At 36.2% G+C, this 144,179-nt stretch overlaps 3 protein-coding genes across 9 annotated transcripts in view; 1 reads left to right on the forward strand and 2 right to left on the reverse strand.

Annotated features, from left to right (window-relative positions):
* Positions 1–41,639: 41,639 nt before the first annotated feature.
* LOC123552801 (CDP-diacylglycerol--inositol 3-phosphatidyltransferase-like) lies at positions 41,640–49,106 on the reverse strand. Of its 4 annotated transcripts, XM_045342552.2 has the most exons (9): positions 48,643–49,105; positions 48,133–48,285; positions 47,427–47,503; positions 45,767–45,823; positions 45,071–45,208; positions 44,457–44,610; positions 44,125–44,197; positions 43,795–43,876; positions 41,640–43,340 (listed from the first exon to the last, which is right to left on the reverse strand). In XM_045342552.2, the coding sequence occupies exons 5-9, from the start codon at positions 45,183–45,185 to the stop codon at positions 42,793–42,795; spliced, it is 972 nt and encodes a 323-aa protein (XP_045198487.2). In that variant the 5' UTR covers positions 45,186–45,208; positions 45,767–45,823; positions 47,427–47,503; positions 48,133–48,285; positions 48,643–49,105; the 3' UTR covers positions 41,640–42,792. The 4 variants fall into 4 exon arrangements, with proteins under 4 accessions (XP_045198487.2, XP_045198494.2, XP_045198481.2 ...); XM_045342559.2 differs by lacking the exon at positions 48,133–48,285; XM_045342546.2 differs by lacking the exons at positions 47,427–47,503; positions 48,133–48,285 and having other exon boundaries at positions 48,643–49,106.
* A 1,692-nt stretch (positions 49,107–50,798) lies between these two features.
* Positions 50,799–107,580, forward strand: LOC123552791 (dynamin-1-like). Of its 4 annotated transcripts, none has more exons than XM_053525133.1 (19): positions 50,799–51,108; positions 58,756–58,829; positions 59,828–59,977; positions 60,519–60,722; positions 61,821–61,919; positions 62,245–62,390; positions 63,602–63,759; positions 65,584–65,719; positions 69,051–69,257; positions 70,728–70,885; positions 73,708–73,756; positions 74,152–74,265; positions 85,828–85,940; positions 91,457–91,586; positions 92,528–92,674; positions 95,702–95,955; positions 96,734–96,895; positions 98,896–98,934; positions 102,563–107,580. In XM_053525133.1, exons 1-19 carry the CDS (start codon positions 50,945–50,947, stop codon positions 102,636–102,638), a joined length of 2,580 nt encoding a protein of 859 aa, XP_053381108.1. In that variant the 5' UTR covers positions 50,799–50,944; the 3' UTR covers positions 102,639–107,580. The 4 variants fall into 4 exon arrangements, with proteins under 4 accessions (XP_053381108.1, XP_045198471.2, XP_053381109.1 ...); XM_045342536.2 differs by lacking the exon at positions 85,828–85,940 and adding an exon at positions 83,360–83,469 and having other exon boundaries at positions 50,800–51,108; XM_053525132.1 differs by lacking the exon at positions 85,828–85,940 and adding an exon at positions 86,539–86,651 and having other exon boundaries at positions 50,806–51,108.
* A 29,737-nt stretch (positions 107,581–137,317) lies between these two features.
* Positions 137,318–144,179, reverse strand: part of LOC123561586 (uncharacterized) — an 8,702-nt gene continuing 1,840 nt past the window's right edge. Inside the window, exons 3-4 of the mRNA XM_045354060.2 lie at positions 143,422–143,631; positions 137,318–138,276 (exon numbers count right to left, since the gene is read on the reverse strand). Coding sequence (XP_045209995.2) covers positions 137,642–138,276; positions 143,422–143,631 — 845 coding nt within the window. The 3' untranslated portion in view covers positions 137,318–137,641. The remainder of the gene's footprint in view (positions 138,277–143,421; positions 143,632–144,179) is intronic.

Below are 144,179 nucleotides of genomic sequence, written 5' to 3' on the forward strand. Positions count from 1 at the left end.
GTATATTATTTTCTTTTCAAAACAATATTTCCTCGTCAATGATTGGTCGTCTTTTGGGCAAAAGAATAATCTTTCAGATAAACCTTAGTTCAAAGCCCAGTTCCAAACCGTTTACGCATCACGAGCGAGCAACGGCGTTTGAAACGGTAGTGTTTTCTCCATAAGAATAAATCCCACACATTTTTCGCACCGAAGTCTCCCCATAAAACAAATCAAGTAAACCATGCCAGTTAAAAATAACGCTACAAGCAGTCAGAACATGCTAAATTTAAACTAACAAGACTAAAAATAAGGTTCAATTCTATTTAGTTACTTACCAGTTGCTATTTAATTTGAATTTGGTAAATAATCTTCGTGAGCCATCGCTGCATGTTTATATTCGGGCACTCTTCGGATTTTATCGCTACGTTTGAAATACGTAAACTGTCTCCACCAATGAAAATGTCCTTTACAACCACCATCTTGTCATCGGTAATCATGGCAGGCGAAGGTAATTTGCGAAAGCGAAAAAGTTAAAAAGCGAATTCGTAAGTAACAAAGTAGGATTGAATTTTCGGCCTTGTAAACGTTTTGGAACTGGGCTTTGAAGTAAGGTTTTTCTGAAAGACTATTCAGCGGGGATAGGGGACATAACAATGGACGGAATAGAAAAAGGTCAGTAAGGGTGACCTCCCTTTTATGTTGCAAATGGCGCGCAGGGTGGTGAAGTAACTCAGGATAGAATAGAAAGAGGTTGGTAAGGCTGGATTCCACATGAGATACAAGTAAAATGTGAAAGATATAAAAAAGTATTATCTTTTCTATCACACCCCAATTAGTTTGAGATTGCACCAGTTGGACGTTGTATGTTCAAGGGGCAGGACGTGAAGTGGTTGCACGCTTAGTTCAAGCGAGCGAAATGGTTGCAAACTTACAAAATGGCGGATATTTTCTGAAATCATCACGTGTTCGCTTTCTTTTTATCAGGTAGGTGGTTTTCTATGGTATTTTGAACTCTATGGATATGTGCATGCATCAGTTCTATGTCTACGTCACACTCGGTTTTGCGTTTCAGCGTTGTAGATTTCGAATTCTCGATGTTATTGAAGTTATAAAACTGCCAAATTCATGTTTTGATATTTGAATCGCGTCGTTTCTTGTCGTTTTAAACATTCTAATGATCAAACTAGCCTCTTTTGGGGCAATTAAACGAGACAAAACAACTAATTGTGAAGAATTCAATAAACGCTTGGCTCTGCATGTTTTCAGGATAGTGCTATACCCAAATAAATCTTGTTCAAGCTAGTTTTTGTTGCAAACTTGTACTTCAAGCAATTTCTGTTGCAAACTTTTTTCTGAAAAAAAAAAGTGTCCAACTAACAGAGAATGTTTATTGTGTAACTGGCTAAAGAGGCAAATCATAAATTTCCTGAAAGTTGCAGCAGATAGCGCAAAATTTCATAATTCTATTTCTAATCACGTATAACGACGTTTGGGCACAAAACAGAGACTTATTTTTAGCTTTTTGTGATTTTGGAAGATCAGTGAAATAATATGGTCGATGTTTTGCTATGGTGTGCACTAGCCTTGTGTGTGTCTTGTCCAAACTTGGTAATCTGACAAGTTCTCGTCTCAATTCTTAGTCCCAATTCTAAGTTCTCATCTCCATTGACCTGTATTTATAATTGACAGAAATTTTTTTAAGATATTTTACATAAAAGAAATATTATAATCGAACAAATATATAGTAAACTTATGTTTTAATTTCAACTAGGACTGGGAAGAATACTCGGTTAATCGGATCCGATTCGTTACTAGGTGAAACCGGTTTCAAATTTGCAAAAGCGATAATCGCTCTCAAACAATAAATATCACAAGTCGTACTTTTTTTTATACATTTCTTTGACCAGCACATAGATCCACAGTATATTTCCGCTAAAACACATCAACTGAACATAATCAATAGTCTCGGATTTGCCTGTCTGTTCTTTTTAAAATAAAATACACCAAAATATGACTTACTTATTGTCACACTGCATGCAAACGATAAAGTCGATAAGTTTCTAATGAAGTCAGCCGCTGGAAGTACCCTGATACGGCCGTCTTGAAAGAATCAGCATTTTCAATATGGCTGCCGATTAACCGTTCGATTCGATTTCAAACAAATGATTAACCGGTTTCAAAATTTTGATATCGTCCCAGCCCTATTTTCAACCGATCTGAAATCTACAGTATTGTATTTCCTTGTTCAGTTTATTTTTCAGGCAAAAACACAAGACTAAGACGAGACAGCGATGGGAATTCTCCTCTGGAATGTGGTATTTGCGAAAAGAAATCCCGTTCACGGTTTGTGCTTCAACGTCATTTGTCGTCACATGAGACAGCAAACTACCAGGATACATGATTTGTTCATAAAAACTGTTTTTCGTAAAATATTAGTACATGTACTTTTGATAGAAACAAGAGCTGTCTCCATAGGATGACACATGCCCCCGATGGCACTTTAAATGAATAGTTATGGCCGATGTTCGAGTTTAGGACCTTTGACCTACGGAGCTGGGTCTTGCGCGCGACACGTCGTCTTACTGTGTCACACATTTATGCGTAGTTATTTTAAAATCCATGCATGAATGACAAAGATATGGACCGGACACGCCCATCAATGCACTATCATGAAAAAAGACCTTTAACATCTTAGTGTGACCTTGACCTTTGAGCTACGGACCTGGGTCTTGCGCATGACACGTCGTCTTACTGTGGTACACATTCATGCCAAGTTATTTGAAAATCCATCCATCGATGACAAAGATATGGACCGGACACGCCCATCAATGCACTATCCCTTAATGTCTAAGTGTGACCTTGACCTTTGAGCTACGGACTTGGGTCTTGCGCATGACACGTCGTCTTACTGTGGTACACATTCATGCCAAGTTATTTGAAAATCCATCCATCGATGACAAAGATATGGACCGGACACGCCCATCAATGCACTATCCCTTAATGTCTAAGTCTGACCTTGACCTTTGAGGTACGGACCTGGGTCTTGTGCGCGACACGTCGTCTTACTGTGGTACACATTCATGCCAAGTTATTTGAAAATCCATCCATCGATGACAAAGATATGGACCGGACACGCCCATCAATGCAATAACCTTTAATGTCTAAGTGTGACCTTGACCTTTGAGCTACGGACCTGGGTCTTGCGCGCGACACGTCGTCTTACTGTGGTACACATTCATGCCAAGTTATTTGAAAATCCATCCATCGATGACAAAGATATGGACCGGACACGAAAAATGCGGACAGACCGACAGACTGACAGACCGACAGACCGACAGACAGACGGTTCAAAAACTATATGCCTCCCTTCGGGGGCATAAAAACAACAAATTTATATACAACAGTGATGTAATAGCAGAATGACAGAAATGCATACGTTATGTTTTATTTCTAGATTTAATGTACAAAAATATATCCCAGTCTTAAGATATGATGCAAAATGTTTTGAAGTTATTAGAAGTTATAATAGTTGTTCATCCACCTGCGCAATGTTGTGTCGATATAACATGATATATAATACGAAATAAGGCTATTGAGTGTTGGTGACAAGATACATGTAAAATACCCCTTCTTTACGGACATGCGGCATAGTTCATATTTTGTTTCTGAAACATAAATCGTCGTCTTTGAAAATTTTATAAGTCATACTACTGTGTATCAAAATAATGAATAAATCGATATTAACACTAAAACAAATGGACGCTGTACAATGAGAGTAAAACTGAGATAAAAGGTTTAACTCCTCTAAGTTACAGTGTAACATCTGCAGAAACATGATTGTAGTTCCCATCATTTTATCACTTGCTTAATTTTGTCGTTTAAAGTTCCTAATTGGAACATTGAATGATTTTAAACAGAAAGAAAAAGTACCACAAACAACTTCGGAAAATGCAAAACCCAAGTTGCACTGTATCTAAAAAGATGTAATCTTGGACACAAGCAACTTTATTAAGGCAAAATTGAAAACAGTAGAGTAGGCATTTAAATTTGTGGTGGCAATCAACAGAAAACATCATAATTATGATTGTTCATTTTCAGAGAAGTCTGATTTAATCGCTGCCAAATATTTTTTTATTATAGTTTATCAATTTCAGTCCACTGTATACAGGGTAACTGTTGCGCTGCATTTTAATTTGTAAGTTCGCTACTCAAAATATAGTCTTAGTGGACTCGTCAACTCTGTAATGTGACAACTGGTCGAACACCTCTTGGTATATTATTCAATTTTCTTAAGGTTCCATACTTTGGTATGCTTCCTTTCCTTCGGTTTAACTCGTGATCTCTGAAATAAAAAGTAACACCGGTAATTTGTGTAATATATTGCAATGTAATGCAAAATTAATACAATATAAAGAACTGGACATTCAACATTATACACTGTTGCACTTGACGCTTTTGTTTTGTTTCTAACAATTAAAATAAATTTTGCAAGTAAACGGAATTTATGTTTGTCCTTGCCATTCATTTCTGTAGCAAAAGTTATACGTCTTCTGTATTGTGGCACTGCAATTAATTTACTTTTCATTACTGGTTGGTAACCAACATTGCTTGTGTGTACTATAATATTACGCAAAACAATGTATCTGACTTCAGGTTGCTATAATTGTTGGTTCAGAATAGAAAATAAGAATAGGCTTACAAAATTTTATAAATTGTCTTTGATACCAATAACACTTACCTAACGGTTATTTCTGATATATGTGTTAGCGAAGATTCATGTTCATGCTCTCGGGTCATAATAGCGTCTGATGTTCATAGCATCTAGACCTGAAAAGATATGAAAGAAAACAACTGCATGTTAAAGTCGTTGTCTAGCTGTATAGTGTGTATAGATGGACACGATCCAAAAGACAAAATTTACCTATAGACAATGTCTCCGAAAGGTTAATAATTTTATTTCTGCTTGCAATCTAGACAGCTGAATCTATAAACAGGGAAGATATTAAAATTATGTATGAACACTAACCCTATTAAAATATCAAAGGGCCATTTGATGCTATAAAAATGTACGACCCTAAACAGAAAAAAAATGTACACGAGTTGCACAATAAACATTTTCTGATAGTTGGACACTATTTTTCAGAAAAAGTTTGCAACAGAAATTGCTTGAAGTACATGTTTGCAACAAAAAAGAGCTGGAACAAGATTCTTTTTGGTATAGCACTATCCAGAAAACATGCAGAGCCAAACGTTTATAGAATTCTTCACGATTAGTTGTTTTGTCTCGTTTCATGGCCACAAAACAGGCTAGTTTGGTAATTAGAATGTTAAAAACAGCACAGGAAACGACGCAATTCAAATTTCAAAACACGGACATGACCATTTTATAACTTATAAATCTACAACCCTGAAACGCAAAACCGAGGGTGACGTAGATATAGAACTGATGCATGCGCATATCCATAAAGTTCAAAGTACCATAGAAACCCACTAACCTGATAAATAAAAAACAAGCGAACACGCGATGATTTCAGAAAATATCCTGCATTTTGTAAGTTTGCAACCATTTCACTCGCTTGAACCAAGTGTACAACCACTTCACGTCCTGCCCCCTTGATGTTTATAAGAACAATCCCGTGCCGCCCAGTATCATCCTTTGCGCCGAATCCTTTCCAAACAAGATTTTCTCCAGAATGACAAACGAACACCAATGCTGGCTGGAGCCTGGGGCTCCCTAACTTAAAGACAATGAAAAATTCTGAAAAACTGCTTTAAGACTCGATCACGAATTCACAATTCTTATCTACTGCTGAAGGGCATAAAAGTAATTAATACACCAAAATCAAAATTTACAATCTATTTATTTTCTTAAAATCATTCCTTGCCTTTTGACAATGAGCTGAACATCGAAGCCTGGGTTAAGCGAAAACTAAGTTTATAACCTTGGAAGTCACCAGATCTTCCAAAAAATGACAAAGAATATGACATCCTGCTCGCATACAAATTGATGTTTTTCTTCAAGTTAAATTTAAAAATATATAAGCAAGTGTTTCTTTTTCTTCAAATATTGGCCAATCCTAATGTGTTAGGTTTATTGGAGAAGTCTATCAATACCTCTCCATAGCGTTGGCTTTCAAACAAGGAGAATTTAGACTAATCTACTAATTTTATGGCGTAAGATTTCACTTTCTAACGCAAATTACGGTAAACCAGTCTAAAATGGCCCAGTACGCTTGCGCACAAGTAAGTTTTGAAATTCTCTAAGACAAAAATAACTGTTCGTTTAAAAAAAAGAAATATAGTGCAATACTATTGTTACAAATGTTGGAAACGGTTCAGTAATTAACAAGAAATATATATAGATAAATTGTTACTATTCTTTGTTCGCAGTATTCAATAATATGCATATGAAATGAATCACGTTATAATGTATTTCGTTCAATTAAATGAATTTATAGTTTAACTGGCGGGTCCGTTTGCCCCGTCGGAAGATCTGCCGGATTAAGAAGAGTTCTTCTGAGCTTCTGATAGTCAAAGATGTTAATCACATGATCAAAACAAGGCGACAATTCGACAAACTGAGTAATAAACTAGAACAAGTAAAATGTTTAGAATTTCAAATAGCACATGAACAATAAAATTATCTGAAAAAAATCATTTAAAAAAGAATGATATATATTTTTTTTCACTTCCGGTGTAACATTAAATTTTGACCCCGTTGAAAATTGACTCCATGGGTCATTTTTCAACGTTGAGAATTGACCCTGCCAACATTTCAACATTAAATTTTGATAAAGAAAAGTCTTTGAAACCTGATCAGTCGTTAACTTTTGAGCAGTAATGGGGTAATTTTTTAACGGTTAGTTTTTAAGTTAAACGTCGATAATCGTCTGTTTGTAGTAGAGAAACACACTGGAAAGAACCAGAAATTGTCGCAGGCTTGCTGGATAGCTTCTTTAAAAAATAATTTCACAAAGCCGAGCCCGGACTCAAACTGACAACTTTGCCGAGGTAGAGATCATCTATATGTTTGACAAGGAACTGTTAACGAAAGTTTAAGACAATGATTTTCGACAGGTGGTTGGGTGGGGCACATCGAGACTTCCACACAGGGAGCACCTTTCCCGATCATAACAGGGTATTTATAAGGGATATGTCTGTGAATTATAGTGATATCTCTGTAACACAAAGAGATATGTTTTTTACGTTGTAAAGATATGTCTTTTTGCGTCATTATGCCAGGTTCGAAATATCTTTATCTCATAACTAGGTTTTCATTTTACAAATTTGTATAATCTACTGTTTTAATTCATTTACTATAGAATGTACAAAAATAGCTTTTAGATATAGCCTCTTATAATTCTGTATAAAACGACCACATACTTTTGAATGGTTTTATATGGTGTGTATAAATTACTACAACTACTTGTATCCGTTAAGAAGATCTTTCCCGTTTGATGCCTTGCCCGCGTTTCAATTTTAACAACTTCAAACAAAAACAGCGATAGTTTGATATTGCCACAATATATACGTCACAGTTACTCTTGTAGGCCAATAGAAAAATTAGTTGTGTTTTAATTTATGTGTTGGTTTCTAATCATATTCAACAGTTCTATTTGAACTAAAATTAACATTATGCAGGGGGTGGACGTGTTTTGCATTTTGCTGCTTTTTAGGCGAGGAAAATGCTGTTTGCAGTTCAAAAATGGCGTTATTTGTTTACCATTTGACCTAACAGAGGACACAGTTTGCAGTGGTAAGTGTGTTTATTATATACAAAATTTCAAACGATAACGCCCAGTCGGTGGCCATATAATTTATCTTCACTCGGCTTTTAGTCTTACATGTTTATTGTTGTTTGTTAAAAAGTTATTGAAGGTACAGTGTCAGTTTATAGTGATGAAAAAATCGTAGTCGTGCATGAAAAAGTAATTTCTGTACAAAACGAACTCTTTACGGGATGTTTATTGATTTGTACATATACATAAATTTATACTGTAATTTAAGTTTTTTACCTGCTACTTCTAAAACCTTCTACTGCAAAAATATTTTGGTACAAGCAACATTTTGTTTGGTGTTGTACACACGACAATTTTGTTGTTTGATTGTTCTACCGAGATTTCAATCCAATATAAAGATTGGCAACTAAAAATATTTACAAGTGATATATATATATACCAGAAATATATATGTGTTTTACTACAATATATGTACAATTAACAACATAAAAATGTCAGTTTATAAAAGTTTTCAGATGGAACAGCTGTCTAATTTCATTCTAATTATATCACTTATATTATTCATTGTTTGTGCATTAATAACATATCTTCATAATGGTATAATGAAACATATACTTTCTTTCGCGTTTTTGTGCGGAACCTACATAAGTCTTGTGGTCCTACCTAGGGACACTTATTTGTCTGTAAATGACACTGATGCGTTCAATCTTCTTCTTTCTTCTCATTATTTTTATTGTTATTATATGATTTTCATTATTAGATTAGTAGATTTACTCAGCACCCGTCCATTATGAAGAATTTTACATAAAGTGGCAGGCACTCCGGGTGCCAAATTCATCCTCCTTCAGTACAGACACAGTCATCTGACTAGAACGACAAAGCGGAGAAAGTCCCAGTAATAGAAAGAGAGAAACCGTTTAGAAACAGGCATTTCTGGCTTACTGAACTTAGCTCTTTTTAATCATTAATGTGCTTAGTGTACAAAATCAATCAAATGGCGTCAAGGCGGGCAGGGGGGAGTAACTCTTCATGGAAAATAAAACCAAGGTCGGTAAGAGAGACCTCCCCTTAATTTTGCAAATGGCGTCAAGGCGGGTAGGGAAAGTAACTCTTCATGGAAATAAACCAAGATCGGTTACAGTGACCTCCCCTTAACTTTGCAAATGGCGTCAAGGCGGGAACGGGTAGTAACTCTTAATGAAAAAAACCAAGGTCGGTTAGGGTGACCTGCCATTAAATTTGCAAATGGCGTCAAGGCGGGTAGGGGAAGAAACCCTTAATGCAAAAGGCCAAGGTCGGTTAGAGTGACCTCCCCTGAATTTTGCAAATGGCGTCAAGGCGGGTAGGTGAAGTAACTCTTAATGGAAAAAAAAAAACAAAGTCGGTTAGAGTGACATCCCTTTAATTTGGCAAATGGCGTCAAGGCTGGTAGGGGAGGTAACTCTCAATGGAAAAAAACAAAGTCGGTTAGAGTGACCTCCCCTTAATTTTGCAAATGGCGTCAAGGCGGGTACGGGAAGTAACTCTTAATGGAAAAAAAACCAAGGTCGGTTAATGACCACTACTTAATTTTGCAAATGGCGTCAAGGCGGGTAGGGGTAGTAACACTTAATGGAAAAAACCAAGGTCGGTTAGAGTGACCTCCCCTTAATTTTGCAAATGGGGTCAAGGCGGGTTGCGGAAGAAACTCTTAATGGAAAAAACAAAGATCGGTTAGAATGACGTCCCCTTAATTTTGCAAATGTCGTCAAGACGGGAAGGGGAAGTAACTCTTCATGAAAAGAGCAAGGTCGGTTAGAGTGACCTCCCCTTAATTTTACAAATGGTGTCAAGGCGGGTACAGGAAGTAACTCTTAATTGAAAATAAACCAAAGTCGGTTAGAGTGACCTCCCTTTAATTTTACAAATGGCATCAAGGCGGATAGGGGAAGTAACTCTTAATGGAAAAAACCAAAGTCGGTTAGAGTGACCTTTCCTTTAGTTTTGCTAATGGCGTCAAGGCGGGTAGGAGTAGTAAAACTTAATGGAAAAAAACCAAGGTCGGTGAGAGTGACATCCCTTTAATTTTGCAAATGGCGTCAAGGCGGGTACGGGAAGTAACTTAATGGAAATCTAAGGTCGGTTAGAGTGGCCTTCCCCTTAATTTTGGAAATGGCGTCAAGTCGGGTACGGGAAGTAACACTTAATGGAAAAAAACAAAGGTCGGTGAGAGTGACCTCCCCTTAATTTTGCAAATGGCGTCAAGGCGGGTAGGGGAAGTAACTCTTCATGGAAAAAAACCAAAGTCGGTTAGAGTGACCTTCCCTTTAATTTTGCTAATGGCGTCAAGGCGGGCAGGGGAAGTAACTCGTAATGGAAAAAACCAAAGTCGGTTAGAGTGACCTCCCCTTAATTTTGCAAATGGCGTCAAGGCGGGTAGGGGAAGTAACTCTTAATGGAAAATAAATCCAAAGTCGGTTAGAGTGACCTCCCCTTAATTTTACAAATATTGTCAAGGCGGGTACGGGAAGTAACACTTAATAGAAAAAACAAAGGTCGGTTAGAGTGACCTTCCCTTAATTTTGCAAATGGCGTCAAGGCGGGTACGGGAAGTAACTCTTAATGCAAAAGGCCAAGGTCGGTTAGAGTGACCTCCCCTTAATTTTGCAAATGGCGTCAAGGCGGGTATGGGAATTAACTCTTAATGGAAAATAAAACCAAAATCGGTTAGAGTGACCTCCCCTTAATTTTGCAAATGGCGTCAAGTCGGGTACGGGAAGTAAAACTAAATAGAAAAAACAAAGGTCGGTTAGAGTGACCTCCCCTTAACTTTGCAAATGGGGTCAAGGCGGGTAGGGGAAGTAACTCTTAATGGAAAATAAAACCAAAATCGGTTACAGTGACCTCCCCTTAATTTTGCAAATGGCGTCAAGTCGGGTACGGGAAGTAAAACTAAATAGAAAAAAGAAAGGTCGGTTAGAGTGACCTCCCCTTAACTTTGCAAATGGGGTCAAGGCGGGTAGGGGAAGTAACTCTTAATGGAAAAAACCAATGTCGGTTAGAGTGACCTCCCCTTAATTTTGCAAATGGCGTCAAAGTTGGTAGGGGAAGTAACTCTTAATGGAAAATAAAACCAAAGTCGGTTAGAGTGACCTCCCCTTAATTTTACAAATGGTGTCAAGGCGGGTACGGGAAGTAACACTTAATAGAAAAAACAAAGGTCGGTTAGAGTGACCTCCCCTTAACTTTGCAAATGGCGTCAAGGCGGGTACGGGAAGTAACTCTTAATAGAAAAAAACAAAGGTCGGTGAGTGACCTCCCCTTAATTTTGCAAATGGCGTCAAGGCGGGTATGGGAAGTAACCCTTAATTGAAAAAACCAAAGTCGGTTAGAGTGACCTCCTCTTAATTTTGCAAATGGCGTCAAGGCGGGTAGGGGAAGTAACTCGTAATAGAAAAAAACAAAGGTCGGTGAGTGACCTCCCCTTAATTTTGCAAATTGCGTCATGGCGGGTAGGGGAAGTAACTCTTAATGGAAAAAACCAAAGTCGGTTAGAGTGACCTCCCCTTAATTTTGCAAATGGCGTCAAGGCGGGTAGGGGAAGTAACTCTTAATGGAAAATAAAACCAAATTCGGTTAGAGTGACCTCCCCTTAATTTTGCAAATGGTGTCAAGGCTGGTATGGGAAGTAACTCTTAATGGAAAATAAAACCAAAGTCGGTTAGAGTGACCTCCCCTTAATTTTGCAAATGGCGTCAAGTCGGGTAGGGGCAGTAAAACTAAATAGAAAAAACAAAGGTCGGTTAGAGTGACCTCCCCTTAACTTTGCAAATGGCGTCAAGGCGGGTAGGGGAAGTAACTCTTAATGGAAAAAAAACAAAGGTCGGTTAGAGTGACCTCCCCTTAATTTTGCAAATGGCGTCAAGGCGGGTAGGGGAAGTAACTCTTAATGGAAAAAACCAAAGGTCGGTTAGAGTGACCTCCCCTTAATTTTGCAAATGGCGTCAAGGCGGGTAGGGGAAGTAACTCTTAATGGAAAATAAAACCAAAGTCGGTTAGAGTGACCTCCCCTTAATTTTGCAAATGGCGTCAAGGCGGGTAGGGGAAGTAACTCTTAATGGAAAATAAAACCAAAGTCGGTGAGAGTGACCTCCCCTTAATTTTGCAAATGGCGTCAAGGCGAGTAGGGGAAGTAACTCTTGATGGAAAAAATTCAGGGTCGGTTAGTGACCTCCCCTTAATTTTGCAAATGGCGTCAAGGTGGGTAGGGGGAAGTAACTCTTAATGGAAAAAACCAAGGTCAGTGAGAGTGACCTCCCCTTAATTTTGCAAATGGCGTCGTCGGGTAGGCGAAGTAACTCTTAATGGAAAAAAACAAAGGTCGGTGAGAGTGACCTCCTCTTAATTTTGCAAATGGTGTCAAGGCGGGGACGGAAAATAATGGAAAAAAGCCAAGGTCGGTTAGAGTGTCCTCCCCTTAATTTTGCAAATGGCGTCAAGGCGGGTAGGTGAAGTAACTCTTAATGGAAAAAAACAAAGTCGGTTAGAGTGACATCCCTTTAATTTGGCAAATGGCGTCAAGGCTGGTAGGTGAGGTAACTCTTAATTGAAAAAAGCATAGGTCGGTGAGAGTGACCTCCCCTTAATTTTGCAAATGGCGTCGTCGGGTAGGGGAAGTAACTCTTAATGGAAAAAGCAAATGTCGGTGAGAGTGACCTCCCCTTAATTTTGCAAATGGCGTCAAGGCGGGTAGAGGAAGTAACTCTTAATAGAAAAAAAAACCAAAGTCGGTTAGAGTGACCTTCCCTTAATTTTGCAAATGGCGTCAACGCGGGTTGGGGAAGAAACTCTTAATGGAAAAACAAAGGTCGGTTAGAGTGACGTCCCCTTAATTTTGCAAATGGCGTCAAGGCGGGTAGGAGAAGTAATCTTAATGGAAAATAGCACCAGGTCAGAGTGACCACCCCTTAATTTTGCGAATGGCGTCAAGGCGGGTACGGGAAGTAACTTAATGGAAAAAAAACAAGGTCGGTTAGTAAACTTCCCTTAATTTTGCAAATGGCATTAAGGCGGGTAGGGAAAGTAACTCTGAAAGGAAAGAAACCAGGTCGTTTAGTGACCTCCCCTTAGTTTTGCAAATGGAGTCAAGGCGGGTAGGGGAAGTAAATCAATGGAAAATAAAACCAGGTCGGTTAGTGACCTCCCCTTAATTTTGCAAATGCGGTCAACTTAGGAAGGGGAAGTAATCTAATTTAAAAACCCGGTCGGTTAGAGTGACCTCCCCCATAGTTTTGCAAATGACGTCATGGCGGGAAGGGGAAGTAATCTTTAATGGAAAAAACCAGGTCGGTTTGTAACCTCCCCTTAATTTTGCAAATAGCGTCATGGGGGTTAGAGAAGTAACCTTTAATGGAAAAAAGGTCGGTGACCTCCCCTTAATTTTCCAAATAGCGAAAGAGTGGTAGGGGAAGTAATTTCTAATGAAAAACAGGTTTTGCAAATCAAGGGGATAGGGAAAGTAACTTTGCATGGGAAAGAGGTGCTAGGGTAACCTCCCATTTAGGAATGGCGTCTATTGGGTAAGGGACGTAATTTTGGATGAAAAGTGTAAGTCAGTTAACCTCCCCTTTTATGGGAATAGATGAAACAGTAACTCCCCCATGATTTTGCAAATGCAGTACAACAAATTCCCTACAAATTACTAGGGGGTAATTAAAGAAGCTGTGGATAGAAAAGGTCGGTGATATATATATATTCTTGATTGAAAAAGAAGTAGGTTATATAACCTTTCGTTTATAATGCAAATGGTGTCAAAGGGGTAGGGAAAGTAACTGGATGACAGCGGACGTGTCGGGGTAACCTGACAGTACAAGGTAACAATTGTAACCTGCATTTTACAAATGGCGTCAATGAAAGAAGGGTAACTATTGATGACAAAGCGCTAGTTGTTAAGAATACTGTTGTTAAGTATGACCAATTGAACATACCTGCATTTTGCAAATGGTATGAAGGAAATAAACCTATTAAAGGAAAGGAACATCAATAATCAATGCAACTGTATGTCCTATTTTATTTAAACAAAATAAACAACACAACTGTATGGTATTTTATTCATTTCTCAAGCTGCAATAAATAGCACACGTAATCACAAATGACATTGTAAAGTATAATCATAATAAAAATATTCAATCTGAAGAATATTTCTAAAATTTATTACATGTACAAAAAAAATCATTGCTTTCACTAAAAACGTAAAACAGAAAAAAAAAATGTAATCGAAGAATAATATATAAAGTTTTGACTGTCATTAAGAAACAACCAGCAAGCAGAACTAGAACTGTCACAGGAGTGACGAATACCCTCACAATACGGTCTTGTCACAGAAGAATGGCAATCATAAGAAAGACATGGCCAAAAGAAGGTGCAACTTAAATCGAACTTGACCTGTATTTTATGATGTTACACCTGTGTACCAAAACATTTATATCTGCCAAGAACTGTCACTGAAGTGTTTGATTTGACTCCAATGGTGGATGAAAATTGCACAGTAGCCTGAGTCTGTGTTAAAAAATATCAAATTATAAGAGAGGTACAGATAAATTGTATAAAAACACTATATAATTATAATTCTAACCAAAAAGGGGGCATAATTCAGTAAATGTTGGTGCAAGAGTTATGCACCTTGGGTCATATGATGTGGGTGATGATGTATATATAGTGGAAATTCATCAAAATTAACCTTAAATTCTAAGTAAAAGGGGACATAATTCATGAAAAATTGGTATCAGAGTTATGCACCTTGTGTCACATGATGTGGTTGATAAGGTGGAACATCTATTTTAAGTTTGAATCAAATCCATTTAGTAATAACTGAGAGTGAGTGTTAAAAACTTTAACCTTAAATTCTAAGTAAAAATGGGGGGCATAATTTATGAAATATTGGTGCAAGAGTTATCGACCTTGTGTCATATGATATGGGTGATGATGTTGAACAACTATTTTAAATTTGAATCAAATCCATTAAGTAATAAAACCCTTCTAGGCACAGAAGTTATGGAGCAAAACCCAAATATCTGACCTTTGACCTTGAATTGTGACCTTTGGCCTTTGACCATCAGGCATAGGTGATGTGTTCAACATGTCATCTGGTCTTGAGGAATAATAATGTGAAGTTAAATTTTTTCACGGAAATATCTTGGGAACACAAAACAAAAAATATCTAACAACAGTTAAAATGATTTCAGTTCTAGGTTGTGTAACCTTATTTTTAAGCCGTATCTCCTCAAAATATTGATGTTTGTTACCTACTATTGCTGTAAAAATATATAGAAATGGGGCATGTGTTAGTTTCTGTATAAGATCGAAATTTCTCTCACCGAATAAACTGAAAACTGGTGTTCCCGAGTGAAAGTTAATTCGGCATTACGTGAAAGTTGATTCATTATTATTATTATTATTATTATTATTATTATACCAGATTTATATATGTATTGCACGTTCATTTTTATTCTTAATGTTTAATTAATTGAAGACTTATATATTATTATTATTATTATTATTATTATTATACCAGATTTATATATGTATATATGTATTGCATGTTCATTTTAATTCTTATTTTTTAACTATTTGAAAAACTCATCGCTTATTTTGTACTGCTTTATTATCTTGCAGAGTTAAAATAAATTTATCTCATGTTATCTTATTCAACCGCGCTGAGACCTGCGCCATGCGTAACGTCACGCTATATTTCATGACGTCAAAATGCTGTTGGAAAAAGTTATGTTTCTGTTAGATTCAATAGTTTGGCGTGTATTATTTTAGTGTTTTTGTAAGCAGTATTATACATCTTTTTTTCTATTTGAAGCAAATTTCCAGTCCTTACATACAGTTCATATCCTTTTGCGTTCAAGTGTTGTTCCGTACTAGTGAAAAATCATATTTGGATTTCTCTCCGTTTGAAACAATGAGTTTATCATGTTATAATCTAACGTTATATCCCAGTAATTATTTAAAGCGATGACTAAAAACCAAAAACTTTGCCAACAATTCTACTAAATATTTGATCAGCTAATCTTTCTACCCATCGTTCCTAAAGATTTACCAGTTTAACACTTTGTTCCTGATAATAGACAGAATTGCTTTAAAAGTCATTTTAGCCGCAAGAGTTAATGTTAGTGCATAAAGTTGGGTGTCGATTAAGAGTTATACCAAACAGTGTAAAAGTCAGTGAACAAGAAATGAGGCTAAAATTACTTTTAAAAGCTACATTAATACCAACCAGACAAAGTGCAGTAGAAAGTGTGTTTGATTAAATAAAAGAGCTATGATTTTATCGCTACATTTTATAGTTTTATTGAATTTCTTTCTAAGTTTTCAGATATTGTTGAAATAAAACGATAGATTATACCCTGATAAACCCACTGTTTCAGAAGTAAGAAATCCAAATACAGTTTTCACTTGCACGCAACATCAATTTAACGCGAAAGAATATGAATTATATATAATCTGGTTGCTTTTATAGAAAAAAAAAACATTAAAAAATAATTATATTAAAATGTAAAAGAAATCAATCTAGTAGAACTATATAACTTTTTCCAACATATATATTGCCATAATTTTAAGCGTAACGTTGCGCGTTGGGTGAGATGTTATACTTGTAAAATGTGTACAATTTAGTACACATATATTTAATTGCATAATATAAAATTTCTTTGATTTATAGTACACATATATTTAATTGCGTAATATAAAATTTCTTTGATTTATAGTACACATACATTTAACTGCATAATATAAAATGTCTTTGATTAATAGTACACATACATTTAATTGCATAATATAAAATTTCTTTGATTTATAGCACGCATACATTTAACTGCATAATATAAAATTTCTTTGATTAATAGTACACATATATTTAATTGCATAATATAAAATTTCTTTGATTTATAGTAAAATTGATTATTTTTCACGCTTGAACACTAGAGTTTACATTTTCGCGAGATGTATTTAGAATGATTTGATCGATCTTACACTGAAACAAACAAATATCTCCCGTCCTAAAATCAATTATTACATGGCAGTCTGAAAGACAGCTAAAACCCCCGCCACTGTTATGGATAGTGAAAGGGTAACTTGAACCTTTGACCTTGAGCTGTGACCTTAACAATAAACTGACATGACTGATTTATGAATTCTGCACATCATCTTGATGAGTTGATAATTTGACCCAAGTTTCATGAAAATCTTTCAAGGGGTTTAGGAGATACAAAGCGGACACAAAATGGAAGGCTGAAAGACAGCTAAAACCCCCGCCACTGTTATGGATAGTGAAAGGGTAACTTGAACCTTTGACCTTGAGCTGTGACCTTAACAATGAACTGACATGACTGATTTATAAATTCTGCACATCATCTTGATGAGTTGATAATTTGACCCAAGTTTCATGAAAATCCTTCAAGGGGTTTAGGAGATATGGCCTGGACACGAAAGTGTTGCGGACGGGCAGACGGACGGACAGACGGACGGACGAAGACCATTCCTATCCCCCACCCCTAATAAAGCAAATGTTACACATTTATGCCACTAACACCTGATCAACTAAAGCTATCACTGAAGTCAATTAATACCCCCAGACCTCACTTTGATAAAGGGAAACTAAAACGTTGTCATCATGACTTTTGATTTTTAGGTGTGACCTTGACCGTGGGCCTAGTGATCTGAGTTAACTGTGTCTGCTCGACTATAAGGAAAATGTTTAACAAAATAGTGTTATTATTATAAGTAAGTGTGGGAGATCGAAAAGGAATTTTTTATCCTTTTTATGGAGGGGACGAGGGCAAAGGTTCGGTGAAATGGGGCGGAGGAGGTAGGTGAAGACAGCGGAGTAGGGGAGTTGATGGAAACATGAAATATAAGTTTTTGTACGGAACGCATTTTTGGGTGGGTGTCGGGAGGAACGTAGATGAAGTGTGGGTATAGCTAAAAAGGATAGGACATGAGGGATACCAGTTCTAAGAAACGTTATGAGATATAAGTCAAATTGAGAAATGTGCCAAAAGACTTTAACCAACACTGTTACAAAATCTGAACCCAGTAACCTTGACCTTTGAGCAACCTGACCCTAAACAAAAAGATTTCTGCCACGTTCCAAGATCAATCCTTATGTGAGGTTATATTGTGAAATTGAGAAGCTTATCATGAAACTTTAACCAGCACTATCACAATATTTAAGCCAGTGACTTCGACATTTAGGATACTTGTTCCTAAACTAATACATGTAGATGTCTTTCCCTTACCAAGACCAACACTTATGTGAAGTTTGATGTTAATAAGGGCAGTAGTAAGAAGATATAGTGACACTGAGAAGCTTGTCCTAAAATTTTAACTTTCAATGCAACGGTAACAGTGACACAGACGCCAAGGAAAGTACAGTAATCCTCCTTATTCTTCAAACAGTCGAGCTAAATATTTTCAAAGCCGTTTAGACAATATAGAGCGGACATGAAGCTAAGCTATTTGACCTTTGACCTCCACGAGTAATCTTGACCTTGGGCCTTGTGACCTAGGTTGAGCGCTCTGTACATCGTCTTGATGTGGTTTATAATTTATGTCAGTTTTATGAAAATCATCCCAGCGGCCATGGTGGACAAATGAACGGACGGACGGATGGACTGGACATGCGTGACTCCAACATAGCCCAATATACTTTGTACGTTGGGGTATAATTATATATATGTTAGCTTATGTCTAATTTGTTTAACTATGCTTTTGTCATGGCGGCTGTAGTTGTGTCATACTATATGCTTGTGCCAGGTCTGTCGTGGATTTATCATACTTGGTTCTTTCTTCTGCATATATTTCCCACTAGAGTGTTTGAAATCAATCTGAAAATGAAGACAAATCATTAGGATAAAAATATTTCAAGATGTAACTTAAAGGTAAAATCAACTTAAACCAAATCTTCCATTTTTTGTTCTTCTCAGAATTATCAGTAGAACTATATATCTCCCCTTCCTCTGCAGGAGAAACTAGAATGTGTCTGTAGGACACAGGGTGTGCCCCCCACTGGTACATTTGTCACAAATAAGGGGCAATAATTCAAATGTTTGCAGTCTTAATGGGGCATAGCCTCAACAAACATTTTATGAAAAGGATTCATTATTCTAGGCCCTATACTTTTTGAGCTATGAGCATCACAAACAAAAAATCCACTATTTTGGCTATTTCAAGGGCCATAACTCTGTAATAAGAGCTAAGGTTCTCAAGAAGAATGCCAAGTGTGCAAGGTCACATCATGTTAAAGACTCCATTTCCTGAATTTACATCTAATACTTTTTGAGCTAGGCACATAATTAGGTGAAAAAGTACGTATTTTTACTATTTCAGGGGCCATTACTTTAAAAATAGGGGGTGGAGCCCGCCAAAAAATTAGAGTGTGCAAGTTTATATCATGATAAAAACTTATGCAAGTTTTCAACCATTTATATTAAATACTTTTTGAGCTAGGTGCGTCACAAGGTGAAAATGTACATTTTTGACTATTACAGGGCCATAACTCTAAAAATAGGGGGCAGACCCAAATGAAAAATAGGAGGTGCGCAAGTTCATATCATGATTAAGACTGTTGCAAGGTTTCATGAATCTATATCAAATACTTTTTGAGCTAAGCATGTCTCAAGGTGAAAATGTGCATTTTTGACTATTTCAGGGGCCATAACTCTGAAAATAGGGGGCGGAGCCAGATGAAAAATAGGAGGTGCGCAAGTTCATATCATGATTAAGACTCATGCAAGGTTTCATGAATCTATATCAAATACTTTTTGAGCTAGGCGTGTCACAAGGTAAAAATGTGCATTTTTGACTATTTCAGGGGCCATAACTCTGAAAATAGGGGGCGGAGCCAGATGAAAAATAGGAGGTGCGCAAGTTCATATCATGATAAAGACTCATGCAAGGTTTCATCAATTTATATCAAATACTTTTTGAGCTAGGCGCATCACGAACTTCGGACGGACGGATGCACGGACAAGACCAAATCTATATGCCCCCACCACTCATGGGGGGCACAAAAAACTGCCAAGAGCTGTCAAAAGAGACAGCACGATCGACTATTTTGATGTTGCATAGTGAAACGGGGCATATCTGAGGAAGCAGGAGCTGTCACTTGAGTGTTAAATTACTCCAATGGTGGATGTAGATATTGCACAATAGCCTGAGTCTGTGTCAAAATACCAAGTTATAAGAAAGATAAAGATAAAGTGTATCAAAACACTAAATCAGTATAATTATAAGCAAAAAGGGGGCATAATTCATAAAATATTGGTGCAAGAGTTATCACCTTGTGGCATATGATGTAGGTGATGATGTGTTACATCTACTTTAAGTCTGAATCAAATCCATTTACTAGTAGTAATAACGGAGATAGAGTGAAAGTGTACCAAAACATTAACTTGAAATTCTAAGTGAAATGGGGGAATAATTCATGAAATACTGGTGTTAACTCTAACTCTATGCACCATGTGCCATATGATGTGGGTGATAAGGTGAACAACTATTTTAAGTTTGAATCGAATTCGTTTAGTAATAACTGAGATAAGAGTGATAGTGCACCAAAACTTTAACCTGAAATTCTAAGTAACAAGAGCTGTCCGTAAGACAGCGCGCTCGACTTTTGTCAGTGCTTGACTCTGAGTTAGAGCTTTGTCAGTAAAAAAATTTCAAGTTAAAAAGGGACATAATTCTGTTAAAAATCAAATCAGAGCTATGGATATTGTGTCTCCTGGTGTAGACTTTGATAGTAATAACTATTTTGAGTTTCAAGTCAATAGCTTTGATAGTAACAGAGATATTTGATTTTATCAAAAACTTTAAACAAAAATTCTAAGTTAAAAAGGGACATAATTCTGTCAAAATTCAAATCAGAGTTATGGGGATTATTTCTCCTGGTATAGACTTTGATAGTAAATAACTATTTGAAGTTTCAAGTCAATACCTTTGATAGTAACCGAGATATTTGACTTTATCAAAAACTTCAACCAACGGCGACGCCGACGCCGACGCCGGGGCGAGTGCATTACCTCTACTTTTTCTTATAAAAGTCGAGCTAAAATGGGAGATAATTCATGAAATACTGGTGCAAGAGTTATAGCTCTTGTGTAATATGATGTGAGTGATGATGCTGAACAACTACTTCAAGTTTGAATCAAATATATTTAGTAATAACTAAAATATAGTGGAAATGCATCAAAATTAACCTTAAATTCTAAGTAAAAGGGGGCATAATTCATGAAAAATTGGTGCAAGAGTTATGCACCTTGTGTCATACGATGTGAATGATAAGGTAGAACAACTATTTTAAGTTTGAATCAAATCCATTTAATAATAACTGAGATAGAGTGATAGTGCACCAAAACTTTAACCTGAAATTCTAAGTAAAAGTGGGGGATAATTCATTAAATATTGGTACCAGAGTTATGGACCTTTTGTCATATGATGTTGGAGATGATTTGGAACAACTGCATTCAGTCTGAACCAAAACCATGTAGTAATGATTAAGATATAGTGAAAGTGCATCAAAACTTTATCTTCTAAGTAAAAAGGGGGGATAATTCATGAAATATTGGTGTGAGAGTTATGGCCCTTGTGCCATATGATGTGGGTGATGATGAAGAATAACTATTTTAAGTTTGAAACAAATCCATCATGTAATTACAGTGATGAGTAAAAGGAGGAAGTGTAAAAAAAACTTTAACCAAGGTGGGGACGCGGAAGGACGCCGACGCCGACGCCGGGTTGAGTAGGATAGCTCTCCATATACTTCGTATAGTCGAGCTAAAAGCTGGGGATAGAATATTTGACAAAAGTCAGCATATTAACAACAAAATAATTTGACAAAAAGTAAGCAAAACAACTAGATCGCAAGTGTGTTTCAATAGCACTGTGCGTACGTTTGAAAAGCTCTGTACGTACTTTTCAATAGTTTCAATAGTATAGCCCTCTTCGTATGTAATTACTACAAGCGCCTTTGTCGACTTTCTTACACATTTTAGACGAAATTATATTAAAAGAGCCTGCTAAAAAATTCAACACAAAAGTCGGAAACAATGAATTAAGACATGTAACAAGAGCTGTATCCAGTGTGACTATTTTCTACAGTGTTTAAGCCTGAGTCAAATGTATTTAGTAATATCAGAGATAGGGCGAACATTAACTAGGTATAAAAGGGACACGATTTACGGAAAACTTCTGCAAGAGTTATACACTATGTGTCATATTATGCGGCTAGTTATGTGGAATAATCACTTTAAGTTTGAATAAAATCCATTAAGTAATAAATAAGATAGAGAAAAAAGAGCATCATACATTAATAAAAAGGGACATAATTTATAAAATGATCTGAAGCTGAATAAAGTCCATGTAGTAATGACAGAGAAAGAGTTAAATTGTATCAAAACTTTTAACTGAAAGTTTATGTAAAAAGGGCGATAATTCATGAAACATTGGTGCCAAAGTTATGGTCCTTGTGAAATATGTTATGGGTGATAATGAGGACAAAATATTTAAAGTTTGAAGCAAATCTATCAAGTGATAACAGAGATAATGTAAAAGTGTATCAAAATATTAACAAAGGTGTGGACACGGAACGGACGCTGACGAGGACGCTGAAGCCGGGTTGAATAGGATAGCTCTCCGTACACTTCGTTAAGTCGAGCTAAGAAGACGTTTAGAGTATGCAATATAAAACTGATAGAATGCAATGTAATAACAAATACAGTTGATTATTTTTCCAATTCAACTTTGAATAACAAGAGCCACGACCTCACACCCCATCCCCACACACCGCTCGTCTGCATGTACTTGTCATTAGTCAGTTAGGTTTATGACCTACCTTCTCATCTTAAGATAGCAAGCAAATTCGATGAATTGGCATCCCCCGCCGAATGTGTGGTAAGGATTGGCAAAGAAATATATCCGGCAAAAAGTTAAGGCTATTTCTAGGAAGCAAATAATTTTATTCATTTCATTACATTTGAACTGGGTGGGGAGAAGGGTTACAACTTCTCATCTTGATGGAAGATTTGAAAAATTAAAAACAAAGTTTTTAGTTAGTATTTGTGGTGGGGGGGGGGAGGGGGGGGACTGGGGTGACCGGATGAGGGTGAAAAACTTCACATTTTGAAAATAAATACTGACGGAAAATAAAAAAAAAATGAAATAAAAAAAAATGTGGTGGATGCATGCATGATCGAAGTGGTGGGGGAGCTAGGGAGGAGGCGGTTACATGTTTACATGTTGATAAATATTCATGGCAGGTTTAAGGTTTAAAAAATAAAAAAAATATATGGGGGGATGGGGTGTGACAATGGAGGTGGGGTGACCGGGTGTGGGTACACGACTTCACATGTTGATAATAAATGTTCATGGAGAAAAAAAAATGGAAAAAAGTTTGATTAAATTCTACCAACTGTTTAGTTTGTTACGTATAAATATGTGGATTTTTTAAACAATTAAAGCGCAATAACTTTTGAAGTTACTCAAGAAATCCTGACGAAATTGTGTGCACTACCACATTATGGTGATCTAAATATTCAGTTTCAGTTTCATAGTTTTAGGTCAAATATGTCACAACTTTTGAAGCAGAAATTGTCATATTTATAGTACCCTATATAGCTACCATAAATAGTGGTGAACATATATATAAAGTCTGATTTAAATATTCCTAGATATGGCTCCGGACGGACGGACGCACGGAAAGACGGTCGGAAGGACGGGCGGATGGACAACGCCAAAATTATATCCCTCCACCTTCGGCAAGGGATAATAAACAAGAGCTGTCTGAGGACAGCAACGCTTTATCTCTTCAACAGCCTTATCACTAAAGCAAGAGGGTCATGTTATCCCTAAACCACTCAGTTGAGTTACACTGCTTGCTTGAACAGTTTTGGGAGAAAATAACGCAAGGAAATGTCTGTGAAATAATTATAAAATAGTATATTTGTACAGTTTACGTAAAGGGTCAGCAGTTTCTGACAATGATTTTAAAATCTGGTCTGCTATTTCTGACATAAAGACTTTTTGATAAATCAAAATAAATTAATTTGAACAATATTGGTAGACAGTCACACAAGGACCATTTGTGTGAAGTTATTTCAAAATCAGACCAGCAGTTTCATACCGCTATATACGTATAGGAAAGTGACCACACCCCATGGCAGCCGTGTTTTTAACGAATCGGAAAAAAAATGAACAATCTTAGTAGAGAATTACGTAAGGACCATTTGTGTGAACTTCTTTCAAAATCATACCAGCGGTTTAGGGGATGTCGTTTGAAGATTATTCTATTGTTATCTCTGGTACTACGTGCAACTTAGCGTAACCATTTGAACAATTTTGGAAGAGAACTAAGCAAGGAACATCCTAGTCAAGTTACATCAAAAATCCATTCAGTGGTTTTGGAGAAAATATGCATTATTTCATCATGAGCGGGCACCTTGGTAGAACCACCGACCTTCCGTAAGCCAGCTGGATGGCTACCTCACATAAAGAATTCAACGCCCCGAGTAAACTCGAATCAACATCGATGAGTGGCAAAAATTGGACATATATAATGCATGAAAAATATCAATACATTAAAATCCCAACCAAATGCACATAGCCACTTGATGTTGATGACGTATACCAAGTTTCGTTTGAATTGATATAGAAGGTAATGATGTAATACATATATTGTGAAATAAAAAAATATAATAATCGGGCATAAAAGTCCAGACTATGAACAAGATAAAACAACAGCATCAGTTAAAAAAACTAGAACAGTCACAGGAGTGACTCATACCCCCACCATACGGTCTTGTCACAGAAGAATGGCAACGATAAGGAATCTTAAAAATACTTTGGAGTACTTCATCCTGGGCTTCCACATATAAGTAATACTAGTATAATACTAGTATAGTAATACAAGTAAATATATTAAATCTCTAATATTAGAGATACACTAAAAGTGAATACAAAAAAGTTTCTTACCGACCCATGTTACCACAGAAAAATGTTTTTACTTTTTACATAGGACTTATAATAAAAAAAAGTTAGAAAAATACCTAAAATACTGAAAATCTAAAAATAGGATTTCTAAAAATAGACTAATTCCTGGAATTTAAGGGGAAGAAACTCAGTACAAAAGTTAAAAAAGGTTACTTCCCTTTGGCTCTAAGCCATTCAGAATGAGATATTGTGAAAATACATCAAAATTAACCTTAAATTCTAGGTAAAAGGGGACACAATTCAAGAAAAATTAGTGTCAGAGTTATGCACCTTGTGTCACATGATGTGGGTGATGAGGTGGAACATCTATTTTAAGTCTGGATCAAATCCATTCAGTAGTAACTGAGATATAGTGAAAATACATCAAAATTAACCTTAAATTCTAAGTAAAAAGGGGCATAATTCATGAAAAATTGGTGTCAGAGTTATGCACCTTGTGTCCCCATGATGTGGGTGATGAGGTGGAACATCTGTTTTAAGTTTGAATCAAATCCATTTTGTAATAAATTTAGATATAGTGTAAATACATCAAAATCACCTTAAATTTAAAGTAAAAGGGGACATAATTCATAAAAATTTATGTCAGAGTTAAGCACCTTATGTCACATCATCTGGGTGATGAGGTGAAACAACTATTTTAAGTTTGAATCAAATCCATTTAGTAATAACTGAGATATAGTGAAAATACAACAAAATTAACCTTAAATTCTAAGTAAAAGGGGACATAATTCATGAAAACTTGGTGTCAGAGTTATGCACCTTGTGTCACATGATGTGGGCACATGATGTGGGTGATGAGGTGGAACATCTATTTTAAGTCTGAATCAAATCCATTTAGTATAGTGAAAATACAACAAAATTAACCTTAAATTCTAAGTAAAAGGGGACATAATTCATGAAAACTTGGTGTCAAGAGTTATGCACCTTGTGTCACATGATGTGGGTGATAAGGTGGAACATGTATTTTAAGTTTGAATCAAATCCATTTGGTAATAACTGAGATAATAGATTTCGGGACGCGACGGGACGGGACGGGACGCGACGCGACGGGACGCGACAAAACTGCCTCCTATATACCCCACTCAAACAAGTTTGGTGGGGGTATAATTATGCGCACGTACACTTCAGGTTGATGATGAAAAATCAAGCTGTATTGAAGTTGGGTGGAATATGAATATATGAATACACATTTCAAAAGTAGTAATACTGTAATGTTAAAACATAGATAGATAGATAGATATCTTTATTTCCCCCAATTGTGGAGAGCACAACATAAATACAAATATATACATTACAAGAATTATATGTACATATATACATTCATCAAATTCGTTTATATAATCATATACAAACTCAATATGTCACTCATTATTATAAGAGAAATGGAACAAATATTATTTTCTAAATTATTCCAACCATACATTAGTACAATGCCTGAATTAATCACACATTTCTTATACATGCGTTGTAAATATCGAACCAAGTCCACCTTATCCGAAACGAAATGATAAGAGAGACGTGTAGTTAACGCAGAATGTGGAAATAGCAGCAATAGCAACAAAAAATACCATATATAGTCAATCTTGAGCTGTGACTTACCAAGAATGACGCTTCATGTTAAATTATGAAGTGTACCAAGTTTTGTTTGAACTGAATGGAAAGTGTACGAAGAGATGAATGCTCAAAGCTTGTAGCTGTATATTGTTAAATTTCAACAAAAAAAACAAGAGCTGTCACTATTGGTCACAAATGCCCCGAAGTAAGCCCAAGAATGCCACAGCTGTATTCGCAAAAAACACATATCATTTTGTGACCTTGTCCTAAGAGGCCTCGGTCGTAAGTGTGACACATCTTCTCAATATGGTTAACATTTGTGTCAAATTATTTTCAAATCTCTTGATATATGGCAGAGTTATGGACCAGACAAGAAAATTCTTTAACTTCTAAGTGTGACCTTGACCTTGGAGCTAGAGGTCTGGGTCTTGCACATGATACCTCATCTCATTATAGGGAACATTTATGACAAATAATTTCAAAATCCCTCCATCAATGGCAAAGTTATGGACCGGACAAGAAACAGACTATGTAATCCTTTGACCTGTAAGTGTGACCTTGACCTTGGAGCTAGGGGTCTGGGTCTTGCTCATAACACGTCGTCTCATTATGGTGAACATTTCTGCAATATAATTTCAAAATCCCTTCATGAATGGCAGAGTTATGGACTGGACACGAAACATACCCTGTTAACCTTTGACTTGTAAATGTGACCTTGACCTTGGAGTTAGGGGTCTTGATCTTGCGCATGACACATCGTCTCATTATGGTAAATATGTATACCAGTTTCTTTCAAAATCCCTTCATGGATGGAAGAGTTACAGCCCGGACAAGAATTTACCGGACGCATGCACGGACGGACGGACGGACAGTGCGATTTTAATATGCCAGCCTTCGGGGGCATAAAAAGGAGAATAAATATAGAAAAAAAATAAGTATGAAAGGGGCATAATTCTGTAAAAAAATACAATTAGAATTCTGGGGATTGTAACACACATTAAAAAGAAATATTTTTAATTTCAAGTCATTATCTTTTAAAGAACCAAAGATATGTCTATAAACAAAGCTTTCAAAAAAAATTTAACATTTGTATGTTGGACAATGTCTGTGTGAACTTACAGCAAGATATAAGCAATAGTAACACAGATATCACATGAAAAACAAAGGTTGCCAAAAAACTTTAACCTTAAAAATAACCTAAGTATAACACCTTGATGACCTTGATCTTGGGTATTATGGGCCCAGTCCCTGCACATACTTTGTTTGCATGCTGGACAATGTTTATGTGAAGTTACAGTAAGATATAAGCAATATTAACAAAGATATTACAGAAAAACAAAGGTTGCCGAAAAACTTTAACCAAGAAGGCTCAAGCCAACGCCAACGCCGACGCCGGGGCGAGTAGAATACCCCCCCCCCCCCCCCCCCCCCCCCCCCATTCTCCGAATAGTGAAGCTAAAAATAAAAAAAATCTTTTGCCAAGAAACTAGCATAATGGCCACGGACACCGAGTAGGATAGCTCTCTACATAATGTGTATAATTGTGTTTAAAACAAGCTACTGCCGAAAACAACAAACACAGGACAAACAAGTTCTGTCAAATCGGGATTTGAATCAGCGACTCAAAACAAGAAGTCCATGATCTACCATTATAGCCGGGTGATCACACCATGTCACGAATTTATGTGGCAAAATAATTTATAAAGTACATACATGCCAGAAGAATTGTTTTCCGCAATGCCAAGTTTATGGAACCTTATTTCATCATCTGCATACAAAGCAGAAAAAATAGCTTTCAAACTAATAGAAAAAAACGTTATGAAGTATCATTTCTCTTTACCTGAATAAATTCGTCGCCTACCTCGCGGATTCTGATCTGTGCACGAGGTGTGGAAGAGCTCTCTACCATCAGCAGGACAGGGCAAATACAGAAGATATGTCCATCAAAGGCTGTATTCCACTAAAACCACTCTATCTTGACCATTCGAACAGTGCTGAAATGTTTTTATTACATACTCAATTACATACTCAGTTATAAACTCCGTTAAAAAACGTCAATATTTTCACATTTCACGTCGAATGCGTGGCATCATTTATGATGTAATTTTTACGTATGTCGTCGCATTTGAAATGTCTTTAACGACGATAAGATTAATTTTGCTCATGTTAAAAACTAATTCATATCGTTTATATAACTATTATTACTTTTGATGCGTATGTAATATAGAGATTATTGGATTTGCATCGATAATATGCACTCGTTCTTTCGCGAAATATTGCGCCCTGAAGTGTGCAATAATTCCGCTGCATAACTCATGCATATTTCTCGATACAAATCTAATAACCTATAAGTCCTACATTTATAAGTTTCATTGCACTATTAGAAATGACAGTATATGCCAATAATTATTTTTCAAGTCAGTTAATCTTGTGAAACAGTCGATCCGTGATTTGCAAAGTTATACACTATTCAGTTTAAGGTTGGTATTTTTTTTCATTTCCGGAACAAACGCATCATAAATGCATCCCCTTTAGGGTCTGCAAGTTATACAAGACAGTATCAGTGTACATAATGACGACAATATAAAAGTTAAATTATTTTATGAAAGTTTTATATTGGAAAGTATGACGACAAACAAATTCAAATATTTTACCAAAATTTTATACTGCAAAGTTATTCCAGGCATCGGGTCCCTTCTTCCGCCACTGGCTTCATCTGGTAGAAGCAGCAAGTGTCGTCTGCTAGATACAATTGGCAACTATCTGTCATGTTATAAATCCTCTTATTACATATGGATATATAATCCTTAAGTTTAGTTACCGAAATTGTTATTTTGTAAAATTTAAATAACTACCAGCGAATACATAACTTGACAAATCTCTCAATATGTTCAGGAAAAAAAGGAAAGTTATGTCACAGAACCAGATGTCAACAATAGCTTTTTGCTGTGCCTGTCACATTTAATATTGTTTCAGATAAGTCAGAAGCCTTAGATGTAATACAAGCGCGTAAATAGCAATTGTAAAGTGATTTAGTAGCCTACCTTGTCGAGAACAGTTGATTACTATGTTGACCCAGAACACCTCTGATTAGCGACATCGATTGGTTACCAGTGCCCCTCTGGTTATCGGCATCTTTTTAGTACCAGCAAGGCAATTCCACGACAAACCGTGTTCCATCAACTAAATTTTTCTTCCTGTTAATACAATAAAATAAACAGCACACGTTTTTCAGAAACCAACACTTACAAAAAAAGTCACATATGGAAAGATTAGTTCATCCTCGTTTTCTTTTTACTGACAGAAAACAAAAGTTTGTTATAAAGCTTTGATATGTTTTAAAGAAGAAAATGGGTTTCAAACTCACACACTAAAAATCATGAATTCGAACCACGTCTCCGGCTTATGCGGTAGCAAACGCTTGCCTGTTTAGACCGCAGCACAGCAATGAGCCCGACGTACAATTACACCAATCATGAAAAACCTATTTGGTGTAATTAAACTGATTTACCGGCCTCTATTCAAAGTGCAATATAAATTATAAGCAAGTCCTTACGTGTATGGTACAGGACTACTTCTTGCCGGACAGTTCGGGTTCCTCGTCTGATAGCCTGAGTTTCTTATCGAATTGTTTTGAGTTTCTTGTCCGATACTTCGAGCTTTTCTTTCACCATAGCCATAAGTTGAATGCACATTCCTACGCTCCAGAATTACGAGAAAAATAGTTCTTTGCTTTCTAAAGGTTTAAAGTTAAGCACTGCTTAACTGAATACTGGTAGTCATTATCTAACAATTAACAGTAATGAGTTAAAAATAAAAAAAAATAAAACCATGTACGACCATACGATAACTGCAAAACAGCTATCAAACGAAATTATCTAATTGTACCTGTCAGAAAAATTACATACCTTAGAAAAAGGATCAAGTTGCAGCACCAACTTAACCACTGTAAAATCTACAACATGACATCCACGCACGTGCTTGTAGTCAATATCATGTACCAGAGCTGCGCCATCCACTAAACCATTGCATTGTCTACAGCATGATATATTCACACGTGCTTGTAAACTTCAGACAAAAAGTTGATAAAATGTATACAAAAAAGGATAATATAAGTAGCAATATACATACCTGTTCATCATAAAGAGAATCGCACATTTTGCTTGGTCTGCATCTCCATGTCCTGTCCGTCTGCGTCTTTGTTTCTTCAAGTACACATACCCCAGCATTCTAGTAGAAAAAAAGAAATACAAAACAAAAAGCGTAAAATGCAGAAATAAAACAAAACAATTTCGCGCGTTCAACCCAGATCTCGTCTGCACCGCATGTCTGTCGTCTGCATATTTCATGGCATGTCTTTGCAGCTTTCGCGCGTTCAACCCAGATCTCGCCTGCATCCAATATCTGTCGTCTGCAAATTTCATGACATGTCTTTGCAGCTATCTAAAACTGATGGGAAACGTAAAACAAATTAATCACAAAGCAGTTTTTGTGTACATGAATAAATCTATTTATAATGTACTGCTAGTGGCAAAAAGAAATTCACCTTGTAACGGAACGAACGATGAAGAACTAAATGCGACATACAATTCGCACCAAACGCCCATTTTAACAAAACAACACAAACATGATCGAATACAACCGAGAAAACCACATGGAAGACACCAACAACACAACAAACACCAAAACACCACTACAAACACCACAACAAACACCAAAACCACCACAAACACCATCAAATAGCCAAACAAATCCCTGACAAAACAGCAAACACCGAACACCAAGAATTACGCAGCAAAACACATGCAAGGTAGATTGAGTTTTCAATAACCGCACATATTATCCAGATGTTTGTTTATATTCAAGTTTTGCCTGAATTCATTTACGGGTCCTAGCAAAGCTTAGACAATTTAAAGCTAAGCGTTTGTCACGTGATCGTTATCGGTTGCAGGATTTCTCTCACTGCTGTTTTGGGTTTGGCCGTCGTCATCCATTTATACCTTTGCCTAGATGTAGAAGTTAGTGCTCTAAAATCTGCTGTATGACTTTGTACATCTGAACGTTGCTCATCCAATATACCATTGCCTTAGGTATTGATGTACGTTTCCATGGTAAACCCTGTATAAATACAGAAAGGCATGTGTAAAAACAAAAACAAATGTATCGAATCGTCGCCACATAAAAGGAAATGTAGACATACATGTACTAACCGTATATGCTCTAAAATCTGCTCATCTGAACGTCAGTCATTGTCTATATGTATTTTGTGGCGGTACGTTCCCATGGTGACCCTGTTGCGTGTATACATATAGAGAGGCATGTGTGAAAAGAGAAACAAATATACCAAAGTGTTGCCACATGTAAGAAAAAGTAAACATACACACCTATATGCTCCAAAATCGTTGTAAAACTTTGAACATCTAAACGTCGGTCATCCATACATACCATTGCCAAGATGTGGTGGTAAGTGTTCACAGTAACCCTGTTAAATGTATAGATACAGGGAGGCATGTGTAAAAAGAGAAACAAACATATCAAATTTGTTGCCACAGAAAATAACAAGAGAGCCATGATGGCCCTGAGCACATAGGCATACACATTAAATATCATCAGGATAAACATTTTCTTGCAACAGTCCCTTCTGACCTAGTCAGGCCCAAATGCTGCATTTTTGTACTAACATGATTATTCCTTAGCCTGGAAGACAATTAAAGGGCAATAACTCTGAAGTTACAAAAGAAATCCAAGCGAAATTGCGTGTGCACAACTACATTATAGTGCTCTAAATTCTGTTTAAGTTTCATAGTTCAAGGCCAAATATAGCAAAAGTTATGATGCAGAAATTGCCATATCTATAGTACCCTATATAGTTAACACTAGAAACTTTTAAAGGTCATAACTCTGGTGTTACTAAGGCAATCTGACTGAAACTTGGCGGGCCGCAAAAATCATAGTGGTAAACATGTATATGAAGTTTTATACAAATAGTTCCAATCATTTCCTAGATATGGCTCCGGAAGGACGGACGGACAACGCCAAAACTATATCCCTCCGACTTTCGTCGAGGGATAAAAAGTAAACATACATGTACACTCCCTGTATTTTCCAAAATATATAATATTTTACATCTGAACAGCTGCCATCCATTTATTTCATTGCCTAGACCTATGTTTCCGTGGCTACCCATTTTAGTATTTAGGAAAAAATCTGAAACTTATGTGTAAAAACAGAAACCTATATTAATTCTAGGGGTACCTTAGGGGTACCTTAGATATTCCAGACAAAGAAAATATGAAAACATACACACCATTTATACTCCAGATCTGACAATACCTTAGTCCATGATCTGTATGTACACACGGTCACCTAATAATGATAAACAAATGTGCAAAGATTCAAAGCTGTAGCTCGTATAGTTTTAAGAAAAGGTGGACCTAAATAAAAGTTTTAACCAAGAAACTCAAATTTTTGAAGTACAAAAAGGGTCATAATTCTGATAAAATGCATATCAGAGTTATGTTATGATTCTTGGCCGACACACGGTCACCTAATGATGATAAACAAGTGTGCAAAGATTCAAAGCTGTAGTTGGTAAAGTTTTAAGGGGGACCTAAACAAAAAATTTAACTAAGAAATTACAAAAAAGGGCCATAATTTTGACAAAATGCATATCACAGCTGTGGTTCTTGGCCTACACAGTCACCTAATGATGACAAACAAGTGCGCAAAGTTTCAAAGCTGTAGCTCTTATGGTTAACCAGAAAAGGTGAACCTAAACAAAAAATTAACAAACGCCGCGATTCAAGTGACGACAATACCGCGTAGACTTTTCCCCAAAAATCCGACAAACAAAAAGGAAAAAATACACACCCTTCCTGCTCCAATCTGAGACCACGTCAGTCGATGTTGTGGACTGATTATGGATGGTCTCTCATCTATGCAATAATGCCACCATAGCAACTGGAAAACTGCAAAAAGTAAGACATGATTTGTTAAACGTAAATGTCTTACTTGCAGTTAAATGTTTGTTTATACTTGTATGATACTTTGCAATCGATAGAAAGACCCGGCATCTGTATTCCAGGATATGACTACCGTTAAAAGTTGGCCCTAATATAAACCAGTTAACGATATTTGTCTATTTGTTGGAAAAACATATTGAATTTACATCTTCAAAAGCTAGTAATACCCTCAGGTTTATAAAAAGAAATGTACAATGTAATAACCGTAATATTAAAGAAACTGCCTACAAAACAACCGGCCACAATTAGAATACTGTATCATCATATGGCATCCATGGCAGAAAATCGTAACATATGAGATAGAAAAGGTACAAAAAGCCGCAGCCAGATATGTTATGAATGACTACTCATACCAAAGCAGCGTAACATCAATGCTTGAAATTCTTAAATGGCAGACATTAGAACAGAGTAGAATACATGCATCTTTAATTATGTTGTATAAAATATCACACGACCTCGTCTCTGTAGATCATAACCACCTGACAACCTCTAGAAATTTAAACTTTATCATTCCATCTTCAAAAACACAATATCATATGAACTCCTTCTTTCCCAGCACAATCAGATACTGGAACGCCTTACCTTATAATATCAAGGACAGTGTGAATCTTCAGTGCTTCACATCTGACCTAGACTTGTATTGTACTAATGTCATCATCCTGTTTTTATTTTTAACAAGCTGTATATATTACTGCTCTTACTCTTTTAACAACATGAATATCATGTATCATGTAACATTGCAACATGTTTTTTAACAACTGCCCCGACCTCCCAGTTATGATCAGAAATTGATTGTTCGGAGAATCTCCGTAGATGTAGATGTAGATAATGGTTTGACAACATATGGAGTAATAGAACAGTATATAACTTTATTTTAAATCAATATTATCAAATTAATTCTCAATTTAAATGGTAGAGCGTAAGTCTGTTGTAAGCCACGCCATGCGTCCCTTTTTGCACAATTTTCATGGATGCCAAGTTGTTGTCACAGTCATATAAAAAAGACTTATAAAACATGTTCCAGTAAAAAAATACGTGCACAATACATAATTTGATTGTTTCTATAGCAAACGTTCACTTCAGGCAATAGCAAAAAGTACAGGTGAAAATTCCATCATACCTATATAGTTTGTGCATAATAATGGCATCGGTCCCTATACGGAATGAATGCTTGCTGAAAAAATCTCGAGGACGACTGGCTTTTCACCCCCAGTATTTAAAATACATTAAAGCTAATGAATATTCTTTGGAATCAATCTTTATAATCAGTGTTAAGAAAACAACTGTGTATTAGATATTTCTCTAGAAGTAGTTTCTTGCGTTTACAGGAATTTGAATGATAATCACAGGTAAAGATGGGCGAAACCACAATAATGAATCATCTACAAGTTTAACGGAAGAAATGAGAAAAGAAATACGACAGCAATAGAAAGAAAATAGAAAAGAAACACAGAATATAAAAAAATTACATTACCATTTTGTTGACTTGCCTCTCTGAAAACCCGGACTGGCTATAACAATAACAATTGTTGTCACGAAGTCACGTGCTAAGTGAACTGAGCATGAACAGTGCCTCGGGAATAAACGCGTTGATTAAATCACAAGGTTGAGTGAATTGTGTAAGACTGTGTCAAACATGTTTGTACGAGTTCATTTAAGTTGCCGGGTCATTGCGCCGCACCACTGTTCTGTGAAGCAATATATTTGATAAACATTCCGAAAAAAATGATGAGACCAAGTTGAGATTTTTGCATGTTACATTATTTTTGGGGGAAAGTTTACACAAATGCCGATTAAATCCCATGACTGATAGACTTTGACAACTTTGACCCGGTTGAAAATTGAGCCCATGTGTCATTTTTCAACGTTGAGAGTTGATCCTGTCAACATTTCAACATTAAATTTTGATCAAAAAGTCGTTGAGACCTGATAAGTCGTTAAATTTTGATAAGTAATGGGGTCAATTTTTAACGGTTAGCTAAAGTTAAGTAAAACGTCGGAGATCATCTGTTTGTAGTAGAGAAACACACTTACTGGAAAGAACCAGAATGCTGGATAGCTTCTTTAAAAATAATTTCACAAGGCCGAGTCCGGGCTCAAACTGACAATTTTGCCGAGGTAGGCGAGTCATCTTAAAAAGGTAAAGGTCTTGTTTATTATAGTGTCACCCCTATTGAAAGGGCCGGCCAATTTGGCTTATAAGACACCTTTAAAGTGCGTTACCAATTACCTCCCACTCCTACCACTATGCCAGGCGCCAGGCGGATAGAGTCGGTACCTTCATTTAACTAGCTCGCGGCTCACGAACCGGCCTTTCGGAACCAGTTGCATGACAACATTCTCTCGGACGAACGGTCCCAATGGGGCTCGAACCTTCGACCTCCCGATCCCAAGGCGGACGCCTTAGCCACTGGGCCACGGTGAGCGGTTGGACAGGGAAAGTTTAACACAATGATTTTCGTCAGGTGGGTGGGTGTAGGCACATCGGGACTTCCACACAGGAGCACCTTTTCCTATCATAACAAGATATTAGTAAGTGATATTTCTGTAACACATAGAGATTTATTCTTTTACATTGAAAAAATGTTGTCTTTATGCGTCCTAATGCCAGGTTCGAAATATTCTATCTCATGATTAGGACGTTTAACTTTACAAATGTGTATAATCTACGGTTTTAATTCATTTATAGAATGTACAGATATGGCTTTTAGATAAGTTTCTTACAATTCTGTTCAGAATGACCACATACATTTTATAGTTATCTATTTCACATTTTACTTGTCACGACAAAAAAAATTATCAGACGAATTTCTCCCGCCTTGCCGACGATTTAAACAGAGGGTCATCACATTCACACGAAAATTACTTAAAGTATTCATAGTCCATAGTCATAAAACCCCTACGTATGTGACACTAAGTTGCAAGAATCAGTCACTGATGCCTAGTCACTGTCTTAACAAATAACATAAAATCGAAAACAAATACATGTGTAATAAGGGTATTATAGTTTTCTTGTTTATGGAAGCCTGAATGCACCACCCCTCATTTCTAACGGACTGTTGTAAAATTTTAACATATATTTCCAAGGGTGTTTTTATTCTCAATATCTCTGCTGTATATCTTCAGGAAAAGTGTATCTATTTATGTCCCTGATATTTTCTAACAAGACCACTAACGTCATCTTTTCAAGACTGCGCAAAATGACATGCCTGACTTCGAATCACTTGCCATACACCGATGTAGGTTCGAGCCCCACTCAGAGCGTTGAATTACATGTATTAATGTTAGCAAGCTTTTACATCCGATGTATTGACAACAATAAAAATCCTGCTCACTCTATAGACAATATTTTTCTCCATCATTCATGAAACCCCATCAGAATGTCTGTTTGCTTACGGTCTACAACAAAGACACAAGTATCGTTATATCATCTCAAGTTCTGTCAGTACTACATACACTGCTTTGCATCTTGCAGCAACTTTCGTACTTGTCGGTAATATAATCCCCTTTATCCGGTTATCGAGATTGCCCACGTCACAAAACGGCTGAAGTCATAAAGTGCCCTACTTTCCGTTGAATGCATGGAATTAAAGGTGCCCGATCGGATAATTTCTTCAAAATCTGAAAAGGTTTTTTATGTTTCGTTTGATCTAACTAGAGAAATGTTTTCCAAATATTTTGCCTCATTGCTCACCAAAAAACTGATATAGTGTTTTACCTTACATAGGCAATTTCTCTTGTTAAATACGAAAACAAATACTTTCTTTTTGTTGGACACACAAGTGATACAATTATGAGTAAAAAACAACCAGGTCAGTACTGTCACTCGAACCAACGGCCACAATTCGATGAGAGCTTTTGAACTTAACTTTGAAAATGACCAATCTGTAGATGATTAGTTCATAAATAAGCATTCAAAGATGTGTAACTGGGTTAAAACATCTATTTCTGACCAGTATCTGCACAGTCAGGGTTATTGCCGATGAATAATTATGTATCATTATAGCTCGTGGCGCGCTCGAATGTATAACTAAACGTGCATTACTTAAAGTTCTGAGAAAAAAATACAGAAATATTAATTTTTCATCTGTATGGTAATAGGCATATCGCATAAGATTATTAGGATCAGTTTTCAACGAGGGTCAAATTTTTACACGTGGGTCGGTCATTAAATAACGGGATGGGTAAATTTTCAACGTTGAAATATGACCTGACTTTAGTTGATCACTTTTCAACGAGGGTCAAATTTTTACGCGTGGGGGGGTCATTAAATAACGGGAAGGTCAATTTTCAACGTTGAAAATTGATCAGTAATCCGTTGAAAAATGACCATGGGGTCAATTTTCAACGGGGTCAAAATTTAATGTTACACCGGCAGACGTCCGTTTGATTGGAATTTTCTTCTAAGCTTTTCTAAATCTTTTCGGAAGCTATTCTCTTGGGCCCGTTGACAGACAAGCCTATAGCAGGTGAGGTTCTCGCAAAAATGGTAAGATGCTAATTTGGAAGCTTTCACCAGGGCCAAGTTCAGTGTACAATTATTGCAGTGATAGCTTTGAACCTTTTCAAATGAATTTCAGTAACTAGGAAATGCTTGGGCTTACAGTCCTCGGATTGGCGGAAGTTGATCATAATCTGAAGATGACTTATGGATTTTGAGGTCATCAGGCCCCGTGTTCACAAAGCATTTTTCGGTCTCAGCTGAGTTTGAGCTTGAAATTTTACCATCAATTTTAATAAAATTTCAAGACTTAATTCCAACTGAAACTGACCATCAATATTGAAAAGTCATTTAAAAATAATTATGAACTTAAAATCTAGTTTTAAACATGCTATTTAGATATAAATGACAAATAGAGTTTCATTATCAAACTCAGCCGAGACTGAAAATGTTTTGTGAACACGGAGCCAGGTCATGGTCACAGTGACTATGACCCCTAAACAGGTCACAGTGACCTGCAAACCTGAAACAGGGAAACTGTTTTTCGTCTATAGCAAAACCTATCATATAACCAGGTACCAATTAGATAACAATTGTTATCTATGTCTGATATAACTTTAAAAGAAACAACATTGGACCTCTCCTAGGTTTCTTTTTTAAAAGAAGCCTACTTGTTTACCTATAGAAACTACCGCACACTGACACAAGACACGTTCACACGCATGCGCACACACTTATCACGTGTCAAATGTTACTCATTTATGCCACTTTCAAAAATATGTGATGGTAATTGTGTAATGTGCGTTAAGTATGGGAGTCAGTCCGTCTTCGAATCAGAAGGCTTTCAGCTCTATGGAATTTTAGATCTGCACGGGTCGCCACAAGATGAAACCATTCAGTTTACATACAGATGGTCGGTGGATCTACCCGGCCATGTTTGATGTAATGTTAGTTGTGGGACCTAGGGTTTTTTTTCAATGATAAAGCTGGGACGTCGCCAGACCATACTTTAACTATGCACGTGTGACTCAAAGCCCGAAAACAAACAAATGTATAGAAAACTCATTTGCCCGATTAGACAATGCGTAAAATCGCGATGCAAAACAGTCTTTGAGGTTTTGTAATACCAACCTGCATTCATCTGAGTATTCAATAAGTTTTAATCATTATTACCTGTGGTTTTCCGCGACCCTGTCTCCGACGTTTGCCGTTTATATCCCTCTTTAGTAATACGGCAACATACAGGCATTATACTTTGTTTGCTGTGGAGGCTTGGTATGAATAACACTTTCATTTTTATTACTAAATGCTTAATGGAATAAAATGGGTCTTAATTTTTTTATTTGATTCAATCAAGCGTTCTTACTAAAAAGACACTGTCCTTAAATCGCGGTCCCTGTGTCAGGGTTTAGCGCCGTTTTCAGTTATGTAAAGACGGGTATTTTCATCTGACCGGAGTTTCTGGATTCTGTAAAAGTTCTAACCTGTTCTCCGCAAGGCACTGACTATTTCTCCACGCGAATCAGTGGTGAACAAGGAGAACATACTCCTCGTCCGGGATCGAATCGTGGCCACAGATCCGTAGATCGGACAAGCAGAGGTACAAAACATCGGACAGTTTAAGGGAGATAATTCAATTGACTACAGCTTCTGCTTCCTCGGAGTTGTTTTTCTTTATTAGCTAATAAAGTGCTGCTGAAATAATTAAGAAATTTATACATTTGTATTCAAATACGCACTGAGCTGAATCCGACGAAACGGTCCGCTCCTTTAGTACTCAACATACCAAAAGCAAGTCCAAATTTACCCAGTGGCTCTAAAGATCCACCACATAAAAACTTTCCTTGAAGGTAATTACACGCGATTTGCATCGAAAAACTGCGAAAGATGTATCATCTTTGTTTTTAACTGGCATGTAGGAGGCACTTTAAATAGTACATGATATATATAGTTAAGTTTAGAACACATTTTCTTTCAAATAAATTCATCTTGCTTCTTTTCTTCATTCCCATCCATCAGATGTTCGTAAAAATCTCGATACGAACTACAGTAAGCCTCTGCTATGAATTTGTTTCATTGACTTTAAAAAAAACTGAAGGATTTTCTGAGAAGAAAACAACTAAAAACGTAATCAGATAAAGTTGTGAGAATACATTAACGCAGGAAGGACCTTGTTCTATATTACAACCGACGTATCAGAATGAATGTTGTCGGGATCGAGGGGTGGGGGAGGAAAGTAGGTCACTATGTTGTGGTGGATTTGACCCACCAAAGAATAACTGTTTTCTATTGTACTTTGATTATGGTTCTTTTACACGATTTGCATCTAAGAAGTATAAAAATGAAAGATATTACGTAAATATCTGCGTTTCGTCTGTTTGCTGTTTCAGATTTTCATTCCCGAATGAGACGCTCCAGAAAATAATTTTATTCTACCGTGTTTCCATGATGATAATTATACACGATTTGCATTGACAAGTTAAGAAATATCGGGGTTTATTCCGTTTTCTGTTTACAATTGAGTCAGACAGCGTTTCTTCTGATGTCCGTTTATTCGTGTTCTGCCTCCCAAATGAGTCAGTTAATTTAACTTTCTAACGTTTTTTGCTTCCCGAATTACTTTAGTAAGCATTTCGTCTAGCCTGGCTCCCTGGTTGCATGGTTATTTTTTTAAATACTGCAAACATTTTATATGTAAATTTCAAGCCTCTAAAATAGCACATTTTATATGATTGCTAAGCCTATGCTCGGAACCAGTGGCAATAAAACATGTCAGTAGAAAAACAACCTGCTGGAGTTAATTCCACAACTCATATATGCCAAATCTGACAACAGATATAGGGACGGGAGCAAGTTTAAGTTTTGTCCATTTTCCATGAAAGCGATCTTTTATGTTCTTTGCATAGATCATGTAACATTTATAATACTGTAAAAATTCAAAACAGAATCATGCATGCACAATGCATGTCAGATCATCACTGTGAGCAAATGAGTGAAGTTTCAACCATTCCCATTACTGGGTAGTGAGATACCAGCTTACATACACAAACTTGGCAAAAATTTGATTAGTCAATAATGCGGCTTTATTTTGTTTAAAAAAAGCAAAATAGAGTTATGGAAAATGCACAGTGCAAAAGCAAAGTACCAAATACATGTTCATAGTGATTAAGTGTATGACGTTTCAATTAATTCCCACAAGTTTTTTACTGAGATACCAGCTTACATACAAAAACTTGACCAATTGGGATCCCGAAGCCAAAACAGACGCTGACGCCGACGAATGGGCTAGTGAAATAACTCTATTTATTCTTCGAATAGTCGTGCTACAGTCATAAAAACAGTCAATCGATTTCAATATTAGAACTGTTTCAATAACATAGATATTTGCAATTGCACGTTTTGTCTGAAAGCATATTACCTCAGTCTTGGAAACATATTTTACATATACATTTCAAGCACACCTCGTCAGCGGTCATACATAACAGCAGTTTTATTTAATGCGATGATAATAATAATGAGCCACACCATGAGAAAACCAACACAATGGCTTTGCGACCAGCACGGATCCAGCTGTTCACTTTCAAAGTATATTGCAATTAGAGAAACTGTTAGCGAACAGCATGGATCCTGATCAGACAGCGCGGATGCGCAGGCTGGCCTGGATTCATGCTGATCGCAAAGCCATTATGTTGGTTTTCTCATGGCGCGGCTTATATGGTGACTGCCGTGAAAGTGACTAGGTGCTGGGGAGGGATGCAACTACCATTTTAATTTTCTTAATAAAAATAAAACGTTTTTACTGTGTCAAAGCCTTAAAAACGAGAGCAATACATCATAAAAAAACCCTTTCATTGCGAAACACAGGAAAAAGAGTAATTTTGTTCTTTGTCCTTTTATTTTCACTTTACTTAAGCGAATGCATTTACATCAACAAGTCTTACATATAGCAACCCATATAACAACAAAATAAAAGTTCTCCTTCTTATAAAACAGTCCGCATACTGTTTTAGCCGGCTAGTTTCAGAAAAAACACTACACTTATGAGATATGAAAACGCAACACACATATATATATACCTGAATATATTTTTACTACAAAAAGCATCACCTTGAAATGTTAAACACATACATATATCGATACTCTATACTCATTGTGTTAATTTTACGGTCTGTTGTGATGATTTAATTTTAACACAATGGGTATAGAGTATCTAGATGTGTATGTGTTGAACATTTCAAGGTGGTGCTTTTTGTAGTAAAAATAAATTAAGGCATTATGTTTGTTGCGTTTTCATATCTCGTCAGTGTAGTTTAAAAAAGTATTTGATATTTCTGATAATTACGAAGGGAAAACCACGTGAACTTGGGATACATGGTACGAATAAAAAGTATTACAAAAGTGACACGGCTTCAGTTAGGTGTTTTAGTCATTACTCTTTCAGTAATGTAGAGATTTCCATCGTCACCTAACTATAACGAGGAGATGGGGTTTTTATAACTTACTGCTATATTTATTTCAGCAACAGATTATGTTGGATGACATGAAATCGATTCTGCAAGGATCCGAGAAAATGATAAATACAAATTATACAAAGTTCAATCAGCCTTAATGCGGCCGAGCAGCCTCGCTATTTCGAGGAAATCCGACAACACGAGCAAAAATCCTAACATGCGCGCGCACCATATCCAAGAGTTACGTGCTTCGCTTTTCGTGTTATACTGTTACAGGTTATTAATACTCACATGATGGTTAGCCCGTATTTAAAGTACTTTTTCTAGGACTTAATATAAATCTATAAGTCATGTTCATAATTCACAACTTGAAACACAAGAAATTCTTTTCTTCACATACGATGAAAATGAACAAAAACGCTTTACGGCAAGAACCATCTGAAATTAAGACGCGCTAGGGTGTTTTTTTTTTTCGCTTTCACTAGCTTTTGGTATTAACAAATCTATATATCACGCTGTATTTAGAATTGTCCCTAACTTTTACGTTTGAAGCAAAAGTACCAAATACATCTTTTTAGTTAGTAACATTTTTCTTGAATTCTTTTCTCATGTTGATGTATGTTGCAGCAATGAAGTGATTCGTGCCTGTAGTTTCTCTGTCGTACAGACCCGCTCTTGTTATTACCAAGACAACATCTATTCCTAGTATTTAGCAACTGACAGAAAAGAACATTTCTACATATTCTACAAACAGCCTCATTTTCATTTGATATAATACTGTCGGCATGAGCTGAATTTATTCTATTGACAATCGTTTGTAAAATCTCTTCACTGTCTTCAACTTCCACTGAATGTTTGAGATTCCCAAACGTTTCTGCGTTATCTATTTCCACATTGTTTTTCGCTCCGTGTTCAAGTTTCCCGCTTGAATCTAAACCATTTTCAATTTTCCAGCGTTTTCCACTCTCTTGCCGTTGTTTCACACGTAGCAGATTGTCTTGGTGAGCAATGTCGGTCATTGAGGTTATCAGCAGGTACACCATTATACATAACCTCGATACAGACCACGGCGCTGACAGGAAAGCCAGTACCTTCCATATACAAATACTTGATCCAAACAATGGTACTGTAAATATAGGAAACTTTACGAGATACAAAGCTAAGACAACAGCATTCTAATGAAGACAGAAACAATATTCTTTAAAAGTGGTCCATAAAATCACACTGTACATTAGGACAAAACAAAAACAGTTCTCTGAACAAGACAAAACTTTTCAGCCCATTAATAACATATTTATTTATTCATTTGATTGTGTTGGGTTAAACGTCGCACCGACACAATGGCGTAAGACCCAATGTGCCCCTCTGTGCATTTTTTCATCACCAACGGGCACCTGGGTAGAACCACCGACCTTCCGTAAGCCAGCTGTATGGCTTCCTCACATGACGATTTCAACGCCCCGAGTGAGGCTCGGATCTACATCGATACGGGGCAAGTAATTAGAAGTCAGCGACATTACCCACTTGGCCATGGAGCCGCCCTCCCATTGATAACAATTTTATAGAATATTTCAACCTACCTTCAGGCTCTGATGTATGATGGCACAAGTATATCATCAGAAGAAACACGTGGTTTCCGTACACCCACAAGTTGGTTAACATCTGTAAACAAGTAACAATTTATTTCTAAAGGTTCAATGAGCCGTATATATTTTTGCGCTGACGAAAAATAAACTTGACACAAAATGCGGCACAAGTTTCAGTCACACTTTGGATAGAACAATTTGAAAGTTCAAAGTTTAACTTGCAAAAAAAAAATCTTCATGTAGTTCTGCGTCATTTCTTGCATGAATTTCTTGATAAAATATAAATATATGCATTTACTTTAATTAAACAAATAAAAACCTTACCGGTTTGTTAAAATACATGTTCAGCAACCAGTCATCGGCTCGTGTAAAATTGTTATTTCTATACATCGCTGCACTGAAAGGAGCATAAAATTACTTAAAATCATTACTTGATAAGTACTTGATCAAGCTTCAAGCATAAAGCATCAAACATAACGAGCAGACATATATACCGGGAAGTATAAGCACAGAATGAGCCTTATTTTATTCTACCTTTTGATAATATTCATTTCATCATCAAGAACATCGTAAATGACAATGTGAACAACCCTGGCACCAAATATTTCGTGAAATACATTCTATTTTTTTACTAAGAGTTCTATTCATTTACTTACTACTGATAATTCGTCCACTGGCCGGTGAAGTCTAGTAGAGTGTACAGTTGGAAAATGATGATGTACTGAGGATATATAGTACTAAGTACTGTACATAAACATAGTACTGATGCTTCGTCAATAAGAATGTCAAGGATCATACCAAACAGTGAGGCTGAAAAAAAAATCAAACTGTTTGATTTGTTTTTACGTCACAAGATGAAACAAGGAATTTCAATAACCTTATATTCCATGACAAGACGGTCATTTTGGCCCTAGATTGCTCGTCTGACCATAGCTGTTCATTTCAATATATGGCATGACATACTGTATAATGAAAGGTAACATGTAGGTAGAGTTTATGAGAAGTCATTCAAATGTGTTTCCCTATGCTAGCTCTGACAGCCCCATAAAGGAGGTTTAAAGCAGAACCATGCCAACAAATATCAGACAGGTTCAAACCACCCGGCCACGCATATCTCTTCACAGAAGTTTCACATCATAGTCACAGAATATACCTATACATATGTAATTTCGATGTTCCTAGATTTATTTTAATCGCTAAATTGCTTGACAAAATAAAAAAAAATAGCAGTTTAGACAACACGACAATGATGGACTACTAACTGACTTACTTTGACCTAAATACCTGGCCGTATTTCCATCAAGTTCATCTAAACTGACACTGGCAACGTAACTTATACTGGCTACTATGTAGTTCCCTGTGGAGGCATTGTAAGCGAAACACATCAAAAACACTATCCGGGTGTAATCTGAAAACAAAACTAAATTAATTATCCACTGAATGGTATTTTTTGCCTGCAAAAGCGCGTCTATAATTACTTTGCTTAACTACGATCTACCCTTCCAAATTATCTTATTAACAATCACAACAGCCGTGGCAGTCCCCTTACTTGTACCCAGTGTTGTTACGTTTCATGGACCTATACATTCATTTTTTTCTATAAAAGAATTCCGCTTAAACCGGTGCGTGCTAGGGGAGGTTAGGGGTGTTGCACCTCTTACGAACAATCTCCATCAAATCGAGTCTGCCAATTGTCTGCTTGGTTGCGTTCCATGCTTCTAATGGAATAAACTTTATTAATTAGTTAGCCAGTATTGCAAGTAGTAAGTATAAACGTCCATTTCCCGTGCACACCATGTTTGGTATACTGCTTCTAAAACGGTGCTACTAAACACGAATGGCATGGCTGTATCAACAGTCAAGCATAAATCGGACGCTTCTTGTACAATAAACTGAGACTAAATAAACCATTTAATATATCTAAATGAATGTCAAAAACAAGAAAAGTTCTTCCACTGATACTTACCAATGATATTCGGAATAAAGAGGAACACATTGTCAGTGTTCAAGTAATCTTTCAATCCTGGAAAAAAGCATGATTTTCAATTAATGGACAGTTAACAACTTATTTGATTTTGATAATAAAATGTCATAAGATATCTAGTGCCAATATTTCAGTAAAACATTTTTTCTCAAGATAATTATACATATATATTATCACTTCACAATCATGTAGAAATTCATCATCAATGTACAGGTCCGTCTCAAAATTTAACTACAGGGCGATTTGTTTTGGTTTTTTGTTGGGTGTAACGTCGCACCGACACATTTATAAGTCATATGGCGACTTTCAAGCTTTGATGGTGGAGGAAGACCCCAGGTGCCCCTCCGTGCATTATTTCATCACGGGCGGGCACCTTGGTAGAACCACCGACCTTCCGTAATTCAGTTGGATGAAGAATTCAACGTTCCAAACGAGACTCGAACCAACATTGGTGAGGGGCAAGTTATTCTAAGTGATAGTCGGTGACCTTAACCACCGGCAACGGAGGCCCCTACAGAGCGATTTGTCTCATAATTTCTCGCATTAAATGAGTGTCATGCTGAAGCGCATATATTATACTTGCAAATCAATATGAGCTTGCTTTAGCGATTGTATCAGATGAGTTTAAGAGGTGCATCATATTAAAATGGCGAATATTTAAAATATTTTATAGATCCTTAATTCCTAGATCAGAAAACATCAAAAAAAATATAGCAGGAAGCACAGTATAACCCTTTTCAGGTTCAAGTACACCGATCTGTGAAAAATAACCTATAAAGCAGATAGAAAATGCTTTTATTAGTCAGGTCAGAATATAGCTGCTATGACTGCAAAGAACAAATAAACTCCTAAACAGTTTAAATCCGAAATTTGGCATAAATACAATATTTAACTTAACAAAATACAACAAAAATGCGTGAAATAATCAAACTAAATCAATTTTATCAAATATTCCCAAACCTAGTGTCCCATAATGTGACCATAATTTAGCCAACATATGGGTATGCAAAAAAAAATTAAACAAATCGCAATGGAGTTAAATTTCGAGACGTACCTGTATTGAACTTTACTGAATATATTGATTAATGTTGTATGAAGAGCTACATTCATAATTTAATATTTTACAGCTGCAGTTGATTGTTAAAAAACTTCCATTTCACATTTATACTATGCATAGCTGAACGTGTATTGTGTACAATATTAACCTTTTGCATAGCTCTGTAATATTAGTTTGATTTCGACACCTGAGCGTTCCGTTTTATAGAATCGTCTGTTGGTTAGGGAAATCAGAATAACCTGCTATTGGAACGACTACCTGTTCTAACTACCCAGAATTGCGTGGTGGGTGCCTGCTAGCCTGTTACACAGGCGGCTGGGGTAAAATACTCCGATGATCCAATTTCAGTTTAAACAAGTTTGGGGTTTAATTATATTCATACACTTCTTAAAGTTCTTTCTATCTTATTTTCTTGTACATGTTGTAAAATACCATTTCTAATGAAGATAACTCCTGAGGTTGTTCAAATTTTGTATAATTGTGTCCCCTTTTTCTTATCAAAAACAAGTAATCAACGTTCGATCAGAAGAAATAAGAGAAATGATAGAAAAAGAAAAAGGATTATCTGGTCGGTAGCAAAACAACATCGATATCTGTAGCCGTTCGTCAGATGTGTAATCAGAGTCCTTAGTTACATCATGGCAAGCACACATTGTTCAAGCCTAAGCATTTAAAAAAAATAGATACAATTATTACTTATTTCATTTGCACATGTATACAACACTCTATAAAATATTTTATACCAATATTTAGAAAAAAGACATGACAATACGTGAAAGACTTCAATATGATTTCATTTCTTCTATATCTCTCACATAACACGTGTTTTTTTTTTCGTGTTTAACGTCACGTACGCGTAGGTCATATGGCGACTCTCCCACTTTGGTGGTGGAAGAAGACCCAGGTGCCCTCCATGCATTATTTCATCACTGGTGAGCTGCTGGGTAGAATAACCGACCTTCCGTAAGCCTGCTGGATAGGCTTCCTCATATGAAGAATTCTACGCCGCATGTGAGCCTCGGACCCACATCGGTGAAGAGCAAGTGATTCTAAATTAGCGACCTTAAAAACTTGGCCATGGAGGCCCCTACTGCACAACATAACAGATCAAAATTTACAAAATAAGGTATACTCGTTAACATACCATACCTTGGTCGTATTTTTTTTATAAATATAATCGTAATTGATTTTTAATAGTCTTTAAATGTACAGACTTGTTTATCTGTTTTGAAAATTTGAGCAAATGAATAATTATCTAAAGGCCAGACCCTTTTAATGCAATAACACTAACATAAAATCCCATCTTTTCCGATCCGATGCCTGGTATTCGTGCAAATTCAGTGGCAGTATGTGTAGACATTTTACAGAAGTCCAGTTTTTTGGTAAAGATGTAATAGGTCCGGCGTTTGATGTTTTTGTCAGATGTTTTGTATTTCTGGTAATTCTGAAGAACATTATTCATTACAGGTATGATTTTTAGTAACTTAAGCCGTACATGTTACTGCCCTTTGCAATATACTGAACGGACCGTCCTGTATCACCGCGTAGCAGTTACACCTGTGTGATCACAATTTAACATAAACTACATGTATGATGAAGGTAATTATAAAAGGACACGAAAACAACTATTGAAATCGGCGTCCAATCAAGTTCAAAAGCAGGAGTGCTCTTCTAACCAACTGTAGAAAACACAAACTGGTCCGCGATCTAAGCGACCATTAATTTTATATACATGTACCGAAACACGTGCTCCAAATTTAACATAGGCCCCTATACATATATAAGTAACTGTAAGCATTACCTGCTTTTCTGTTCGTGTCCTTATATTTTATTGCCATAACTTCCGTCTCGTTACAAATATAAGCATCATCGGTACCAGTAACTTATTGTTCTTGTTTTAAACAAGATGCCACAAATTCCCACTAGGCGCAACCGGTTAACAGTTTAAACGAAAACGATGGTATCTGTGTTGATTCTAGTTTACTAACGCAGTAAAAGGCGCAGCACATGTTTTATTGCGTTACTGTAGTTTTACGAACTTTAAATTATTATAAAAGAACTTATTGAATCGTTTTGTGTAACTTTTTTTGCACTGCACGCATATATGTGAACACAAAATATGGAGGAATTTATAAATTTATTATGAAACCTTAACTTAACATTTCTCCTATATATTAAATGTTTGTAGTTATCTTATTAGATTAAATAATTACCATGCACAGATTGTACAGGCTAACAGAATATATATCTTTTATGCTTAACAGTATAGTACATGATGATCCGGGGCTGGTATTATCTTTTCAAACCTACTTTTGTACCGGGTACTGCATGGGTGATATTCACATTTTTGTAACGTTATTCATTTTAAATCGCGAAGTTATGAAAAATACAATGATATTTTTGTAAATTATGACTGTTATATCCATATATAGTTAAAGCTATATTTATGAAGATGATTCATTTTAAGTCAAATTTAAATACCTTTAGATTGTTTACCCTTTAAATATAACTACCGGCAATGCGTTTATGATTCATTCATCCAAACACTTGTACGGCATAGCATTAGTGCCAGATGCGTATTATTTATCAACTAAACGTCAAACTTTCGAGCTACCTAAGTGGAAATTTAGGCTGCCTATCCATCACATAATCACATAATTATGCACGTGTTGTATGGGTCCTGGCCAAGATTATGTACTACAAGTAGCCCTAGGAGATAGAAGATGACCGGATATAGTGTTCGCACTTAAGAATATAACTATTTTGGCATGTTTTCGACCCGGATCGGGCCCCTTTGGTTAGAGAATATATCTATCCATACCTTGAACGAATGTGTAATTATAGGCCCTGGCAATCGTTTGATGCGAAAGCTATAGGTATCTTGAATAGCGCTAGAGGTGAAGGGATCTCACAGAAGATGATTGGGTAGTGTTCTGAGGATTTCACTGGATCTGGAAGGTTTCCGGTCTCCTGGTTCAAACCCCTACGACTGAAACATGTACCCATACTATACATGAACATACAGAATAGAATAGAATAGAATAGAATAGAATAGAATATATTTCATTTACCAATCATGTGCCGTCACCGACCTATAAATCAAATATAAATACAACATAAGAAAATTCATGATTGCATAACGTAGTGGACAAAGTCTTGATTCCAAACGATATGAAAAACAAATAGCTACGGAGCATAAAGCAATTAATTATGCCCAGCTTTCATTAAAATTTGATATAAAATTTAAACGTATAAACTCGATCCCTACCAGTTTAACATTTCCAATATGGCCAAATATAAAATCTGACTGTGCATGTACAGTCGCATCGACAAATTTTTTTTAGTTGCCTTCAGTTTTAAATCTGGACTAAGCTGCAAGGATGTAGGCTAATTCTAAATATATACAGATAGGGCCAGGAAGGTCTAATACGTATCAGTTGTTCCAGATAGGGCCTACTGTGTTACGTTTTGACCTACATTCTGGGTCCTCACAAGTATGAAGTGTAGATAGAATGATGTACTTCTGTCTTGGAGTCAATAAATGACTTCAAAGCTCAGTTGTTTATATATGTGAGACGTATAGCTACAAACAAACATTAACAACTTTGACGTTTGGCAGACGGACGGACGTTAAAATTTTAAGATTAAAGGAGGCAAGATACCAAGTCATAATTTCATGTTAGGTAAAGAAAAAGGTTTAGAACCCTCTCGACCAATGTGTCTACTATAGTAACAGTTAGATGTTAAGTCGAAATAGAGCTCGAAATATCGACACTGCTGGCGCTAATGCGCTTCCGTAGCATTCAATGATGGTCTATGACCCAATATTTTGCATATGATGATTGCGCATAATTATCATCGCTTATATCATAGCAAAAATTCAAGTTCCGATTTCAGTTTATGTTAGTGTTTGTTTATTGCGCCATCAATCATTACTAATGTTTAAGTCGATCTTAAATTTTCGGTTTTAGAATAATATTTCATTCAAATCTGAAATTTTGAGATTGAGAACGTCAAATTTCTCAACGATATAAGCAATTATTCACGGAAGTGTTTTCGGCCATGAAATTTTGTAACGGTTATTGACACAGAGAACTGTCAAAATGTCTGGAAATGTTGGCATGGAGCAGCTTATTCCGATTGTGAATAAGCTGCAAGATGCCTTTGCTCAACTTGGTGTCCCAATTTCCCTCGATTTGCCACAGATCGCCGTCGTCGGAAGCCAAAGTGCTGGCAAAAGTTCTGTTTTGGAAAATTTTGTTGGGAAGTAAGTTTTTGCGTTTTTTAATCGTGAAAGTATTGATTACTCTATCAGATCATTTACCACGATTTCACTGGCGTGTAATTTCTTACCCAAAGTAGTAATGTCACATTTTGTTGTTTAAAAACTGCCGTTTCTAAGGGGGCGTTTTTCATATTTAAATTTTCATAATAAATGAAGTGGGTGGGGTAAAATTCAAGGTTTATGTATATTGGTTATATTTTGACTTAAATAAAGACAAGAGAAAAGTGTGCCTGCAAACACTTTGGACATTTCTAGTAACAATAAAAAATAATGTTGATCTTACATAAAAAAAGCCGTAGATTATTAAAAATAATTTCATGTCATAACAAAAAATCATATATATGTTGCTTGTGTATTGTCATGTGTAACAACTAACATATTGCCAGCAGAGAAGTTATGTCAATGCAGTGTCACAGTTCAGAATGTTCACACATAATGACAAATGTTAAATAAATATTAAGTCAAAACTGTGAAAAAGTGTAATATTACAAAAACTCGTGCATTTTTTTCGGTTTTAAAATTAAGTTTTTGAATTTATTAATTGCAGAACAAATAAAAACAATGCACGAAAAACTTGTACCTACACAGGGCTCAAGCTAGGTCCAATTTTTTTGGCAGAAGTCACTTCTCCCTCAAGCTGATTAGGGAGAAGTGGGGAGACTTTAGGGAGAAGTGGGAAGAGTCCGAAGACTGCATCATTTTTAGCTTGACTATTCGAAGACTAGTCTAGCTATTCTACTCATCTTGGCTTCAGCATCATGCTTTGTTAAAGTTTTGCATGTAAGTACATATGGCTTTCACAGACTTCAGGAAAATTGGAAAAAATGGCCAGACATTTGGTTTAGCTATGCCTAAAAATCTGCTGGACTGTATAACAGTATGCTGGAATGAAAAAATGTCAGTGCACTGACAGCATATGTTGCTTTTCTCCATCATATACAAGCCAGATACAATATTTAGTCCATTTCTAATTAAATGTTCGGTCAACCCTCTATTTTTGTACATTTTTTCTTTTCACTACGATTTTCGGGCGTTAATTTACGTTTCTTTCCCTGTTCTGCCTCGGCATAATATTTTAGTGACACCATTTTGATGTGTTGTCCGAGCTGTTGCGGTTCTTGGGGTACGATAAATGCCGGTCAATTGGACCTCATCCAGATTAAGAAACAGCAGACCGCGTCAAAATTTTCCGGTCATGTCCTTCAGATTGACGACTTTCTGGAAATCTGCTATCATTAAAAGGCATATATAGCTTTGATATTTTTTCTTTTTCTAGGTCAATTACCAACCTCACTAGGTCAGGTCAAATTACTCTGACATGTATTTTGGCCAAATTATGCCCCCTTCTGGACTTAGAAGTTAGAAAACCCTGGTTTCAGTTTTGCATGCAAGTTGCTATCTCCAAAACTAATGCAGATATTGAATTGAAACTTCTCATGTGTCTCCGAGGTTATAAAACTAGGTGATAGCATCAAGTCCCATAACTCTGACATGTATGCATTTTGGCCAAATTATGCCCCCTTTTGGACTTAGAAAATCCTGGTTAAAGTTTTGAATGCAAGTACATATTCATGTAGCTATTACTTTAAGGCATATAGCTTTGAAACTTATTTTTTTCTTTTTCAACCTCACTGGGTAAAGTCCTGTAACTCTGACGTATATTTTGGGCAAATAATGCCCCCCTTTTGGACTTTGAAAATCCTGGTTAAAGTTTTGCCTGCAAGTTACTATCTCCAAAACTAATGCAGATATTGAATTGAAACTTCACATATGTCTTCGGGGTTATAAAACTAGATGATAGCATCAAGTCTCATAACTCTGACCTGAATTTTGGCCAAATTATGCCCCCTTCGAACTTAGAAAATCCTGGTTAAAATTTAACATGCAAGTTACTATCTCCAAAAGTAATGCAGATACTGGATTGAAACTCTATAGATATTTTAACATTTAGGGTAATATTCCTGCTTCTGGGACAACTATTTGATTGGTCGAGCATTGGCTGTCCTATGGAAAGTTCTTGTTTTAATTTCTACATTAAAGTCGTGAAGTGATTCTTAAGATGGCTATAATTTACTTGTTTCTAGATAAAAACCATTGAGTTGACCAGTTAGTCACATTATTTCCCCTGCAGTGATTATTGTTTCAGTACAAAATTCTGAAATTCAAGCTGACACTCACTGCAAGTCTAACCCACCATTTTTTTTATTGTTCTTTATCTTGTATGAAGGCAGGATGAAATTGTTTATTATTAATACTGAGTCACCATTTTGCTATGAACAGTATCTGACTTGAATAAAACTGAAAGTAAATTATGAAAACTAGAAATACATTCAAATCAAATTTTATTGACAAAGGTCATTTTTATATAGTTAATACTTCTAAACAAGCAGCTTACAAGTCGTTCTTTTACCATGGAGACCAAATAATTGTGTACCAATGCCAGTTAATTGCTTGGTTAATCCACAGCTTGTTTCAAATACATTTTTTGCATTCACACATGTTGACAAATGAACACAAAGTGTCAAAGACATAAACGCGTCACTAATTGGCCAAATACAATCCCTCTGTGTGACATTTTGTGTTTTGCTCAAGTCAGCCTTGCTTCATACTGTAATTACTTTACCTTAATTCTGTGTTTAAAGCTTGTCTCAGATTTTTGAAATTTTGAAAAAAATCTGTGAGATATTGTCGTCACTTGATCGTCTGTGTTTGCGTCAGCGTTGCAGGTTAAAATTTTTGTTTAGGTCCACCTTTTTCTCAAAAACTATAAGAGGTACAGCTTTGAAACTTTGTACACTATTAATCAATATTAGGCGACTGTGTATGTCATGAACCATAAAAACCATAACTCTGATAAGCATTTTGTCAGAATTACGGCCCTTTTTTTACTCAGAAAATTTGAGTATCTTGGTTAAATTTTTTGTTTAGGTGCATTTACTTTGCACACTTGTTTATCATTATTAGCCCTTACCATGCTAAATTTCTATAATGGACTGGTCCATCTTCCAATTTGGGCAGTACCATTTATCATTTGAAGGGGTGTTTACTAAAAATTTACTGACTGAATAGCGAACAGAGCAGACCATGATCAGACTGCATGGATGTGCAGGCTGATCTTGGTCTGCACTGGTCGCAAAGGCAGAATCACTTGCCGCCAGCAAGCTAAGGGTTAGATGATTGTGTAGGCACCCGTAGGCAGTGTTTTGTTAAATTTTCATATTATGTTTCTTATTCAGCGAATCACGCATAATTTATTCAACATGATAATTACAGACATACTCACAGGTAGCAGCAGATTGTTCACAACAGTACCCTTAAGAAAAAATAACTACTTATTTATACAACATGTTTACTTGTGTGGGTAACAAAAATAATTGGCACAACTTTCAAGACATGTGTTTGTGCAAATAACAAAAATAATCTGCAAAACTGTCATGCAGATAAAGAAAATAGTCAATACGACCATCATGCGGATAGTCTTGGTCATTTTATAAATTTTCAGAATATAATTGTTTCAAGCCATAGGAAATCAGTCTTGTAAGATTTTTGTTGGATATGTTAATCGTTATTTCATTTTATCAAATGTCGTCCTAGAAGTAATTAACCTTGAAACAGTACTGCTTGAAAATAGGAATTATTGATAGAAACATCACAGTGTGGCTTTGGAAGGAAATATTCAAGTGTGTTATGACTCCTTTTTGCTTGGAATAACTGTACAAGTTTTGGTGTATTGTCATTATTAAATGGGTTTGTTTAGACTCAAAGTCTTTAGCTGTTTCACATCGTCATCCACATAATATGCAAAAAGGTCCATAACTCTTGCACCAATATTTCATGAATTATGTCCACTTTTCACTTAGAATTTCAGGTTATAGTTTTGATGCACTTCAACTCTATGTTTGTTATGTAATACTAATTTTATTTATTCATTCTTACGCCCCATGTGGTTCTGGGACGATCTGTGTATGAAAAGAATTGGAACCACTGCTTCACCCTTGCATGATCGTAAGAGGCGTCTAATAGGGTTTTGCTGTAACTCTGTGATTCCAGCAGGTATGCAAATTTTGATTCCACATCTCATGTTTTTATTTCGATGTAAATGAGATGTGAAACCAAAATTTGTAGTCCTGTTTGGCGCCGTATTATAACCTATACTGTGTTGGTACACCGTATCACCCAAATAAATAAATATTCATTCTTACTTGTTTCTGATACTTGGTTAAAATGTTTCCCTTGTTTGAAATATAGGGCAAATTTGTCAACTTGGCCACTTGGGTGAAAAACTAGGTCACTAGGTCGAATGATTGATAAAACTTGGTAATAATGCTCTGCCTGCTTTACACAAACATGGTCAGAATAGGTAAGAAGATTTTATTGTAATAATAAGACAGTTGAATATTTAACACATTAGTTGTGACACATCTCATAAATCTATCCCCTGGTGATTAATATTGCCTGGCCTGGCATTTTATTTTTCCTTTTTAAAAGTGCAAAAACCTCTGAAACCTATCTAGACTTTAGTGAAAACTGATATTCCGTACAGTTTCTGAAGGTTGTATTTAGGGAAATTCAGGCCACAAAGAAGATTGCATAGATTTCTATTGGAACTATTTTGAATCAATATACACGCTCTGGACCTAACGTTTATCTTTGGTTTGAGAGATCTTCCATAACAGCTGATCAATACTATTGGAGAAATATTTGTACCATTTCTTGCCTTTGAAGCAAAGCATAGTGTTCCTCATACAGAACTGTGCTAAATACCTGATTCTAATTATAGAATTATGATTGACCCAATCTAAAAATTTTTGTACAATTATGGTGGTTTGTCCCATTTACAGATGTATGCTAAAACCAGAATTCTAAAATATTTTGCTGCACTTTGTGTGAATCCTTATGTTTTGTATGATTCTAAAATTAATGCTGGGTTTATGATAAATGAAACTAATATCGGAAATATGTCCATTGTTCAGTTAAAGCTACACAGCATAGAGTATTTTCTTATCTCCGCTATCATTATTGAAAATAAAAACTACCTAACATTACAGGCTTTTGAAGAAACCGTTTGCCTGATTGTGATAGATCATACATTGATTATATTATCACTGGTGTAGCTCAAAATAGTAGCTGTAGGTCCAGACTTGCACATAACTGCTTCAAAAAATCCTAAACATGTTGGGAAAAGTTTCTGCAAGAATTCTGGAAGAAAATGTTTTTTCAGGGGAGCATGCTCCTGGGCTAAGTAGTAAGACAGAAACCGTCTGCGTATATGTTCTGGTCTAGCTATGCCCCTGGTTATGCTTCAGGTGGGCTGTAATATTTCTTTACTGCTTTGAGCAGCCTCTAAGTCTTTAGTGACTTCCTTTTCTTCAGTCAAAATTTTTATTAATTTTCTTTGGGGGTGGGGTGGGTAGTGGTTTATGGGATTTTCCATGTCTTCTTTTTGGGGGTAAAATTCTAAAAGTTTTCAGCAATTAACCTAATTAATTCCCAGCACTTCATTTGAACTGTTGATATATCGTTACTCGGTAATTATTGATGGTGGGGACTGAAGTATGTATTTAATTATACATGTATGTACACATGTTACATGTATAATGAATACTTAATGGTTTAGCTTCCTCTAATACTATTCATGAATAAATAATCAAACTTGACAAAGTCAGGAGTCAAAATCTAGATCCTGTTCACAAGGAAATTAATTTTGTTTTAGTCTTGAACTCGGGTTAAGTCAAGCCCTGTTAAAGTTCTTTCATGTTTATTTTTCTTGTATGCTTAAACATTGAAACACAGATTGCACAAGGCCTAATGGAGATAAAATAATCACTTTATACAGAATTTTGAGTGTGCAAAGAAAATAGTTATTCGACATATAAAACTGTGATCTATTTATTCTATTCTATTTTTGTTATTTCCTTTACATATATTAATTAACATGTTTCCGCAGTCACAGTCACTGTGTTTATACAGGTCTACAGAGTGTTATTTTTTTATGCAAAAACAAGGTATTTTTAGGCAGAAACAGAACAGTCCAATTTTTATTTGGTCAGTTATAAATTTTTGGCTCACACCAAGTTAGCTGAATAAGTACAGAATAGAGCACAAAACTTAAAAACATGTTAAAGCCAGGAGGTTGTTAGAATCCTTGGTGACACATTTTCTGTTTGGCAAATGTTTAAATATGTCAAATGTTAAATGTCCAGCACCTCTGACTGGTGTGGGGAAGTTGTTTGTCACTTGCAGAGAACAGGTGTATATTGGAAGGAATTCAGAGACATGGATTTGGTAAAATTGACCATCATAATTTATATGTAAAATCACCTAATTTCTTGGGCATGGAACATGCCATACATGTATAGTATCGCACTTGACCCATGTTGACTTTGGGATATTCATGTATTTCATGTAGCAATATGAATGCATGGCTAAGCATGTATTAATTATGAATCTATGAGTATGAAGCATTTAGTACATGTCTCCTTTCAATGGGTTGCTCTTATGAATTAAACAAGGCACCCATCGAGTCAAGTTCGTCCACTATACACTTGAATTTGTGGATTCACATTGTCAATTTACTCTGTTGAATTAGTTTCTGACTGAAGCACTGAGCCATGAAATCCACAAAGTAACACTTACCCTCTAATTTCTTAATGACTTTCCATCTTTAGTGGACAGTACCATTAACTGTTAAATGGGGTTCTTACCAAAAAGATCCTGACTGAATGGCAAACAGTGCAGATTTTGATAAGACTGCCTGGATGTGCAGGCTGCTCATGATCTGCACTTGTCGCAAAGGCAAAATCGTCTGTTAATCCCGCATGAATATTGATGATTTCAAAGTTGTTGAACTAGTAACTGTTGGCACTGCGAAAAATTCGAGTTAAAACAAGCAAGTAATTTATTTGATCTTCATCAGTCTTTTAAGAAAATGTAAATTGATTTTTGATCAAATTTACTTGCTGTTATTGTTAATACTTTTATTGAATTTGTATGGCTATATATGGTAAAGAACCAGACTTCAAAATTTTGTTGATTGATGAACCCATGCTATTGTGTGTTAAGATAAAATTTTGTCATATTTACTTAGGTAGTCAAGTAGTGTTTTCCATGGCAACTTCCTTGATGAATGACAACCTGGGCACATAGTGGGTTTACATGCTTGGGGTCTGTTATGAAAAAGAACTTAATGATTTTGTTGTAACACTTTGTGATGGGAAATGTACGATACAGAGATAATAATTGTTGATCTTATAAAATTGATTTAAAGATAAATCATTTAGTACTTTACTGAATTTTATACTTTCTAAATTTTCTAACATACGCTTTGTCAGATTTTCACAAAGTCCTATAGATACATTATAAAAAAAAAAGCAAAACAGTTTTCTTCTTCTTAAAATTTAAGTTTTTGTGGGTCTGTAATATTGAAAGGAACTGTATAAGACAGAAAAAGTAACAGCTTTTCAATATTTAGAAAGAAAGCCTTCCTGTAGAAAATCGCAAATACAGTTTACAAAGACTTTGGTCAAAAACATGAATTTTGTATTACTTTCATAAGCAGATTTTTTTGGCAATGGGACATTTATATATATAAAATCATATTGATTTCGTATCAAATGTGTGTATTTTCAGAGATTTTTTGCCCAGAGGAAGTGGTATTGTGACAAGAAGGCCACTGGTTCTACAGTTGATAAATGGACCTACAGGTTAGTAACTTAGTACATGTATGCTGCAATGCTGATTCAGTGATATTTGGGTTGACTTATATTTTCAGGGCCTCCCCTAGGCCTTAGAAAGTTGTAGCCACTTTTTGAGAGAAATTGCCAAATTGAAGATGAATTGTTGAAATTTGATCACATTTTAATAAACTTTTTGTAGCTACTTTCAAAAATCTGTAGCCAGTTCTTTGAATTTGTAGCATTTGGCTACATTGGTGAATGGCTGAGGAGCCCCTGATTTTTATGCTCCATTTAATCAATACTAATACATAAACACTCAGTGCATCCTGAGATCTTGTGCTTCATTTTTTAAGGGCAGAAATTTTGTTGGTCCCATCCCTTTTAAAGAATTTTTGTACTCTAAATTCACCTTATTTTGTTATAAATGTCCCTATGTATAATTATTTGTCTGATTAAAAAAAAATATTCAACTCATATGATTTGACTATAAAAATATTTTATTCGTAAAGAGTGAATTTGATAAAGAAAAAAGAAGATGCAGGGAAATTTTAAGCCGTATCTTCACATTTTGTGATATCATTTCGGTTGGCATTGCATTCTCAAGGAATTATGTAAATAATTATCTGACTCACACTGACAGATAATAATATTTTCAGGAGAATCATTGTTTAAATTGCTCATTATGTGTTTGAATACAAATTATGTAAAGGTAGTTTATCAATAATGACATACTGGCAAATTTTAGTACATAATCTCTTTATGCAATTTCTGTATTCTCCATTTTTTACGGGCAGCCATTTTTTTTTTGTTGAGCTACATAATACATGCACAGAATAAGTAATTGCCTAAGAAGAATATGTAACATGAGTCCAGTTCGGACGGCAGTATAACTACGGTTTGTCGTTGTACCCCCAGAAACAAATTATATTGTGGCTATTTACTTTCTGTAATAGCCTTTGTTTATCTGTATGTATGTCTTGAGGCTTGCTATGTGATATTGGTTGCATATATTTTATTGTTTACAGAATATGCAGAGTTCTTGCACCAGAAAGGAAAGAAGTATGTGGACTTCGAACAGGTTCGGAAGGAGATTGAAGCTGAGACGGATCGTGCCACCGGAGGAAACAAAGGCATTTCAAACATTCCAATAAATCTTAGAGTCTACTCACCACATGGTATGTTCTTTCTGTTTAAATTCTGTAAAAATTATGGCTTGTATTTCATGGCTTGCAGGCCTTGTGTGATCCGACCTGGCAAAATTCACAGAAGTCTGGGAGTCGATTATGGCATCCCAGATCAAGCTACTGTTATAATAACCCAGTCATATCTATGATGTATATAATATTGCTAGATAGATATCTCAACAGTTATTTATGAACCTTACCCTGCTAAATTTCTATAATGAAATTATCCATCTTTCAATTTGGACAGTACCATTAACTGTTAATATAATGTAAGGGATAACTAAGAACTTGATAATGAAACTTTGTTTTATGTAAGAAAATTATTGCAAATGTGTAATGAAACTCTGATTCATGCATGGAAAGTTGTTGAAAACAAGTAGAATAAAGATTAGAATGAATGACCACTGTTATTTCAACTATTGCTGGCATCAACATCAAATTCTCCAACTGCACTTCCCTACCTTAATATTGTAGAAAAAAAGTATAGAGTTGAAAACTATATATTTAATGTCTGTTTTTCTTTTTCTTTCAGTATTAAACTTAACATTGATAGACTTGCCGGGTATGACAAAGGTACCTGTTGGAGACCAGCCCCCTGATATAGAACAACAAATCCGAAATATGATCATGGAGTTTATAACAAAAGAGAGCTGCCTCATCCTGGCAGTCAGTCCAGCCAATGCAGATCTCGCCAATTCTGATGCTCTCAAAATAGCCAAGGAAGTTGATCAGCAAGGTACAGTAAAAGCTTCTAATTTCGTTGGCATGAAATTACGTGGTTTTGGTCAAAATGGCAGTTCCGTTGGGAAATGAATTCGTGGATTTCAACTTTTGAACATAAAATGAATGGGAATTTAACTTGTTCGTTGGGTTCAATTTCGCGGATTGACACAACCACAAAATCCATGAAAATTAGTCCCCCACGAGTATTAATGATTTCAGAGTATGTGACATCATTGCAGCTAGAGTTTCTTTTATTCAGCTGACTTTACAGAGCTCAACAAGTATTTTAAAGCAACTCGTGCTCCATAGAATTTTCACTCGTCCTGCTACAATATGTACTAGTCCTGTAATTCACTAAGAAAGACAGCATCTTCTCTAAAGTCTGTTTAAACGGTAAATACAGAAATCTTGTTCTAAACTGGCAGATTTTAAAGTTGAAAACAACAAGTTAACTTTGGTTTCAGATCCTTTAGCTTTCAGACTTCTTCTCGGCTCTGCTTAATTTAGATTCATAGTATTTTTGGTCAAAAATGACACTCGATCTGCAGGACGAGAACTACCTCAAGTTCCTCTAGCTCATGGCCGATTTCTACTTGTATTTGTGAGCAAACGAGTGGATTTGTCGAGCCCTGCTTTGTGTTATATTTGTCAGTGAAATCATGTTTAAAACTGGCATCTGTTTGTATCTTACTTAAATTCATTCATAGCAAAGTATAATATGATTACAGGTTGGTAGGTGGGTGGGGGTAGCAGAGAGCAAGATATGCTTTAGCCCCTTGTCCCCCTCAAACTTAGCCCTACAATCTTTCTTTACATTTAAAAAAGGAGGTAAATCCTCAAAAAAAAAATGGCGCATGTTCTCTGTGATGATTTAATAAAAGACATTGTTTCTGAAATCCTTCATCCTCCACCTCTGATTCATGTGGGGGAGTTGGCAGTTAGTTGCAGAGAACAGGTTTGTACTGGTATAGAATCCTGGAACCCTGGTTCAGTTAACTTTCAGCCATTACATAACTGAAATTCTGTTGATAAATGTTGTAAAACCCAAAACAAACAGATTTTTTTTAGATTTTGTGGTGTTATGTTATCAATTGATGATTCTGTATTGTAGGATTACGAACCATTGGTGTGATTACAAAGCTGGATTTGATGGATGACGGAACAGATGCTAGAGAAATCCTCGAAAACAGACTTCTTCCTCTACGCCGAGGTAAATAATGATATTTTAAAATTTGAAGACATAATTTTCAGATAATAATCCAGAGTACATGTATGTCTGAATTGTTGTTCTGTGAAGTATGACATGCACATATTTTCGCTGCGTCAAAATTTTGCGAGTTTGAAATTTTGATTATGTTTACGTGGGTTGATATTGGCGAAATTGTAAAAATGGTATCCTACTTGAATTTGAATTATACTAATTGTGAATATTTACGTGAGGATTAATTTTCACAAGATGTAGGGCCTGCGAATGAAGTGAAAATAACGCCCTCACTAAAATTTCTGCTTTTACAGTAGTTGAAATCATTTTGCAGGTTATATTGGTGTGGTAAATAGAAGTCAAAAAGATATTGAAGGCAAGAAAGATATAAGGGCAGCCTTGTCAGGGGAGAGAAAATATTTCCTTAGTCATCCATCATACCGTCATATGGCAGATAGAATGGGCACACCATATCTACAGGTGAGATTAGTTGGAACATTTTTTGTCAGCAATTTATACATTGTGCATTATATTAGGCTACAAGTTCTCTCAACATCAGAATTCCTTAAGGTCTATGGCTAGATGCTGTCAAAGCAGCTTCCAAAAAATTGCCATTACTGATATAGCAGGTTAGGACTCTATTTAAGTGTTTGCAAATAGTATCCTCTCAAAAAGGTGCACCATAAATGACCATGTTCTCTTTTTAAAAAAAGAAAATCAAGTATAGTCTGTTTTAGTGACCCAATGTTTTCTGTAATTTCTTGTATTATGAGATTTTAATCCCCCTTCCTATGTGACTAGTTGCAGTGAAACAGGGTACGGCGATCCACTGGTTTGTTTTTAACTACCTGATATAAACTATTAAAATTCATTCTCCCTGGTCCAAAAATGTTTATTTATCTTGAGTTGTTGTTTATAAGATGAGATGCCTCTACCTTTTCCATGGTAATGTGATCTAGAAGGATAGGTATAAACTATCATAAAAAGGTGCTTTAAGCAAAACAGAATATAGCGCTTTTTGCACTGTTTTATAAAAAACTGAGAAACTGTTAAACTGTTCGACCAGGAACAAGGAAATATCATTTTACAAATTTGCAAAAAAAAGAGTGGATTTCAGTTAAACAAAGATTAGATACATGAAAAACACAAAATTTTAAGTTATGATGTTAAAGGAACTCAGTTTTGTAATGGCAGACAGAAAAAGGAGCTTTCAAATACCTCTTGAAATTTGCTCATTTGTTTTGTCTATAAATCAAATAGTGTTTTTACATTTAGTGCTAGACTTCACCTTAATAACTTCAAGTATCCACTACCTTTATTCTAAGTGATAAAAATACTCGTTTCTTGGTTAGATTAATTAATTGCCTTTAAATTACTTAAATGGCTACTGAATAATTTGAAAGTTTATGGTTGGTGGCTGTTGTGTGTCTTACACATACTAATACAGTTCTGATTTGAATTGGGTAATTTGACTCCAAGTCTTGTGTGACCTTTTTTCATGATATCCATGAACTGTCACATAGGACATTCTAAGCTGTACTGTGAGCATGTGTGATTAAAAAGCTGGAAAATGACCATGTTACTTACATGTATAATGGTGAACCTAACTTAAAAAACGAAAAAAATAAATGAACATATAACAAACATATAATAGATAGATTATTCATAGTATACATGACTTTGTTTTCCAGAGAATATTAAATCAGCAGTTGACCAATCATATACGTGACACATTGCCAACATTACGTAACCGACTTCAGACACAGTTATTATCTCTAGAGAAAGATGTTGAAGAATTCAAAAATTTCCGACCAGATGATCCGTCAAGAAAGACCAAAGCCTTGATGCAGTAAGCTAACTTTGACATGAATTTAGAATACTGTAGAATCTGGTAAATAAGCGCATATTCGAATATAAGTGCATATCAAAAGTAAGCGCATACGGCCTTACCGTTATTCCGTACGGGATAATAAGCGCATGTCATGCCCTTACCATAATTTTGTCTCGAAAGTAGGCACATATCCGATTACTGGTGAACAAACAACAGATGCAGCAAAAAGACGTAATTAATGGTACGGTATTATACCGTGATAATTGTTTATCATAAATACAGGTGACAAGTGTTCTTACCTGTTGAATAGCCGATGGGTGTTAAAAGATTTTAACGTCTATTGTCTGATAAAACAATAATTGTTTACGATAATCATACTTTTTGAAAAGAAAATGAAAATGTTTTCAGTGAATGAAAGTAAAAGTTTGAACACCGAAAATGTTGTTTGCGTTGTCGTAACAGTTTGTCATTCTTTTGTAAATCTGTGAAAAAAATATGGATAAAATGCTACAATCTTAGTGTTGAACAATTATTGAATGGTCCGAGAGATTGAACATTATTTGCAAATTATGTATTCATTATGGTTTCATTTATGTATAAATACTGTATGCAATAAAAGGAAGTAGTTCACTGCGCATGTCCATGACTATGTTTTACTTTCGTTTTCTCAACCAAGGTAAGCACTGTCAATATTCCTAGTGTATCAAAAATAGGCGCACACTGCTTGTCTGTAAGCGCATATCAAATATAAGCGCATAGTTTTGGCTTAAGTATAAGCGCATATCAAAAATAGGCGCATAAAAGTGTCACTAAAATTATTATAAGCGTATACGCTTATTTACCAGATTTTACAGTATGTTGCACTTTGATATTGATTTCAGTGGCAGAGTGGTCACTGATTTCAAATTGCCTTTATCTTATTGTGGCTTCTACTCTCAGTAAGGTTTAATTCTTTCATGTGAGAAATAGCCAGGTGTAGGGGCCTCTATGGCAGAGTGATTGAGGCCACTGGCTTCAAATCATTTGCCCATGATCAATGAGGGTGGGAAACCTTATTGTGGTGTAGAGCTCTTTAATGTGAGGTAGTCATCCAGCTGGTTGGCAGAGGGTTCATGGTGCCCCTTGAGCCTGAAACAGTGCTGGAAGGGGCACCTGGGGTCTTCATCAAAAGTTGGTAAAGTCGCCATATGACCTAAACGTATTCTTGTCTGACTGAAACCAAACAAAAACCAAAGTTTACGTAGGGTCATGCCTGTGCCAGAGATAATGGCCAGCTCACTCGGGGCATTGAATTTTTCATGTGAGGAAGCCATCCAGCTGGCTTACAGAAGGTCGGTGGTTCTACCCAGGTGCCCGCTTGTGATGAAATAATGCACGGAGGGGCACTTGGGGTTTTTTTCTCCATCATTAAAGCTGGAAAGTCGCCATATGACATATCGTGTGTCGGTGCGACGTTAAATAAAAAAAGATAATGGCCAGGAATGATGGTCTTCCTTCAAAACTGTAAACTTTCCTGATGATTGCAGTTATCAGTGTGGCTTTAAAAACATGTTAAGTGATACAAAACTATTTGTTTAAAGAGTGTCTAATAGCTCTTATTTTATGAAATTCAATACATGTCCAATTTTGTCAAGAGCTATTTTCTATTTGTTTGTATAATGTTTTCAAAGTGAAATATGGTGAATTTCTGCTTGTCCATTTGGGCTCTGGTACAAACTGGGCTTGTCGGGCAGTTGATATTGCCATCCTTGCAAATCTGATGAATTAATCTTTTCCACTTGTATGAACACAGGTAAAGAATTAGAGATTTGATATATGATAATAAATAATAAATTATTTCAGGATGGTACAGCAGTTTGGCCTGGACTTTGAGAAAAGTATTGAAGGTTCAGGAGATAAGATCAGTATGAAGGAGCTGGCTGGTGGAGCCAAAATAAACCGTATTTTCTATGAGAGATTCCCATTTGAATTAGTAAAGGTACTATATTTACTTGCTTATAAGGCGGATTGCTTATAAAACTGGGTATATTTATTTTTCCAGAATTATATAGCGCCCCTTTTCAGAGGTACTCTACATACAAAGGCTGTCTCTCATGGTGCCAAATTCATCATCTACCTCTAAGTTAGGTTAGAGGTAAGAGTACCACAATTCCAGGACTGGGATTTAGCCCCAGGCCTCTGGATTGATAATCAAACATGATATCACTAAACCACTGGGTAATGTATGTAAACATGAATGTATCTTATTTGTCAGAGGGGTGGGGGTTTGGGTAATTGCCCCAAAAAAAGTACAATCATGTTTGCGTTACACTGTTTATATGATAACCAGGGTTTCCACTGGCCCCAATTTTTTTCCGCCACAAAATATCGAAGTCAACGACACATAGGGGGAGGGGGCGTCCAGTGGGTGTATTCTCCAACACACTGTGCATGTTGCAACAATTTGTCATTTTTACAGTTTTTTCATTATTTGATTGTAAAACTTATTGGGGGTGGGGTAGGGGGCTCTCCCCCTTGAAAATTTTTGAAATACAGGCATGAAATGAAGACCTCTGGTGCATTTTTATGTTCAAAATTTTGAGATAATGGAGATGTTAGTACCCTTTTGATAAGGGGGTGGGGGTCAGGGGGCTTTCCCCCTGGAACATTTTGAAATACAGGTGGCCTTTGGTGCATTTTAAGGTCCAAAAATTTGAGGTAAAGGAGGGTTAGTATCCTCCTTATGGGTGTGTGTGGGGGGGGGGAGGGGGGTCAGAGGGTTTTCCCCCTGGAAAAATGATAAAATACAGGTATGGAATGGTAGCCTCTGGTGTGTTTCTTGGTCTAAATTTTGAGAAAATATTATTATTATTCCTTTGCCAAAATAGCAAGGTACTTCTCAGCAAAAACTAAAAAATACATTTGCATAGGTAGGTCTTCTCTGAATGACCAAAATTAATCGGAAATCGGGGTCGCAAAAATGTATGACAAACGAAAAAAAGGCAATCAAGACTAGCATTATTTATAAAATGAAAATTTATAACTTATTTTCTATAGCAAGAGTTAATTTTTAGCTCGACTATTCGAAGAATAGTCTAGCTATTCTACTCACCCTGGCGTCGGCGTCGGCGTCACACCTTGGTTAAGTTTTTGCATGCAAGTACATACAGTCATAAGTTAAAGGCATATAGCTTTGAAACTTATTTTTTCTCTTTCTAGGTCAATTACCAACCTCTCTGGGTCAAGTCCCATAACTCTGACATGTATTTTGAGCAAATTATGCCCCCTTTTGGACTTAGAAAATTTTGGTTAAAGTTTTACATGCAAGTTACTATCTCAAAACTAATGCAGATATTGATTTGAAACTTCACATGTGTCTTCGGGGTTATAAAACTAGTTGATAGCAGCAAGTCCCATAACTCTGACCTTCATTTTGGTCAAATTATGCCCCCTTTTGGACTTAGAAAATTCTGGTTAAAGTTTTGTATGCAAGTACATACAGCTATTTCTAAAAGGCATATAGATTTGAAACTTATTTTTTCTTTTTCTAGATCAATTACCAACCTCTCTGGGTCAAGTCCCATAACTCTGACATATATTTTGAGCAAATTATGTCCCCTTTTAGACTTAGAAAATTTTGGTTAAAGTTTTACATGCAAGTTACTATCTCCAAAACTAATGCAGATATTGATTTGAAACTTCACATGTGTCTTCGGGGTTATAAAACTAGTTGATAGCAGCAAGTCCCATAACTCTGACCTTCATTTTGGCCAAATTATGCCCCCTTTTGGACTTAGAAAATTCTGGTTAAAGTTTTGCGTGCAAGTACATACACTATTACTAAAAGGCATATAGATTTGAAACTTACTTTTTCTTTTTCTAGATCAGTTACTAACCTCACTGGATCAAGTCCCATAACTCTTACATGTATTTTGAGCAAATTATTCCCCTTTTTGGACTTAGAAAATCCTTGTTAAAGTTTTGCGTGCAAGTACATACAGCAATTACTAAAAGGCATATAGATTTGAAACTTATTTTTTCTTTTTCTAGATCAATTACCAACCTCACTGGGTCAAGTCCCATAACTCTGACATGTATTTTGGGCAAATTATGCCCCCTTTTGGACTTTGAAAATTCTGGTTAAAGTTTTGCATCTCCGAAACTAATGCAGATATTGAATTGAAACTTCACATGTGCCATTGGGGTTATAAAACTATTTGATAGCAGCAAGTCCCATAACTGATATGCATTTTGGTCAAATTATGCCCCCTTTTGAACTTAAAACTCTTTTGATATTTAACCTTTTTGGGCAATTTTTTCCTGCTTCTGGGACAATATTTCGAATAGTCGAGCTTGGCTGTCTTATGGACAGCTCTTGTTACCATTGATTTCTGCTTGTTTATCGCAGTTTTTCATTGGAGTTTGCCAAAATCAATCTACGATCATGATTTAAAAATTATTGGAATTTATCGCGGATGTCCTGTCAGTCGTTCATTCCGAAGTTTTGCTACAAAATATAACTTAGAAACGGCTACTTTGACACTACTTTCGTGATTCCGCTTGTTAAAACATGTATAAATCAGCCGTAAGTGTCTTTTAAATCGGACGTGAAACATGACTTTCTTTTGTTTACTACAGCGCCATATTACTTCAATCAACGATGACATATGTAAAGGCGGAGCTTAACAATTTTGCCAATAAAATACGTCACGCGTTCTACATCCAAAGCTGTCATTGGTTTATCGCATGTTTAAATTAAAGTCAAAGATCAAGAGGCATGTGGCAGTTTGTGTAATTGATGCCGAATTGCTAATCCCTCGCTTAGTGACGCGCTGTGTATTGTGTATCATGAACGGAAACGCCCGCGGGTAATATTGATTTTTTAGGCAAGACAGAGAGTACTTAAGACAGAGAAATACACATTATAAAAAAATACATTTACAGCAAAAACTTTTTTCGCCAGTTTTTTATTTCTTTCGCCATTGGCGATTTTGGCGAATTGCAGCAGAAACCCTTGATAACAGTTAAGACATGAGGTAAAAAGTTTGCATATTATCATTGACATTATACATGGCAGCATGTTTGATGTCGGAAGAAATTTCTGCTGATATAACATAAGGTATTGTATTGAAATACCCACACTGTTAATAAGATCACTTAAATACCCCCAGTCCCATTAACTTTTTAATGAATTGAAGGACTGTATATACAATATACCGGCGGAAAAAAAAAGAAACGGCATTCCTAAGTCGTATTTTATGAAATCAAGTAAATGTATATTTTCTTAAGATGAAGTAAACTCTAAAACATTTGTATTTATGTCTTTACAGATGGAATTTGATGAAAAAGAATTGCGGCGGGAGATTAGTTACGCTATCAGGAATATTCGCGGTATCAGAACAGGTTTATTCACACCTGACATGGCTTTTGAGGCGATTGTTAAGAAACAGATTGAGAAATTGAGGACACCGTCACTCAGATGTGTAGATATGGTTATCACAGAATTGACTAATGTAATCCGAAAAAATACAGAAAAGGTTTGTCTATGAATATTTCTCTAATCTGATATCAGTTAAGTGAAATTGTTGTTTTTTATCAGCCTACAATAGAGCATTATTATCTCACCAGAGCACAAAGTGCTCAAGATGAGCTAATAGCCTATTGTGACCCTTCGTCATGCATTGTCCGTCATGCGTTAACATTTGCCTTGTGAACACCCTAGAAGCCACATTTGTGACCCAATCTTTATGAAACTTTGTCAGAATGTTAGTCTTGATGATTTCTAGGTCTAATTTGAAAGTGGGTCATGTGGGGTCAAAAACTAGGTCAGTAGGTCAGATCAAAGGAAAAGCTTGTGAACACTCTAGAGACCATATTTTTGACCCAATCTTTATGAAACTTGGTCAGAATGTTTGTCTTGATTATTTCTAGGTCAAGTTTGAAACTGGGTCATGTGGGGTCAAAAACTAGGTCAGTAGGTCAGATCAAAGAAAAAGCTTGTGAACACTAGAGACCACATTTGTGACCTAATATTTATGAAACTTGGTCAGAATGTTTGTCTTGATGATTCCTATGTCAAGTTCGAAACTGGGTCATGTGGGGTAAAAAACTAGGTCACCTGGTCAGATCAAAGGAAAAGCTTATGAATACTTTAGAGGCCACATTTGTGGTTCAATCTTTATGAAACTGGGTCAGAATGTTTGTCTTAATCATTTCTAGGTCAAGTTTGAATCTGGATCATGTGGGGTCAAAAACTAGGTCTGTAGGCCAGATCAAAGGAAAATCTTTTCAACACTCTAGAGACCACAATATAAGTTTGAAACTCATGAGAATTAGAATGTTTGTTTAGATAATGTATAGGTCAAGCTCGAAGCTAGGTTATGTGGGGTCAAAAACTAGGTCACTGGTCAAATCAAAGGAAAAGCTTGCGAACACTCTAGAGGCCACAGTTGTAACCAAATCTTTATAAAAAATAGTCAAAATGTTTGTCTTGATGATCTTTTGGTCAAGTTCAACTCTTGGTCATGTGGGGTCAAAAACTAGGTCAGTAAGCCAGATCAACTCTGGTGAGCGATGTATAGGGCCATCATGGCCCTTTTGTCGGAGTTAGGATGAAGTGTCATTCCAGTTTACTTTCAAAACAATCATTTGGAAATCTGTATTCCTTAGAACCTAAACTATAGCAGCATTTAAATGTATTTGTAAATGTTGAACTGGTTGTTTACACTGGAATGTGTTGGCTACACCAGAATGTCATTATATGCAAAAGCATAAAACTTGTTGTAGATGAATGGAAATTCTAGTGTTACGTGGTTACTTTCACAGTACCAACATTGACCCACATCGATTGAATTCAAGGGAAAACATTTTTTGTATGAAATTTGTGAACCAGTCACTTTAACCAAAGGAAGAAGATTGAAGACTTAAGTTAATTTCAGCTTTACTGCACCTTGACATTTGACTGAAACTCCTAAAAACTAATATAACTCTTTGATTATTTCTTTCAGATGAATCGTTATCCAAGATTACGGGAAGAGACAGAAAGAATTGTAAACACATGTGTACGAGAGCGTGAGGCTAAGTGTAAAGAGCAGCTAATGTTATTAGTGGATATACAGCTTGCTTATATGAACACAAATCATGAAGATTTCATAGGATTTGCTAAGTAAGTAGATTTATTACATTCTCAATTATAAACTCCGTTAAGTTACAGCGGAACCTGAGCTGTGAATATTTTTATGCCTCCCAAAGGGAGGCATATTAGTTTTCAACTGTCCGTTCATTCGTTTGTTCGTTCGTCACAATGTTAACTTTTTGCATGAAGGCACTTTACTCGTAAACCACTGCACCCAGGACCTTCAAACTTCACATGCTGATAGTACATATTGAGAAAGCGACATGCGACCCCTACTGACTTTGGGGTCACCAGGTCATAGGTCAAGGTCACCAAGTCAAAGGTCAAGGCGCTGTGGGGGCATTTGTCACCATTAGAGACGACTCTTGTTCCATATTGATGTTCCAATTTCATATCGGATGCATGACATCATTTATGACGTCAGTTTCGTGAATGTCGTTGTGTTAAAAAGTTCTGTAACAACGATATTTTCAATTTTGCTCGGGCTAAAGAACAAATCTACATCATTTATATAATTATTGTAGGTGTAGTGTGTGTATGTAATAAAAAGATCCCACTTGTTCTTTTGTGGAATAATATTACGCTCCTAAAGCACGTAAAGTCGCGCAGTATTTGTGTATATTTCTTGATAGAAATCTACTAAGTTATAATTGTCGTATATAGAACAGCAAGAACTTTTAATAGAAATGACAAATAGATTGCAATTTTGTACTTTTACTGATGTACATGCATGGTCAGTGCTAGTCTGACCAAGAAATTTTGTAAAATGTATCAAACATTATACATTAATATGAGCTAAACAAGGAGTAACAAGCCTTGAGATTGTAAACCATCTGATTGGCTGTTTTTTTAGCTCACATGTCACACAGTGACAGTGTGAGCTTTTGTGATCGCGCAGCGTCCGTCGTCCGTCGTCCGTGCGTGCGTCCGTGCGTGCGTGCGTAAACTTTTGCTTGTGACCACTCTAGAGGTCACATTTTTCATGGGATCTTTATGAAAGTTGGTCACAATGTTCATCTTGATGATATCTAGGTCAAGTTCGAAACTGGGTCAGCTGCGGTCAAAAACTAGGTCAGTAGGTCTAAAAATAGAAAAACCTTGTAACCTCTCTAGAGGCCATATTTTTCAATGGATCTTCATGAAAGTTAGTCAGAATGTTCACCTTGATGATATTTAGGTCAAGTTCGAAACTGGGTCACGTGCCATCAAAAACTAGGTCAGTAGGTCAAATAATAGAAAAACCTTGTGACCTCTCTAGAGGCCATATTTTTCATGGGATCTGTATGAAAATTGGTCTTAATGTTCATCTTGATGATATCTAGGTCAAGTTCGAAACTGGGTCACGTGCTGTCCAAAACTAGGTCAGTAGGTCTAAAAATAGAAAAACCTTGTGACCTCTCTAGAGGCCATATTTTTCAATGGATCTTCATGAAAATTGGTCAGAGTGTTCATCTTGATGATATCTAGGCCATGTTCGAAAGTGGGTCATGTGCGGTCAAAAACTAGGTCATTAGGTCTAAAAATAGAAAAACCTTGTGACCTCCCTAGAGGCCATATTTGTCAATGGATCTTCATGAAAATTGGTCAGAATGTTCATCTTGGTGATATCTAGGCCATGTTGGAAAGTGGGTCACGTGCGGTCAAAAACTAGGTCAGTAGGTCTAAAAATAGAAAAACCTTGTGACCTCCCTAGAGGCCACATTTTTAAATGGATATTCATGAAAATTAGTCTTGTTCATCTTGATGATATCTAGGTCAAGTTCGAAACTGGGTCATGTCCGGTCCAAAACTTGGTCATTAGGTCTAAAAATAGAAAAACCTTGTGACCTCTCTAGAGGCCATATTTTTCCATGGATCTTCATGAAAGTTGGTCTGAATCTTCACTTTGATGATATCTAGGTCAAGTTCGAAAGTGGGTCACATGCAGTCAAAAACTAGGTCATTAGGTCTAAAAATAGAAAAACCTTGTGACCTCTCTAGAGGCCTTATTTTTGAATGGATCTTTATGAAAATTAGTCAGAATGTTCACCTTGATGATATCTTGATCAATTTCGAAAGTGGATGACGTATGGTCAAAAACTAGGTCATTAGGTCTAAAAATAGAAAAACCTTGTGACCTCTCTAGAGGCCATAGGCCATGAGATCTTCATGAAAATTGGTCAGAATGTTCACCTTGATGATATCTAGGTCAAGTTCGAAACTGGGTCATATGCCTTTAAAAACTAGGTCATTAGGTCAGATAATAGAAAAACCTTGTGACCTCTCTAGAGGCCAAATTTTTCAATGGATCTTCATGAAACTTGGTCAGAATTTTTATCTCAATATCTAGGTCAATATCAAAACTGGGTCACATGAGCTCAAATACTAGGTCACTATGTCAAATAATAGAAAAAAGCGACGTCATACTCAGTTCAAAACTGGGTCATGTAGGGACAGGTGAGCGATTCAGGACCATCATGGTCCTCTTGTTTAATTAATTTTAAATTGACCAATGGCTGGTCTCAAAACTCAGTTTTATAACCTGGAAACCAGTCAGAATATTTTGTTTTATCTCCTTACATAAATTCACTCTACAAGTTGCTGTCATGAAATCTAAAACTGTACGTTTTCATTAGGAATTGATTGTTTTAGATAATAACTATGTTAATCAAAATCAACACAAATTCGTCTCATAGATTTTTGAGAGCTATCCTAGTTATAGAAGAATATGCTTTAACAATGCACGGAGGGGCCCCTTGCATCTTCCTCCTCTATCAGGAGCTGGTAAAATCATCTTATGACCAAAATTGTGCTGATGTTACTTAAATCAGCGAAAGAAAATATGTCTTATAAGGATATATTTCTCTTTTCAGTGCACAACAAAAGTCAGATAATACTACTAAACAAAAAGTTGGCAACCAGGTAACTTGTATATCAGAGTATTGAGTACAGAGTTCAGTTGTTATTTGTAATTTTCAAAAAATAAAAAGAATGCTGATTGAAAATGGTAATATTTTAATCACCTTGGAAAAAACAAAAATAGAGAAATCTAAAATGTCCATCAATTCGTTTCTCGTGTTAACTTATAAACAATGACACCTGTATTAAACAGCCAACCAAGGAAGCAACACAATCTGGGTGCTTTGTGTAGGTGGCTGCTTTAGTCAAAATTAGAACAAAATGACCAGTTATGGAAGTTAGCAGGCTGTCTGCTTAAGACAAATAGCTCCTTAATAAAGGTAGCCAGCTGCCAAGGATGTTTTGACTTTATTCATATAGGATATTGTTGTATTACTGGTTTTCATTCCTCCTTATAGGTTATCAGGAAAGGTTGGTTGACACTACACAACATCAGCTTTATGAAAGGTGGTTCAAAGGAGTTCTGGTTTGTTCTCACAGCTGAAAGTCTAGCTTGGTTCAAAGATGAAGAGGTATACATTCATTTCGAATTTCTTTTGATATTAAATCTGTTCGTTGAAATGTGAATATGACGAAATCATAGACAGAGTATTGAATTACTATAAATAGACCAAATTGCAATTATTCTCCTAAATTTAACAAGGATTTTATATTAAGAAACTTTGTATAAAGCTTGTTTGAATTTGTATTGAAATAATTTACATGAGGTCTTAGCTTTATTTTGATAAAGAAAGTAATCTGTGACCAAGGAGCTTACTGCTTAACTTAAAGCTTCATTTAGCTAAATCATGTTTTATTTCATTGTACTTTCATAAAATTGATTGAATTGTAGTGTTTCTTGAATTTTGATTTTGTAAGAATGTGAAAATCCTTGAACCAAACAGTACATTTAACCTCAGCTGTTATCCTTACCCAGTTCAGTGATTGTCTTTGAAATTCGCTCTTAATTGGTTATTAAATCATGAAATTTGTATTTTTGTTGTATTTGCCCACTTTGAAATGGGATATAACTGACTCTGTTGAATCTTCTTAGCCTGCTAAATTTCTAAAATGGACTGGTCCATCATTCAATTTGGGCAGTAACACTTATTATTCAAAGGGGTGTTTACTGAAAATTTACTGACTGAATAGCGAACAGTGCAGACCATGATCAGACTGCACGGATGTGCAGGCTGATCTTGGTCTGCACTGGTCGCAAAGACAGAATCACTTGCAGCCAGCAGGCTAAGGGTTAATCATATTGGCCATATGAGGTATTTATCTCAATGAGGTAAGTTCCTCTGTGAGGTATTGACTAATGTCCTCAGAGAGTAGATACCTTCAGTGAGGTAATTTCCCACATGAAGAAGTATCCAACATGAGGTAGTATCCTCATTGGCAGTTTGAATAAAGTTATTGTGTTCTCCACTCTGCTCAGTTACATAAGAAAGGCAAGTTATTTCTGATAAGAAATCTACTCATCTATTCTTTAATTGTGGACCTATATTTTTATATCTGATTGGTCATCATAAAGCAATCAGCATGTTTTCAAATCACTTGCCCCTCATCGATGTGGGTTCGATACCCACTCGGGGCATTGAATTCTTCATGTGAGGAAGCCATCCAGCTGGCTTACAGAAGGTTGGTGGTTCTACCCAGGTGCCCGCTTGTGATGAAATAATGCACGGAGGGGCACATGGGGTCTTCCTCCACCATTAAAGCTGGAAAGTCGCCATATGACCAAAAATGTGTCGGTGCGACATTAAATCCAACAATCAGCATGTGTTGGCCTCTTTGTTAATCACCTGTCCGGTCAGTTAAAGAACTACCAGTAACTGATTTTTCTATATCGCCTGTTTAGTAACGAATGTTACGAGTGTTTACCAATTGATTGGCTAATTTCAAAAGACAATTTTCCATCCACCAATCCACGTAATCTATATACATCATGCAAAATGCTAAAGTATCATTATCTTGGCTTCTGCACTTTATCTTCATTTAGAATATCAATGGTTTTGCAATTAGGAAATAATTTTTTGAAGTATTAGTCCTAGATACTTTAATGCAACTTGTGTCACCTTTGATAGAGATTGATGCCCAATTCAGTTTTATAATGCTGTCAAATTCCCATGTTGTTAGAGCAAGGAGCTATTTTTTACTGAGTTTGGATGATGTAATACGTTTTTGTTTCTTGAATTATGTTGTCCAACATAGACACATCCTGTAATTTGCGCAAGAAATATCAACCAATGACAGATTTCATTCATCTGTTTAAACGAAATAACTTATTGAAGTAAACTTGCCAACTTTTTTTTTTTGCTTGCAAAAATATAATAAGGTTGCCTAACATAATCATACCCGTGATATATACTGGAAAATATGTATTCGCTTGTTTTTTGTTTGCGTGATTCTTGGTCAGGTTACATAACTTTTGAAATATTGAAGCATAGGGGAAAGCAAAAACCAAAGGGGCATGTTGCTTTTGTCTTGAGAACAATCATAAATACTAACAGAGTTATTGCGTTTTTAGCTCACCTGTCACAAAGTGACAAGGTGAGCTTTTGTGATCATGCGGTGTCCGTCGTCCGTCCGTGCGTCCGTGCGTGCGTCCGTAAACTTTTGCTTGTGACCACTCTAGAGGTCACATTTTTCATGGGATCTTTATGAAAGTTGGTCAGATGATATCTAGGTCAAGTTCGAAACTGGGTCACGTGCCTTCAAAAACTAGGTCAGTAGGTCTAAAAATAGAAAAACCTTGTGACCTCTCTAGAGGCCATATATTACACAAGATATTCATGAAAATTGGTCAGATTGTTCACCTTGATGATATCTAGGTCAAGTTCGAAACTGGGTCACGTGCCTTCAAAAACTAGGTCAGTAGGTCTAAAAATAGAAAAACCTTGTGACCTCTCTAGAGGCCATATATTTCATAAGATCATCATGAAAATTGGTCAGAACGTTCACCTTGATGATATCTAGGTCAAGTTCGAAACTGGGTCACGTGCCATCAAAAACTAGGTCAGTAGGTCAAATAATAGAAAAACCTTGTGACCTCTCTAAAGGCCATATTTTTCATGGGATCTGTATGAAAGTTGGTCTGAATGTTCGTCTTGATGATATCTAGGTCAAGTTCGAAACTGGGTCACGTGCGGTCAAAAACTAGGTCAGTAGGTTTAAAAATAGAAAAACCTTGTGACCTCTCTAGAGGCCATATATTTCATGAGATCTTCATGAAAATTGGTCAGAATGTTCACCTTGATGATATCTAGGTCAAGTTTGAAAGTGGGTCACGTGCCATCAAAAACTAGGTCAGTAGGTCAAATAATAGAAAAACCTTGTGACCTCTCTAGAGGCCATATTTTTTATGGGATCTGTATGAAAATTGGTCTGAATGTTCATCTTGATGAAATCTAGGTCAAGTTCGAAACTGGGTCACGTGCCTTCAAAAACTAGGTCAGTAGGTCAAATAATAGAAAAACCTTGCTAACTCTCTAAAGGCCATATTTTTCATGGGATCTGTATGAAAATTGGTCTGAATGTTCATCTTTATGATATCTAGGTCAAGTTCGAAACAGGGTCATGTGCGGTCAAAAACTAGGTCAGTAGGTCTAAAAATAGAAAAACCTTGTGACCTCTCTAGAGGCCATACTTGTGAATGGATCTCCATAAAAATTGGTCAGAATGTTCACCTTGATGATATCTAGGTCAAATTTGAAACTGGGTCATGTGCCTTAAAAAAACTAGGTCAGTAGGTCAAATAATAAAAAAACCTTGTGACCTCTCTAGAGGCCATACTTTTCATGGGATCTGTATGAAAGTTGGTCTAAATGTTCATCTTGATGATATCTAGGTCATGTTTGAAACTGGGTCAACTGCGGTCAAAAACTAGGTCAGTAGGTCTAAAATTATTAAAATCTTTTGACTTCTCTAGAGGCCATATTTTTCAATGGATCTTCATGAAAATTGATCTGAATTTTCACCTTGATGATATCTAGATCAGTTTCGAAACTGGGTCACGTGCGGTCAAAATCTAGGCCAGTAGGTATAAAAATTGAAAAACCTTGTGACCTCTCTAGAGGCCATATTTTTCATGAGATCTTCATGAAAATTAGTGAGAATGTTCACCTTGATGATATCTAGGTAAAGTTCAAAACAGGGTCACATACCTTCGAAAACTAGGTCAATAGGTCAAATAATAGAAAAACCTTGTGACCTCTCTAGAGACCATATTTTTCAATGGATCTTCATGAAAATTGGTCAGAATTTTTATCTTGATAATATCTAGGTCAAGTTCAAAACTGGGTCATATGAGCTCAAAAACTAGGTCACTATGTCAAATAATAGAAAAAACGACGTCATACTCAAAACTGGGTCATGTGGGAAGAGGTGAGCGATTCAGGACCATCATGGTCCTCTTGTTTTTCGACAATATAGTGCAGTTTGCAGTGTGGTGATTTAGAACATTTTTCCCCGAAAGTCTCACTTTCTACATTTCTAACTACCGGTAAACCCCTTTTCACCACCTGTCAACCCAATCTATAAATAGATTTTCTTGTTTTCAGAACTACTTTTTACAACAATTTTTCTGAAAAGTCTCACTTTCTTCTTTTCTAACTTTGCCCCTTTTCATCACCTGACAGCCTGATCTATAAATAGATTTTCATGTTTTCGGAACTACTTTCAGAACTACTTTTTATGGTGCATTTATAAAACTCATAGTCCGGATAACTTGAATTATGAAGAGGTGTTTACCATACAGAGTGCTTGGCTATGATTGGATCATTTTGGAACAGTTAATTAGCATGACTGAATATAGTTTTTCTGATGAATAGACAGTGTAAACTTGATCATACATGTCGTCTGACCTCTACAAATGCCTGTCTCATAAATCCATGCCATGTCTTAAGATGTAAACTGTAGAAACTCTGTAAAAAATGGTTACAACATTTACTCCATGGAGAAATTTTCTATCTGTCTCTTTTATCTTCACTGATAATTAGAATGCAAATAAGGTAACCTATTCTTTATATCCAGGAACAGTCACAACTTTTATATCATCCCTATAGTTTCTTTTTTGACCATATTCATAACACTTTTCTAAAGACCTTTCTGTATGATTAAAATTTGAAGGTATAGTTTTGAAACATGATTACATGACAAAAGCTTTTATGATTTATTTTTAATGTTTCCCTGTTGAAATATAATTACAGTTTTATTAAGTTCCTATTTGATGGTTTTTATCTTGTTCGGTAAAGTAAAAAAGGCTCCATATCTAAAGTTTGTCATGATTTTCTTTTTTATCCTTTCTGAAATGTTAAAAGGAAACACATTTTATTTTTATTACTGTGGTAATACTTTTGCTAAAGTTGTGACTGTGACCTTGCTATGTTAAAGCACGTGCAACATGTAAATTTCACTATTTCATTTCATGAATGATAAGCTTTCTGCATGCTTAGGTTGAAAACAGAAGAGAGAAATATTCTGCTACAGATTTGTTTGTTTGTTAAAGCCTATACTGTTTTTTCTCTCTGCTTTTATACACAAAAAATGGTATTTACATTTGTTGTTTCAAAGATACTACAATTAGAAAATGTTAAGACCCTGGTTTTTTTTAAATGGCCATCGATATTTTCATCTTGGCAGTAGCCATGTTTTAAATAGCCTACCAGTAGCCTGCAGTGTTTCAGGGTTTGTCCCCTTTCTGTCTGTCTGTCTATTCTGGCTGTCCGTCTTTCATCCCTCAGTCCTGTTAGTCACAAAAAATGGATCCTGCGATTACTTATTAAAAGGTACAAGATATTTATAGATAGAAGGCAAAATGGAAAATATACACCTCCTTTTATTTTGTTGCTCTTTCAAAAATGTTTTGGTGCTCTTGCAGCAAGTTACAAAATATGAGCCGCGCCATGAGAAAACCAACATAGTGGCTTTGCGACCAGCATGGATCCAGACAAGCTTGTGCACCCATGCAGTCTGGTCAGGATCCATACTATTCGCTAACAGTTTCTCTGATTACAGTAGGCTTTGAAAGCGAACAGCATGAATCCTGACCAGACTGCATGGATGCGCAGGCTGGTCTGGATCCATGCTGGTCACAAATCCAGGAGGTTGGTTTTCTCATGGCGCGACTCAGTTATGATGAAAAGAGTTGATCATGCTAGTATTTTGTATTACAAGAAACTTAGTACATAATTATGTAGAACACAATATGGAGAATAATTATGCACATCATTTTATTATGTCCATCTGTTTTTCTCTATTTGTTTGTCTGTCTTATTGTCAGTCAATCAAAAAAGAGGGACATTTCGATGACCTAAAATTCAGGAGACTTTTTTTCTTGAAACTTGATTTATAGGAGACAGTGTTTATAGAAAGCAGACAGTTTGGAGAAAATGCTGTTTGATTTTATCAAGTTTAAATTTAAGAAAAAGAGACAGTTTCTGGCAAAAAACAGGCATATCTTTGAAAGTACAGGAGATATTTTTGTTAAAATTGAGAGACAGATATAGAGTAATATATAAGTCTTTTTAGCTCACCTGTCACATAGTGACAAGGTAAGCTTTTGTGATCACCCTTCGTCTGTCGTCCGTCGTCAGTCTGTGCGTCCGTCAACAATTTCTTGTCTGCACGCTAGTGGTTTCATTTATGATTTTATTTTAACCAAACTTGCACACAACTTGTATCACCATAAGATCTCGGTTCCTTTCTTGAACTGGCCAGATCCCATTATGTGTTCCAGAGTTATGGCCCCTGAAAGGGCCAAAATTAGCTATTTTGACCTTGTCTGCACAATAGCAGCTTTATTTATGATTAGATTTTTACCAAACTGGCACACAACTTGTATCACCATAAGATCTCAATTCCTTTCTTGAACTGGCCAGATTCCATTATGGATTCCAGAGTTATGGCCCCTGAATGGGCTAGAATTAGCTATTTTGACCTTGTCTGCACAATAGCAGCTTCATTTATGATTTTATTTTAACCAAACTTGCACAAAACTTGTATCACCATAAGATCTTGGTTCATTTCTTGAACTGGCCAGTTTCCGTTATGGGTTCCAGAGTTATGGCCCCTGAAAGGGCCAGAATTAGCTATTTTGACCTTGTCTGCACAATAGCAGCTTCATTTATGATTTGAATTTAATCAAACTTGCACAAAACTTGTGTCACCATAAGATCTTGATTCCTTAGTTGAACCGGCCAGATCCCATAATGGGTTCCAGAGTATTGGCTATTTTGACCTTGTCTGCACAATAGCAGCTTCATTTATGATTCGATTTTAACCAAACTTGCACACAACTTGTATCACCACAAGATCTTGGTTCCTTTCTTGAACTGGCCAGATTTCATCATGGGTTCCAGAGTTATGGCCCCTTAAAGGTCCAAAATTGGCTATTTTGGCTTTTGCAGCCATATAGAGACTTCATTTATGGTTTTATTTGATACAAACTTCCAAAATAACTTCATCAACAATAAATCTTGGATTCCATGACAAATCAGATCCAAGCATAGGTTCAGAGTTTAATATCTGATAACCTCCCCTGATTGTAATCAAAATGGATTTATATCAGTAAGAACTTATAGGACTTATTTGAAATTTCATTATTGTCATTAGTTGGACTGAGCCAATCAGGGTAGATAACTATGGACTGATTTTATGTCAAATTACTTCCCTTTATTTCAAATTAAAATGGGTATATTTCCGTAACTAATGAAGAAACTGATCTGAAATTTCATTTATGTCAACAGATTTATTTGGCAGATCCTTCTTTTGTTCACTTAAGATAATTTTTTTTTAATTACTTCCCTTTTACCTTACTATAAATAGCTTATTTTTAGTAACTTTTTTATTATTGGCCGTAGGGAAAAACCAAGACCACTTTTCTGTGGTACAACATGGATGGTACCTCCAATTTTTATGTGTATTTTGATATATCTGTACCTTGTAAGAATTTTCTTTTTCTTTTTGGTTAAATTTCTTCCCTTTGTTGTTACTGTCCTTTGGACTTAGATATTTTTTCTGAGGACCTTCTTGTCCTCAAGTGCAATGATAACAGGTGAGCGATATAGGGCCATCATGGCCCTCTTGTTTATTGTTTTTGCTGCATCAAAAACTGTGGATGCTGCGGCAACATAAATTATACATATTTTATTAGAATCGTCCAGGGTAATATGGTAATGACCGTTCTGGTAGGCAAGTTATACAATAATTACCTTATAGTAGTCTTGTTGTACACTGCTTATGATAGCCAGATGTCTTTGTACTGAATAGGCTGTTAATGGTGCACCCATCTGCTAGAGGGCAGAAGGGAGGAAGGGCAAGAGCTTTGAGCAGATTTTAGTTTTAACCAGATCATATTATTAGACATGAAGGCTGCTGCAGTAATTATAATTTCAAATTTGGGTTTGCCTGAGTTATCGGTATGTTTAATTTTTATCGCCAGCTTTAAAAAAAGGGATATTTTGTCTTGCTCATGGTCTGTTGATAGGTAAACCATTTGGTTTGAATTAAGTATCTAAAGAATGCTTGGTCTCATAATGGTTAAAGTTTATGGGATTATTGCTTACGGTCAGTTTATTAAGTTGATTAAGGGGTCAGTAGGTCATAGGACAATTTTCAGACTGAAAACAGTTTTTGTACAAAAACTCCAAAATGCTTTGACTTTCTGTTCTTAAATCTTTAAGGATGTTTGCCTGTGGTCAGTAGATGACCCTTGTTGTTTAATGGCTATTAGGACAAAGGTCAAGGTCAACTTTCTAGCTTATGGTGATCAAACTTCATAGAATGATTGCTTGGTTTGAGTGGACTATCACTATTGATTTAGGGTAAGTTGATCAAAAGTCAAGGTCACAGTGAAACTGAAAACTGTTTCAGCCCAATAGGTAAAGAATACTTTAGTCTACAGTCATCAGACACCAGATGATCCATACTTTTTCATATGGGTCAAAGGTCACAGTCATAATGACCTGTAGACTGTTTCTGCTCAATAACTGAAGAATGTTTTAGCTGGCAGACATCAAATGCCTGTGTTAAGTAACTATATGACCACACATTAGGTGAAAGCATACTGACCTTTAGACTAAAAATAACTTTCTCCCACTAACTTCAGAGCACTTTTGCCTGCTGCAGTCAAAACTTCATGTGAGGCCTCAGGGTTGCCTATGAACAGCAGATGACCTCTTTATGTTTAAGCAGGAGGTCAAAAGTCATTATGACCTTGTAACTGAAACAATTTCATAACTCAATATCTAAGGAACCCTTTGGCCTCCTGTCCAGACACATAATTAGAAGATTGTCTGCAGTCAGTAGATGACCCTTGCTGCTTTCGGGTTCAGTAGGTCAAAGGTCATAGTTATCTTGGAAGTAGAAATTGGAAGGGCCATCATCGGGGAGGACATACAAACAGCTCTTGCCATACTTATGCTGGTTTCAAATTTCTGTGTGAAACAATTAGGTAGTTGTTGCATTAAATATTTTATTGGGTGCAACAATATTTTTCTTTTTCCACAAACATCATATTTTGATGCTTTAGATAGTTTATGCTAGATTGTAGAAAAAAATGTTTTTCATTGTTACTGGAAGAATATTGTTTGGCCATTATGTAGAACATGCCACTGATTGTTCCAGGAAAAAGAAAAAAAGTACCTATTGCCACTGGACAGTTTAGTGATAAGAGATGTCGAGTCCGGCTTCTTTACTCGACACCCTATCTTTGCTGTCTTCAGCTCTGAAAATAGGTAACCATTTTGTTCACGAAACGTTTAATCACATGTTCATGCATATGGTCACCTGACTGGAGAATGGTTCTAGTATTAGTAGGTTTAGTACAATTGAAAATGTAAAAAATATCTTCAGTAGTGGTATCAGTCTAGAGTATTTGGTTTGTACAGTTTCTTTTTTGCATTATTAAATATTTTTTTTTTTTTTGTAAATTTTTTTTTTTTTTTTTTTTTTTTAATTTATAAACTATAATTACCTTGTATGTAAGTCAAATACATTGCCTTCAAAGGGTCATGTGACTTAAAACTGTGATCATGTGATTTGTTACCATGCATTTCGTTGGTTGTGGACTTATTTATTGGACAGTGCATGATATATTCTAGTTTGTTGCAAGCTTATCAGGGCATGTGTTAGAGATACATGTTGACGGTGCTGAAGACTTTTTCTGTTTGGCTGCTATTTATATACATGTATAATCAGAGGTTAGACATACATTTTTTAGATGCAAACTTCCGTTCTTTCACCCAGGCTTTTATTAATGTGACAATATTGATAGACTTGCATACCTGGGAACCCACCGGCTAAACTCACTAGGAACTACAGACCAGGCAGATATTAGTTTGATTCCAGGCCAAGGCATACATTCTCTGTGACATTTTGATAAAAAGACATTGTGTCTGAAGTCATTACACCCTCCACCTCTGATTCATGTGGAGAAGTTGGCAGTTCCTTGTGGAGAACAGATTAGTACTAGTACAGAATCCAAGTACACTTGTTAGGTTAGCTGCCCACTGTTACATAAAATGAAATATTGTTGGAAAATGACACTCAATTCAAAACAAACAAGCAATTACTTATTTATTTATTGACTTTTAAGATCTATAGCATAAAACACAACACAAGGCAATAAATATAATATCACAGCATATAAAAAACAATTTCTTTACATAGTTATAAAAACAAATCTATATTTAAGACTAGGGTAAGATGCATACTTTTTATAAAACAGAAAATTCTAAGCCAGGTGTTATACTTTAGAGAAAGCTAAAGACCTATGGATAACCCATTACTTTAGTAGTTAATTGAATAAAGGATAAAATCATTGTAAAAAATTACAGATTACACAACAATCAAGTTAACATCTGACTAAATCACTTGGAAAATCACTTAAAAGCCCCTGGAGGATTGGTAAAGCTACATTTTAATCATCTATAAGAGAAGCATTCTTTGCCTTTACTTATAGTTAACACAGTTAGAGAGCCTTCAAATGGGCCATTTTTCAGCAGGAGGGATTTTGGGATAACTGAAATGTTTTCAAATGTTGATACTTTTATATCTTTTTCTAAGCTTCAGTTATTAAGCAAGAACTGCATAAATTTATTTTTGAAAAACAAAAGTTTTTTTTCCCAGTTTTTTATTTTCAGAAAAGGTTAACAGAAACAGCTGTCTGAAATAAAGATTAGATAAAGCTTCTTGTCTCTGTTGCTGTGTAGAATAGATTCTGTTTCATCCATGAATAGTCAGTTACCTTCAGAAATATTTTACAGAGATTTTTTTCGAATCACTTCATTGTTTAGTCTTGTCACTGATGACTTTATTGAAAAAAGATACTTGTCAAAGTTTTCAGAAATAAGATATGGGAATAGTTTCTTTTCTAAATAAAAGCAGAATCCCTGGTAAAATCTTAGAGAATAAAACCTCAGTATCCCCTTTCCTAGTAACCAGATTCTTACCTGAAGACCTACGTTTCCAACTTTCCACCTTACAAACTGCTTCCTTTTATTTGCAACCTTCTTTTCTTCTTGTCAAGTTTAACAACCACAGATTTGCTATATTATTAACCTATTAAAAACTGCTTGATTTGAAACTATTAAGCTGAGCTAACCCAAAAAGCACATATCCCAGAAACTTGTTACTTACAGGACATTCTCACTGCTCTAGGCAGCTGGCTATATAAACTAACTAACGTAGCTAACCCAAGATTCGTTTCACCAGATACCTGTTACCAGTACTTAAAAGACATTCTCACTGCTCTAGGCAGCTGGCTTTATAAACTAACTAACATAGCTAACCCAAGATTCGTTTCACCAGATACCTGTTACCAGTACTTACAAGACATCCTCACTGCTCTAGGCAGCTAGCTATATAAACTAACTAACATAGCTAACCCAAGAAGCATTTATCCCAGAAACCTGATACATACAAGACATCCCCACTGCTCCGTAGAGCAGAATTTCAGCTGACTATATAGACTAACACAGCTAACCCAAAAAACACATTTCCTAGAAATCTGCTACTAGCAAGATACTAGCTTTATGGCTAGATTTAGCCAGATTACTAATGCATAGTTTGTTCTATGTTTTCTTTAACACCAGGAAAAAGACAAGAAATACATGCTCCCTTTGGATAATTTAAATTTACGGGACATGCAGGACAGTGGATTCATTAAACAGAAAAAAATGTTTGCCATATTCAGTCCTGATTCAAGGTGGGCCATTTAGGATTTGTTACCTCCCTTTGTTCCTTATACAGCTGTATCATTTTACCGAACACTTCTCGAATGCGACCTAGTTCCCGATATTTCAGTTCTCGGTGTTGTTCTGTGAAGTATACGTATATAGGTGTTGTCCAATTTTTCTCCTGCACCAGTTTCAGCTGTAATAGTTCAGTTGTATCTCCAAAAATGTGATTGCAGTTTTAACTAGTTGTGTATCTGAAAAAGTGAGATAAAATTCTGTTACAAAAATTACAGATTTTGCTGTAATCTAAAAAAAAGCCCAATTTTTTTTTCTTGATGACAGGAAGAATATGAATAGATGCATGTACTTCATTTAAGCTCATTCATTGTATTTGGAAATTACAAAAAAAGGCATGACACAAAGCACCCATTTTGGTATTGAGAGTTGAAGTAACTGAAACTGCATTCACATTTTTTTAAGCCATTGCACACAACTATACACAAGGAAGTATGGTAATTCCACTCATTCTTAAATGAGGAATGGAGAAGAGGTAAGGCCATAATCATTATCCCTAGCTTCAAAATTGTAATAGAAATAAATAAGTCAAACTGTTTTAATGATCAACAGGAAAAGGAGAAACGGTTTATGATGCCGTTGGATGGGTTAAAGTTAACTGACGCAGATAACAGCGGGCTGTTCTCCAAGAAACACATGTTCTATTTATTTAACCCGGACACAAGGTAAGGGGTGTGGTTGGTGTGAGGAGGTGTACATATTGCCATTGTAGAATATCATTTAACTACACTAACAGTATATTGCTGTGAATTGAAATTACATGCAGAACTTTTACTGTAAAATCATTTAATTTTATGGGCACAAATTATTGACATGGCTTTGGTTGAAATGACTTCTTCATAGGGGGCCTCCATGGCTGAATGGTTAAGGTCACTGACTTGCCCCTCATCGGTGTGGGTTCAAGCCCCACTCTAGGCGTTGAAATCTTCATGACTGTGAGGGAGCCAGCCAGCAGACTTAGGGAAGGTCAGAGGTTCTACCCAGGTGCCAGCCCATGTTGAAATAATGCACGGAGGGGCATCTGGCATTTTTCTCAACCATCAAAGCTGCAAAGTCACCATTTTACCTAAAACTGTGTCTGTGGGATGTTTAACCCAATAAAAAAAAAAAAACGACAAAAAAGCGACAAAAAAAACCCCAAAAAAACAAAGACTTCTTCTTAGAGGTAGTAATAGGTGGACTTTGAAAACAATAGAATGGGAATTTTTACTTCTTTGTCTAGATTGATTCAACTATGAAATCCACAAAAATGTGTGTCCACAAATGTTAATGAAATTACAGTAACTCATGGTCTGTTTTGTTTCTGTTTAATTTTTCAGTGGTTTTAGTGTATGTAAAATATGCATTCAAATATGTTTTTGGTTCAGTTACCATATGGTGTACAATAAAATGGCCAAAACTCATCACATTTCATGTACAAATGTTTAATATCAACCCAAGAAGTTTGACAGTTCTACTGTAAAGTAGTTTTTACAGGTACAGTTTGCAAGGGTATGGCCAACTTGTGAAAAAAATACAATGCCTTGAGTTTTGACACCTCACAGGCTTATTAAAATAAAATGCTACATATATGAGTACTCATGATAGCCTCAGTTTGTATAATAAACATGTTCAGTCCTTGAATAAATATACGAGGGGTGTTCAATAAATACCCGGAAAAGTGCTCTCATTTCTTTATTTCTAGTCTCATTTTGCTAAAATTTGAAAATATGACGGATATGAACATACTGAATGCAAATACCTAAATTACAGATTTCAGAACATGCACAATATTTATTTGTCGTCTCCTAGGCAACGCCATCACCCCATAAGCGGCCCAACGTCATTATGATGCTGTCATATCACACTCAATTAATCAATACTACTCGTGATTACCATTGATTCAATGTTTATCACCATTAAATGCATTTTACACCTTCCTAAGAATAAATAAATACTGTTCATATGATGTCCCTGTCGTATTGAAGAAATTGGACACTGAACTGATGCCCTATCAAGGAGCTCTTTAATTTACTAAATGTGACTGAATGTTAATTTTCATGTCTGTAACACAAGTCGTCAGCAGTATTCTCCTGACCACTTTTAAACGTCACGTCCCACTAATAAAATTTTGTTTTCTTCAGGGCATTGTCCCTCAAACCTTTTTCAGCATAACATATGCCTCTTTCCTTGATTTTCGATTCAAAACACAAAATGTTATCTCACATCTCCGTTCAACACTGATTTTCAAGCGACGACCAACTCAATATGCCTGCCAAATATTTTAATGATGTCACATTTATAATTTGACGTTATTTGCGTAACGCTTACTTTTCATATCAATATTCACCCAATTTAAGAAAAGGTAGCTTGAAAAATAGGTAAGTGGCAAGTAATGTTTTAGCGCATGTAAAATAGAAAAAGAGACAAAATTCGGCCGGATGACGTCACATGACGTTGCCATGGGGACTCGCATTTACTTATTATTTATGCAAAGACAATCTAATTTTGACATATCAACTCAGTATTCCCTAATCTACATTTTGTAGCATTTTCATTTATTTTTGATGATACATGAAGAATTGAGAGCACTTTTCCGGGTATTTATTGAACGCCCCTCGTAGTAATGGACATGCTCCTTGTACTGTTAAACAATGCCTATTTCATTAAATTTTATTTGATCTTTATTTCTATTTAACAAACGTTTACAGGTTGACTTTCAGCAACCATTAATAGGTCTTTATGAGTTTATTTTAAGTAACCACAGTCCTGTTGCCAATATGAGCAACTCCTTTAAAAGAATGTTGGCCACAACCTGTTGCCCAGTGAGCAATTACTCTTGAAGAATATTAGTTACCACTTATTGCCAACATGGGCAACTCCTTTTGGAGAAATTCAGTCATCACCTGTTGCCAATTTGGGCAACTCTTTGAAGAATGTTTGTCACCTTCTTTTGCCAATATGAGCAACTCCTTTTGAAAAGTGTTTGTCACCACTCATGCCAATATGGGCAACTCTTGTTGAGGAATGTTACTTCCAAGCACAGAACTTCAATTAAAAGGTTCTCTGTTCGAATTCTGGGGCATACAATTTCTGTGGAGATAATCATATAGTGCATCAGAGGTTGTACTGCTGCCACCTTCGACACATGTGGGGAAGTTTTCTGTTTATTCATAATTATGTGGAGAGAACAAGGATTTACTTTCATTTATTTTATAATAATATAATATGATATATTGTACTTTTAAAAACTGTTTTAAGCCAGTAGTCCAATCTATCACTTCCAAAAAAAATCCAATTTATTAATTCAGAAATAAATTTAGAAAAGTAATATTTTTTATCACAGATCACTTTAATGCTTGAAACACATTGTTATTGCTATTTTTAATTTGAAGTCTGTCCGTCCGTCAGTCCGTGCGTGCGTGTGTAAACTTTTGCTTGTGACCACTCTAGAGGTCACATTTTTCATGGGATCTTTATGAAAGTTGGTCAGAATGTTCATCTTGATGATATCTAGGTCAAGTTCGAAACTGGGTCAAATGTGGTAAAAAACTAGGTCAGTAGGTCTAAAAATAGAAAAACCTTGTGACCTCTCTAGAGGCCATATTTTTCATGAGATCTTCATGAAGATTGGTCAGAATGTTCAACTTGATGATATCTAGGTCAGGTTCGAAACTGGGTCACATGCGGTCAAAAACTAGGTCAGTAGGTCTAAAAATAAAAAAACTTTGTGACCTCTCTAGAGGCCATATTTCTCAATGGATCCTCATGAAAATTGGTCAGAATGTTCATCTTGATGATATCTAGGTCAAGTTCGAAACTGGGTCACGTGCGGTCAAAAACCAGTCAGTAGGTCTGAAAATAGAAAAACTTTGTGACCTCTCTAGAGGCCATATTTCATGGGACCTTTATGAAAATTAGTCAGAATGTTCAACTTGATGATATCTAGGTCAAGTTCGAAACTGGGTCACATGCGGTCAATAACTAGGTCAGTAGGTCTTAAAATACTTTGTGACCTCTCTAGAGGCCATATTTTTCATGAGATCTTCATGAAGATTGGTCAGAATGTGCAACTTGATGATATCTAGGTCAAGTTCGAAACTGGGTCACATGCGGTCAATAACTAGGTCAGTAGGTCTTAAAATAGAAAAACCTTGTGACCTCTCTAGAGGCCATATTTTTTCAAGAGATCGTCATGAAAATTGATCAGAATGTTCACCTTGATGATATCTAGGTCAAGTTCGAAACTGGGTCACGTGTGGTCAAAAACTAGGTCAGTAGATCTAAAAATAGAAAAACCTTGTGACCTCTCTAGAGGCCATATTTCTCAATGGATCTTCATGAAAATTGGTGAGAGTGTTCAGCTTGATGATATCTAGGTCAGTTTTGAAACTGGGTCACGTGCGGTCAAAAACTAGGTCAGTAGGTCTAAAAATAGAAAAGCCTTGTGACCTCTCTAGAGGCCATATTTTTCATGAGATCTTCATGAAAATTAGTCAGAATGTTCACCTTGAAGATATCTAGGTCAAGTTCGAAACTGGTTCACGTGGGATCAAAAACTAGGTCAGTAGGTCTAAAAATAGAAAAACCTTGTGACCTCTCTAGAGGCCATATTTCTCAATGGATCTTCATTAAAATTGGTGAGAGTGTTCAGCTTGATGATATCTAGGTCAAGTTCATAACTGGGTCATGTGCGGTCAAAAACTAGGTCAGTAGGTCGAAAAATAGAAAAACCTTGAGACCTCTCTAGAGGCCATATTTTTCATGAGATCTTCACGAAAATTGGTGAGAATGTTCACCTTGATGATATCTAGGTCAAATTCAAAAGTGGGTCACGTGCCTTCAAAAACTAGGTCATTAGGTCAAATAATAGAAAAACCTTGTGACCTCTCTAGAGGTCATATTTTTCAATGGATCTTCATGAAAATTGGTCAGAATTTTTTATCTTGATGATATCTAGGTCACATGTGCTCAAAAACTAGGTCACTTTGTCAAATAATAGAAATAACGACGTCATACTCAGTTCAACACTGGGTCATGTGGGGATAGGTGAGCGATTCAGGACCATCATGGTCCTCTTGTTCAGACTTCTGACCAGTCTATAGCCTTTAGGCCTGTTTCTTTTGGGGTTTTCCATTATTATTTTACCAGGATATAATGAGGTGCATTTGCCTTCGCAATACGAATGGTCTTCTTAGCAATCTAAAACTCCGGCGTGTTTTTTTTTACTACAAAAATTGTTACAGACAATTTTCCAACTTCAAAAACAAGTTTGTTTACAATTTTCGCCATTTTAGTAAGGGAAGCTTCTCTCGGCACTTATTGTCTACGCTAAATCTAAGATTAATGTTCCGTTCCTTAAAAGATAGAGTGGTTTATATTTTTTTTCAAACACAATTAATTTCGTATAAGTTTAATAGCTGATCGGAGGTGACCGTTAGTACAGGTTAGACTGTATATAAATAAGTTTTAATTTATTTCTTTATTGTAGAAATGTATACAAGGATTATAAACAGTTAGAATTGTCGGCAGACAGTCAGGAGGAGGTCGACAGTTGGAAAGCTTCCTTCCTGCGTGCTGGTGTGTACCCGGACAGATCTCAGGATAAAGAAAATGACTCAGTGAGTAAAATGGGTGTCACCATTCATGTTTATATTAAGGAAATTATCAGGTTTTGTTTTTGTTGAAGAACAAGGTTGATGGTCACATATATTGCTCATTTTCATGCTTGACATACTGATACTACACTGTATATTTTAAGTAGGGATGTCAGTATTTTAGTAATTCAGTTAATTATCTGGTTAAGTTTAAATCTTCCAAATGCGTAATTTACCGTGTACAATTTTTGTGTCCATCCTCAGTTAACTGTTGACTTCTTATCTCCCACCAAAGGCAGAGGGATATAGTTTTGGCATTATCCATCCACACATACAGTCAGATAGTTCTGTGTCTAGGAGAACAATAGAACAATTCTACAGTACAAACAGTAGTGCTGATCTTTCTTTTATGTGGCGGAAATTCATTTACATGGCTCTATCTATGACATGGTTAGGAGTATCTGAATAAAACATGCTATAAATATGATCTGCTATTTAATATGGAAATACGTCCCTTCAAGTTTCAGATTGCGTAAAGAAGACAAGATTTTAAGCCCTTTGCACTTACTGGTACATATTTGAAAAATTATTGCCAACTTCTGAGAAGTCATTCAATTTTGCGGCCAGGAAGTTTTGTGGTTTATGCAAAAGTAGCTATTTCATGGGGATATTAATTTGAGACACGCTATGAGAAAACCAACACAGTGCGTTTGCAACCAGCATGTATCCAGATCAGCCTGCTCATCCACGCAGTCTGATCAGGATCCATGCTGTTCTCTAAAAGTGTCTTTAATTGCAAAAGGCTTTGAAAAGCGATCAGCATGGATCCTGACCAGACTGCGCAGATGCGCAGTATTCTAGCATTGTGAAGAGTGTGAGTATAATCATAATCACTTTTATCTTCACAGGTATAGATAAATGATCATGTAATTATAATAAAATCAGAAAAACATAATTAATTTCAGTCTAAAGATGATCTCGGTTCAATGGATCCTCAGTTGGAGAGGCAGGTTGAGACCATACGTAACCTCGTCGACTCGTACTCAAAAATTGTCAACAAGACGCAGCGTGACCTCGTTCCAAAAACCCTCATGCATCTTGTTGTTAACTATGTAAGTTATTTTTATATATTTTACAGTCTTAGAATATGGCAATTCATGTGATAGTGCTGCGTTCTAGAAAATCTTATGATTTTTACTTGTTACTGAAATATATAAGGGTTGCCTTGAAATTAAAAAGCTAAGAGAAAATAGTGTTGAAGATTGAAGTTAATTTTCCATATTTAAAGTAAAAAGGATTCTGTCCCAAATGCAACTGCTGAAACTTTCATTTCATATTTAAAGTAAAAAAGCTTTCATTCCAATTGTGATTGCTGAAGTTTCCATTTCACATCTTGATTAAAAATGATTGGTTTCAAAATGTGACTTGTGACGTTTCCAATTCACATCTTAAGTAAAAATGATTGGTTTCAAAATGTGACTGCTGAAGTTTCCATTTCACATCTTGAGTAAAAAAGATTACTTTCAAAATGTGACTGCTGACGTTTCCATTTGGCATCTTAAGTAAAAATGATCGGTTTCAAAATGTGACTGCTGACGTTTCCATTTCACATCTTAAGTAAAAATGATGGGTTTCAAAATGTGACTGCTGACGTTTCCATTTTACATCTTAAGTAAAAATGATCGGTTTCAAAATGTAACCATTGACGTTTCCATTTCACATCTTAAGTAAAAATGATCGGTTTGAAAATGTGACTGGTGACGTTTCCATTTCACATCTTAAGTAAAAATGATTGGTTTCAAAATGTGACTGCTGAAGTTTCCATTTCACATCTTAATTTGATTAGTTTCAATATGTGACTGCTGAAAAAAACAAAGACAAATATCAAACAGAGAATGCCACGTACCAAAATCACAGCCTCCCCAAAAACTGAAGTTCCCATTTCACATCTTGAGTAAAAAAGATTGGTTTCAAAATGTGACTGGTGACGTTTCCATTTCACATCTTAAGTAAAAATGATTGGTTTCAAAATGTGACTGCTGAAGTTTCCATTTCACATCTTAAGTAAAAAAGATTAGTTTCAAAATGTGACTGGTGACGTTTCCATTTTGCAAAATAATTTCTGGAAAGTCTCCCTTAAGAAAAAAAAAATTCCAAAAAAAAAAAAAATTCCGACCTACATACCCTAATTTTTTTGAGCATGTTACCAGAAACAAAGAATTTTCTTTTTTAGGCCTAAGTAAAAATGATTGGTTTCAAAATGTGACTGGTGACATTTCCATTTGACATCTTAAGTAAAAATGATTGGTTTCAAAATGTGACTGGTGACGTTTCCATTTGACATCTTGAGTAAAAATGATTGGTTTCAAAATGTGACTGCTGAAGTTTCCATTTCACATCTTAAGTAAAAATGATTGGTTTCAAAATGTGACTGCTGATGTTTCCATTTTACATCTTGAGTAAAAATGATTGGTTTCAAAATGTGACTGCTGAAGTTTCCATTTCACATCTTGAGTAAAAAAGATTACTTTCAAAATGTTACTGGTGACGTTTCCATTTCACATCTTGAGTTAAAAAGATTAGTTTCAAAATGTGACTGCTGAAGTTTCCATTTCACATCTTAAGTAAAAAAGATTAGTTTCAAAATGTGACTGGTGACGTTTCCATTTGGCATCTTCAGTAAAAATGATTGGTTTCAAAATGTGACTGCTGATGTTTCCATTTTACATCTTGAGTAAAAATGATGGGTTTCAAAATGTGACTGCTGACGTTTCCATTTCACATCTTAAGAAAAAATGATTGGTTTCAAAATGTGACAGCTGAAGTTTCCATTTCACATCTTAAGTAAAAATGATTGGTTTCAAAATGTGACTGCTGAGTTTTCCATTTCACATCTTGAGGCGTAAAAAAAAAAATTGTTTGTTTCCGGTATCCCAACCTATCCTTAATTTTTGGCCCGACCCTAGATGTTTTTATGGCCTTGGAGAATATATTTTTCAACTTTTTAACAAAAAGTTGCAAAACTGCACTTTTTATGCTTTAAACATGGCCAGTGATGTTAGAAATCAACTTACTAATGCTCTAAAGGCATAACCTCCTTATTTGGAATCATTGTTTGACACAAAAATAATTTCCGGAAAGTCTCCCTTAAGAAAAAAAAATTCCAAAAAAAAAAAAAATTCCGACCTACATACCCTAATTTTTTTTAGCATGTTACCCGAAACAAAGAATTTTTTTTTTAGGCCTAAGTAAAAATGATAGGTTTCAAAATGTGACTGGTGACATTTCCATTTGACATCTTAAGTAAAAATGATTGGTTTCAAAATGTGACTGGTTACGTTTCCATTTGACATCTTGAGTAAAAATGATTGGTTTCAAAATGTGACTGCTGAAGTTTCCATTTCACATCTTAAGTAAAAAAGATTAGTTTCAAAATGTGACTGGTGACGTTTCCATTTGGCATCTTCAGTAAAAATGATTGGTTTCAAAATGTGACTGCTGATGTTTCCATTTTACATCTTGAGTAAAAATGATGGGTTTCAAAATGTGACTGCTGACGTTTCCATTTCACATCTTAAGAAAAAATGATTGGTTTCAAAATGTGACAGCTGAAGTTTCCATTTCACATCTTAAGTAAAAATGATTGGTTTCAAAATGTGACTGCTGACGTTTCCATTTCACATCTTAAGTAAAAATGATTGGTTTCAAAATGTGACTGCTGAAGTTTCCATTTCACATCTTAAGTAAAAATGATTGGTTTCAAAATGTGACACTTCAGCTCAGATACTTTGTTTCATAGATAGTTCCATGCAGGTAACTAGTACTTCTATTTTTATTTCACAATTAAAAAGCACAATTTTTCATTCCTTGGTCGCGAGTTTGATCCATGGGCAAGGTGTATGATCTCCATGACAATTGATATAAGACATTGTTTCTGAAATCATTCAGCCTCTGCCTCTGATTCTTGTGGAGAAGTTGGCAATTACTTGCAGAGTAGTGGTACAGAACACAGGGAAACTGATTACGTTACATGTAAGTGCCTGCCATTACATAACTAAATTACTGTTGAAAAAAACCTCTTAACCCGAAGCAAACAAACATTTTTCATTCCTTAACCTCATTGAGTTTTCATTTCATAGGTAAAGGAGTTTATTGGAGCAGAGTTGATGGCACATCTATACTCCACTACGGATCAGAGCAGTTTGATGGAGGAGTCGGCAGAGGAGACGGTACGGCGTGAGGAACTTCTGCGCATGTACCATACCACAAAGGAGGCATTGCAGATCATTGGAGATGTATCGGTTTCCACAGTGTCCACTCCTGTGCCGCCACCTGTTGACAATGAATGGTTGGAGCCAAGTCATGGACAAATGGATGGAGGTGGATACGCAGGGTAGGAATTAAAACCATGTCATATTGGGCCATATAATATAATATTATTTCTAAGAGACAATAAATATACCACCAATCAAACCAGTGTTAAGCAGCCAACCAAGGGAGCAGCATAATCTGGCTGCTAGAGGCAGGTGACTGCTTAAGAAAACAAAACAGAAAGTCAGTTTAGGAAGTTAGCTGACTGGTTGCTTAAGGCAAGTGGCTGCTTAATAGAGGTGACAGCTCGGGTAGGTTCAACTCTATTTAGAGAAATAATTATTAAAAGTGTTTTTCATATTTAGCTTTGTACTGTACATTTTACATTAAGCTACCAAAAGGGCAAAAAGTGGTTTCTTAACACAGGTGATGTCTTAACCCTTACCCTGCTAAATTTATATAATGAAGTTGAATGTCCATCTTTGAATTTGGACAGTACCATTAACCATTAAAAGGGGTGCTTACCAAAATAGATACTGACTGAATAGCAAATATTGCAGATCTTGATCAGACTGCATGGATGTTCAGGCTGATCATGATCTACACTGGTCGCAAAGGCAGAACCATTTGTGTGCAGCATGCTAAAGGTTAATAGATTATAATTTGTTGTTTAACAACACAAAAATGAACTGAAAAAGTGGTCTATCAATGCAAGTTGTCTCTTCATGGGCGTTGTTTCAGGAGCATGTTTGGTTGTAAAAAGAGCAGCTATGATATGCAATGGTCTGAATTTATTACTGTGAATCGGCCTAATTTATATCTAAAGCAATAATGATCAATAAAGTTTTGGTACTTTTCAGCCGACCATCTTCTCCGAAACCAGGTCGGGCTCCACCACCACCACTGCCAAACAGACCAGGGGGCTCGGCCCCACAGGTTGGGATGCCATCTATACCAAATAGGCCAGCCCCTGGTGTCCCATCACGACCAGCACCAGGCGCTCCTGGACCAGCAATTCCTTCGTAAGTACTTTTTACTTGAGATTTAGCTGCTCTTTATTATTGTGATAAAAAGTGGTTTATTTTTGTTCTATACAATTGTGCAGAAACTATTAATAAAACTTCTCTATATTTGTTCTTTAAATTTAAATTATCCAAGTACTTTGACTTGCAATTATACTTTAATAACTTAATACATTGTATAATTTTATATTTTACATAATAATTTTTAATTTTAAAGGTAATGGACCCGTAATGATATGCAACAATATCCGTGTTATTTTGTTTTCTCATTAGGGAGTTTTTCATTCTTTAGACGTAAATGAGCCGCGCCATGAGAAAACCAACATAGTGCGTTTGCGACCAGCATAGATCCAGACCAGCCTGCACATCCGCGCAGTCTGGTCAGAATCTGTGCTATTCGTTAAAGGTTTCTCTAATTGCAATAGGCTTTGAAAGCAAACAGCATGGATCCTGACCAGACTGCGTGAATGCGCAGGCTGGCCTGGATCCATGCTGGTCGCAAATGCGCTATGTTGGTTTTCACATGGTGCAGCTCAAATAAATTTTACACCACTCTCCAGAAGATGCTATTATGTTCCAAGAAAATAAAGTCTTAATTCATTGCTTTGATTTCCCTCATTTGCATTTTTGTCTGCAACTCTTTTTGTTTTTTTGTGCATTATTTTCATCTAAAACACTCTGATTTGATGAAAAGCGATTAAAGAATGATACGTGCACTGCTTACATGCCATGAATTTTGAGTTTTTCTGATCCGTTTAGTTGTACATAAAGAACTATGAATGTCCAGTTCTTTGATAGTTTGCTTAAGTAAATGTTGATAACTTTGTAGAATTTTCAAAAAAGTACCCTTCTAAAGCTTTATGTAGCAGTACTACAGAGTTGCAAAATTCATCAATGAAGTTTACACCCTAGATTGTACTGTTTTGTGTATTTTGATTCTAGAAAATGTTCCAAATTTTCAAAATGGAAATTTTCAACATTTACCATGAAAGCATGTTCGTATGATGATTGCAGAGTTTGATAGTGATGCATGATAGACATTGTACTATTACCCTGTATGATTTCGGTATTGTACTATTACCCTGGATGATTACAAAAAAAATCAACTGGATACCAGTAAATGAAAATTAGAAATCATAATTTTTTTATTTTTTTTTCATAAATCAATTTAATTTTTCATCTGGTTACTATCCTGTAAGTCCACCAGGTCTTTTTTAGCTCAAAAAGGAGAGCACAGATCTACAGATCTTGAGGTCATGAGTTTGATTCCCTAGCTAGGCATAATAATGTTTTCCATGATGATTTGATAAAGGACATCATTTTGTCCTCCATTTCTGATTCATGTGGATATACTGGCAGTTATTTGCAGAAAACAGGTTAGTACTGGTATAGAATCTAGGAATGGTGATTAGGTTAACTGCCTGCCATCACATAACTGAAATACTGTTGAAAAATGGCACTAAACTAAAACAAAGTATCCCTCATTTGTAAGAGGGATAGCAATTGTAAATTATCAGCTGATAAGCAATCTTGATAGGTTGAATGTGTAAGTGTTTCAATTGACTGAAACCTAATTCATAGAAATATATGTTCTTCCAGACAACACGGGAAGCTTCCTGCTTATTATTGATAGGGAAGTGCAAGTTTTTGAATGCATTATGAAAAAGATTAGAAACTGCAGAAGTATGAAAATTTTGTGGGCCAAGAATAAATGAATAAAATGATGAAAGGACTGAACAGGATGAACTTGTAGCAACAATTAATTTTTTGATCTCCAAATTTTAAAAGAAATTAAGCATATATCAAGAAATGAGAGGTTAAAAACTTAAAATTTCAACAATGACATGATTTCATATTGACCAAGGCATGAACTGAATATTGGTAACAAAAAATTATATGTTGCAAAATCATCCTGGTTTACGATAATAAAAATGCACCTAAAGATATCATCCAAGTATATGATTGTTTTAAAGCATGTTAGATGTTGTATTGTTAAATAGGACGCTGAATACTGCCTCAAAGTTCGGTTCTGTTGGAAGGTATTGTTAATATCTTATCTTCTTTTCTTCTGTTTTCTCTGTGTTTGGTTATGGGTTTGTTGCTAAATTAGCCAGAAATATAACTATTTTGTCTGTTTACCTCACCTGAGCATGAAATGCTCTTGGTGAGCTTTTAGGATCTTTGAATGTCTGTTGTCCATTATCAGCCACAGTCTCTTAAAGAACATGTCTTTAACCTCAAAACCAGTTCCGAGCAAACTTCACAGGAATGGTCCTTGGGTGACCCCCTTCCAGGTTCTCTCAAATCTAGGTGACCCTCAGCAAAACTCCTTTAGATGATATTGCTTCATTAACAACATGGCTTCCAGGGGATGGGAGTACTTTTGGTTTATATGGAAAATGTTAAAAACTTCCTCACTGATTTGAAAATAATTTCACACTTACGTTCTTTGGGTGAACCTGTACCAAATTCTTCAAGACATATTAAAAAACATGGCCGCCATTAGGCGAGACTAGTTATCTCAATATGTCTGTATGTAAGACTGTTCTTCTTAGATACTGCTGGCGTGAATCTAAAATGATTTCACACAAATATTCCTTTTCCAAATTTCTTTAGTTCATTCCACTATGTTAAAAAAGCTAAGAGGATGGGGCAGATTTTTCTTGTATTAGGCTTAAGTGGAAACTTAAAGAATCTTCTTGCTAGAAACTGCTTGCTAGAAACTGCATGTTTTAATTTAAAGTAATTTCAAACAAGTGTCCCTTAGTTGACTCTTGAACAAAGTTGTTCAAGCCGGCTGTGAAACTCAGGTGAGTGATCAAGAGCCATTATGGCCATCTTTAACTTTTATTAGATTTGGAATAATTCTGTTTTCTGTTTTAGAACTTAGCTTGAAAGTATAACCAGGATTTTAGTTTGTTGGTACAGGTGTGTTAGTACTCCACTGCTACTTTTTCAAACATTTGTAAACAGTTTCTAGCAAATAGCCATAACTTAGGGATAGAATCCTAGTTTCCACTCCTGGTAACTTTCAAACTTAACAATAATAGTTTACTGTATGTTATCTCTTCCTTTGCATGTGTGCATTTCTTTATTTCTGTATCTTCGTTTGCATGCACTAATTATTTGGAGTGTTTACTAATAGTTTGATTTCTTACAATTACCATGCAGGGGATGGTTTGAAATTGATGGTTACAATTACCATGCAGGGGATGGTTTGAAATTGATGGTTACAATTACCATGCAGGGGATGGTCTGAAATTGATGGTTACAATTACCATGCAGGGGATGGTTTGATATATTTATTGTAACAATTACCATGCAGGGGATGGTTTGAAATTGATGGTTACAATTACCATGCAGGGGATGGTTTGATATATTTATTGTAACATTTACTATGCAGGGGATGGTTTGAAATTGATGGTTACAATTACCATGCAGGGGATGGTTTTTATTGTAACAATTACTATGCAGGGGATGGTTTGAAGTTGTTGGTTACAATTACCATACAGGGGATGGTTTCATATCAGTGGTAACAGGTATAGCATGCATGGTTAATGGTTACACTTATCATGCATGGGAATTTGTTTGATATTGATGGTCACCATTCAGAATGCTGAACCCACATTATTGCATCATTCAATGACATATCTGTGGAAAATGACAGATATCTAATTCAGTGAGAAAAAAATAACCTTATACAGGCATTTAATGAAATTTGCATATAACTTTTTACAAGCATTTAGAGACAAAATTCAAATTTCTTAGTGTTTTTACCTAAGCATTCTGCATAATTTTAAGAAAATCTTCAGTTTGTATCTCCTGAAAAGTTATGTTTTTGTGTGTTGGTCGTTTTAAATAGAGACCATCAAATTGAATATGTTTTGCTATTTGGTGTATTGAAAGTTGAGAATTGGTAGGCAAATGTGTTAGACCAGAGGCTTTCAGCATGGGGACATGAGTGTTAGAAATGGGTAATTTGCTTTCATGCAGATGTCAAGTATAATATGCTTAAAACAGTGAACTTGAAAATCAGAAATGCTACAGTAGAGTATGATATTTCTAGTTTATCTTTACTATCGTTGCATTCTTTGTCAGCCTAAAAAATATTCCTTGTCCAGTTGTCAAAGTAATTTTTAGGCCCTTCTCTGTGATGTCTCAAGATTCATAGACTGAAGGGTCACTTGTGATATACAGTTGTCGCAAAGGGTCTTACTCTTACCATTCTTCTTCTAGTAGAAGTTGTTAAGGCAAAATACTTGCGGTTCAAGCTTAGGCCTGGATGGAGTCACTGCCATCAAGCAAGCTTGCATGTAAGTTACCACAGCCATTAGGCAAGCTTGCACTTGGCTAGGATCCTTGCCATCAGGCAAGGTAGCTGGATGGAACTACTGACCATCGGGCAAGCCAGCTGGATTGGGTTCTTATAGGTTTTTTAGGGCGTAATTAAAATAAATGTTTGTGGTAACGCAACCCAAAGCTTTTTGTATGGGTAAGTAGGTAGGGATTTTTTATGCCCCCGAAAGGAGGCATATTAGTTTTCAACTGTCCGCCTGTTCGTTCGTTCGTTCGTCACAACATTAACTTTTTGCATGAAGGCACTTTACTCACGAACCACTGCACCCAGGACCTTCAAACTTCACATGCTGATAGTACTTATTGAGTACACCACCCCTACTGACATTGGGGTCAAAGGTCAAGGTCACAGGGCCCAACGTTAACTTTTTGCATGAAGGCACTTTACTCGCAAACCATTGCACCCAGGACCTTAAAACATCACATGCTGATAGTACTTATTGAGTACACCACTTTACTGACTTTGGGGTCACCAGGTCAAAGGTCAAGGTCACAGGGGCCAAAGTTAACTTTTTGCATGAAGGCACTTTACTTGTGAACCACTGCACCCAGGACCTTCAAACTTCACATACTGATAGTACTTATTGAGTACACGACCCCTACTGACTTTCGGGTCACCAGGTCAAAGGTCAAGGTCACAGGGGCCAAAGTTAACTTTTTGCATGAAGGCACTTTACTCGTGAACCACTGCACCCAGGACCTTCAAACTTCACATGCTGATAGTACTTTTTGAATACACCACCCCTACTGACTTTGATGTCACCAGGTCAAAGGTCACGGTCACAGGGGCCAACGTTAACTTTTTGCATGAAGGCACTTTACTCGCGAACCACTTCACCCAGGACCTTCAAACTTCACATGCTGATAGTACTTATTGAGTACACCACCCCTACTGACTGGGGTCACCAGGTCAAAGGTCAAGGTCACCAGATCAACGGTCAAGGTGCTGTGGGGGGCATTTGTCACCATCATTGACAGCTCTTGTTTGTTGCATATAATCATATAGGGCAAACAAAAATTTCATCTGACTGCCCAGAAAAAAAAATTCAGCTCCCAGCTAGAGTTGACCCCACAGTAATTGGAAAGAAGGGCAGGTGACTAAAAATGAACAAAGATTAACATACAGGCACAGGGGCGCCTTTTTCACTTCCGAATGACGGGCATACACAATAGCGATGAATAAAGTAAATGGAATATTGCATTGGTGATTTTAATAATTATAATTGTGAGACACTTGTAAGGTTATGAAAAAAATGACTAGTCATTATGCAGCCTGTATAAGGAAATAAATTGTAAATTGTATAATTTCAGACGAGCGGGTGTTCCGCAGCCTGGCAATGCACCAAGAATTCCAGATCGGCCATCAATACCAGCACGTCCAAACTAGACAAATAAATAATATGTAAGAACGTTGCAAGCTGTCATTGAAAATAAGGGATGCCAGAATGTTATTTATAGTACTTTGTTAGAATGGTGTGTATTATATACAATGAATGGACACAGTGAATGTTGAAATTGTTAGGGAATGTCCAGTATCTGACTTATAACATAGGCAGAAGTCTTAAACAAAATTACTAGGTGTGTATTTACCGGTCAATGTTGTTAACAAAAGGCACTTTTTTGTATGAAATATTAATCTAGGACAATAGGTTGCTTTTAAATTGCAAATTGAATCTAGGTACTTAGATTCTAATTAACCCTTAGCCTGCTAAATTTCTATAATGAACTTGTCCATCTTTCAGTTTGGACAGTACCATTAACTGTTAAAAGGGGTGTTTACCAAAAAGATACTGACTGAATGGCGAACAGTGCAGACCATGATCAGACTGCACGGACGTGCAGGCTGATCTTGGTCTGCACTGGTCGCAAAGGCAGAATCACTTGCTGCCAGCAGGCTAAGGGTTAATGTAATTGTATAAACACACCTGTTAAGATAAAGTAGCGTATTTGAGTATGTACTCAAGTTACACAAGTCATAATTTGTCGTCACAGTATAAAAGTTGATAATTTCATTTACAGAAAGAAGCAGTTATCCGATTTTTGCATTGTTGCGACAATATTTGGGGTGTAAAGTTTGTTAGGTTTTAAGGTACTGTTTTGACATTGTACAATAACATGTGATAAACTTTTAAGACAAGAACAAAACTTACTATCTCTTACCTTGCTGATTAAAAATTTGAATGTAACACGCAGGATATTCATTTAAAAAAATCATTAATGAGATGCGTAAAATGTTTTAAGATGTGCATTTGAGAGTTACTGACCATTTCTTGTTTAAATTTTGAATTGAATAATACAATATTCTAATATAAACCATCAGCTAACATTGTTCAGTGTTTTTGTTGTTGCTGTATTCAGAACTTTGGTCAGAAGATGCCAAACCTTTATTAAGCAGCTATCCAATAGAATGACACAGTTTGGCTGTTTATGGCAGGTGGCTGCTTATGAAAAGCTGAAATTAGAAAGAAAGAAAGTAAATTTGGGGAGTTACTTTACTGCCTGCTTAAGGCAAAGTTCTACTTAATACAGGTAGCTGCTAAGGCAGGTTCAAAATTGAGCCGCGCCATGAGAAAACCAACGTAGTGCATTTTCGACCAGCATGGATCCAGACCAGCCTGGGCATTGCTTTCAAAGCCTATTGCAATTAGAGAAACCGTTCGCGAACAACACAGATCTAATCCATGCTGGTCGCATATGCACTATGTTGGTTTTCTCATGGTGCGGCTCATTAATGAATTCCATGTATAATAACCTGTCTACAAGATACCTGTATTACTCAGTAATAATCTTTTGTCGAATAGAGTAACTCTGTCATAAAAATGATACAGTAGCATTAAGTAGTTAAAAATATTTATATGACTTTTTATCAAAGTAACAGTGTCATGGTCATATGACTTGAGAGAGATGAAATCCTGTATTTTATCAATTAAAATGTGAATGTTTACCGAAAAGACATGAGTTCAGTCTGTAATTTACAATATGTTGATGTTTTACCATTAGTACTTTCAAATTGGTATATTGTTAAACAGCTGTTAATGTTGACAATTGTAATTTAATGTAGAAAGTTAATCAGTCAAGAAAAATATATTCAGAAGTTGAAGGTATCTAGTAAGGATGACTCAAGTTTGTTGGCTAAATTACGTTTTATAAAACTTTACATCTTAGGTTTAACTTGCATCGCTCTGTATGTTCATTAAAAGACCCTGTATTTGCATACTTACGTAAGTATGAAATCTATGTCACTTTAATATCAAGCAATACTTTTATATATATATTTAAGTACAGAACTTCATAAAAAAACTTCTTATTTTGGCACATTTTGATTTTGATAGAAATTTATAGACATATGTAGATCATAAAAAACTTCTTAGATGTCTTATACTGTTAATTGGTCACCTTCTCTTCCCTTTAACCATATATGCCAAAATAATAAGTAAGATTTTGAAACCCGCCCGCTTAGCTCAGTAGGTAGAGCGTCGGTCTACGGATCGCGGGGTCGCGAGTTCGATACTCGGGCGGGGCGTATGTTTTCTGTGACTATTTGATAAACGATATTGTGTCTGAAATCATTAGTCCTCCACCTCTGATTCATGTGGGGAAGTTGACAGTTACTTGCGGAGAACAGGTTTGTACTGGCACAGAATCCAGGAACACTGGTTAGGTTAACTGCCCGCCGTTACATGACTGAAATACTGTTGAAAAACGGCGTTAAACCCAAAACAAAACAAAAGATTTTGACTTAAAATGCTTTTAATGAATCATTTGAAGAGGAGTGAGATGTCCAAAGATTTGAGGTTAGACTTGATAATCTGTTAGAACTTTCAAAACTTGGATAAATGCTCTGCGAATCTGTAGAGTTAAGGTAGTGGACCTGCAGTAATAGTAACAGACTTCTAGTTCATCACGTACGATTTCCACATTTTCCGACTGGTACGGAAAGTCACGTTCTCATACGAACTACATGTACATTTCCTAGGATGCTGAAACGGCAAGCAAAAATCTTCAGTTGAGCTAAAATTGTTGATATCAATGTGCGTTCACTACCTTTATCCAATAGAATGGTTCGAACATTTAAAACGCAAAAGTCATCGGGTTTTGCCAGAAGTCAATCTTAGATGATAATGTTATGCAATGTTTAGACTATCGTAAATCTGTGATTTATTTTCTTCTTTATTTGTAAATATATAATAAAAGTGTTTGTAGAATGGTATTATATATATGTATACATGCACACTTTGTATTGTCAATGTAATAAATAGAAAAGAAGCATTTCACCAGTTTTTAGTCAGATACACGTCATTTTGGCAAAATTTAATTGATAGAATTGATATTTATTCTGTAACATGTACGTGTAGGAGTGATGTTAGTGAAATTAGCATTTTTGTGTCATTGTAGACAGATAGTTACAAAAGATCAATCCAGATGCATTGATAAACAGAACTTCAATCATTTCCTTTGTTTGCATTTTGCTCACTCGGTTCCAATTTTGCTGGGAAAAATTGTTACAGCTGCGAGAAGATGTGAGAAGTTTGAGCAAAAAATGTTAAAAGTTCATATTAAATGTAAATGTTTTAAATAATGTTTCAATGTCTGCAATAGTTGTTTAAATGCCTGAAGTAGTGTTTAAATGAATTCAGTGTACAGGCCCTGGTTTTTGGCAGAATTTTTACTTTTGACACAAAAAAAAAGTGTGAAAGATTTCCAATTTTTATATAGAATTTTACCACACTTTTGTCACAAATTTTGTGTAATATTATAGACCTGACTAATTGTATAGATTTTAGACCTGACACGTTGGGTAGATGTAGTCGTACATGTATATGAGACGTGCCATGGGAAAACCAACATAGTGGCTTTGCGACCAGCATGGATCCAGACCAGCCTGCGCATCCGCGCAGTCTGGTCAGGATCCATGCTGTTCGCTACAGTTTCTCCAATTCCAATAGGCTTTAAAAGCGAACAGCATGGAGCCTGACCAGACTGCGCGGATGCGCAGGCTGGTCTGGATCCATGCTGGTCGCAAACCCACTATGTTGGTTTTCCCATGGCATGACTCATATGTTCATTTCGGAGTATTTGAAGGCGTTAAGAGGACAACCTTTTAACATGCAATGATTGGTCCACTTTGTCAAAATAAGCCCCATTTACTTTGTTTGTTTTCTCTCGTTTTTCTTTTTGTTTTTTGTTTTTCAGGCATTCCCTCCCTTTGTATTTTTTTTTTACAAATTTTGGTGTTTGTCTTTTTTTCTAGAAATTTTCTATTTTTGCTTTAAAGTTTTTTTAGCAGCAGTGGAAATGATTTCGCTTAAACTTGAAACCTCTGTATTTAGATGATTCTTGCTTTAATACTGTCAACTTTAAGGGTCAAGGGCAAACAGTCATACCTCGTTTAATAGTGTTCATAGCTTAATATAATGAACCAGTGATTTTAATTTTTAAGGAAGTACAAAAAAAAGTTTGAAATCTTGCAATAAGAGACATGTTGGATCATGGGATAAAGGCACTTTGTACCCTAGTGGTTAACAAGATTTGTCTCCCTTGAAATGTTAAATTGTCAGGTAGCACCCTGCTAAGAAAGAAACTGTTATAAGCTTCCTTAAAGAATAAAATTCTGGGAATAACGGGATAAAGATGTTTAGTGTCAGACAGTTTTATTTACAGGTAAGACTGTTTGGCACTAACACGTTTTACATTGTTAGTGACATATGAACACTAGAAGTGCAATATTTGCCAGGTAAATATATTCTGGATTTAATGTAAACATTATCATTTTCATTTGTATAAAATTTAACTAGAACCTATCAATGTGTGAAATACTGATCTAATCCTGAAGCAGCGTATTTTGTGACACTTGTCAGGCTTTTTTAGTGTTTGTGCATTGAAACAATTTTCAGTTATTCATTTGTTTAAAGATTGGGGCTCAAAAGCAATATGCTGTTCGCTTTCAAAGCCTATTGCAATTAGAGAAACTGTTAGGGAACAGCATGGATCCTGACCAGACTGTGCGGATGCGAAGGCTCATCTGGATCCATGCAGGTCACTAATGCACTATGTTGGTTTTCTCATGGGGTGGCTCATATAATTTTATCCTTTACGTAATTGCTGGTTTTATAAAATTTCTTGCAAATTTCAAGCAGGTTGACTTAGACTCAGAAATTTTCCACTAAACAGTTGTCCATATAGTTCATGAAATTATACTTTGCAAAATTAGTTTTGCAAATAGAATATTATTCCATAGGTAGCGCTGTAATTTTGATTTATAGTTTGATATTTCTGTTGATATTTATGTATGTACATTATGTCATTATTATTAAAGTCTAAAAACTTAATGTACATGTGCAACTTTTTATTCTTGAGTTAAATCTAGAAAATATTTATGTCTTTCCCTCCCACCACCATCCCTGGGAGACATATTGTTTTTGCCCTGTCTGTCCATTCATCCGATCAGTAACTGGAGAACCATTTGACCTAGAACCTTCAAACTTCATAGGGTGGTAGAGCTTATGGAGTAGATAACCCCTATTGTTTTTGGGGTCACTCCATCACAGGGGCCTGAACATGGAAAACCATTTCCGAACTATAACTTGAGAACCACTTTACACATAATGTTGAAACTTCCTAGGATGGTTGAACATGCAGAGCAAATGACCCCTATTGATTTTGGGGTCACTCTGTTAAAGGTCAAGGTCACAGGGTCCTGAACATGGAAAACCATTTCCGATCAATTACTTCAGAACCACTTGACCCAGAATGTTGAAACTTCATAGGATGATTGGACATGCAGAGTAGATGACCCTATTGTTTTTGGGGTCACTCAAAGGTCAAGGTCACACAGGCCTGAACAGGGAAAACTCTTTCAGATAAATAACTTGAGAACTGGTTGGCCCTGAATGTTTGGACATGCAGAGTAGTTGAACCTTTATATTTTGTGGTCACTCGATCAAAGGTCAAGGTCACAGGGGCCAGAACACGGAAAACCGTTTCCAATCCATTACTTTAGAACCAATAGGCACAGAATGTTGAAACTTCTTGGGGTGATAGGGCACGCCGAGCAGATGATCCCTATTGCAGCAAACCATCAGTGTCTCTTGGAATTTTGCTCCTGTCCCCTTTTGACTTTTTGCCTATTACTTCTATGCATTGGGGGAGACATGCGCTTTTCTACAAAAGCATCTAGTAGTATTTGGAATGATGGAACAAGGTGACTTTGGAGACCAGTCTGAAATCTTAAAGGACAGGGAAAGCCTGTCAATAAGTTAATTTCATATGAAAGCCAGTCTTTCATAATACTGAAAGAATTTTTAAAATCGGACCACTATTGAAAAAGATACGGCAGTTTGAAATTTAAGATTATTTGTATCTGGGTGCAGTTTTCAAATTGACCAATGACAATGTTGCATTTTTAGCTCATCTGATTTTTTGAAAAAAAATGATGAGTTATTGTCATCACTTGAGCGGTTGTCGGCGTCGGTGTCGGCGTCGGCGTCGGCGTTGCCTGGTTAAGTTTTATGTTTAGGTCAGCTTTTCTCCTAAACTATCAAAGCTATTGCTTTGAAACTTGGAATACTTGTTCACCATCATAAGCTGACCCTGTATAGCAAGAAACATAACTCCATCTTGCTTTTTGCAAGATTTATGGCCCCTTTTGTACTTAGAAAATATCAGATTTCTTGGTTAAGTTTTATGTTTAGGTCAACTTTTCTCCTAAACTATCAAAGCTTTTGCTTTGAAACTTGGAATACTTGTTCACCATCATAAGCAGACCCTGTACATCAAGAAACATAACTCCATCTTGCTTTTTGCAAGAATTATTGCCCCTTTTGGACTTAGAAAATCAGTTTTCTTGGTTAAGTTTTATGTTTAGGTCAGCTTTTATCCTAAACTATCAAAGCTATTCCTTTAAAACTTGCAACACTTGTTCACCATCATAAGCTGACCCTGTACAGCAAGAAACATAACTCCATCCTGCTTTTTGCAAGATTTATGGCCCCTTTTGGACTTAGAAAATATCAGATTTCTTGGTTAAGTTTTATGTTTAGGTCAACTTTTTCTCTTAAACTATCAAAGCTATTGCTTTAAAACTTGCAAGTCTTGTTCACCATCATAAGCTGACCCTGTACAGCAAGCAACATAACTCCATCCTGCTTTTTGCAATAATTATTGCCCCTTTTGGACTTAGAAAAATCATTTTCTTGGTTGAATATTATGTTTAAGTCAACTTTTCTCATAAACTATCAAAGCTATTGCTTTAAAACTTGCAACAGTTTTTCACCATCATAAGTGGACACTGTACATCAAGAAACATAACTCTATCCTGCTTTTTGCAAGAGTGATGGCCCTTTTTAGACTTAGAAAATCATGGGTAGGACAATATTTCTATTATACAAAAAAAATCAGATGAGCGTCGGCACCCGCAAGGCGGTGCTCTTGTTAGACTAGTCTCCGCACGCAAGTACTTTTAGCCTTGTAGCCTGGTTGTTAAAAAATGTTTGGTCGGCTCAAGATTTTCCTTGGAAATATCTAAGTACAGTGTTGGACTAGTTAGGAAAGTCTCCTTGAAGCAAAATATTCAGCAGTTTGTAGAATTTTGCAGTCACAGTAAGACCGATTACAAAACAATTATTCATTGATCGTGGTTCTCAATGGAAACAGACGTTGTAGAAGATCTTATAGCGCGGAAAGATGGTCTTATACGTGCCGCAAAAATCAGAACAAACAGAGGAGTTACAAACAGAGCTATCATTAAACCTTACTGATATAAAATTGAAAATGCAGTCGATGCAGAGACTCACCAGAAACTTCTTGAATAAAATTTATCAGTTTATTTCAAGATGAATTTCAGAAGTTTCATATCAATTCTCGGCCCCCCATCAGTGTCAAGACTATACGTTGTAGAGTGGTGGAACCTATGCTCGCGGTATTTTTGTAAATATGTTATCTTTTTAAAAAGCAAGAAAAAATTATTATTTCGATTTGCCTATGCAAAAACTTAAAATTATCCTCCTTTTATCGAAACATATTGTCGATGTGCGCCATCACGTGACTTGGTCGTCTCGTGAGCTATCGACACAGCATACGTGAAAAGGTGAAAATCCGCCCTGAAGGGAACCTATGCTGTCGGTATGTAATATCGATTAAACTAAGGGCGAAAAAAAATTCAGCAGGCTAAAAATGAACAAACAAACATATGCGAATATAATATTTAGAACATTACACATTTATTATGTGAAAAACAAAAGAAATGAGGATAAATTTAGTATGTGCCTCTATGTGTATATTTCCCTTACAGAAATGGAGTCACTATTAGAACAAAGCTTCAAAACGTATAATAATGTTGTTTAAAAACAGAACTTTCAAGTATTAAAGATTCAAACAACGACAGTGATTAACTCGCTAATGTTTTCTACACTTCTTTTTGTGTAGGAAATTCACTCCTCCCTACATCTCAGAAAGAACCATTTGGACTTTGTCAAAATACTAAGATCAACATCGATTTCTTCCACTGGCACTAGAACCGCAAATTTAGCTTTGAGTGGCCTATTTTCATAAATATGTGCATTATTTTTCAATTTATAAAGAAATATAAAAGAAATGGTGCCTTCTTATATATTACGTCCCACCCTCTGTTCTTAATAATAAGAACAGAGGGTGGGAGTAATATATAAGAAGGCACCATTTCTTTTATATTTCTTTATAAATTGAATAATAATGCACATATTTATGAAAATAGGCCACTCAAAGCTAAATTTGCGGTTCTAGTGCCAGTGATTTCTTCATGGTTCGAAAGCGGCTATCGCAGTATAGCCAGGCGTCACATTCATCACATCTTGCTCTTAAATGTATCTTATATCTGAATGTAATGCATGATTTCTAAAAAACTAACTTTAGTTAGTGATTTTGACATAGATTTGTGTGAGATTTGTGCGATGGATACAGATTGTGTAAAATGTATCGGCTGCCTGCTGTATACGTCACATGAGCGGCACGCGCGGCTATCGCTACGTTTGTTGTAAAGGCATTTCACCACTGGCCGGTGTTGAACATAGCATGATGAAATATTTTTATCAGTGCTTCTGCAGAGAGCATATTTATCGAAATACCGCGAGCATAGGAATACCGCGAGCATAGGTTCCACCACTCTAACTCTTATACGCGTGACGTCTACCGCTATTTGTACGTCACGTGTTAGACGTAACTTCCTTCTACCGTTTGTTCGTATAATTTTACAATAAACGTACGAACCTAGACAGACGTGTTCTGATACATCACTACCACTTCCCGACATTACTACCTTCTGCACAATAGTTTTCGTTTATTGATAAGAATATCTTGCAAAAATCTTGTACCACTAGTCGCGTTCGAGTACTCACTTTTCATAGATATTTGAGAGAAATAATTTTTCGCCTAAAATGTGTAGGTTAGTTTCTTTAACGCTATGCTTAATGAAGAGCAGTCATAAATTGTCCATAATTATGTACATCGGAACGATATATAAATTTCAGCAAACCTCATCATTGTCAATAATACAAAAAATAACTATTGTGAATTACGACTAAATTTACCACATGTACAAAAAACGATGAAACCTGCATCAGGAAACAATTTTGAAGATTGTTCCTCTCTCTATTGGTATTGCCTTAATTGCTAACGATTATCTCAAGTACCAAACGATGACCTAAATGGGCTCAATCTTGGCATGAATCCACTGTTTCTGTACACCAAACTATGCTCAAATGTTTTTGTGTTCATGCCATACTTAAAATCCACAGGCAATGCAATATATACTGCTTATTGAACAAATATCACAGAAATATGACAGCGCTGTTCAATAAATCGTCAGATCCTTTTAAACAAAGTGAATCACAGCAATAACAAGGTCAAAAGCCGGTTTTAGGACGTAGTGAAGGAAGTTCTACAACTTATATTAATCACTGGGCACCTCATTCCTGATGGAATCCATCGCCACGAGGGTATGAGAGAAGAGGCCAGTTTCTTCCCTTTAATGCTGAGCGCCAAGCAAGGGAGCTACTGGTACCATTTTTCACGTCTTTGGTATGACGCGGCCAGGGATCGAACCCGTGACCTCCCGCACTCGAAGCTGACGCTCTACCACTAGGCTATCGAGGCGGTTTTTCGTTGGCACATTATGCGTTAATTGTTCGTCACGAAGACTTAAGTTGACTATAACGTTCCGGCACGCTGGTCTGGATCCATGTTGGTCGCAACTGCACTATGTTGGTTTTCTCATGTTGCGGCTCAAATTTACTATTTATACATTGTATGTGATCCTTCCTTAATCTGTAAACTAAAACTTCTGTGAAGAATTTTTCTTTGTTTCAGAATTTTCCTTACCCGGCACAGATTTATAGTTACAAATGTACATTAGTTATAGTCGGTACTGTTGAAAATTACAAATGAAAACATTGCTTAATTTTCTTCAGTTTGCAATGATTGTTACATGTAACTTCTCTTCTTTTGAGATAACTAGGACAATGAAGTTCATCGATTAATAAAGTGGCTTCTTTCCCTTTAATTTCAACAAGGTAAGGAAAAGTATCTTCACTCATCTTGAAAGCAACATATTTAGAAAAAAGGAAATTTTATACTTTTAAATTAAATTAATCTCACATCATTTTCTTTACATCACTAGTTAGTGCCAAGCTAAATATTCCCTTTCCTAATTGCCAAAATAGCCCTCCCGCTTAGTTCAATAGAGAGCGCAGATCTACTGTTCGCAGGCCATCGTTGCAAGCCAAACATTTATCAAAATCCGACTAGTTGTAATAATGGCTAACCGAGAGACAAGTCAGGATAAGGAAATTCAAACATATCATGGTTCTACTAGCTGTTATTATGGCGAACCGAGAGAAAAGTCAGGAACAGGAAATTCAAACATATCATGATTCTACTAGCTGTTATTATGGCGAACCGAGAGACAAGTCAGGAACAGGAAATTCAAACATATCATGATTCTACTAGCTGTTATTATGGCGAACCGAGAGACAAGTCAGGAACAGGAAATTCAAACATATCATGATTCTACTAGCTGTTATTATGGCGAACCGAGAGACAAGTCAGGAACAGGAAATTCAAACATATCATGATTCTACTAGCTGTTATTATGGCGAACCGAGAGACAAGTCAGGAACAGGAAATTCAAACATATCATGATTGTGCTAGCTGTTATTACGGCGAACCGAGAGACAAGTCAGGAACAGGAAATTCAAACATATCATGATTGTGCTAGGTGTTATTACGGCGAACCGAGAGACAAGTCAGGAACAGGTAATTCAAACATATCATGATTGTGCTAGCTGTTATTACGGCGAACAGAGAGACAAGTCAGAAACAGGAAATTCAAACATATCATGATTGTGCTAGCTGTTATTACGGCAAACAGAGAGACATGTCAAGAACAGGAAATTCAAACATATCATGATTGTACTAGCTGTTATTATGGCGAACCGAGATCGGGTCAGAAACAGGAAATTCAAACATATCATGATTCTACTAGCTGTTATAATTGTGAACAAATAGAAATGTCAGGAAGAAGAAATTCACATATATAATGTCTATATTGCTTTACAGTATGTGCAAGACTATGGCATTCAAAGTCTCTTCTCTCAGAAACGTCCTCGGAATAACTCGTAAGTTTCTGGTTCGTGTTTTGGTAATGATATATTACCTATACCGTTCAAAGAGCCATCCACAACTAGTATCAAACTGTTATGTTTGTTTTTGTTAGGTTAAACGTAGCACCGACACAATTATCTATAGGTATGGCAAATTTCCAGCTTTAGTGGCGGACGAAGGCCCCATGTTCCTCCATGCATTATTTCATTACAGGCGGGCACCTGGGTAGAGCCACCGACCATCCGTAAACCAGCTTGATGGCTTCCTCACATGAAGAATTCAACGCCCCGAGTGAGGTTTGAACCAACATCGGTGAGGGCTAAGTAATTTGCAGCCAGCCACCTTAACCACTCGGCCACGGAGGCCCCTCATTTTTCAAAAGCTGAAATTAGTTCTTTACGTTGTCACTAATATCTTTTAGGGGAAATTGAGCTCGAAAAGAAGAATTAAAGAAAGACACTGTTTTCGATGTTTTAATTCTGAAACTAACCATTAATCAAATGAATAGATGTAAAGATCAAAATTTTATAACATTTCGTTATTACAAAATTTAGTACTTTTAATTATTATCGAACCTAACTTTTACCAAAATCAAATTTTCTAATGATTTTTGTCTTATAAATTTCATTCAACTACATTTTTTAAAAAAATGAAAACAGAATTTTTGTCCAACACCCAATCTTTAATAAATTACACATATTTATAAACCCGAAAAAAATCATAAAAGAATCAACTACATGCCCTGTTTAAAATTTTATTAGAAACAGGATAGTAAGCATTTCTTTCTTTTTTTTTCTTTTTTAGAGACCAACTACAGTTCCGAAAACGTGGTAAATTATTTTGCATGTTGTGAATCTGAAATCTATTGCCAAATAATAAATAAATCATTTTACATAAGAAACAATATTGTTTTATTCATTAATTCATTTGTCTTTTGAATTTAGGCTAGCTTATTTACAAAGTGTTCGTTCGTTCAAGTAAAGTTAAGAGGTTTCTGTGTGTGTGTTGTTTTTTTGTTTTTGTTTTTTTTTTTTTAATGAAATTATTTATATCTCATGTCTAACATCTGCGTACCGTTTATGAAGATATCCTTTGTACATGTGACTGGATGAACTACGGAGTCTACCCTACTATCTATACTTTCTGAAAAGCATGTATAAATTGTCAATTTAGACCTTATGATTTTTGGTAATCTATTTAAAAGTTTCAATTCAACATTTTGATCTGTTACAGTTCTAATAATAGACTAATGGTATCTTTCTAAAGACTCATATAAATTAATTGCTTGTTTTGTTTTTCAAATAAATAATTTTAATCTTGTATATTGAGCCGCACCATGAGAAAACCAACATAGTTCATTTGCGACCAGCATGGATCCAGACCAGCCTGCACATCCGCGCAGTCTGGTCGGGATCCATGCTGTTCGCTAACGCTTTCTCTAATTGCAACAGGCTTTGAAAGCGAACAGTATGGATCCTGAGCAGACTGCGTGGGCGTAAACGCACTATGTTGGTTTTCTCATGGTGCGGTTTAATGTCATTAATAATACATAAAAATAGTGCTGTTTCCTACATATGAGCTAATAAACTGTGCTATAATGTCTTGATTGAAAAACAGAACAATGTGTGAAGTACGTTTCTATTTTAGTGTTGTTTTCAGTAAAAGTAGTGTTCAAGCAAATTGCCTAAATAGACATTTTCTGTGTACAGAATATTTTTAGCAGAGAAAATGATAACTTAATCATTAATTTTCAAACAATTCAAGACAAAAACTAATCAGTAAATTTCCGAAACTTCCGTTTTTATATTCCGACCAAATATTATCTGTAATTAGTAATTATAGTTATTTTGAAAATGCATATCTTCCGCAGAATGCATGTTCTGGCTAAAATGAATATTTGTTCCGGGTTCTACGTTTGTTGCAAAGTCATACAAACACCCATACCCGAACAGGTATGAAATCTTAACCTCTCTAACAAGAAAAAATGCAAGTTACTGTTAATTTCATCTACGGAATTTATATGATCACTTGCCTTTTTACATTTTGCACGACACTCCCGTGAGAAACAATATACTGTGAAATAATTAAATATTGGATGATCCAATGGTTAACGGCAGAAATTTGACAGCACTGTCTCTTGTCTGTTTTTTTCTTTCTTTCTTTTTATTTTGTAACAAAATTTATAATAAAATCTAAAGCTAAATACAATAAACTAATAAGCAGAACTAAAGGTAATGGTCCAGGCCCCAATTTCACGAAAAAATTTAAGTAATTGCTTAGCTAAGTCTGTTATTTCAAATGCTTGCTTTTGCCCTTTATGGTCTTCAATGTTGACTTTTTCATCTATATCAGACCCGTACATGATTATTTCATAGATCAAAGCACAACAATTAATTAAGCAAATACTTAAGTTCGTTATATCGTGCTTAAATAGAAACATCATATTTGCGTGACTGAAATAAGTACTGCAGGCAAATACTACTAACCTTAGTTTAATTTAGCTATAAATACACTGGTATAGAAAAAATCAAAATTAAATAACAATAGCTCAAGCAATAGCATGATTTTAAAATAACAGACATAACTAAGTTATTACTTAAGTTTTTCGTGAAATTGGGGCCAGGAGCAATTCATTGTTCTGACGGATAAATTCTTGATTCTTCTGCCATTCCCTGGAAATTACTCGGCGTCAGCTAAAAAATAAAGAAACACTGAATATTAATATTATAAAAAGATTCGTGTTTTGTTTTGTTTAATGGCATTTTTAAACAGTATTTCAGTTAGTAAAATGCGGGCCGAGTTGACCCAACTGGTGTTCCTGGATGTGCCAGTACTAACCTGTACTGCGTAAGTAACTGCCAACTTCGCCACACGAAACAGAAGTGGAGGATGAATGATTTCCGACACAATGTTTTCTATCGAATCGTTACGAAGAATATTCCCCTCGCCCGGGGGATCGAACTCATGTCCACACGACCTGTAGATATGAGTCAGTACCCACTGAGCGATAAACTGATTCAAGATTTAATCTAGATCGAACAATATTCATTACTAGAATATGTAATCATAAACACAAAAAAGCTATGACCTTCATCGTCACATTCATTTTATGAAGTATTTCTAAGGTCTTCATTTTAAGTTACACCTATACTGACCTCTAAATGGCAACCTAAATGAGCCGCACCGTGAGAAAACCAACATAGTGCGTTTGCGACCAACATGGTTCTAGACCAGCCTGCGCATCGAAGGGGTGTTGACTGAATGGCGAACAGTGCAGACCATGATCAGACTGCACGGATGTGCAGGCTGATCTTGGTCTGCACTGGTCGCAAAGGCAGAATCAGTTGCTGCTAGCAGGCTAAAGGTTAAAGAGTAATCTATATCGTAATATAACATCTGCAGAATTCCTCGGGATCAGCAGATACTTTAACAGGAAACAAACATGCGTTAATTCGATTCTAGTAAAAAGCTCAGTATTATGTCTATAAGCGTTCATTTCCTTCAAAACTGTTTAATTAATATGCATCACAGGGCCGAAATTCGTTAACATCTCGTTGTGGAACACACATATAAAAAGGGGTTTCTCCTTGTTAACACAGCTTTGATGTCTTGTTGTAACGCCCCTTAAAACGATAATAATAACAGTTTTATGACAGAATATACGACACATTCCTTTAAATGGGAGTGATAATCGGTGACTAACTGCTCAAGTTCGGTCGCTTATATTAAGAATCCACATCATCAACCTCAACAATTATATATATGAGCCGCGCCATGAGAAAACCAACATAGGTGGGTTTGCGACCAGCATGGATCCAAACCAGCCTGCGCATCCGCGCAGTCTAGTCAGGATCCATGCTGTTCGCTAACAGTTCCATCAATTCCAATAGGCTTTAAAAGCGAACAGCATGGATCCTGACCAGACTGCGCGGATGCGCAGGCTGGTCTGGATCCATGCTGGTCGCAAGCCCACTATGTTGGTTTTCTCATGGCGCGGCTCAATGATCAAGTAAACATATTTTTAGAACACACCTAAAGAAGTGTTCGTTCGCAGATATAGTGCAGTTCATGTTCACACCATAAATCGTGCCATGTGCTACCATAATAGTACGCACAATCTTCGTCATATATGTCAAAAGTATGGCTTGACTGGTCATACTCCCACAAGGTGAAAGTAGGAATCTGTCCAGATGATATCCAGACAAATGTGTCAGTTTTATCCTTGTCTGTCAGACCGATCCAATAACCTGTTTCGGCTGGGAATAGAAAGAAATGTTTACCTTCTTTTAAATTATATCAGTAATGAAACAAGGACTTTAAGATCGGATTTAAGAGTCAAATCCACATAATTCAGGGCGGCTCGCTCTGGATGGATCCGGACTGTCAATCAAACTAATTCAAACTAATTGTTGTCTATTATATTGACCAATAAGATAACGATGATTATACAGTGCGCTCCACTTTTTGCTAACCAGCCATTCCTTCCCACAAGCTTTAGCTTAGAAACCGTTACTGCTTAGTTCTTTAGTTCTTATAAGTTTGGTATACATAATTTTTTTTCGGTGGAAATGGTGTTGTGGTGTACTTGTGGAATATGTACGAGGGAAGATTTATTTTGTTCCCCAAACCTAAGGCAGTTTTAGAAAAATGTTAGCGTTTGGTGACAGCTAAACGTTAAACTGATCAATAAACACAAAACAATCTGCTCACAACACCCATAAAAATTTGGAGGTGGAAAAGCGCGTACCTTACAAACAGAAAAAAGAAAAGGTGTTCAAGGCATGAGGCTACAACCCCGTACACAACAACAAAAGAGGAGTAGATTATGAAAAATTGATAGAACTGAGGGCTCCTCTTTGGTTGAATTACCCAAATGTCCCGTAGTAAAAAGAAGCTATTCACCCAGCAATGACAGGGAAACATCGAAAATCGTGAATCTGTTTACCTTGACAATCAGCTTGTGGCGATAAATGGTACACATGGGTGTGTGTGTGTGCGTGTGCGTGTGCGTGTGTGCGCGCGCGCGCGTGTGTGTGTGTGTGTGTTATAAATCGATATCTGATTGGATCATAGATCTAGATTAGTTTGATTGACAGGTGGAGACTGGTCAATTCATACGGGGCATTTGACTGTCGAATAAAGTATATAATTGGCTGTCAAATAAGGTTTATAATATTCGAGTGCGAGTCGAATTTTTTAAAACCATTATTACTAGCTGAAAAACATTTATGCTTACCACTACTGTGATCCAAAGGCGGAGCCTTTGACATCAAGAAGTTGTGTTCTATGACGTCATTAACCTCGACGAGATCTCCGCCCATTTTTCTACATGCCTCCTGTAAACATTCGTCAAACTTTAGGATTAAATACATTTAATTATCCAGTCCTCTGCCACTAATACTAAACTATATATATGAATAAATCTCAACAAAGGAATATAGACCTTCTCTCAGTCAGATATCGTTGAAAGTCAGATGTTTTTTATGACTACGCGTAACAATGCCAATGGCAGAAATATCACCAAACTCTGCTAAAATGTTTGCAATTGTAGATGTCTCTTTACTGTAAGGGGAAATCATTGCGATGGAGATTGATACTGGACGACAAGGTTGTGACAATATTTTTAAAGCAATCTGCTTCTAGCTCTACCACAATTTTATATTTTCTAAAAATATTTTTAAAATGCCTTTTTGTTTGGTATTGCATAAATCAATAGTGTAAAATTACGACTTAGAAATCCCAGCCGATTTAACTATTAACATAGATCATCAGGAGAATGTTTCTTGTTTCTTGAATTTTTAACATACCAGAGCATTTGTCCATGATTTTTTTTATCAGAACTGAAGAAGTAACAGCTGTTGTATCTGTGATCAATCCAGCCTCGTTTATCTGCAAGTAAATATTACCAGGCAAATTCAAAAACATTTAATTATAATACTTGGCCTAATCACTTCAAAATTCTGTGTCTGGGTTCCACGCAATATAGTAGTTTCTTATCTTGTCAAATGAACAACCAATAAATACCTGGCTTAATTACTTCAAAATTTTGTGTCTGAGTTCCACGCTATAGTAGTTTCTTATCTTGTCAAATGAACAACTAATAAATACTTGGCCTAATTACTTCAAAATTTTGTGTCTGAGTTCCACGCTATAGTAGTTTCTTATCTTGTCAAATGAACAACTAATAAATACTTGGCCTAATTACTTCAAAATTCTGTGACTGGGTTTCAAGCTATGGTAGGGTAGTATCTGTATGGTGAACTGAACAATCAATGAAATATATATAATGCAAAACAAAGTCAACACGGCGGTCATTGTGACATTGCGTAAAGCAATTACATTAGTATCCAAACGTCAAGTTTAAATGTAGGGATAACGCATGTTTTTTCGTGTTATAACATCTGCAGAATCTCGAGGGATTGGTTGGTGCCCGAGCCCGTTAGGGCTATTCTAGCATTAAACGCGCCAAAATTGATAAATGAATACAGTCTGAGTTGTTATTTTATACGTTGACGTCATTTCGTGTTGAATTATCCGTTTTGGGGCCGAATGACGTTTACGCTTTGCCATGTAACGTGCATATATAAAAAGGTGTTATAACAGCACGTGAGCGCAAGAATCTCTCTTCCGTTAAAACACCCCCCGAAAAGTGAAAAGACTACTTGCCTTAAACGTCTTAAGTTGGCTTATAGTACCGCAAATAAGCACAACTTTCGCTTCGGTATTAATTTGAACTTAAAACTGGACATACGCCGATAAAAGGATGCTAGATTGTCACTGGAAACACATAAGTGTAAACTGTTTTTCATTTTTGAGGGCCTAGAAAATTGCTTTTCGTTAGTAAATCAAAATCTAGGGAACGGATTAAATTTTAATTTACTTTTTTTAAATATCCACGAATTACAAGCACATATCTGTACTGGCAACCAAAACCAAAACTTTTTCCCGTCGGAATAAGATGATTTCACAGAATACGAATAAAATAAGAAATAAATTCAGACCTATCTTATTAAGGAGTTAAAACTTACGATCCTGTACAAAGGATGTCGAGCCGTGAAAGACTTCAACGCCATGGCAAATTCCAGCACAGCCGATACAAGTCAGTAAATCCGGTTGATAATAGAAAGCATCACACAGTTTATTCATGTGGCAAATCTTAGAACATTCAACAGATGTTGAAACCTTTTCTTCTTGAAAGATGGTGGTGTTTGCTACACATCGGAAGCCATCAAATTTCAAATCTCGACGAAACTTTTTAAAAACGACAGTAAAAGCTGTTTGGAAATTGACAAAGAAAACAGAAAGCAAGAAAAATAAATAAACATCATTATATGTAATGACGTTCATGTCGCCTTCCTTTGTACTTTTTACGGTCAAAATATTCCAGCACAATTGTTTTGTTTAATTTTATAAACTTATAAGTAAAGCTCGCACCTTTTAACTGACACCCTACAACTAACAAATGAAATCTAAATCTCGAAAATGAAAGCGTTTACCTAACCTGATCTGGCTTTGAAGAGAAAATGCTGAAACGGAGAAAGAAGGCCAACATAAACAATTATGAGGTTTCTTTTGAAGAATAATCTATCTGATGATGAAGCGTAGTAGCATGGAAATAACTAGTTGTCTTTAAGGATTGAAATATAGAAAATAAAATGTATTTCGTATCGACAGCGTTTTTACTCAATCGTGAAACATCGGGTATTTCCGTATTCTCCGTATAATACACTACTGCGTAGCATAAAGGCCGAGGTGATCAGATTGCGTTTTTACTAAAACGATGGGTTTTCAGTGTTAAGCGTCTGACTAAGGTTGATAATGGGATTTAAGTTATATCAAGACTTTGTGATATCTACTCTTTGTATAATATTCGACTAATATAGACTCAAAACGTTTAAAAAAGGCTCTAAATTTCATTTAAGAAACATCCGAGCTGATAATTAGGGCCTATATGTTAGGGGTAATGTGCATGAATTCTGCAGCTGAAATATTTCGCGACTTTAAAAGAGTGTCTACAGTAATATTACTCAGCAAAATAACGAGTGCATATTTCTCAATTCAAATCTAATAAAAATTTTATTACATACGCATCTACTCTAATAATTATTGTGTAAGCGGTATGAACGTCTTCTTTAGATTGAGTAGATAGCAAATAACGTCATTTAAATCTATTTTAAACGCGACGACAAACATGAAACTGACGTCACAAATGACGTCATGTACACGTTATGAAATTTGAACGTCAGTATGGAAATTATTGACGTTCCAGGTTCCATTGTAACAGTGCTGATAACTGAGTAACTATGTAATAATGTAGTATGTTAAAATACCCAACTGTGGCTGGGGTGCGCTGACAATGAAGACAATTGAGCCGTGCCATGAGAAAACCAACATAGTGCATTTGCGACCTGCATCCGCGCAGTCTGGTCAGGATCCATGGTGTTCGCTAACGGTTTCTCTAATTGCAATAGGCTTTGAAAGCGAACAGCATGGAGCCTGACCAGACTGCGCGGATGCGCAGGCTGGTCTGGATCCATGCTGTTCGCAAACGCACTATGTTGGTTTTTTCATGGTACGGCTTAATTCTGTTAGGCCTAAAAAATCCGGTAACATGCTCAAAAAATTAGGGTAGGTAGGTCGGAATTTTTTTTTTTTATTTTATCAAGGGAGACTTTTCAGAAATTATTTTTGTGTAAAAGAAATGAATACAAACAAGGGGGTTATGCCTTTAGAGCATCAGTAAGTTGATTTCTAACATCACTAAGCATGTTTAAAGCATAAAAATTGCAGTTTTTCAATTTTTTTGTCAAAAAGTTGAAAAAAAATTCTCCAAGACCATAAAAACATTTAGGATCGGGCCAAAAATTTAGGGTAGGTCGGGTTACCGGAAACGAACAATTTTATTTTACGCCTAAACGCCGAGTCGAAGAGCAGCTGGTACAATTTGAACGTAAGTACTGACAATAGTCTAGGGAATGTAAGTTCAAACGATATTTCTTATACGAAGGTGAAGCTTCTAAAGGAAACGGTATAGACAATGTTGAAACCAAGGCTAAATTTGGCTTGGCGATGGAAATACTTAATCAATATCGAAGCTACTTTAGAAATATTATGTCACTCCTCGATCCATGTATTTTTGAAAATGTTTCCAAATATCGGGAGCTGAAACAGTTATTCAGAGAAATATTGCATTTAAAATAAGTCCCTAAGCATAAATCTGTGCTTACTGTTATCCGAGACTTAAGTGAGTCGCACCATGAGAAAACCAATATAGTGCATTTACGACTCGCATGTATTCAGACCAGCCTGCGCATCCGCGCAGTCTGGTCAGGATCCATGCTGTTCACTATCAAAGCCTCAGATTGTAATTAGAGAAACCGTTAGCGAACAGCATGGGTCCTGACCAGACTGCGCAGATGCACAGGCTAGCCTGGATCCATGCTGGTCGCAAATACATTATGTTGGTTTTCTCGTGTTGCGGCTCAAGTGTAAATTAATCTAATCAGAATGCTGTTATTTCTTGGACAAATAATGTTGATTTCAGTGTATTTCTAAAATAAAATATACTATCAAACTTACCTCTTCAGATCAACAACCTCTACATAACAGTCAATATTTGTATCTCCCACATAACAGTCAATATTTGTATCTCCCACATAACAGTCAAATATAACAGTCAATATTTGTATCTCCCACATAACAGTCAATATTTGTATCTCCCACATAACAGTCAATAACAGTCAATATTTGTATCTCCCACATAACAGTCAATATTTGTATCTCCAAAGAGAGGTTGCACTGTATTTAATAAACTTGACTAGTTACAGATTACGTTTATTAAACAGTAGTTTATGACATTGGATGTTTAGTATATGTGCGTGAAATTAGCCAGAGCAGCCAGAGTAGCCAGAGTTCAGCCAGAGTTGGGCCCAGAGTTCAGCCAGAGTAGCCGATTTCCCAGCCAGGAGTTCGGCCAGAGTTCAGCCAGAGTAGCAGAGTTCAGCCGAGTTTAGCCAGAGTAGCCAGAGAAGTCAAAACTCTGGTTACTCTGGCTACCCAGAGTAGCCAGAGTTCAGCCAGAGAAGTCATAACTGTGGTTACTCTGGCTGGCCAGATTTAGCCAGAGTTCAGCCAGAGTAGCCGAAATCTAGTTACTCTGGCTGGCCAGAGTAGCCAGAGTTCAGCCAGAGTAGCCAGAACTCTAGTTACCCTGGCTGGCCAGAGTAGCCAGAGTTCAGCAGAAAAGCCAGTGTTTGTAGGATGTTAAAATGTTCTGGCTACTCTGGTCAGCCATAGTATCCAGAATAGCCCGGTCACCTGGATTTTTTTTGCTTTGGTTAGTCTGGCCAGAGTAGCCAGAGTTTCTATGATTTAAAGAGCAGGCAGAGTAACCTGGTTCACAAAACATTTTCCGTTTAGCTGAATTTGTTATGAAACCTTAATATGTAATTTCTTTTCAAAATAGCATGGTTTTAAACTGAATTTCAAGTTAATTACTATTTTTAAGTGGTTTTTAAAGAGTACCCAGAAGCTAGCTAGAAATCTGGTTAATTAGAGTAGCCAGATTTAGACAAAAACCCTTGTTACTCAGGCTGGCCAGAGTAGCCAGAGTTCAGCCAAAGTTCAGCCATAGTAGGAAGAGTTTCTAGGTTTTAACATGTTCTGACTACTCTGGTCAGCCAGAGTATCCAGAGTAGCCCGAGTCACCAGGATTCCTTTTGCTCTGGTTTACTTTGGCTGGCCAGAGAAGCCAGAGTTTGTAAGATTTTAACATGTTTTTGCAAATTGGTCAGCCAGAGTACCCAGAGTAACCAGGTCCATGTTCACAAAGTTTTTCAGTCTTAGCTGGATTTGATTATGAAATTTAATAATTGAGCCGTGTATAAGAAAACAAACATAGTGGTTTGGGCCCAGCATGGATCCAGACAAGGCTGCGCATACGGCAGTTTTGTCAGCTTCCATGTTGTTTGCTTTTAATGCGTATTGGACTTTGAGAAACTGTTAGCGAACAGTATGGATCCTAACGCTCAGGCTGGTCTGGATCCATTTTGGTCTCAAACCCACTATGTTGGTTTTCTCATGGCACGACTCATATGTCATTTCTATCTAAAAAGCATGTTCCCAGAACTAAATTTTTTAAGTTAATAACTATCTTCAAGTGGCCCTATTTAGAGTAGCCAGAGTAGCCAGGACTCTGGTCACTTAGTGGCCAGAGTTCAGCCAGATTTTTGCCAGAGTAGCCAGAGTTCAGCCAGGTAGCCAGTCCTGGTTACTCTGGCTGGCCAGCATATCCAGAGTTCAGCCAGAGTAGCCAGAAACCTGGTTGCTCTGGTGGCCAGAGTGGCCGATTAACCGGATGTCAATTGCTCTGGCTACTTTGGTTAGGCAGAACAGCCAGAATTTCCGAAATGTCCATTGGTTCTAGCTACCTAGGCTAGCCCGAATAGCCAGAGAAAATACTGTAATACCTATTGCGAAATGACCCTTTTGGTTCTCTCAGGTTTGATTTTTGAGTGTTTTATTTATATCAAGTGATTCATAAAACGGACTTAAAAGAATTGTCTTATCTTTTAGACTGAAAGCCAGAGTAGCCAGACGTTCTAGGATTTTAATTATGTTCTAGCTAGTCTGGTCAGCCAGAGTAGTCAGAGTGACCATGATTTCATTTGGTCTGGCTACTCTGGCTAGCCAGAACAGCCAGAATTTTCGAGATGGCCATTGTACTAGTTTACCCTGCTAATCAGAATAGCCAAAGAAAATACAGTAAAACCTGTTGCCAGAGTGCCAGTATTAATCAGAACTTGGTTACTGTTGCTGCCCAGGACAGTCTGTTTAAAAATTTTCACATATTCTGGCTACTCCTGGTGGCCAAAAGTAACAACGAAATAACTGAAATGCGCACGGGTTCTGGTTACTCTGGCTGGCCAGAAAAGCCAGAGAAAATACAGACAAACATGTAAACTAGAGCCATGGTATATGGTATAACAGGGTATATGCAAAGGTTGTTTGTTTATATATACTCAGCGTCACTGAAAAGTTACCACCATAATGACCCTTATATTTTAAAAATCGCACTGGACTGTGTTAAAGGTATAACACGACTACATTTTTGACGCAACTGAGACGTCACTGGTGTAAAGATTTGTCAAATTCGATTAACTCCATTTGAGGCACGGGCTGCACTTGCAAAATGACTTTTTCCAGCAATGTTGACATGTACGAATTTTCTTCGCAAATCATTCATCGCACTTAAAAGTTGTCGACAGACTAAAAGGAATACGTCAAAAAACCAGAATATCCTTGCAAAGAATGCCACGTTTAAAGGCACGATCAACGCCATCAGGCCATTGGCATGGTTGACGCCGAACTTTCATGTCGCGGAATTGTACGTCGTATATGCTGTTCTCACCTGACAGTCATAAAAATGGGTTAGGAGACATGATCAGAAGGGTCTATGAGTAAAAAACCCGCGCACGGCCATGAAAAGTGACGTCGATATTGTTTTAAAAATTTAGTAAAGAGGTTATATTAGGTGGTAATTTTCAGTGACGCCGAGTATACATTGTAAATAATGCTTAGGTATGTTTTCTTTTTCTTTAATTGTAATTATACAAGTAGCCTGCAAGGTCTGTGGCAGATATATCAGCATTGATATTTGATATTACAGCCACATCTAATTTATTTTGAACTGGTAGGCGTCCAGGATTTTGGACGTTTTCAATCCACTACTTTTGAAATACTTTAACAAAATATTAAAATTTGACTACTAAGATACAAAACAAAATTTGATATTCCTTCAAATTTCTTCAAAAATGACTTTAGTTTAACGTACCTCAAAATCGGGTTGTACAGTTTTCTATAAGCTTATACAATGCATTTCCAAATTCATTGTTCTCAGGACTCATAATGTAAAACTAAGAAGTCCTAAAAAACATTGCGGCCCGGTATTCAAGGCTATACTATACTAGTAATATGCCTGTATCATGTCAAAAGGTATTTTTCGATACAAGTTCTTAGAATATCCTTTAACAGTTTATACAGGTCCGGGCCCAATTATTTATTACCACGATGTCAACCTCCACCGATAGCTACATTTCGGTTGCCCATGGCTAAAACCAAGTTACTAATTGATATATTGCAAATACCATTTTGTATGATGTTCCCACCTTTTTGAGAAACCTTGTTTGAATAATTCCCCCTCCATAGCTCAGTGACTAGAGCGTCTGTCATCTAATCCGCCCGTCGCGAGTTTGAGCCCTGGCGGAAACGGAAATATATGTGCCTGCCATGTTGGGGTCCAAAATTTCATCATGGCGAATAAAGGCTAAGCCCGGCACGGCACGACGATTAATGGAGCACAATTTTTTAAAAAGTTTTGTCAATGTCCATTTTTTGAGCTTCCCTTGAAAATAGCTTTGTCATCCCAAACAGTACAGATATTTCCCATAAGTACGATGTTCCGTTTGGACGTCGTGACTTTTTATTATTACTAAATCGTGATGCAAAATGGTACAATGACGAATATGCGATGGCACGATGAAAGAAACAACGGTTGTATGATTGGTGAAAACACTGGCGTGATTGGTGAAATGTCGATGTAATTCGCGTTTTCACCGTCGTGTTTTCGTCATCGTACCTCGTGTTTTCATCATCGTCCATCGCATTGTCACCATCCGGGGGGTCAGCGCAGTGGTACAATACTTTTTTCAGTAAAATACAGGCTTGATACAATCTCATTTTCACATTGCAATTTTACAGTTTTATTGAACAGAGCACTGAACATTTTTGGGAAAAACAGAAATCTAAAAGGTAAATTTTTCTCTCAAAATACATTTAGATACATTCTCTATTGTTGACAAAAAAATGTGTACGGGACTCGCATTTTTAATGGAAGGCTATGGTACGATGGTGAAAACCCCGATGGTCGATGATGATAACGCGATGGCACGATGGTGAAACACGATGGTTTCGGTGATGATAACGCGATGGCACGATGGTGAAAAAAGCGATGATTTTGATGGTGAAAACGCGATGGTACGATGTTGAAAACGCGATGGTACGATGATTGAAAACGCGTTTTACATCGACATCGCAAATCGCGATTGAGCATCGTACCATCGCGTTTTTACAATCGTTACCATTTGGGTTTTTTCTCAATCGTGTCATCGCGCCATCGCGTTTTCGTCATCGTACCATCGTGCATTGCGGTTTAGTATTAAATAAAAAGTCACGATTATCCAAACGGAACGCCGTTTTCGTAACAGTGTTGAAATGGTGGGAAAAATCAATTTACTTACTGAACAAATTTAATAGGTAAGACTAAGTCAGATTAAATGATATTTTAATAGTTACCATTATTATTTGAGTGACCCCCATCACATACTTAAATTTTTTGCTCTTGTCAGGGGTGGGTTTTAAGATCAAATTTTGTCATGTCTATTAGATTGAGTCAGGCTCTTTGACTGAATCGGTACTTTTCCATTTTGTATTGTGAAACCTTTAAAAATTTTTCTCAAGTATCGCAAGACCCAGAGCTTAGGTATTTTGAAGAAGATTGGCAAGTCATCTTTTCAAAATTGTTCAAATCATGGACTTCGGGGTCATACTGGATCTGCCTTGGGGCTATTTTGTTTCATATAGAGTAATATATTAAATCCCATAAAAATGTCTTATTTTCTTTAGGCCCAGACTATATTATTTTGTATGTAGATGGCCTAGTGAATGCCTCTCTTAAAATTGAGCAAATCATGTCCCCTGATATCAAAATTGCCCCCGCTTGTGCTAAAGAGCTTGCAAAGTCTTTCAGGAAAATCTTTTAAAAACTTCTCATAAGAATTGCAATGACAAGAGTAAAGATATTTTAATGTTCAAACCAATTACCCCAGAGTCAAAATGGATCCTACATAAGTTTTACATAGAAAAAAACATGTTATACTTACATAGCAACATCTTCAGAGCCACAAGGGTACTAGTAAAAAAGCTGAAATAGTTTGCATGTAAATTAGCAAAATTTATAAAGGAGTTCTTTCAAACTTGATTGAATCACCCCCCGGGGCAATTATAAGTCTCTCTCTGTGGTTATCAAAAAATTTTCTTTTAATCTTATACAATATAAGTTTAAAATTTCCAGAATACCAGAATTTAGAGTTGACAATTACAAATTTTGAATTTTTACTATGACTGTCAATATCCACAAAGTCCAGGTAAGCGATTCAGGACCCCAAATGTCCTGTAGTTTATACTGATATCATAAACATTTCAGAGAATTCCCTATAACCTTGAGTGTAAAAATAAAGAATATTTATTTGAAGGCTTCTTCTTCTTTGTTTTTTATTTAACTTCAGTGTTTGCCCTTTAATTTGTACCAAATAAATTAACTTGAAGACATAACGATAATATAAAGAAATTGGAGAATAAATTTTTCATACATGTTGACAAAAAAACAATTCCTGAAATTTGCATATTAAAGTTGTGGAAATTGACGAAATGTTGACATGTGAACACATACACTTAAAGCGGCTTAATAACGGTATTTCATCTAAACCCTTGGAAAAAAGGTAGGTACCTGTGGCATAAAATCAAACGCAAAATGCCATTCAAAAATTGATTGTGGTCACCTTATTGCCCTCAGACAATCAACATTCCATGTTGTATTAACTCGGTATCACTTGTGTATGTGTATGAAACGATACTCACTGTGTTCGGATTAAACAGTTATAGGACTGCTAAATGATAAGACTATTCTTTGAAGTCCGTTTGATGAAACACTTGATACAAAGAAACACTAAAAAACCCTGAGGTACAAAAAAGGGTCATTTCGCAACATGTTAAAGCCTTAGAAACTCTGGGGTACTCTGGCAGAAGTCCGCGTTATGAATCACTTGATACATTTAAAAAACAAAAAAAACCAACCCCGAGAGAACCCAAATAGTCAACAATCTTCTCACACCTTTTTCCCAATATAGCTTCCGTTCCAAAAATAGCTGTGAGGCTCACCTATTTCCTTTAAAGAAGGAACTTTTGACAATATCCAATCTGGAAACAAACGGTCTCATTGTAATGGATTTCTAGGGAAAAATTTCGAAAAAGATTCTCTATAAAATCGTGAAACTTTGTGTCGATAGAATCTCTCTGTCCTGGATTCAATTTCCTTAGTAACCGTTTCAATCTGAGTAATTGAAGGCTCACACACTTTACCAGTTCTTTTTAGGGGATTTCCCCAAGGTTCAGTGTTTGGGGCCTTGTCTCTTTCTTTATTTTATCAATGACCTTCCTGACTCTGTTAAAGGCGAATCGTTATTTGCTGATGACACTTCATATACCTCAACATAGACTCGTTAATAGACTCTTACAAAGTTCAAAATGATTTGACAAAATTAGAATATTGGGAACGTAACTGGTCTATGGAATTTTATCTGATAAATGCGAAGTAATGGAAACTCAAAAAAAAAAATCATCTTACCATTTTATTACTTAATCAAGACCTAAAAACTACAGAAAATGCTTCATATCTTAGTGATGTCTTAACTTTGAAACACTTACTGAAATATTACATCTTCAAAGCTAGTAACACTCTCAGATTTATACAAAAATGTGTACAATTTTATAACAAAAATATTAAAGAAACTGCCTAAAAACATTTCGTTCGCCCACAATTAGAATTTCTGTAACACCATTATTGCATCCATTGCAGAAAAAAAATTAGTATATGAGATTATTATCATTATTATTATTATTATTATTATTATTACTAATTCCCAAAATTTTTTAAGCGCCCATTTAATATAAAATATACGTTCAAGGGCGCTTAACAATTAAACATGTGACATATCGCAGATATGTAGGTAAATATAAAAACATGGCATATGCAATATTAAAACTGAAAGTGAATGATTTTATTAATGGTTATTTGTATAACATTAATCGGGATGCATGTTTCTTCTATGTTCTAGTGTCTGCCCTTAAGTTTCAAACATTGATGTTACGCTGCTTTGGATGAGTAGCCAACATGTTAAAATCCTAATAAAGTCGTGTTACTCTGGCTGAACTTGGTTACTCTGGCCAGCCAGAGTAATAAGACTTCTGGCTACTTGGTGAACTTGGCTACTCTGGCCCGCCAGAGTAACCAGAGTTCTGGCTTCTCTGGCCCACTATAAATAGCTAACTGAAAATAGTTATTAACTTGAAATTCAAATTTTAAACATGTATTTAGAAAGAAATAACTACTAAGTTTCAAGATAGAATTTCAGCTAAGATGAAAATGTTTTGCGAACACGGGACTGATTACTCTGGCTACTCTTGCTGACCAGAGTAAACCAGAAAAATGTTTAAAACCCTAGAAACTCTGGCTAGCCAGAGTAACCAGAGCTACTTTAATTAACCACTTGAAAATAGTTATTAACTTGAAATTCAGTTTTAAATACGCTATTTAGATAGAAATGACATATTAAGTTTCATAATTAAACTTAGCTAAGACTGAAAATACATGGTACCCGGTTACTCTGGCTTTCACTGGCTAGTCTGGCTGATCAGAGTAGCCAGAACATGTTAAAATCCTAGAAACTCTAGCTTCTCTGGCTGAAAATCTGGCTACTCTGTTAGAAACAGCCAGAGTGACCCGAGCAAATGATATCCCGGTTGGGCTCGGGCTATGTTGGGTACTTTGGCTGAACAGAGTAGCCAGAAATGTTAAAAATCTAGAAACTCTGCCTATTCTGGTTGAATTATGGCTACTCTGGCCAGCCAGAGTAACCAGAGTTCTGGATACTGGATGAACTCTTGCTTAACTCTGGCTACTCTGGCCAGCCAGAGTAACTAACCAGAGTTCTGGCTACTCCAGCTGAACTCTGGCTACTCTGGCTAGCCAGAGTAACCAGAATTATGGCTACTCTGACTGAACTCTGACTACTCTGGCCAGCCAGAGTAACCTGAGTTATGACTTCTCTGGCTGAACTCTGGCTACTCTGGCCAGCCAGAGTAACCAGAGTTATGACTTCTCTGGCTGAACTCTGGCTGAACTCTGGCTACTCTGGCCAGCCAGAGTAACCATAGTTTTGACTTCTCTGGCTGAACTCTGGCTACTCTGGCTAGCCAGAGTAACCAGAGTTTTGACTTCTCTGGCTACTCTGGCTAAACTCTGGCTGAACTCTGGCTGAACTCTGGCTATTCTGGCTGAACTCTGGCCGAACTCTGGCTGAACTCTGGCTACTCTGGCTGCTCTGGCTAATTTCACGCACATGTTTAGTATGCTGTAAACTCTAAACTCGCCATGTAGAGGATGAGTATCAGCCATGGAATCTTATCTTCGGCATCTACATTTCGGCGGTTAAGCTTACATGGGATAAATGTATGTCATTAAAACATCAACTTAAACGCGTCTCGAATAGGGGGTCTCCGTGGCCGAGTGGTTAAGGTCGCTGACTTCAAATCACTTGCCTCTTACCGATGTGGGTTCGAGCCTCACTATGGTAGCGTTGATGTGAGGAAGCCATCCAGCTGGCTTACGGACGGTCCGTGGTTCTATACAGATGCCTGCTCGTGATGAAATAATACATAGAGGGCCACCTGGAGTCTAAGAAAATCGCCATATAGCCTATAAATGTGTCGGTGCGACGTTAACTTCTCAAAGAAAAAGCGTCTCGAATATTTATATTTTTAAATCAATGTTTTGAAGAAGATAAATTATTCAAGTAACTGATTTCAACGTCTAGAAATAGATTGTTCCGGTGTATATTAGGAAAACATGATGATTAATTTATCAACTTTCAAAGAATTCAAGGGAGAAACTAATGGGTTAACTTCCGGATGTTTCGTGTTTCTTTTCCGACAAAACAATACTAATATACGCTACTAGCAAATCGTCAAGAAACGATCCTACACATAAAATTTTAATGTTACTGGTCTACCTATATTCTTTTCCTAACGGGTAAAGATGTTAAAGCCATGACTAATAAATATAAGTTGGTTATTCGTGTTGTTTATAGAACTAAGGATTCCTGCAGACGAGTAATTGTTGTGTAAAAAAATACATGCATGGGTCGTTGTTTCGAGCTCACATTATGCGGCGATGGCCCTAACGGGACACCGTAGATAAGGAATATGTGCTAGCGAGCTGCGAAACGTGCAGAAAATTTAAATATACATAAGAATGGTACCCAGTTATATATTAGAAACAATCCTAGCTTTGTAAAAAAAGCCAGTATGGTGTCTGTTGTCGATGTAATTTTGTGAAAATAGATACTTGAACATGTTTTAAACTATGCTATGAAGATTTGCTTGATTTTACCAGAAATAAATCGAAACTCATCGATTACAAAATGTCACACGGTTGCTCCCCTTTGTATTAGTATATCGGATCCTATATCTGAGACAAAATTACTATTTTTTACATAATTAATTTAGATGAATCCTGAAACAAATTCTGCCAATTTAGACATCAGTCTTCACATCTCATTCATGCGAGATTACGAGTTTGAGAGAAGAGCCTGCTCTATCCGCATAATGCTGAGCCTATTTAAGGAGCAACTGGTACCAGTTTTCACATCCTTGGTACGCGACCGGGGATCGAAGCCGGGACCTTCCGCCGGGACCTTCCACAATGGAGGCGGACGCTCTACCATTAGACACAATTACTTCACTGAAAGTGGAATCATGTGCCATGATTAGTGGTAGGGCGTTCGCCTTCGGATCGAGTGCTCCGGAGTTTCAGCCCCACCGGAAGGAGAGACAGAGATTCAGAGAGACAAAGAGACAAAGACAGACAGGCCACAGTTAGGCAGAGAAGCTGGTCCAGCGAAGAGATGCTTTATTCCTGAAAGACAGAACTCCAGATGACGATAAAGCATTGCAGTTGGTCCGATGCAGAAACTTTATTTTTGAGAGAGTGTTTTCATATCACAATTAAGCACAACTGCTTATTCCTTGGCGGGAACCTTTTAATCAAATTTCTTTTCCCCACAACCAAGATTTTCGGACTTCATCGTAAATTTTCATATATAATTCCTATCGTAATATCGTCCCGCCGAGACGGGGCGAAATAATTATCAAAGATGTGCTATCGAAGCAAACAGAAACTCTTTCATGCCGTTAGCTCTTTGATTGCGTAGAAAAACGCGTGCTTCACAGATTTAAGACTGACTGGACCCCCCTACATACACTAGTGGTTTGTTCCTCTATAAGTCTATACAACATAGAAATATATATCTGTGTATCTATATGGTTTAAAACATATCTTTCTGTATTGCTCTTCCGATCAGCAACAACAAAATTATTAGGCTAATATAATGATTTTAGAACAACTCTTTATGACCCCTGAAAGGTATTCTTTTAATAAATTTGTCCAGACTGCTTCTTTACTATTGTTGCGTTTTATTCGAAACTTTATATGAATGATCAGTATCATGCCTAGTTGTACCTATAATAAGAATCTAACTGCTGAGCGATTTTAACTGAGTTATGGCCTTTTGATTATCATATATAAAGTCAATGCAGAAATTATGGCTCCGCTTCATTTCCAAAACTTCTGTCCAGATTTCAATGAAGTTTCATAGGACTGATTGGTTTAAAGGTTAGTGGTACATACAGTTTACATGTCCCGCTCAAATTGTTTGTTGGGGAGTTATGTCCCCTGAAATGTAGTTTTTGAATATGATTTTTCCGGACTGCTTTTCCTTTACTGTTCGTGGGATTTAAATGAAATTTCTTAGGAATTATCATTACCGAGTCTACTTGCGCATACATTACGGGTTTTAACGGTTCAGTAATTCTTCGCTAAGTTATGGCCCTTTGATTTTTATACAAAAAGTCAATGTAGATATTCTCGTCTGTGGATTATCTCCAGAACTTCTGTTCAGATTTCAATAAAGTGCAGACAGACTATAGTCATATGTGATGATAATCCAGTCTCGCTTTAAACACGAGTCATTTCTACGCTAACATGAAATGGCGTACTGGCTACCGTTTGAAATCGTTAGACTCTAGGTATCACACAATATGCCACAAAGATCAGCGGCAGATTTCCCCACAAGTAGTGTAACTACAAGAAGCAATTTAGTTACAAAATTTTATATGAGGATATTGGTTGTGTGAACAAATCAAGTAATACTACAGCAATAAGGTAATACATTTTAACAGCTACATGTATTTTTCAGTTGTCCATGTTGTTATCCTTGAGCATTTTACTTGAACTAGTTTTTAATCGTGGTTTGAACATACTTGCGATATGTGAATTGTTTGTAGATATACATCATCTTCAAATATTGCCCGTGCCCATTAACACCAAACACTTATACTGTCTGGGACTCTTTTTTAATGTGTCATGCTATTAAAGATAAGAGTAATGCAAGTCTTGACAGCACTGATAGCCAGTGCTTATTGACTGATATTTCAACCGATATACCTGAAGAATCAACATTTCATTATACATGTACATAGACTGGTCGTGATTTGAACAATGTTGATAAAGGTTCACTAGACAATGCTATATACATGCCATATATCTAAGCTCTGCATTGTGATTCTAGACAAGAAATGTTTTAAAGGTTTTCCCTATAATTGCCTAAGAGTGGGGCCAATTTCAACCCTAACTCTAACTTTTACCCTAACCCTAAACAGCGGAGTGATTCCGAATATTTGGAATGTGAATATAACTATGAGTTCAAAATTATTCTAGAATTCCTTGCTGCTTGTTTTTGTTGTTTAAAACAGTAGTCCTCAGTTGCAGACTTGTCCTCGAAAAACAGAAAGAAAGAAAAATGAAAATAGAACAATTCAGATTGAGGTGTTTAAGACTGGAAACGGATCTCCGTTTTTAAACCTATGACACCGTTGAAAAACATATTTCTCAGAAATGAACAATGACATGTAAATGATCTACCAGGGAACTGAAAGATACATGCAACAGGACCTGGTGTTGGTGGCATGCGGATATTTGACCGTATCTTTTTGGGCTGAAATTTGACAGACCGTGAAACGAAGGTCTCCGCGAAAAGCAGCACTGCCGACTTATATACATTGATTCAACAAATATATAGTGAAAGAGTGTTGGCTTTATATTTGGTCCTGGACTGTCTATTGTTTTTTTTATCATTATCATATATAGCATCATTTTTGTCAAAACATATGTGCCGAATGACCTCGTCATGATGTATAAATGAAGAAAGAAACATGCGTTATTATGCATCTATTTTATCATTTCCCTTTTTTGCCATTTCGAGTCTGCGTCAAATAGTGGGTAAATTATCGCCCTCTGAATCAACATACCATTTGTTTACATCGAAGGTCGTGCAGAAAATGAAATTATCAAAACAGGTATTTGACGATATAGCTCAAAGATATGATGAACAACTGTTCGCGAATTTGCAGGTAAGTAAATATTTAAATGATAAATAGATTCAAAAATGTAAAATGTCCCTCCAGGGCTTCCGTAGTTTTCGGCAAGTTACAGACAACTTAAAATGAAGAAGCATGAAATGAAATAGCTTCTCTCAGGAAATCGTTACTGAAAATGTAAAATAGGAAAGTGCAAGTCGTGCCTGGGATTCCTACCTACTATCCGCTTTTTGATGTCTTTGTGTTCGATGTACTTAGCTATATTACAGACCTAAGCCTTTTAAGAAATGATTTTTTTTTTCGGTGTTCACGCGAAATGAACGACACTGAGAATAGGATCGGCAAATCCATGAATCGCGCTAGCCGATCCTATTCTGTTGTTCATTTCGCACGAACACCAAAAAAAGCTACATTTCTTATATTAACATTATATTTTCTTTCCATTTGTAAACAAGATTATATTATAATTTGCAAACATTTTGTTGCATTAAAATCAGCTTCCCGGCCATTCTGTTCACCAAACGGAACAACTGCGACGTCATCTAAGGAACATTGCCCCTGACTATACGCGGACGTCGTCAAAACAGCGGTCCGTTATCACTAAGCAGAGTTGACATATAACTTTCGCGCCTTTCCTTTTGCTGTTCATACGAAATTAACGTCATAATTTTCAATGGAAAAGTATAGGGCGAAAGTAAGTATTTTCTAATGTTGACTTTTTTAACAGATCAACCACTGATGAACCACTGAGGAAACTCTGGCTAGGTACCATGTCCTTAAACAGGAAACGAATTTTCCAGGCGTGTCTACGTTTCAAAAGCTGAACGATTTGTTGGGTTTGTAAGTGTCTTCATTTTTACAGAACTGCTATTATAGGAAAGAAACAAATGAGCCGTGCCATGAGAAAACCAACATCCGCGCAGTCTGGTCTGGATCCATGCTGTTCGCTTTCAAAGCCTATTGCAATTAGAGAAACAGTTAGCGAACAGCATGGCGGATCCTGACCAGACTGCGCGGTCGCAAAGCCACTATGTTGGTTTTCCCATGGCATGGCTCAAATGTGTCTTAAAATAACATAGATACGTTAATGGTCTAATCTTTTAATACCAACAAAGAAATGATTTGATTTACATAGACTCATTCAACAAAGAAATGATTTTATTTATATAGACTCATTCAACAAAAAAATTATTTTAATTATATAGACTCATTCAACAAAATATATAGGGACCCATTATTTAACCAGATATATATATATATTAAAATGTGATTATACAATATCGAATTTAATATTGAGTTCCTACTATAAAAGACTTATATTCTGAGATCAAAGATGTAAACAGCGAACATTATGATGTTTTAAATAGCTGTCGTGATGAAGCTTTAAATAGTAATTGTTCAATATGCACCTTCAGCTAGTCCATCTTTTTACACTTCCATATTGTCATCTTTTTTTGAAAGAAAAACACAGTGACAGCTACCGACTTTAAACACAAATAAATTTTTCAGGTTCAGTTTTGCCAATGATTCTACCATGCCACTTCCCCCTTTTTTCTTGCGTGATTTTGCGCCACCTTGTTCTACCTCATTGCTGGTTCCCGGCGTTACATCAAGTATGTCAGAACCGGAACTGGCTCTTGATTTTGGAGACTGAATAACGATGTTTGATGTAGCTTGATCAGACATATTATTAGCAACGCCTTTATTGGTTGGAGTTTTCTTCTCTTCCTCCTCAATTTCGTCTGATCCAAATACGTGGTTATCTTCTCCTTTCACTTCAACAGAAACATCTTCCGAAGATACGTCGGCAGACTTGCCATCATTTCGGACAATCTTCTTGTCCGAAACTCGAGCATTGTCCTCTTTAGACACGGATGTGACTGTATCAGCAGTATCCGCATAACATGTTTCATAACAGGGAATAAATGCTGTTGCAATGATTGCAAGGCCTATGAAAGATATTGCAATGCTACATGGAACTAAACATACATAGAAAGAGTATCCCAGTTGGTCTCGGTCATATGATTTAACGACGAGCATGCAGCCAGCAAAACTTAGTATACCTGGAATAATACAAAAGAGCAAGTTTTATACCGTCTGATTAACCAGATTATGTGTTCGTTTTTGTTGGATTTATAGTGACGTCTAATCACAGTGGGGAATATCGTGATCAAATATCTCTAACCCAAGAAAATTTATGAATAAAATGAAAAACATTAAAGAAAGTGTTGCTGTAAATCTAAAATATAGCTTATCTTATAGACACTTAGATGTGTTCTAAAACTACATAAATTTCAATCAAAACAACATCCTGATTATTTGGAACACTTCAAAGAACTAAGAATTCTATTGTTCGTAAGTGCTCGTAATTACCAGAAATCTATTATCATTTATTCAACAACTTTCGTTAGCCAAATGTTAGGCTATGCTTTAAGGTAGTTAATCAGATTTTGGTCAACTAATGGATTTGTTCAAATCTTAACCAACTGATCATTTACACTTAGTTATGTTCATCGAGCTGTTAATACAGATTTTCGCTTGAAGTATTTTTAAACTTTGGATTTTCTTTATATTCTGGTTGCCCAACCAAGATAGTGTAATTTTAATAAACACACTTTGCCTAAAGAATGACATAAATATAAGCACTATTGTATTAAAGACATTTCAAAGGTTTGCATTGACAAAAGTACATGTTTTGCCAAATTTCGTAAAAAGTGCAAGTTTACAAAATTATTATTACCTCCCTTTGTCTATCTCGGTTGCGCAACGAAGATAGATTGAAAACAAATTAATTTCGAGGCTTCATGCTGTTTTTAACATTGTCTTTTTTCTCAGGTAGTTGAATTATCCCAATATTTATCAAATGCAAATGTAAAACTAGAAATGATATTGAAATCAAAAGAAATAATCCATTTTTTAACACTTTTGTGTTAAAGGGAGATAACTACAAAATTTAATGAAAAGTAATATATTATACATACCCAATAGGGATATAACTTTATGTAATAAGTATTTTTGTTCCTTAAATAAACCTATAACAGAATACATGAAAACTGAAAAATGTCAGAAAATGTTGCTCAAATTTGATTGACTATCTTCCGATTTCATACCTTTTCATGGTAGGAAATTTATTCTTCAATTGATCACTTTGGTTTAGAGATTATTTTGACCATGTTATTCCCCACACTGCTACTAATAGCGACGTTTTGTTTGTTACCAAAGGTGCCCTTCTAAGCATTATTTCAGAAATAAAGGTTGCTGATTTCTGCCAACTCCGCTTTTTGAGATTTTGGTTTTGGCACGTTGTTGCCTTTTCGCTTTGTCATGGGCGCCAAGCAAAAAACCACATCGCGAAAAGGCGAAATAGCGTGATTTTTACCGCGCCGTAGTAACACAGTGTGCGTGGTTCCTGCAATTGTCACATCTCATAACAATGGTGTGCGCATGCGCTACAGGAAGGCGACGTAGCGAAAAGGCGAGATTTTTGTTTTAGTGTCTTGTCGCCTTATCGCTTTGTCGCCTTCTTGAAGCGCATGCGCACAATATTGTTACGAGATGTGACAGTTGCAGGAACCATGCACCCGGTGCACCCGGTGTTGCTACCTGGATACTCCGGTAAAAATTATAGCGAATGAATGTATAGTTTATACAGCGCATGCGTTACAAGAAGGCGACTTAGCTAAAAAGCGAGATTTCTGGTGAGGCAACAAAGCTTTTTTGAGATTGTGGTTTTGGTGCGTTGTTGACTTTTCGCTTTGTCCTGGGCGCCAAGCGAAAAACCACAGCGCGGCAAAGCGAAATAGCGAGATTTTTAATGCGTAAATAACCTCGCTATTTCGCATTGTCTCGTGGTTTTTCGCTTGTTGAGTTCTAAATCTTGCCTTTTTGCTCTGGCACCCGCGACAAAGCGAAAAGACGCATTGACCGAGAGATCTAAGACCATTTCCTACGGAGGTGAAGACCCCGGGTTCGATTCCTTGCTACTCCCATTATGGTGTGTCCTTGGGCAGGCACTTTATCACGCTCGCCCCAGTCAGTCGACCCAGCTGTAAATGGGTACCAGCAAATTGCGGGGGTAAGGTATAATTGGTTTTAATTGTTTTTAAAATAGGGTCGCTCAAAAGCTCTACAGAGCTTATGTTCATTGTTTCACAAAGCGACGGTAAATTAAATTTTTCTTAACCTTTAACGAGGCAAAACCAGAAATCTCGCCTTTTCGCCCTGGCACCCGCAACAAACCGAAAAGGCGACAACCCGCAAAAAAACAAATTTCTAGCCTTGTCGCTTTGCCGAGGGCAACAAAGCGAAAAGGCGAAGTTGGCGGAAATCAGCTACCATAAGAAATAGCTGGCACCTGTATAGAACCACCAACCTTTTGTAAGCAAGCATGAAAGCTTCCTCGCATGAAGAATTCTACACCCGTAAATACAACTAACTAAATTATGATTATTCAGGTAACTATTGGTGGCGTTTACGATACTTCATTTACTTAAACCGATAACAAAGGTTGTTAGAAACAATTTGAATGTCATATTTTTTCTAATATGATATGGTGTTATCAAAAATGCAGACAAACTTGAGATTAAATGAAAACATCCGGTAAGTTATGAAATGCGAAGATATCTTGAGTAGAATGAGGACAACCACTTCTTTACTGATTTAGTGTTTTGTTTTTTTTTTTGTTACAGATTGCTTGCTTTTATGATACTCTGCCTTGCAAATGGCATTTGTTGACATAAGATAGAAAATATTAAATGATACATGCATTTTTATATCGATATACAATTGACATTGAACATTTATTTTGCTAAATATTCCAAAAAAAAAATTTCTGGCTAAAGGGGAAGCCGCTTCATCCACCCGTCTTTTGTCCGTCGTTCTGTCCGTTCTTCCGTCCCGCAATTCTTGTCCTGAGTATTTCTCAGCAACCCTTGGCTAATATTCAGCAAAATTTCATAAGAATCTTTACTCCACAGAGAAAATGCGCTTAAATATCATCTTCATATTTCGGTAGGATTATTTTTCACTGAGTTATTGCCCTTTCGTTATTCAACGATTTTTTTTAAAACTTTAGGGCCAGCCTGGAAAATGTCTCAGCAACCACTGGCTGAAATATTCAGCAGAAAATCATAGAGGAAGCTCCTCTCTCAAGAGGAGATGCGCATATTATCTTTATATCACGGTAAGATGTTTTTACTGAGTTATTGCCCTTTGATTTATCAACATCATTAAACTATAGCGCCATCATTGTCTGGAGTATTCCTCAGCAACCACTTCCTGATCTTTAGCGAAGTTTAATAGGAAGCATTACTTGCGCGTAATTATCTTCTGCGAGCTTTTTCTCAACAACTACGTGGCGGAGTTTTAAAAAAAAACTTTTTTGGGAGCTTCATTTCTAAGACACGATATGTGCCCGATGGATGAATTCCGCCTTTTTGCTTTTCCTGTCAACAGCATGAAACCGTTTTTGAATGTTCTTGTCACATAAATATCCAGCTTACAACTAACTTCTAAAGGTATTAAGAAATGGCACTAGCTACAGGAAAAGGTTAGACCTGTGTGAAAATTTATTCTTGATCAAAGTGTTTGCAATAACTGTAAGAGAGAAAACTTACGTGTCATGTGATCAGTATATACAAAAGCACCTCTGTTAAGGTAGTTCTGCACGTTTGGATCGAAATTTTTTCTACAATGTAGAATTTGATTAAACTCTGATTTTTCAAAACTTCAGAATATACCTAGAAAATTCAAAAAAAAATTGATTTTTTGCTAGACTGATTTGAAAGCTATGGACCTGATGCAATATTTCATTATGGGAGTCTATGGGAAAATCATAACTTTCATAACATTTTCACGAATAGGAATTTTTCTGCAATGGTAGATTTTGATGAAACTTCTCACAGATGTGAATAAAGACATTGCCTATAATTTGATGAAATAAAATGTATAGGTCCGTGTGTTTATTTTTAAAATATTTCACCATGATTAAAGTGAACCGGACATTTCACGCTAATTTTAAGACATTATTTTGAATTATTTAACGTGTCATATGTTTTAATACCATATTTTAGAAAAATAGCAACAGAGCCATTGTAATAAATTTACTCGCAGGTTGCGATTAATTCATAAAATGATTTGCATTTCCGTACGCCGAATCCAGGCTTTATTCTACGTTTTCCGGATAAATGACGTTACGCCATCATTTCCGGTTTATCAAACGTGCAGAACTACCTTAATTCACTAAAAATTTACTGACTGAATATCGACCAGTGCAGACCATGATCAGCCTGCACGGATGCGCAGCCTGATCTTGGTCTGCACTGGTCGAAAAGGCAAAATCACTTGCCAACAGCAGGCTAAAAGTCAAATATATTTTGGATGAGTAAAAACCTCCCTTCGAAAGCATGTATATGTACTGTCTTCACCACTAGACAAAGTTCAAAGCAAATCTTCCCTCAAGATAGACAATTCTTGCAATCCTTACACATTTTGGTTTCTTAAGTATTTATTTTATCGATATTGCATTGTAATGAATGTACTTGACATGTTTTTATTCTCCATTTCTGTCCGAGACGGTTAAAACATAGGGTTCGTTCAATATAAAAGTAATCAATGAAGTTAATCAGATTAATTTTCTTGATGAATAGGATTAACAGTATTTACGGTTGTTATATTTGAGCCGCGCCATGAGAAAACCAACATAGTGGCTTTGTGACCAGCATGGATCCAGACCAGCCTGCGCATCCGCGCAGTCTGGTCAGGATCCATGCTGTTCACTAACGGTTTCTTTAATTGTAATATGCTTTGAAAGCGAACAGCATGGATCCATACGTCGCAAACCCACTATGTTGATTTTCTCATGGCACGGCTCATTTCTAATTAAAAAAAATAGCATACGTAGGCAGATTGGTGGAATACAGAATGAATGTAGTATTTGTTGGGATTAATTTATCAGAATAGCTTCCATTGATCACTGTATCAAACAAGTGTGTGTATCAAAGGTGTAAATCATGTTTAATTTGGTCATCAACAAAATATTTTCTGCCCTCTGACCAACACGCCGACCGCGGGTGTCTTATTAGGAAAATACTTTGGAAATAAATGTACAGGTAAAATTATGTTTGGGAATTTTACAATATGAAACAGTGAAATTGACCTGATTTAATTCATTTATCTATATAAAAACACTGAAAAACTTTGCTTGATACCTGACACCATCTGTGAACTTGTTACACCGTCATCGTCTTCCGTGCTAATCACGTCTAGTAAGTCACTAATCATGCGACGAATAATTCCACACACATTGTCACTAGTACATTTTGCTATGTATGGTATGCAATTAAGTATTCCATATAAAATGTAAAACAAGGAAAATGCCGTCGATGTTGCTTGTAGTCCTAGAACACGTACGTCTAATGCTGAAATAGAGAAAGAAATGAGCCGCACCCTGAAAAAAACATTTGCTACCAGCATGGATCCAGACCAGCCTGCGCATAAGCGTAGTCTGGTCAGGAACCATGCTGTTCGCGAACAGTTTCTCTAATTGCAGTAGGCTTAGAAAGCGAATAGCATGAATCCTGACCATACTGCGCGGATGCGCAGGCTGGCCTGGATCCATGCTGGTCGCATACGCACTATGTTGGTTTTCTCATGGCGCGGCTCAAATTTTGCACTAGGCCTACTTATTTGGAGGAAAGGTAACAACCAGTCTGATAAGTTACGATCTCCGTTAAATAACTGGCATTTGACTGGATTTTGTCACAGACGTAAATGCTGTAGGTTCATGCAGCAGTTCACAAATTGTTTTGTATATAACTCCCTATCGTTGCTAAAATCGTTTATCTGAAGGCAAACGGCTGTTCTGCTCGAACCATAAAATGCAAACACTTGGTGTCCATTTAAGCTTTGTCTTGTCAGTCAATAATTTAAAGAGCCATTGAGAAACAGAACCACTTTAAGAGTATAG

Source organism: Mercenaria mercenaria, chromosome 15 (genome assembly GCF_021730395.1).
Source record: "Mercenaria mercenaria strain notata chromosome 15, MADL_Memer_1, whole genome shotgun sequence".
Lineage (NCBI taxonomy): Eukaryota > Metazoa > Mollusca > Bivalvia > Venerida > Veneridae > Mercenaria > Mercenaria mercenaria.

Excerpts from the sequence above, each read along its gene's own strand:
- LOC123552801 (XM_045342546.2), bottom strand. The coding sequence starts at position 48,679 with ATGGCAATAAAATATAAGGACACGAACAGAAAAGCAG. Across the intron at positions 45,824-48,642 it reads GGACACGAACAGAAAAGCAG|GATTGAAAGATTACTTGAAC; the intron begins GTAATGCTTACA and ends GCTTTTTTCCAG. Across the intron at positions 43,341-43,794 it reads TCATACATCAGAGCCTGAAG|TACCATTGTTTGGATCAAGT; the intron begins GTAGGTTGAAAT and ends CTATATTTACAG.
- LOC123552791 (XM_053525133.1), top strand. The coding sequence starts at position 50,945 with ATGTCTGGAAATGTTGGCATGGAGCAGCTTATTCCGATTGTGAATAAG. Across the intron at positions 73,757-74,151 it reads AACAAAAAGTTGGCAACCAG|GTTATCAGGAAAGGTTGGTT; the intron begins GTAACTTGTATA and ends TCCTCCTTATAG. Across the intron at positions 96,896-98,895 it reads CCTGGACCAGCAATTCCTTC|GACGCTGAATACTGCCTCAA; the intron begins GTAAGTACTTTT and ends ATTGTTAAATAG.